Source organism: Solanum lycopersicum, chromosome 3, assembly GCF_036512215.1.
Source record: "Solanum lycopersicum chromosome 3, SLM_r2.1".
Classification (NCBI taxonomy): domain Eukaryota; kingdom Viridiplantae; phylum Streptophyta; class Magnoliopsida; order Solanales; family Solanaceae; genus Solanum; species Solanum lycopersicum.
In genome coordinates this window covers 34023936-34168114 of record NC_090802.1, presented here as the reverse complement: position 1 = coordinate 34168114, position 144179 = coordinate 34023936, and the positions used below count along the sequence as shown (strand labels likewise).

The window sequence follows — 144179 nt, the reverse complement described above, 5'->3', positions numbered from 1 at the left end:
GTGGAAAAAGAACAGGTTTAAAGTGAATTGTCCATAGATTTTGATGCGAGCCAATTAAGTTGATGATGATGAAAGTATCTAAACTTGATATCATAAGGTGGTATTTGAGTCTAAAGTATAAAGTGACGTAGTGTATATAAGTTCTAAGTTATGTTTAAAGTTATTAAGATCTAGAAATGGAATAAAATATTGAGGTGCTTGCTTGACTTCACTAAGCTAGTAGGTGACAAGTAGGTGCATCACCTACTTTGACCTATTGACCAGACCAAGTAGGTACATCAACTACTAAGACTCTTTTGTCTATGTAATTGGGCCAAGTACATTTCACCCTTTTACATTAATTTAGCCCAAGTTGAATAGGAGTATGATGGGAAAATGGACAGCCAAGGCCCAATCTTCCAAAGCCCACAATAAATAATTTTAATAGAAAACTAGGTGCATCACCTACTTAAATGTGTGGACCAAATTATAGACACTTGTTGGCTGCAAATGAAGTATATGAAAGGTGGCAAAAGGGCCAATGTTCTTAAGTCCAAAAATTCCAAATGAAACGTCCAAGTAGGTGGGTCACCTACTTGACAAATTATGGCTCAAAATGAATGAGAAAGTCGGCCAAAGAAAGTCCTTTTAAAAGAGATTGATATCACTTTTTCAAGCTATTTTTACTTTGACAAAAAAATCTAATTTCTAGAGCTTTCTCTCTTCTCTCTCTTAGATTCATACAGCAGCATTAAATACCATTAGGGTTCTTCAATAATAGGCATTTCAATCTATTGGAAGGTATAATTTAAGACAAATTAAGGAGGACAACCTTTACGTTGAAGAATTCAAGTCTTAGCAATTTGTAGTTATGTCCAGCAAGGAAAGCTACTGCAATTTTCTCCCTCTTGTGCTTGAGTTAATTAGGACACTCGGTATGTGTTTGTGAGTTTGAAATTGTTACTGTTACATGGTGAATTTTAGGGAGGATGTTCTGGTGATTAGTGCATTTTGGGGTAGCTGCGGTGGGGATTCCTCTTTAAATTAAGTTATGAGCTTGTTTGAGATCTTTAAAAGTAATGTTAGCTCTTCAAGTGTTGGTGATCAGAAACCATGATTCATATTATGTATGTTATGATAAGGGATATGAACCGATTTGTGGGGAAGTTATGGATACGTTAAAGGACTTAAATATTGCAGGAGTTTTGGGGAGGACCTGATACGAAGGTTGTACAGTATATAGACGCAATTAAAGGAATAGGGAAGGAAAGAAAACACTGGCAAAATAGATTGCATCTTACCGCTTCGTTATTATTTAGGTGTGATCAAGTGGCTCAAATTGATTGATTAGCTACTAATACTAGTCTAACAACTTATTTTATTGTATATTAGTGATATGAAGAGAGGGTGCTTAAGTCATACGTTTTGAATTGTATAGCAAGGTACGTAAGGCTATTTGATTTCCTATTTATTTGGCATAAATCCAAAACATGCATTGCAAAAAGTAAGCTTCCTAAGTTCCCTTGGTATTGACTGGTCCATAGTTGCAGTTCCTACTCCCTAGAGCATTGAAGTGCGTACTGTAATATGAGTTTGTTACTAAATGTGCGTGTTTACTCTACCAAGTGTTAGCATGCAAGGTTTAAACTTTGTTCATTGCCAAATTACCCCTAGCACGTATTTCCATTATATAAGTCAAAGTGATCCTAGATTACACATGGTACATATGTTTATAGGATGTATATAGGATTTTCCCATATCTTGCCAACTTGCTTCAATTGATTATAGATATGTCATCTTGTCACACATTCATATGTTCCCTTTCTTCTTATTACCCCATTGTGTTAGACATTAATGTTATCTCACATGATTACTTCTTGCTCAATTGTATGTTTATGTGTACTTACTTGGAATATATATCTATCCTTAAGTTGAATATGCCATATTTCCCCCTTGGTTCCACATACATGAACATCTTGTATTTGTATCATATAGAGTTCAAATCTCTTGGCTGATTGTTACATCGTCTTCACTGGATGTGCTTCAATTTGTGATGTCAAAATGCTTACCGAGTCATATAAGATCCTAAGTACTACGTTCAAGTCACATTTGCGTCCCATGTCATTGTTATTATCGTAAGTCCATATTCATATGTCTTCTACTAGTGGTTCGTAGTTCTAAATCTAATAAGGATTATGACAACCAAAAAAATAATCACAAACAAGTTCTGAACATCAAAAAGAACAATCTAAAAAGAGTTATGATTATCTAATGAACAATACCAAAAGAGTTATGAACTGATAAACAACAATCTCAAAGATGAAAGAATCTAAGTGAAGTAATCAGTATGACTATGGGTGGTAGCTCATGGGTGAAATCCTAGCATGGGCCGATCCCGATTGCTATAGAAGGGTGGCATCTCAGGGGCGAAAGCCTAGCATGGGCCGCTCCCGGTTGGTATAGAAGGGTGGAAGCTCTGGATCGCAAGCCTAGCATGGGCCGATCCCAATTTGTAGAATTATGAGGACAGCATCCCAGGGGTTAAAATGCCTAGCATGGGTCATACTCTTCTACTGCTGCATAGCTGGTAATTTGTATCATATGTTGTATAAAGATTATAAAGTACATAAAAGTAAAGAAAAGAATGTAACATGCATGATTCCACAAGTACAAAGCAAAGGTTGTCTCTAATCCTTATATATTGGTATTTGGTTTCACTTGAGCTCTCATGTTACATATGGTTGTATTATGCCTTACATATTCAGTACATTCTTTCGTACTGATGTCCCTTATTTGGTATGCTGCATTTCATGCTGCAGGTACAAGTACTAAAGTAGTTGATTTTCCCAATAGAAGCACATTATACTCAGCGGATGTTGGTAAGCTCCAGGTCGATTCGAGGCTTTGCCAAGTCTACTATGCGTATTTTCATTATGGTACCATCATGAATTCTAGTATAGTCTTTGTAGACATTGTAAAGTTATCATTTGTATTCATAGTTTCACTTGTCACATATAGCGGTTCAGTTATTCAAAATGTGTTGTATATGAAGCTTCATCACTAATCTGCATAGTAGTTTACTTTCTCATCATAGACTACTTGTAAATCATGTGTACATAAGGTACTTGTCTGTCTCACCTAGGGTTGGGGGCTGAAAAAAGTGGTATCAGAGCAGTTCGTCCTAGGGGGTCTACAAAGTCGTGTCCAGTAGAGCCTTAGTTATGAATGTGTTGCGCGCCAAATTTATAACCAGTGGGCTATTTGGACATTTAGAAAATGTTACCTTCCTTCACAATCTTATTTGTGGACATTTAGGAAATGTTGCGCGCCAAATTTAAGGTTAACGGTTGTTAAAGTGTTAGCATGTAACATACAGAAAGGACCTCAAGTTACCTAAAGTTTGACTAGATTGAGCTCATTTTTTTCGTGCATCTCACTCCACAAGGTATGTTGGCTTTTATGTTATTTGCAATTAAAGTTGCATTTGTACCATTTGCATCATGTTGGTTCAAAATGATTTGTTACCTAGTTAAATATATTTGTTGTAGCATTTCCAGACACATCATCTTAGGAGGATGTAACCAGCTCTTGAGTTCTATATTTCCTCCATGCTTATAGGATTTATTCCTATAGAGGACACTTGTTCTTAGTCTTTGATATACATAAAATTTTCAGCATTACACAAGTTCTCGAAATTGATGTAGTCAAACCAGTTTCTTTTAGTTCAAAGAAGCTAGTGGCACAATTTTATAGGTGGATGTATCAGTGCAACAGTTTTACAACCGATACCCCTGATTGGCTGACAAAGCTTACTCTCACCGTATGTCCTCCTGAGTATGTTAATGTTTGGCATTTCTATGGTATTGGCCAACAGCTCTGAACACGTACTAATAACATTTATATTCTTTTCATGATTATAAAACTTAGGGATAAGAGTGTCAATTGTTGCAAATGATATATGTGTGGTGGTTCCTTTAATGATATATGTGTTGCTATAAAGAATTAATATGTGCCTAACGGGTAAGGATAATGACAAGAAAGTTAATTGGTTAGAAAAAAGTTATGATTAGTTGGTTGAACATAATGGAATCTAGTAAATGAAGCTGCTAGTTTTGATAAAATTTGTTAGAAGGGAAGCTTGTGAGAATGAAACTTAAATTACACAGGCCGAATATGTACAACCAACTTCTCATTAGAAAGAGATAAAATATGTCAAATTGCCTAAACATAGGAATAGGTGTGATATGAGGATGCATAGAGGAGTGAGATAGAAGGTTATGAGAGAGTGATTGCTAAAGTGTATACGGTAAGAAAATGTTATCAACTCTTCAACGCTAACAAGTTATAATGGCACACTGGGAACACTTTTGTGAACCTTTGTCACACAGAGAAGTCAATTTAATATCGATTCAAGTTTTGATATTTAGTCTTGATAACAACAAGAAAAAAGGAGGTGAATTTAATGTTACCTAGATAGAAGATGGACCTAATTCATCCACATCATTAGTACAAATAGAAGAAAAACATTATACATATGTATAGACTTCCATCAAATTTAATAGAGATATTACCGGTTTCATTTTATATATGCCTACAGTAACTCAACAGTCCTTGTCCAGTTAAGGGAAATGAAAAAAATTAATCATATGCATATTTCTAGTTGTTCTTATTTGGTATCTTGCATGGGAAAAGAGTCGGAGCACCCTCGCTTATTATGAAAAAAGGGAAGAAATCTTTTAGTATGGTCAGACCTATCTAGTTAAGCCCAAATAGGCTAACTCTAAGATGTTATGAATCATGATATAAAATTTATAGGTACTTGACAATTACATGTTATTAGAGTTCATATTTCATGATGCGTTCAAGCTTCACTATTTATTTATTTTTCTGACCTTCAAAAGGCATCAGGCATTGAGTGTGATATAACACAAGCTAGTAATGAAGGCAAAATTGACCTTGGCCTCCTACTCTAAAAGATGAACTATTTTTTTGAGGAAAATCTTTTATAATCTTGACTGTACTATTTATATTGACCTAGACGGAAGCCCAGTCCCAATAGCAGAACAATAATAAGAATTCTTAGGAGATTTGAGAGGGTAGATGTGATATCAATTCTATGTGTTTTGAGGCGAGTTAGGAATATAAGCAAAACTATACCACCTATAACTTAAACGCTTAAGACAACGTGTTTACCTTAGTACAGTAGAGTGGTTCTATAATATATATCGTAGTTTCCAAAGGTGATTTGTTATATAATTACATGTTGTATATTCAATAACTTATCTATTCGTATTTCATTTTCCCTTTGTGGATTGTCTTCTCATAGGTACCTAATATCATGGAATGCTTACATGCAAGAGTTATCTGCTTCAGATCACCCTTGTTTATTGATGTTTTCATAGGAACTTTTCAATACATGTTATCTATTAAACTGATTACTTCCCACATGCCACTTGTACATATTGTACGGGTAATGCATGCTAATTAATCATATGACCATTTCTATATATTTTGCATACCAAGGAGCCTACTTGCTTAAATATTTAAGGACTTATAGCTTTTCTGACCATGTGTTATGTGCTCACTTGATCATATTTCATATATGTTCTCACTGACATGTTAGTCCACCTATCCATGCAATACAATGCACTTGCTCAATATGATTTGTATTTCGTACTTAATTTTCTGTAATGTCTACATGTCATATCTACTATATGTCTTAGCGTATGTACTCGTGCATCATGTGATCATCTAGTCCATTCCTACATTCCCTATAGTTCATTCGCTCACACGCTACCCTATAACTCATATGCACGCGTACACCGTGTATTTTTATAGCTTAATGCTCGTATACCTTGCACTCTCCCTTTTGGCCTAGTCTACCTATGTGTCATGCCCAATGTGACTTATTCATCCGTATACTATGCCCCTCTCCATGCTTATTGATTTGAGTTTTGAACACTTTGGGAATATTTTTTTGTATCATTATGTAGTGATGATTTTGACCAGAAAAGGTTGGGTATATATGAAAATTTATTCAACCATAGATAAATAACTTAGCATAATACTCTATTGGCATGAGCGGCATAAAACTAGATTTATATTAACAACTATGCGATTTTAAGGACTCACCTCTGATAAGCGTCATGAAATAAAAGAGAAAAGAAAGTATTGCCCCGATAGCCTATGATTGTATGTGTCCATTCATATACAAAAAAGAATTGGGAGATACTAAAGTTATTCTTAATTGTTAAGGCTCGGAAGCTAAGCTCAAAATGTGTAACCATAAGTATTAGGGAAGGAATAGAATATAACATAAGATACTTCAGAATAGAACATGGTAGAGAGATACTAAGTAACCCTCCTCATTCTAAACATCAACATAAGGCTCTGAGATCATGTGGTCCCCTTATATGATCATGAATCCCACAAGAATTTGTTCATTTGTTGTGTCATTTGCGTGTCTTATATTTAGGTATATTACAATCCTTATTTGTATGAGTCCTACTTGTATATCTTTAGTGAATTACATGGTAAAGAAGGGTTTTAATTTTCATACTACTATTTCATGAATCATATCTATCGAGACGTCGTGCTAGATTTGTCAATACATATTTTAGGTTAGTCTATGGATTTTAGATAGTCCTTCCTATTTATAATGGGGATTATCGCAAATCTCTATATGAAATTCAAATATTAACTGAACTACTAGGTGCACCTATCATTCGAGGAAGAATGATCATAAGAGCGGGAGGATGTAACACCCCGTATTCTATGTGTACTAGTCTTATTTATATAATGCTTATTAACTGCTTGTGGTATAGTTATGGATTCAGTTTCATAGGCAACTGGTGGAAATAGAATAGGTTTTAAGTCAACTGTCCATAGATTTTGATGCGAACCAATTAACTTGATTTCGATGGAATTATTTCAACTTGAGATCATAAGGTGGTATTTGAGTCTAAAATATAAAATGACGTAGTGCATATATGTTCTAAGGTTAAAGTTATTAAGGTCTAGAAATGGAATAAGATATTGAGGTTCTTGCTTGACTTCTCTAAGCTAGTAGGTGACAAGTAGGTGCATCACCTACTTTGACTTATTGACCAGACCAAGTAGGTGCATCAACTACTAAAACTCTTTTGACTATGTAATTGGGCCAAGTACATTTCACCCATTTACATTAATTTAGCCCAAGTTGAATAGAAGAATAATGGGAAAATGGACAGCCAAGGCCCAATCTTCTAAAGACCACAAGAAATAATTTTAATACAAAACTAGGTGCATCACCTACTTAAATGTGTGGCCCAAATTATAGACACTTGTTTGCTGCAAATGAAGTATATGAAAGGTGGCAAAAGGGCCAATGTTCTTAAGTCCAAAAATTCCAAATCAAAAGTACAAGTAGGTGGTCACCTACTTGACAAATTATGGACCAAAATGAGTGAGAAAGTAGGCCAAAGCAGGTCCCTTTAAAAGAGATTGATGTCAGCTTTTTCCAACCATTTTTACTTTGACAAAAAAAATATGATTTCTTGAGCTTTCTCTATTCTCTCTCTTAGATTCATTCAATATCCGTTAAATACCATTAGGGTTCTTGAATAATAGGCATTTCAATCTACTGGAAGGTATAATTTAAGACAAATTAAGGAGGACAACCTTTACCTTGAAGAATTCAAGTCTTAGCAAGTGGTAGTTATGTCCAGCAAGGTAAGCTACTGCAATTTTCTCCCTCTTGTGCTAGAGTTAATAAGGACACTTGGTATGTGTAACTGAGTTGGAAATTGTTACTTCTACATGGTGAATTTTGGGTAGGATGTTCTGGTGATTAGTGCATGTTGGGGCAGCTATGGTGGAGAGTCCTCTTTAGATTAAGCTATGAGCTTGTTTGAGCACTTTAAAAGTAATGTTAGCTCTTCAAGTGCTGGTAATCACAAATCATAATTCATATAGCTTCTATTACATTAGTATTTTCAAAGATTGTTTTATGTATGTTATGATAAGGGATATGACTGGATGTGCGGGGAAGTTATGGAGATGTTAAAGGACTTAAATATTGCGAGGAGTTTTGGGGAGGACCTTATATGAAGGTTGTATAGTACATAGACGCAATTAAAGGGATAGGGAAGGAAAGAAAACACTGGCTAGATAGATTACAGCTTACTGCTTCGTTATTATTTAGGTGTGATCAAGTGGCTCAAATTGATTGATTAGCTACTAATACTAGTCTAACAACTTATTTTATTGTTTATTAGTGATATGAAGAGAGGGTGCTTAAGTCATACATTTTGAATTGTATAGCAAGGTATGTAAGGATATTTGATTTCTTATTTCTTTGGCATGAATCCAAAACATGCATTGCAAAAAATAAGCTTCCTAAGTGCCCTTGGTAGTGAATGATCCATAGTTGCATCTCCTACTCCCTAGAGCATTGAAGTGAGTACCCTAATATGAGTTTGTTACTAAATGTGCATGTTTACTCTACCAAGTGTTAGCATGCAAGGTTTAAACTCATTGTCAAAGTATCCCTAGCAAATATTTTCATTATATAAGTCAAAGTGATCCTATATTACACATGTATGGAAGGGTGGCAGCTCAGGGGCGAAAGCCTAGCATGGGCTGATCCCGATTTGTATGGAAGGGTGGCAGCTCAGAGGCGAAAGCCTAGAAGGGGCTGATCCAAATTTGTAGAATTATGAGGACATCATCCTAGGGGTTAAAATGCCTAGCATGGGTCATCCTCTTCTACCGCTTAATATCTGGTCATTTGTATCATATGTTGTATAAAGATTATAATGTACAGAAAAGTAAAGAAAAAATGTAACATGCACGATTCCACAAGTACAAAGCAAAGGTTGTCTCTAATCCTTATCTATTGGTATTTGGTTTCACTTGAGCTTTCATGTTACATGTGGTTGTATTATGCCTTACATATTCAGTACATTCTTTCGTACTGACGTCCCATATTGGGGACCCGGCATTTCATGTTGTAGGTACAAGTACTCAACTAGTTGATTTTCCAAATAGAAGCACATTATACTTAGAGGATGGTGGTGAGATCCAGGTTGATTCGAGGCTTTCCCGAGTGTTTACTATGCGTATTTTCATAGTGGTTCCATCACGGATTTTAGTAGAGGATTTGTAGACATTGTAAAGTTTCAGAGTTTCACTTGTCACATATATCGGTTCAGCTAGTCAAAATGTGTTGTATATGAAGCTTCATCAGTAATTTGCATAGTAGTTTACTTTCTCATCATAGATTACTTGTAAAGGATGTGTTCATATGGTACTTGTCTGCCTCCCCTACGGTTGGGGGGCTGGTAGAGGAATAGGGAAGCTAAGAAGGCAAAGTCTTTTGAAGGTAGCTCTTCTAAGAGTAGGCTTGATGTTCAAGACAAGCCTAAGTTTAATAAGAGAGTTTCAAATAAGGTTCCTTCTAATTTCTCCAAAAAATTTTATGATAAAGGTTCTAATCCTAAACGTCAAGAGGGGAGATATGTTGATCAACTAAAAAAGAGACCAACTTGTGGTAATTATGGTAAGAAACGTGGGTGAATGTTTTATTGGGACTAATAGTTGTTATGGTTGTGGCAAAGGTGGTCATATGGTGAAAGATTGTCCTAATGTTAGAAGTCAAGGTAAGGGTAATAGCCAAACTCAACCAAGCGGTCCTAGTTTTGAAGCTCCAAATAGGAACCATTTTTATGCACTCAAGGCTAGGGGTGAACAAGAAAGCTCTCCCGACGTTGTGAGAATATGTTACAAGTTTTATCTGTAAATGTCTGCATTGCTTGATCCAGGTGCTACTCTTTCTTTTGTTACACCTTTGGTAGCTAGGAAGTTTGATGTACTTCACGATTTTTTTGATTGAAACCTTTTCGGTTTGTACCCCAATGAGTGACTCTGTAGTTGCAAAAAGAGTCTATAGGAAATGCCCTGTCATGCTGCCAAATAGATTTACTCTTGCTAATTCAATAGAACTTGACATGTTTGATTTTGATATCACCTTGGGTATGGATGGGCTTCAAAATTGTTTTGCTTCCATAGATTGTAGAACAAGGGTAGTGAAATTTCAAATCCCTAATGAACCCATTTTAGAGTGGAAAGGGGGAAATTATATGTCAAGGGGTCAAATCATTTCTTGTTTGAAGTCTTGTAAGATGATAGACAAGGGTTTTTAAACCATGTGATGAGAATTAAGGACCTAGAATGTGAAATTCCTTCTATTAAGTTAGTTCCTATAGTGAGAAGAATCCCATGGTTCTCGCTATTCTATACATCCGGGCGCCACCAAAATGTATCATGACCTTAGAAAGGGAAGTTGAGTTCAAGGTATATAGGTCCTTATGAGATCTTACAACGAGTGGGGAGTATTGCCTATGAACTGAAATTACCAAATGACTTGGCTTCTGTTCCTCCAGTGTTTCATGTTTCGATGCTTAAAAGGTGTCTATTTTATCCATCATCCATTCTGCTTTTTGAGGGGTTAGGAGTCGATGAGAACCTTTCTTATGAAGAGGTTCCAGTTGAAATTTTAGATCACCAAGTGAAGCAGTGGAGGAACAAGAAGGTTTCCACCGTAAAGGTGGTATAGAGGAACCACCTTGTTAAGGGAGTAATATAGGAGGCCGAGGCTGATATGAGATCCTGTTAACCTCACTTGTTCAGTTCTTGAGGTTAGATATACTCTTCCTAATTCTGATTATGTTTATGAAACTCTAAATTTTAGTGCATTAGTCGGTTTTGGTGTTTTAAGTCCATAACAGTGTGTTTTATACTTGCACTATATGAGTTATTATGAGTTGATGCTTCCATTCATTTTGCTGTTTTCGTATAGTGTTGACATGATTTTTGTGTCACATGAGTTGTGATGTGCATTAAGTTAAAGTAAGATTGAGAAGGAAGTTCCTCAATCTCATATATAAAGCTTCAGATAAGCTTTCAGTGATGTGCATCATCCAGAGTAAGTTGTGAATCATATATTCACAAAGAGTAAAGTTTCAAATATGTGATATGTTTTTCGAAAATACCCTCTTTGATTCAAATGATGTGTAGTGTCATTCGGAGACGAATGTTCCTAAAGAAAGATAATATAACATTCTAGAAAATGTACATGTCTAGTGAAGATCCTAGTAAATTTTTAAGAATGTGTATTGGGTACATAGGCATCCCAATGCCCAATATTGAGAAATATTGGGCATATTATAGAATATTAGCTTAAGGGTGTTAGCCAATTTCTGTGTATACACAAGTATTTAAAATATTATCCAAGCTTGTTTAAGAATTGTACCTAGAATGAATACCCTATGCTAAAATTGTTGATTCTCAACTTAACACATTATGTACTAGGCATCCAAGTGTCAAGCCTAGGTACCATAGCACATGACCACTTAAAATGATCATGTAGATTAAGAAGTGCCCAAGGACATAGTTAGGATCCTTGGGACAATAAGTAAACATTCCAAATGAACCTTCCATAATAGTTAGTTAGGAAAGTACAGCAACACATGTTCAACACATGTGCAAGCACATGTGATAGCCGTCCAAGAGACAAGCCCAATCGAATTTGGTTAAGGTGGTTAGGGCTAGGTGCACATGTGGGGGTCAATTCATGTGGGGATGAGCTTCCTAACTAACTCTAGGCTCTAACAAACTTACCTAACTAGATAACTAACCTAGGACTAATCGAAATTAACTAACTAGTGCACCCCGAAACCCTAAGACATAATCGGGTGACACTAGCCTAGTAACTAACTCAAGAAACATCCTAGTACCTAACCTAGGATGGTCCAAAGCAGTTGATTACGGTCTTAATTACTTAGGGGTACTTTAATAATTACCCTAAGTAACTTAATTAATTAAATTATCAACTTAATTAATTAATTAAAAATCATGGACTTAGCCAAAACCCTTAGAAAATTCCAGATTTGGCTAAGTCAAATGTTCTCCTATTTTTAGTCAATTTAGGAGGGGCGTTTTGGTAATTAACGAATTGATTTATTTAATTAACTTAATTAGCTTAAGTTGAATTAGTCAATATCAGTTCCTAAGACTTATACTCATGTTTAACCAATAGAAACTCATGACTTAAAACAGTGAACAAACGTGAGAAAAACAGAAAATCTCTCGATTCTCCTAAGGCAATTTCAAGGCAATTCTTCAAGGTATTCGTTAAAAGTGCAAGATGATCTTCGTAGATTCAATTCTACAGTAACGTATGGGTTTTCTCTCTTGGTTTACTTTCCCCAAGAGGCTTTTCAAACATTTTGTATTCAAGAAACCAAACTATGGTTGTTCCCGATGAAAGTTTTGAATGTTCATCTCCCTTTCTCCCTATTTCTGATTCTAGTAGTATGTGTAATGCAAAATCTCGAGCATGTTGTTAGTATGTGGTGCTAACTGATCATTATGTGTAGGTTTCTATGATTTAATAATGTCAAATGGGACCTATAGGTTAGATCCGTATGATTAATGCCTAATTGTGTTCGAGAAGATGAAATTGTTATAAGTCGTTTATGAAATTCAGTTTATTGTTAAAAAGAATGAAGTTTTCGATTTTAGCTTAGCCAAACTAAGCACTGAATTATTCGTATAATCTAATCAAAACAAATGTTAAAAGTTGGCTTTCTTAAAATGATGAGATCATTATAGTACATACATGAAGTTAACTGAAGAAAGCTTCCATGATAATATCATGACAATGTTTAGTGAAAGTTTGTCTTATGCCAATAAATTGGCTTACAAAATTATTTCCAAAATATGATATAAAGTTATCTAATGACTAAATCATACCAATCTTACATGGCCAATATAAATTATGATGTATCTTGTAAGGCCAAATACATGTTAATGATTGACTTGACAAAATGTAACTCAATGAACTCATAACCCAGGGTATGCCAATGATTGGGACAAGTCCAAACATACCCTATCTAAATGAAATTGTGAAAATCAGCAAAGAGTCTCCGTAACTTTCATAAATAACGGTACAAGACTACCAAAGACATTGAACAAGATAAGCTGAGTAATGACATAACTAAAAGCTTATGAGTTATTAAACTTACCAGAATGGGGTGTTAAAAGAAGTGAGACAAGTCTCACTTGCACCTAAACGATTATGATAAAGATACTCACATAAGAGGGTGTTAGAATTCATGAGACAATTCTCACCCACAGCATAATGATAATGTAAGACTTAAGTTCACATTCATCAAGTAAAGAAAGGAGTGATGAGTCATCCATTGAGCTATGTTAAAGATAGTCACATAAGAGGGTGTTAGAAATTGTGAGACAAGTCTCATTAACACCATGGTGATAATGTAAGGTTTATGTTCACATTCATCAAGTAAAGAAAGAGATGACAGGTCATCCATTGAGTTAAGCATACCTAATATTAGAAGCAAGCTTCCATAATAATAAGAAATTGAGAAAATCACCGATAGACTAGCAATGATCTTGTGCAAGCACATATAAGCCTCATGAGATGAGGCTACCACCAAGGTGGATAAGTAGTCTTCGAAATCTCCTAGTCTTTGAACTATGTTGAGAGCATAGAACTAGCCGGTGGATTCCACCTAAGAGAGATATGTAGTGTTCATTTTCACTTTGGCAGGTGAAACACCCCTTTTCAGTGTGGGGAAGACACTGGATTTCATGTTTATCTCACATGATCTATTTCGGTTAATGCTCAAAGAATGTATTCAATTTCACTTTAGCCGTGAATCACCTCTTTTCGGTGTGGGGAAGACACTGACTTGGTTTCACTTTATCCGGTGAACCACCCCTTTTTAGTGTGGGGCAGACACTGGATTTCATGTTAACTCACATGATCTAGGTTCACTTTTATAGGTGAACCACCACTTTTCAGTGTGGGGAAGACACTGGATTTCATGTTAGCTCACATGATCTTAATGCTAAAGAATTCTTTAAGAAAGTAAGAAACAAAGAAAAAGAAATGTAAGTACAAAGTGAACTAAGAAAGCAAGAGCTTAAGAATATCAATCATCAGTGTTTGATAAAAATGAAGTTTTAACATGGCATACCCAATAAAGATTGGCTTATAATGACTTCTTATATTATGTTAATGATCAAATAATGGGCATATCCAATAATAAGAATATATGTGTCCGAGCAACTTTGTATTATCCAAAATGATTAAATAATGGGCATAGCCAATAAAGATTGGGTTATGAAGATTTCATGCCCAATTTAACAAGAATGAAAAAAATAACTTGTGGTAAGGTTAGTCAAATCATTTCCTTGGTCTTTTGGATTACTTACTTGATTCATTGTAGGTATGGGACTACAATGAATCATTGCACTTGTAAGTAAAACATAGGATCAAATGAGATCATTGAACTAAACAAAAAGAAGAAGGCAAAATACTGAAAAATAAATTAAGGCATGGAGAAGAATCTCTCGGCCTTAGGGAGCAAAGTTGTTAAGTTTTTGTTTGAGTTGTTCTAAAACTATGTTCATGATTCCAACGTCTTATGTTCATATAGAAAATGAGTTGTGTGCTTTAAATGAATGAAAACATGTCATATTCATAGCATGAATTACAAATAATGAATTAGAAAAGTATAGTGAATTCACTTTTTAGAAATGGCATGTTACTATAGGAAGAGCTTTCATTGGTCATGCATAGTCTTTATGTGTTTATGTGCGTACACCCATACTTATTACAAATGTGTTCTAACCCATATACTATTACTATTTTTATAGGTGCAGGTCCGAGAGATGATTGATGATTCGTTGAAGTGGTTTGGATTAGCGATCTCCAGACTTTGGTAGGTCCTCTTGAGTTCGAGGATGTCTACGTTTATTATTCTAGCTTTAGTACATTAGACATAGCTAGTGGATGTTTTCCCTAGCGTTTCATTTCAAGCGTTTGTATTAATGTTGTTTGGAAAACTATTATTATATTATGAATTCTTCATTTCAATTGTTTAATCTATTATAGATGGTTGTTTAGTTTGAGTCGTAGCATATCACTCTTATGCAGTAATTACATGAAGTCTAAGTATACTTCATTAAGTTTTAAATAGTTTTAAATTTTCCACAAATTTAATTGTATGATTGTGATGAAAGCTAAGAAAAGGTTTGTCTGCGATCTCTGAGAGGTTAACAACACCAGTCGCGTTCGGATTGCAGAATCCGGGTGTGACTGGAAGGACAAAGAAGAAGTGGATCCAAGATCAAGTTTTATCCTTCCAAGATTGGTGAACCAAATAAATGAGTTGGAGCAAGAATCATGTAATAGACATGTTCGTATTAACAACTTGAGGAACTCTAATTAGTTATTAGAGAGGAGACTCAATAGAAGGTTGAAATGGTGTAGGTTCAATAGGAAGATACTTTTGTAATTTGTGTTGTTGTTATGTTCATTAGCGACCAGTAGTTCTGTATATCTGGACTTCTCTTTGATTTGTTGTTGTTATGAATTGTCACTGTATGTGTGTCATTTTGTATCTATGATGTCAATTGAAGCTTCAATTAATATGCAACACTTCATCAACAACCAACAACCTAGTTATTATTCATACTTCATCATAGACAACACAACATCATTTGTAAAACACATAACCAACACAACATATGTAATAGCCAATATAGTTTGATAGATAACACAACAACCATTTTAATACACAACATCATTATTCATTCATAAGGGCCTCACATAAGGCAAAATTTATTAAAATAACGCCTCACACAATGCAGAATCTACCAAAATAAAATCATGTTCATAAGGCAAAATTTACCAACAAAAATTCAAAATAGTAGGCCACTAACTTAAAAGTGCTTAAATTCATGGCATCTTTGACTGTGAAGAAGTGTCATTTTGACTTGAACTACTTCCCATTGTCTTCTTTCTTTGCTTCTCTCTAAGCTCATGAAGCTTGCTTGTTGAGATTAGTGATTTACCATTCCATTTCAGCTTAGTTGTATTACTTGGAGTATAACCAATGTCACCAGTTACATCAGATGATCTTGTCATTCTTGCTTGTCCAGTAGAGTAGATCTTACTATTTGGCATACCAGGATATAGTAAAATTAAGACTATATCAATATTTAAAATGTTTAATTAAACAAAATTAGGATTATAATTCAATGTTTAAGTTGTTAATATAAATCAAATACTCACACTCATGACTTTGAAGCCATTTGCAGCTTCAAACACACTATTCCCATGACTCTTGGTATTTTCTCTGGAGATATGTTTCCCCTGCCCCTACCTCTTCCTCTTTTAGTATTACCAGCTATTGAATATGATGCATGATAAGTAGGAGGAGTAGAAGAGGATGCAGGAAAATCAGTAAGTGTTGTAGGTAGGGGAGATGCACTAGGTGCTACTGATGATGTTTTTTTTGGGTATTCCTCTTCCCTTTTTTATTGGAGGCTCACCTTTTGATAGTGCTGATGGTATTTTCTATACATATGAAATAAAAAGTAAGTCATAAAGTAAGAAAAACTAAAACAAGTTCAAATATTACCTTTGGTTTGCCTCTTCCCATGCCTGAACATGTTGGTTTTGCCCTTACTGATGCAGTAGATGATGGTGCATTTTGTCTTTTTGATGATTCAACACCTTCTATTTGAGGACACCCTCTCTTTTTATGGCCTCTAACACCACATATATTGCAAGTCCAGTCCTGGGAAGCCTCCCAGATTTCTTAGTTTCTCAAGCTTCTTTCCTTCTAGCCTTAGGTGGCCTACCAGGCATGTTTGTGATTTCTGGTGGCTCAATAGTGAGGTTTGTAGAAAATGGACACAATCCATGTTTATGAGTGGTTCAATAACATTGGCGTAAGTCATCAAGTAAGTTTCCTTACTGTAGTAGTTGTCTATATAGTCATAAAGAGAAATTTTCTTAAAGTATTATGTAGCCACAACATGTGCACATGGTATTCCCCTTAACTGCCACACCCTACAACTACAGGTTCTCCTAGCAATATCCACTTTGTGTTGACAAAGCCCTTCTTTCACTTCAAATCCAGCAGCTCCATTAAATTCAATGGTACAGTCCATAGACCTACTAATGTTCTCCTCTAAAACCTTCAGAGACATTTGAGAGAAATTACACTTTCAAGTACTAGGGAACTCCCTTAAACTGCCTATTCTTGTCATCATCTTCACTCTTATTTCTTCAAAAATAGTAATTATGGTCTTGTGTCTAGCAGCCAATATCCATGATTAAAACACTTAGACATGTTGTTGTCTATTGAATCACACTTTACTTCGGTATAGAAGAATACTTTGCACCAATAATTAATGTTTTAGTACATTAAGTTATCCATCATTTTTTTTGGACCTAACAACTTTATCATCTCTATTTTGTTCCTTAATTGAGACCCATATGTACTCTTAGCTATTCCAAAAATTTTGTCTTCTTTGATGACCCCTCCAATCCTTATCCCAATTAGCTAATATTTGTTTAGCACGCATTTTATGATCACACTTAGGTAGTACATTTGTAATTGCTACTGGCATTCCCTGCAATAGATGATGATTAGGTTGCAATTACATATATAAATTGAAAATTACAAAATATGAGTTCACATACCTTTTGCATGTCTGTAATCAAGGTGTGACCCATCTCCAAGTCCCTAATCATCTCTTATGCACTTGACAAACATGGTTCATGTGCATTTGTTCTCCTTTTCAACTACTACCCAAGCAAGTGGTAGCGTTTGATTGTTACCATCGCTGGCCACAGCAACTAACAGGTGGCATTTACAAAGCCCTTTAAGTAAATAACCATCTAAGCCTATGCATTTCCTACAATGTATGCATGCCTTCTTTAAAGCATCAAAATAGATGTAAAAAATCTGAAATATTGATTTGTCTTCTGCATCAGGTTCACCAACTTTTACAACACAACTGGTCCCTGGATTGGTCCTCAACAATTCATCCTTATAGTCAAGTATCTTTCCAAATTCAACAACATAATCACCTATTATATGTTTCACCATTACTTTATCTCTTGCTCTTCTCACAGTAGTCTTGCCAACATGAAGTTTAAACTTTTTCATAATCAACTCCTGCAACTTGAAGGCTCTTATGTATGTTTGCTTAGTTATTCTTTCTCTAAAGGCTTCAGATAAAAGTTCTACATTGCACAAGTAATTTCTAGTTGTCTTATTGCAAGTGTGTTTTGGATTGTAAGTTTTTATCATGAAATAATTTGTTGTCATGTCAAGATATCCATACAAAATCCATGGACAACCATCTTTGCATCTAACTCTAACTTTCTTTGGCTCATTCACCAACTTCTCCACTTGAACCCTCCTTCTAACTGTATATTTAGTTACTGCTTGTCTAAATTCTTTCACATCTTCAAACACCATGCCCAATTGTGACACAACTTTCTTTGTAGTAGGACCATGAATGATTTTTTGATGTTTTGCACTCCTCTTTCTTGACAACTTTACCCTTTTTGATCTACCAGATTCATGTTCATCATCATTACAACACTCATCTTCCTCTAACCCAAAACTACCCTCATCAGAACTTGTAAAGTAAGGCTCATCACCTCCTAGCCTTCCTTCATGACTTACTTTACCTGTTCCAGTTTCATCAAAACCTAGATCTGGTCCAGCTTCACCTACTGTACCTCTTCATTATCAGCTGCTACTCTTTTCCTTCTTTTCCTCCTTTAAAAACTTCTATTTTCAGTCATCAACTCCCTAACCTCCTCATGTACATCACTAACATACTCTTCCTCATCATCATCTCCAACTATTTCAGATTCTGACTCAATACTATCCTCAGTTGAACAATCAGAACTCTCTACTTCTTCTTCCGAGAAATCAGGTCCAGCAAGACCAACATCTATTTCATCATCATTAGCACCATCTGCAGTAGAAGTATTCAAAGGAGGTGTGGTAGTGAAAGTAGGTTTGGTAGTGAAAGGATGTGAACTACACCAAAGTTAAAGTTTTCACTTCATTAGGCCTTGTATTAAAAGATGCACCATATTCTCCCATATCCACATGATTACCATTTTCTATTAACATGGAGTCATAATAGCCTCATCAACCAAATGCCTAACAAATATTTCCTTTTTATCCCCATCTTCCAAGGAACACATCATGTCTAAAATATCCTTATTATTATCAACATCCACCAAAATTCCATAGTTAGGTGCTTTAATAATAAAGGTGCAAGTTGTATTATATCCCAATTCTCTACTATAGTCTTTCAACTCTAAATATGACATTCTATTTACATCAACATCCAAAAATTTTGTAAATTTTCCACCATTATATATTGGTTCCCCACTACTTAAATCCAACACCCTACCATGGTGCCACCTTAGAGTAATCAAAGTAAACCCACTCACCACTTACCGGAAGGCAATAAAAAAGAGTAGTAATTATAGACATACTCTAATATGAGGACAATCCAAAAAATAGAATAGTACTTAAAAACGAACAGTATACAACACAGTAGCAAACGAACAAAATATAACACAATACTTAGCATCTCTATGAACATAAATACAACACAATAGCAAACTAGCAGCTTCTCGATGAATATATACTAAGAAGAACATAAATACAACACTCGATGAACATAATACTAAGACGAACAAAGTACAAAATTACGCGACTTAGACAAGAAATTAAAAAGCAAGTTTCATGAAAAACGTGGCATAATCTGGTGTAAATGAACACCTAACACTATAATCGTAAGCCACACATAAGATTTCACACAATATTGTTCTTAATTACACGAATCAACAGAAACCCTAGGGGATAAATCACAAGCTCAAAATTAAGGGATAAAGAACTAACATTTTACTAAATCAATCAATAAACTATGAAATGGAGTTGACAATACGCAGTGAAATCGTTCGATGATGCAAAATCGTTTGATGATTACCAAAAATGGAAAAGGAGATGAACATGAGAAAAGAGGATTTTTGGATTTTTCTTTATTCTTTTACAGTTTAGGAGGGAAATGGGGGAAAACAAGAAACGGGAGTTTCAAGGCGGGGGACCCAGCGCGTGGGATCACGCAGGTGGATTTTTTTGGTTTGCGTGCTAAGGTCAGCACTTAGGTGTGTAGAATATAGAGAAATATATAGTTCAGGTGAGTAATGGGACACTCGTGAAGTTGCAGTGTGTAGTTGGAATTTCAAGTATAGGTTGAGAGAGTTTTAGACCATTTTCTCATTATTTTAAAATATATTGAATTTTTTTTTTCACGCGAAGCACGGACAAGTACACTAGTGATGAATAATTAAAAAAGAAAAAGTTATAATTTTATAAATAAAAGAATAAAATAGAAACAATATGACTTGCCGGTTGATATAAAAGAAACAATAGATAAAAGACAATCATTATAATTATGTAGGAATTTAATATTAAAAAAAAATAATCAATTACACACGCAAATTTGTTTGTATTTTATGCGATTGCAATGTAACTTGTAAATTCATACAAAGAAATCAACTACACTGTTTTGTCATTTGTTTTCATCTTCTACCTTTCTTATCTTAATTTGTTTTAGTTTAACAACAATTACTAATATATGGTGATATGTATTTCCCGACTTGTCATACCCGTGCGGCCAAGTTGGGAATGCAGCGTTTAATTAATTTTATAAAAAAAAAAAGCTAAATCGCTGCTTAAAAAAAATGACTTAAATCGCTGCCCTTTGAAGCGATTTAAGTTTAAAAAATAATATTTAGAAAATTGGTCTCTTTAGTTTTTTTTCTTTTTTTTTAAATTTCTTATAAATAATTTTAAAAAAATTAAGATAAATCGATGTCTAGGCAACGATTTATTAAAAAATTATTTTAAAAAATTGTACTGTAAATCGCATCCATCGAAGTGATTTCATTTTTAAAAAAAATCATTAAATTTAGCATATCACTGATGTTACAGCGATTTTGCCTTTTCCGGCGAGAAAAATCGTTGGTAGTGCAGAAATTTTGCCGTTTTGGTTAAATTTAAAATTTATATACCGTTTTAGAATTTTTATTAACATTTTATACCCATTAGTCTCCGAACTCAATTATTCATTGTAACACAATTATAATAAATTATGCAAAAAGTGGGTTCGCAACAAAAAAGTGAAATAGACAATAACTATTAAGAGCATTAGCCGTCAATGGAGTTCGTTTTGTCGCAGCGATTAGTCAGACCCTTTTGGTCGTTTTATCAACTTTGAGACTCCGCATATCTCTGTCTCTCTTCTCCAAGACAATATATGTTTTCACAAGCCAAATGAAACTTTCATAGTGAAAGACCTTCATAACCACAAGGAGAGATGATGTGTTGAATAAAAAGTTATAGATGCAGATGCATTCTATTAGAATTATCAATACAGTATTTTCAATTATGATTAGTAACAAGATAGTAACAGTCCGAGGATAAAGAGTCCTTTATCACACATTAGTCATAACACAACCAACTCTGCCTCACCATTTCTTTCTGTCTAACAGAATAGCTGAAGATTTCAGTAGGACACAGGGCCTTCTGCACAAACTTAACTACTTCATGCTAAAGATTGCTATAAAAAAAAACAAAAAAAACACATCTCCAATCTGGGAGACAATATGAGGTTTCTACTACAAGTCAACAGGACATTTACAAAGTCGCATAGCTCTTGTGGACATTCAACTGCCACAACTAAAAGCACAAGTGCAGATGAAACTGATAGAAAAAGTGATGGCGACTAATGTAATGATAAAAAGACGGCCAAAAGTCAACCCTGACACGGTTTGCTGAAAAATTAACCAGATAGAATCAACAGTAAGCAAGTTAGCTCACAGTTCAAGTAGAGAATTCCAGGGTTATGTTGGTTCATCAGACCTCAGCTATCTCGACCAAGAACTGGAAAATATATATCAAAAGAAACTAGGCAATGGTAAAGAACCAAAATCAATAGCTTCATCTTCATCGACTAGTGCGTTGATAAAAGATAGGACCAGACTGCATGGAAGAAATCATTTGATCAGAAAAGAAAGACAAAGGCCCTTTTAAGTAGCATGCATGTTATAGTCAGCAAAAAAAATAGCAAAGAATACAAGGCTTATAAACATCGTGCCTGCAGTATTTTATACTACTCAATATGCCCATCCTTTTGTGTAGCAGGGTATAATCAAACATTTTTCTTAAGAATTAAGAAAACAACCATTCCTTCCATACTTGACAGGATTTTGCACAAACAGAACATCATGAAAGTGCATTTGCTAATGAAATCGTGTCAAAAACAACTATCATCTATTCTGTTCAGAAATTTGATGCAAATCTTAAAATTTGAATTAGAACTCCGCTATTCATAATTTACCATACTAATGACCACATAGCAACTTCATACTTTGCTTCATAAAAGGATTCAGAAAAGCATACAAAAGATGAGAGCTTTTATAGCTGGGATTTCATCTCTACAGGTAACTTTATACGTGCTCCTAGCCTTCTCTGAATGAGTTCTTAGTCGAACAAATAAATATGAACCCTGAATATTTTCTTCCTTATTTCTCTCTCTTTCATTTATATAACTTTTCACCCTCTATTTTGTTGTCATTTGTCAACTAGTTGTACCTGCAATTGTATCCATTCATGTATAGAACAAGTAGGGATCCAATGTACAGTCATAACCAACTTATAAAGCATACAGTTATGTATCTCCACCCCTCTCCTCCCCCCTCCTATATATATTGTGATTTAAAATTCATTCCCGAACATTTGGATCAGCAGAATGAATCTCAATATCATAAATATTCCCTTTGGGTCCATATTATTTCAACACTCAGCACTTGAGGATTATCTAACACTTATCTTTTCTTTTATATATATACATATCAATGGCGGAGCCAGAAATTTTATCAATGGTGTTCAAGAATAATTTTTTTTATAAGTATGTTGAATGTTATTTGTTTAACCTAGTGATTGTACAGTGAACAATTCCAACAGTTGTTACTATCAAATACAAACAATCAAGTCTTTTTCTTTCTTTTTTTTTCTGATGCATTGATTTTATATAATCAAACATATGTATCAATTTTAGCTTTGGGTTTAAAGTTGTTAATATATATATATATAAGCACAAATTCTTAATGTAAAATATAGGTCATTTTGTTTTTTCACCCTTTGAAAGTGCATTATATATCAGATAAAATTCGAAATACATATATACATATAAAATAACAAAATTTCAAAATCAGGATAATTTATTCATATATGTTACTCTATATTATTAAAATTGTAACATTAAGAGTTAAGAAACTTGAGGAACATTTAAGAATTTCAGGTCAATTAAAATTAATGAATATATTTGTTTGATGCAAGAATAATGGTGTGAACACAAGTGTAAGGTTGTGACCTGCTCTCAAAATAAACAAAAATTGTTATGCACTCGGCAAGATTTGAACCCGAGAACTGAAAACGAATATCCTTAACCATTGCGCCAAAGGAAGAGCTTATGTAAAGGATGTTCAACACTAAATACATATCCATTAAACTTAGAATTTGAACTATATACATAGTCAAATTTTCTGGTGAAAGGTGTTCAACTGACCACTCTTAAAAGGTTGTAGCTCGGCCCTTGATATATACTATATACTATAACAACAAATGTTGGAGGAGCCTAGGGCCAATCGATCAATAGACCAATATGCCCTTTTCCTCAAATTTCCTTTATTTTATGTATTTAAAAATTAACAAAAAATATTACTATAAATTTCAATATTTAGTATTTTTCTATTTATTTTCTTTTTTAATATATTATGAATTTTAAATCACAATAATTAACAACTTAAAATATTTTACTATGTATTAGACGAGCAAATGTTTGAGGAGCTTAGGGTTAGTAGGTCAATTGACCGATTCGCTCTTTTTATTCAAATTTTTCTATTTTATGTTAAAAATTAACAAAAAATAGTAAGATAAATTACAACATTTTATTTTTTTATTATTTTTCTTTTATTATGCATTTAAAATTATGAAAAAATAGTATTATAAATCACAACAATTAAAACTTAGTTTTTAAAAAATTGATGAACTTTCAAATTTCACCTAAGTCACATAATTGAAACAGAGGGGGTAACATATATTACTTGAAAATTATGTTGACTAAGAGTACATAAATCACAATAATTAACAACTTAAAATATTTAAATTATGTATTAAAAAATAATTAACTCTAAAAATTTTACACGTTTCACATAAGTGGCAATAATTAACAACTTAAAATATTTAAAAAAATATATTAAAAATTGATATTAACTCTCAAAACATGACATGTGCAAGAGATATTATTTAAAAAGTAAGTTGAAAATATAATAGAAAAAATCAAACAACAAAAGTTATTTTAAAATTTAGTTGACTCTCCTAATTCTATCTATATTACATATATTAAAAGTAATATATATTGGGCCTGGGCTTGCCCAGACTTTTGTTTCTAGTATTTTACTAGGCTTCAATCCCAAACATTGAGGTCAGCAGATTGAATCCCAATATCATAAATGTTCTCTTTGGGTCCAAATTATGTCAATACTCTTGAGGATTACCTAACAATAGGGAATCTCTAATATTTTCTAGTGGTTATATCTTTAATATTCTAAGAATCTTTTATTCTACTAAGCATGAGTATTCTAGTTGGTCTCACCTATACAAATTTTCGACTACCATTGTTTTCTATCTTTTGCAAGATCTATCGGGATTTTGAGTATTCCATATCTTTTGAGATATCTTCATTTCATGTGATTTTATATCTGTTTCTTCCTATTTTAACACCTTTGATCATCATGTTTTCACATCTAAAAATTGATGTAACACACGATAAAACCATCTCAAGCAATATTCTCTTATATAATCCTCTACTTTCACCTTCTTAAAGATGTAATCATTTATGATCTTGTATGACTGCACATCTATCTTGACATTCGCATTTACGCGACACACATCTCATGGATATATTGAGCTTCAACACTCTCATACACCATTGATGGCCCCATAGTTGTTCTATACAACTTATCTTTCAATTTAACTTTGGTAGATATCTTTCCTATTGCATAACACTCTCACGGCACTCCTCCCTTTCAACTATCCTACTTCAATCCTTTACTTCACATCTCTATCCATCATTCCATTCTCCTAAATATTGAGCCTAAATATCTAGTGTATATACATTTAGGTACCTTAACACATCCACTCTCAACTAAACTTTTCTTACTTTGTGGGCAAACCATTAAGTGCATCAATTTTATCTTACTCCATCGAAACCCTCATTAGTTTCATCGGTTAAACAAGGTTGTGAAAAAAGAGCATACACCATGGTACCTCATCATGTATGTTATTGGTAAGCTAATCCATAACAAGAGAAAATAGGTGGGGCTTAGCATAGTTTCCTGGTGAAAATCCAGGATTGTGAGGAATTCCTTCGTGTCTCTTACAAACGTTCTTACTCTTAAGACAAATATAAATTCTTTTCCTTTTCAATAACCTCCAAAGGATGCTTTTTGACACTATCATATGACTTCTCTAAGTCAATAAATTTCATGAGTAGGTCCTTTTTCTACCTATGAATTCCATCAATCTTCTCCACAAAATATAGCCTCTTATAGATATACCAGGCACAAATCTAAATTGGTTCTCTCTCACCCTTGTAGTGGGCCTAAGTCTCCTCTCTATTATTCATTCGCATAGTTCTGTTGTATAGATCATAAGTTTAACCCCATGATAGTTAGCAAAACTTTAGCACCTCATGTGTTCTTGTACATGGGAACCAAACCCCATGATAGTTAGCAAAACTTTAGCACCTCATGTGTTCTTGTACATGGGAACCAAAGTGCTTTTCCATCGCTTAATTGGCAATTTGGCATCTTTCCACACATCAATGTAGCATCAAATGTTTTGGTAAGGCATTTTAATCTTTTATATCTGGGGCACTTCCAGACACCGTTAGGGGAACCATCTGGTCCACAATCTTCTTTAACTTTCATAGGTTTCATGGAGTCCTTTACTGCATGAGTGTAATTCTACTACTACAGTTAAAGTTCTTGTCTAGCATGGAAATAAAATTTTCATGGCTTGAGTTGAATGATTGATCAAAATAGGCTCTCAACTCTTTTTTATCTCATCATCTCCGGATAAGATTCCAAGACTCGTCCTAATGCACTTAACATGGTTCAAATCTTTACCCTTCTCTTTCGTCCATGCTAGTTTACACATTTCTTTCTCTCCGTCTTGTGTCCCTGATTCTTAGTACAAGCCATCAGGAGCTTTTAGTATACATTAGCCTAGCATGCAATATTTTAGAACCCTCATTTGAATATTGTATTTGTACAATAGTTTGTTATTAATACTTTATGCACTTTTAGTCAATTTGATAATTAAAGATGTATTTTCTATCGTAAAAATGATGAATATTTAGAGTAAATACCAATAGATTTGAAGAGGATAAAGTATGCCATTAGCAATACAAAATTTACATGAAATATTTTGGGAAAAACATGCAACGCTCATTCCCAGAACTAGTATACATATGTATGTATGTATACACATACAACAACATATGAGTGTGGTCTCACAAATGTGTTAGCACACCTTACCGCCTACCTTTGTGGGGTAGAGAGATTATTTCAGATAGACCCTCAGCTCAAGAAAAATCATTTTCTAATACAGGTTTCAGTAAAAAATGCAAGAGTAAATGAACTGTGGTGAAATTATTGAAGAAAGAAAAATATTGACAACAAAAATAGTAAAGATAACCAAAGTACCAACAGCAGTAATCAAATTGAAGAAATAAGATAATAATAATAATAATAATAATAATAATAATAATAATAATTATAATAATAATAATAATAATAACAATAATAGTAATAATCGTAAGGGAGCAAATAATAATAATAATCGTAAGGGAGCAGATAGGTGCTCCCACCTTGAACCAAGTTCTACCACTAAGAAGAGAGAAGTTGCGAGACTGCCTACTTACCATCTACCCTAAGTATCCTTAAAACAATCAGATCAAAAATTACAAAGGCCAACAAAAATATGAAATACAATTAAAAAAATAATTAAAGTAAAACAGTGGGTTATACAACATTTAAAAGTATGGTTTTACTGTTTCTTTCAACTGCCCTTGCTAAGAGAATCTGAAAACATTTTTGAGCAAACATTTTGCTCCACATCAATATCACAGTTTTCAATAACTAAACATTATCACTCAGGTTACCTACAATATTTTCATTTCGCACTGATTGGATTATTATGGCCTCTTAACTGAACATGTCACATCATTTTGTAACTGTTCCACAAAATAGTTAGTCTACCATTTCTTTTCTCTAACCATCGGAAGCTCTACTATCCATTTCAACATCGATTTTCACGTACTAACTTTCCAATCAAATTTACAATGTGCAAACACTTGCATTCCTTTTTGTAGTAGCTCTTAAGATACTGTTGATAACTCTCAACTCATGCAGTGAATATTCAAGATTCCTTTTCAAAAAGAAAAGAAAAAGAAAGGCATTCAAGATTCCATTTACTGTAGTTCAGATAGACAAGTCTTGTCATCCCGTTAACTAAAATTTGAATTGAAAAACATCAATCTTAACCAGAGAATGGAATTTTCTGTACCAAGGCCAAAACTTTTTACTCTGGAACTAAATATACAGATCATTTCTAGGCTTGTTAGATGATTTTATAATAAGATGGAGGTGGCTCCACAGGCTGTGTAGAAACTTTGAGCAACCACAGTGAGTGTCAAAGCATTTAACTATGGACCAAAAATTGGAACAAAGTTTAATGATAAGCCCAACAATACTGGACTTATGAGATGGTTAGAAAGAGGCTCCAAATTTTGGGACAAAGTTTAATGATAACCCCAACAATCATTACTGGACTTATGAGATGGTTAGAAAGAGGCTCCATAAGCTGTGAAGAAACTTTGAGCAAGCTACAGCTGCACAATATTCTAATTGGATCAATTCAAAAGCTTATTCTATAATCTTTATTCTATTATTGATTCCAGTAATTACTAATAGTAAAAAGTTCAAACGAAACAGAAAGACTAAAATGGAGAGAAAACAAGAAAAGGAAATCATATCACATATGCATTATTCATCTTCTTATGAGATAACGGAGCACACTATACTTTTCAGAATCAAAAGGAGACACCTACAGACCTAAGTACTGTCCAGAATTCAGGAACTGAGGACTGAATGTCAAAATCTCCAACAATGGACGGGAAAACTGATAGCAAAGTAGAAAATGTGTCCCTTCATTGGATATTCTATGTAGAAACAGCAATCAAACTACATATTAGCATATCTTGAGAGAAGATGTGGGCAAAAGGAGGAAAATAACTGTATGAAGAGTTATAATATAACCTGACAAGCACTAGCACGAAGAGGACCAAGTAGAAACCCAGCTTCAATATCCGAATCTTCTTCTCAGACTCAATGAACCTAAAAACTTCGGTCACATCAATTAGATGCTGCCGGCTTAAGAATCTGCAATGCAATAACACCTCTGTTAGTTCAGATTTAAAGAAATCAATCTAAAGAAAGCATCTTTTGAAGACGAGAAATATGAACTTTTTAAATTGTAACATAGAACACTTTTTCCCGGGATGGACTTGACCCCTCCCCCACCCCCAAATGATAATTGTATCCCCTTTCTTCTAGTTTGAGCATCCTCAGTTTCCCTAGAAGACCATTTACTTCTCTTGACAAGATCCGCATATGGAATTTCCAGATCAACAGTCCTAGCAATTTGTACTTCTTTCCAGAGGTATTATACTGAATAAACTTTTCATTTCTGAAGGCCAGTTCTGAGCAACCAACATTTAAGGCCATTTTTGGGATAATTAATACTGATCTACTTTTGCCTTGAATGCTGGTTGATGTAGTTTCTGGCACATAAAAACTGTGAAACCTGCACGGGGAGCTTCCATCTTCTCACAATCTTACCTTTGACCTTAGAGACTTCCTTTAAAATATGGCATAGCCACACCATTGACTTCTAGTTGAAATAGGACATGCTCATCATATTCCTGCCTCGCTAAAACCCAGTCATACCAAACCTCCTCTCAAGAAAAGTTTATGGTTGTATCAAAAGAATTGGAACACGTAGCACAATAGATAGTTTCTTCATCCATAACTACAAAAGAGATAAAAGTAACACCTAAGTTGCTTAGACTTGGGTGCGGGTGTCCTATACGGGTGCCTCTCAAGAAAAGTTTATGGTTGTATCAAAAGAATTGGAACACGTAGCACAATAGATAGTTTCTTCATCCATAACTACAAAAGAGATAAAAGTAACACCTAAGTTGCTTAGACTTGGGTGCGGGTGTACGATACGGGTGCGGATTCAGAGGTCGGATCCTTCATGATCTAATTTTAAGATTCCGGGATATGGATTGATGTATGGATACGGGTGCGGAGATTCGCGTAAAAGTAATTAAAATATCTACAAGTAGAGTTATTAAACCTAAATTATGAGATATTATGCGGAGAACTTCAGGAAAATGCTGGAAGGAGATTAAAGGAAAGGGAGTCACAAAAATTTCTATATAAAAGGTATTCCATTTTCTTCAATTTCACCTCAGCTTTTGTATTGACTACAAAAATCAATAAACTATCCAGACTTTTCCCATCGATTTTAGTCGAATTACCCAAAATTGGTTGACCAAATCGAACATAGATCCCACACCCACACCGATGTTGTGTCGACAGTGAAAACTAGAGGAAACGAAGAGAAGAGTGGAATTCTCCGGTGCATAAGTCCACCGGAAAGATGGGTCCTACCCTCCTAGTAAGTATGACAGAGTATTCTCAGAAACTGTGCCTGTAAACTTCTTTTACCCAACACAGCCCTATACTCTTATGATACAACCCCACATTTGGGGCTAACAAGTAGAGTATTTCTTTAATCTTTTTGCATTGGAGGTGCCTAACTTATAAGGCAAACCTAACCCAATTAGTCATCACTCTCTCTCTCTCTCTCTCTTCTATATCTACTAACAGCAAATGAAAATATGTTCTTGATGGCTCTGATGGCACCTTATATAAATCATGTATCCCAGACACCAAAAAACTCAAGTATCACCTTGGTAATTACCGTACTCCAAAACCTTTATAACATATTAGGCCTTAAAGAAGTGACGGTCACAGTCCGAATCAATTTGGATACAAATTTCAATAACAGATTTTCCTTATCTTTCGGTCTTATTCCTCATAATGAACATATAAGAACATAACCCAAACAGAGATGTTAGCTAATTAGTGGCTCGAGAAGCTCCACATTACATTGATAACATCATACTAATACACTTTGAGAAGCAAAGCGTATTAAGCAAAAGCCAGATTTCAGGGATGGAAGTACTCTCATTTATATGGAAACCGATCCTACTCGGATCCTCCCAAAGTGATGGATTTCATGTATGGAAGTATAATCTCATTTATATGGAAACCTTTGTTACTTGGATCCTTGCTATACCCATGTCGGATCCTCCAAAAAATGCTCTATTCTACATGGATCCAACACGGGTGCAGCAACATTTTTGGATGATCTAAGCAACAAAGACGGAAAGTACATAGCATGAATATCAACTTGATATAAAATGTAACAAACATAAATTAGGAGAAGGAACTTACTTTCTCAAATTATAGTAAGCAGGAAGAAGCGTTAGCAAGAAGATAAACCAATGCCCTGTGACAAGGAATAGGATGCAGAATGCACCATGTAAGATATACTCTTTAAGGACAACAGAGTTGATACGAGATGAAGACTCATAAGGGTTCATATAATCAGCTTCCAAATCTGTTAAGCAAACGATCTACAAGAAGCAAATAAAGAACTTCAGACAAACAATACGTGGGCAAAATAGGATAAAGTAAACCACTGACAAGGACTTTCATCACTGCACCAAATCAATTAACACAGTAAAAAACAAATAAATTTTATTGAGCTGCATACCGTAAAAAACAAATAAATTTTATTGTGCTGCATACCGTAAAAAACAAATAAATTTTATTGTGCTGCATACGCGTAAACAAAAACTTAAAATTTTTGGTCATCAACTTAACACGATTAAATAAAGATTGTTCCATAATTAGATGAACATATTGGTTTGTCAACTAATTACTCCCTGCAATAAGCAATAGTTGTCTAATACTACTTTATTTTATACATATAACCATTAGGATTGCTCTGCAAACTCTGAAATAAAAGGGTTAAAATAAAATAAAAGACAACTCCCAAAAGAGAACAGTGAAATAAAAATCATACAAAATCACTCTATTCCTCTAAGCCACCAACCACCCACAAATGATTTGTGAAATAAACATTGAATAATATTTCCAGTAATCTTCCAAAAACCTTAACAAGGAAGACGAAAAAAAAAAAGCCTAAGGGTGAAAAGGGTACCTGGTAGATGAGTAATGAAATAAGGGCAATGTTAATGGCTAAAAATATCAACCAAAGAATGGGTTCCCAAGACATTATTTTTGGTTTGATTGGATCCTATATACATGCAGATGGGGGGAAGAAAAGCAAATCCTTAAAGAGGGTTTTGATGAATGAGAATTCTTTAGGAGGAAAAACCCAGAAATATTTAATGATGGGCTATTTTCTTCTTGGGAGGAACAAAAGAAAAGAGGAAAGCTAGCTAGTGGAGAAATTAATAGAAAGGTGTCAAATAAGTCTTTGTTTTTATTTTTGGCGATACATTGATCAAGAGTCGATTAAATCATCTTTAAAATATAATTAATTAATTATGCAATCAAATTAACATTTTCAAAACTTTTTAATTTTTTATAAAATACAAAAAAATACATTTTTATAATTCAAACCAAATTATTTAAAAAGAAAAATCTTTTCATTTTCCATCCTCGCCTTTATCTCTTCTTTTCTTCATCTTCTTCATTAAAAATTTGAAAATCTGTCGTTACTCTTCCTCTGCAGTCGTTACTCTGCCTCTCCAGTCCTTCATTACTCTCTCATCTTTCTGATCTGTAATCGTGTTCGACTAGAAATGGGTAAGTTATTTTTTGAAATACTTTACAATTTTTGAAGTTTTTTCTTGAATTAATGAACAATAAAATATTCTTTAGGTGTAAAAATTGAATAATCGACTTAATGGTGTGTATTATTTATCATTTTTGAAAGAAAATCAGCCAACTCAAAAAATCCTTATTTTAAGGAAATGTATCTGTAAAGTTTTCATTCAGTGAAAAGTCATTTTTTGTTGTTGTTGTTGTTCTTTTTTTGGTTATTTTGTTGATATGATTTTAGCGTATGTTGCCACATTTTAGTGATATGTTGGTCATATGTTGCCACATATGATTCAAATGTTGCAATAATCTGTACAGTTATGTCAACATATGATGCATCTGTCACTACATAAAATGTACATGTTGCGCAACAACAGGTACATATGTGGCAACATAATGTTAATTTATCGCAACAGACTATCCATCGGTTGCAACATACTGCTAATATTATTTTATAATGAATTGTAAAATTGATATATTGGTCATCTGTTGCCATATAAGATTCAAATGTTGCAATAATTTGTACAGATGTATCAACATATGATGCATCTGTTGCTACATAAGATAAATATGTTGCGCAATAACAGGTACATATGTGGCAACATAATGTTAATTTATCGCAACAGACTATTCATCGATTGCAACATACTGCTATTATTATTTTATAATGAATTGTAAAATCTCAATATTTTTTTTACCTTGTAGATGAAATGATACAAAAAGTTTCATCCATGACAACAACTCAATCTTCTAACATGAAATGCTCTTTTTGTATACGAAGAAGAATGTGAGCAGCAATATGATTATTTTATTAGTCGTGTTAAAAAAATTCACTAATATTCTTAAGAAAATGTCTCCTAATATTGATGTGCAAAGATCCAAAAAGACTTCACAGCCTTTGAAACGTAGGAGGTTGAAAAATCTATTTCTCAAACACTTTTTATGATTATTGTGAAGAAATAAAAGGAGAAGAAGGCAAAGGAAGAGAAGGAGAAAGAGGAGAAGGAAAAGGAGAAGAATGCAAAGGAGGAGAAGGAAAAGAAGGCAAAGGAGGAGAAGGCAAATGAAGAACAGGAGAAAAAGAAGAAGGCAAAACAGGAGAAGGAGAAGGAGAAGAAGAAGAAGAAGGCAAAGGAGATGGCGATGGAGAAGCAGAAGGAGAAGGAGAAGCAGAAGCAGAAAGAAAAAACGAAAGCGCAAAAAAAAGTAAGAAAGTCGAAGTTGTCAGTTGTGATGTTAAGCGACAATATCCATTTGAAGGTTTTAACATTGACGGCGAGGGTCCAACTGAACTAATGTCATCCTTCTCGCAATGGATAAAAGAGGGTCTTTACAAGCATCATGCAAAAAAGTAAGTAAAGTAAAGCAAGTAAAGTCGTTCAACTATTATTAGAATTTCTTCTTGGTGTCCAATATATAATGATTTATAATGATTACACAATTGCAAAGGAAACAAGGAGGATCACTACTTAACCAATTGCTCAAAATTTAAATTTGACGACCTTGATTTAGTAGTTGCATTTCCAATGAATAAGGACTGGTTCTACGTAATTTCTCAACCCAATAGGTGTTGAAATGATGAGGTAAATCCATGCTCACTTTTATATGTACTGTATAGTACATGAATATATACAATTAAACTGATACACTTGTTTGATGCATGTGTGCAGTATGTGGATGTCATATTTTACTATTTACATAAGAAGTAGTAGTAATAGATTCAGTCTGAATATCAATATACCACCACTAGTTATTTTTTCAAAACATACATTGACAATTCTAGTGAATATAAGGATAAAATCATTGACATAATGAAAGGGTATGCTATACCTTCTGAAATGCCTTGGCATTGACGGATGATGTTTATGTCCCTATAAATAGTAATGGGGAATTTCATTGGGTCTTGGCAGTCGTTGCATTGAAGGAACGGTGCATAAAAGTGTACGATTCCATGTCCTCAAATAGGTTTAATAGAAAACTATCCTCCGAGATTCAAAAGATGGCTACAATGTTGCCAAAATACCTTGAGTTGAGCGGATTTTTTGAGCAAAATGAGTGAACCAACTGGTCAGTTCTTAAATGTTACCAAGGAAAGAACAAATCTCACTCATTCGAAGTCAGTCATGTTACTGGTATTGCCAAACAAGAAAGCAGTAGTCTATAAGTATCACAAAATTATTTTGTTTTATGACTATCGAAATGTAATGTTATTATATTTTCTAATTGATGATATACCATGCAGAGATTTGGAATTTTTGTTGCTGCATACGCTGAGTATTTGAGTGATAGAATACAAGTACCATATGTGGAATTAGTGCTGACACCCTTCACTTGAGATATGCTTCACTCCTATGGAATTATGGGATTGTAAATGCTCAAACTGGTTACTTTACTAACTATGAAGACCCAGCAATGCGTAGAACTGAAAAAAAAAATCTAAGATCGATGAAAATGTTGAGTTTACAACCATTGATTAGATAGGTGGTTATGTATATCATATCATTGTGAATTACCTTTTTTGTTGATAAGTTGTATAAAATAATTGGTGAAGTGTTAATTAAAATATAATTTTTGTAGTAATAAATACGACAAAATTATATGTTGCAACAGTTCGTATATATGTAGCAACAAATAGTATTTATGTTGCAACATATGTCACAGTTTGAATTGTCAAAATTTAAAAAAAATAGCTTTATTTTCATTTTTCCTCTCTCCTCTCTCCTCTCTTCTATAAATGTCGTTTCGTATTCCACAAGATTTATTTATTTATACTAATTTCTCTTCTATATATGTAATTCTGTTGTAATAAACACGACAAAATTATAGGTTGCAACAGTTCGTATATATGTAGCAACAAATAGTATATATATGTAGCAACATATTTCACAGTTTGAATTGTCAAAATTAAAAAAAAAATGACTTTATTTTCATTTTTCCTCTCTTCTCTCTCCTCTCTTCTATAAATGTCATTTAGTATTCCACAAGATTTATTTATTCATACTAATTTCTCTTCTATGTATGTAATTTTTGTAGTAATAAACACGAAAAGATTATATGTTGCAACAGTTCGTATATATGTAGCAACAGATATTATATATGTAGCAATATATGTCACAGTTTGAATTGTCAAAAAAATTTTTAAAAATGGCTTTAATTTTCATTTTACCTTTCTCTTCTCTCCTCTCTCCTCTCTCTTCTACAAATGTCGTTTCGTATTCCACAAAACTTATTTATTTCTTCTCTACTGTCAACTACTTCTCCTTCTCTCTTCTCTTCTTTTCTTATTCCTTCCTTCACAGATCATCTTGTACAGCAAAGCATTGTTGTCCTCATAATTTCTACTTTATCGATGATATATATCTTCTCAGGTAAGGTAACATTTAATTAAGGTTTGAAATGCATGTGTTTATCTGCTTATTGCCCTGTTTTGACTTGTGATTGTAGCTCATGTGTGTGTGGCTTTCAAATATTTTATTTTTGTGGTTGCAGATACAAATATAATGGCTCCTGTCAAAAGAAAACTTGATATTGATACATCTGACCAAACCAAGATCCAGAAGAAGGCTAGGTCTAAAATTCATAGGAAAAGGAACGAAAATACTACACTTTTAGAAAATCTTGCAAATGAAGCAATTTCTTCTTCTCAAGCAGAAGTAGAATTTTGTCAAAAAGAATATGAACAAATACAAGTAGTGGAGGAAGAATATGGAAAACAAGAAGTTAAGGAACAAGGGAAAATAAATGAAGTTCAGAAAAAAGAAGGGGAAAATACAGAAGTAGTAGTTGTGGCACAACAATAAAAAATAAATGAAGTTCATGAAGAAGAACAAGAACTTCGTGAAGAGATCAATGTTAGTGGTGAACATGTGATTAAAATCATCAATGCATACACTTTCCCTGTGCATCTGCAGCCTGATGCTAATGGTGACAGCATCATTAGGTCAGTCTGGAGAAGACCTTTCGTCAAATTCAGGATATCCTCAAGAGAAATCAATTGGAAGATTTTTTCAGAAATAGTTGTTTTGGTCATTTTCTTGATTTATCCATTAATCCATTTCCACGTTTTTAAAGGACCATTGTGTATGAACTTCTTAAAAGAAGGTTCATTTTTGAAATTTCCAATAAGAAGGATGAGATTCTAATTAATTATTGTGGCATGCCAGTTTTCTTTGGCATAAGAGAGTTTGCCATATTTATCGGGCTAAAATGTCATCCTTCTATTGAGCCCATCCTTAAATACATTGTCAAAACAAAACCACGACGAATGAAAATAGTTAAAGAAGTAGCAGAAGCAGGACAACAGTCACTGCCAACTGAGGAGCAGGACTTGATGTCCCTTGTTGAAAAAAGCTTTAAAAATTCTAACTTATTAAGTTTGTTGGAACGGGAGAATATAGCAAGGAAGCACAAGGAGTCATTGTGCACACTTTGATTTACACATAATATTCTTTTTCCGAAGGATCCGGATAACAACATACTTTTAAAGTATGTCAGTTTCTATTAGGATATTGAAGCTTACAAGAACTACGCTTTGGGTCATGTGAGCTTTCATCTAAATGTCGACTACATGTTGAGGCCTTTAGGAGAAAAGACCAACAGCTTGTTTGGGTTTCCATGGGCTTTCATAGTAAAGCTGAATATTTTTAATATTTTTATATTATATTTAAGTAATAATTCTACATTTGATTATTGATAGATTTTCCATTTTTACAAGCCTGTGCATTTGAAGTCATTCTTTATTTGACCCATCAAGTAATTGCAGCAGAAGAGAGATCATCCCCAAGGATGATGAGATAGTTGATGGCAAGAACAAAAAAAAGGGCATATTTCAGTTCTTTTTAACCCTCCTTTTGATGCAGTAAGTTGTTATTAGTATATTACAGGCATATATTGCTATATTTGTGTCACATGTTGCTACATGTGCCACAAATGTTGCTACAGACGAGTCGTGTGTTGCGATATATGACACATATTGCTATAGATGATTCATCTGTAGCAACATTTGTGTCACATGTTGTTACAGATGATTCATCTATAGCAATATTTGTGACACATGTTGCGACAGACAATTCATCTATAGCAACAGAAAATTCTTACTGATGACTCATTTTTACTATTTTAGGTTGTCCGTCCATGGATTATCCCAACAGAAGAGGAATAGTAAATGTCATATCTAATAACTCTAGGCTTGGTTGAAACCATTTTTAATCATGTTGTGGATACAGTTAAAATGGTGTTGGCTGGAGCAACACCCATAAAAAGAGAGAGAGTTCCTGACGAAGTCAGTAATGAATTAGTTGTTTTTGATGCTGATGATGGTGTTGATATTGATGATGGTGCTGGTGTTGGTGTTGCTGTTGCTGCTTATGTTGGTGTTGCTGCTGGTGCTGGTGCAGGACAACACGAAGGGGCTACCTCTTGTAGACGATGTTGTGGCTTTCTCTATGAGAAGTGTAAGAAACATGATGAAGATTCTATCATGTATCTACAAAAATTGAGTGAAGCTGGCAATGAATTAGAAAAACAAGAGGTGTGTGAAGGGCATTGTGTCAAAGGATGTGCGGCATGCATATACTCCAAAGGTCAAACGGAGAAAAGAATCATTTGCCAAGGCAATGCAAAATTTCAAGAGGAAGATGTTTGGAGAAATTCCAAGGAACGTAATAGAAGAAGAGGTGACGGAGTATAAAAAGTTGAATATTTATAGGCGTCCCTCTGTAGCTGAAAAAGAAGCAGTAATTAAGGTGATCGGTGCAAAGGATATTCGAATGGAATACGGCATGCATGTTTTTATTGGTAAGATTTTAGGAACATGACAAGCCTAACATTTTGGTGAAAAGACTGGGTAATCCTACTTTTTATATTATTTTTAGTGACTACTCTTCCTAACTATTTAATATTATTTTTTATTTCAGTATATTGACGAAATCCTTAATCTCATGCGTCAGAGGAATTGGAAATACCTGGACTTCTATGATCCCAAAGATAGAATCCTGGATCTCAACTTCTGTATGAACTTCCTATATATGTATAATCAAATGAGCGATGAGGCAATAATGTCAGGTGGTAAAAGCATGAGTCAGTTACTAGATGACTTTGTATGAGATGATGATATGATTGACTATGTCAAGGGTATTAGGCCAACTCCTAGAGGCATGGATTGGATTGATGCAAAAAGAATTTTCGTGACTGTCGAGATTCTCTTGCATGAGGGATTGATCAATATTTATGACTGCAACCGGGTGGTTATGGAACATGACAAGTTTTTCACACTCATACAACCTGTCTTCGAGTTGTTGCCTAAATTTCTGAAGCAAAGTGGAATAATTAATCATTTGTCAGTGAAGTTACTCACTCAATCATGGGAATGTAATGGTCGAATAGAACCTATGGTACAAAATGCAAGTGGATCGGCGTGCGGGTCATATTCCATTGCATTCATTGAGCACTTGATTAGTGGGACAAAATTGCATCCACCCAGTTCACTGTTATGTGACAATCTAATTGAACCGATGCAATGTATTTGGGCTAATGGGATAATATCATAGTGCTTAAAGCCTTGACATTATGCTTGTAATTAAAGACAATGTTTAATTTATCAAATATGTTATTTTATTTTATCTTAATGACAATGTAATTAAAGACAGTATTTATTTTATCAATTTGTCTATCACAACATTTGGCATATGTCGCTACAGATGATTCACTTGTAGCAACATTTGTTACATATATTGCTACAGATGATTATATATAGCAACATTTTATCCATATGTTGCTACATATTATTATATGTAGCAACATTTGAGCCATATTTTGCTACAACTGATGCGTATACCGCAACATTCGTCTGTCACAACATGTGACATATGTTGCTACATATGATTATCTGTAGCGACATTTAAGTCAGATGTTGCTACAGATGATTATATGTAGCAACATTTATTGCATATGTTGCTACAGATGATTATATGTAGCAACATTTGAGTCATATGTTTCTACAAATGATTTTATGTAGCAACATTTGAGACATATGTTGCTACAGCTGATTATATGTAGCAACATTTGAGTCATATGTTTCTACAGATGATTTTATGTAGAAATATTTGAGTCACATGTTGCTACAGGTGATGCGTATATCGCAACATTCGTCCATCATGACATGGCATATGTTGCTACAGATGATTCGCGTGTCGCAACATTTGTTGCATATATTGCTACAAATGATTATATGTAGCAACATTTGAGTCATATGTTTCTACAGTTGAAGCGTATATCACAACATTCGTCCATCATGACTACATAATAATTTGTTATTTGATCAGGAGTGCAAAACTACGTCTATTTAATTTCAAAACTATGATAATTGCATTGGTTGTACACAACTACATAAAAAATTTGTATCATCTACAAAATTCTTCTTGGTAATGCTTAGAAATATAAGAAAAAAATAAAGAACACCAACATTAGCTTTCAGATAATACAACATTTGCTCTTTCTCTCCTCCTTCATCTCCCATTCGGTACTTCTTTTCATATGACTTTCATCAACAGTGTCCAACTTCTTAATTTTGTTTGCCAATCGGTGAATAACGAACTTGGATCGTATATCAACATCTTCACGATCCCTCCATGTAAAGAAGTTTCATGAATTCTCCTAAAATATCACAAAGAAACAAATTTTAATTAAAAAAAAAATAAAGAGATCTGAAAATATTTTAGAAATAAACATACATACACGATATCGTGGACAAGACCAAAATCTATGACCTGGATTATCTTTTGACCGTGAAGATTGTTAAGTAGATCTCCATGTTTGCAATACATTTTAACGTTCAACATAGTATCATTTTCATCATCACAAATTTCACTTAGTATAACATTTGAGATTATACCATTGGAGTACCGAAATTTGATTTAACCAAAGGCAAATCAAATATAGAACATTGTGACTGACAAAAAATCAAATTAGATTTGAAAAAATGCACCAAAACTGAAGCGACAAAGATGAAAAATTTGAAAACTCTATTCTTGAAATGAAAATGAAAAAGTATTCTAGAATGGGTTGGGCCTATTTTACTTTTTGTTAAACAGAATGGGCTTTGCCTATCATTGGGTCACTCTTAAAAAAGAGTCATTTGTTATAATTATATGTCGCAACAGTTTCGTTATATGTTGCGATTTTAACAACAGAAACTGCATATGTTGTTACAGACGAAAAATCAAGAAGACACTAATAGATGATTCGATCGATTTAGGAAAGAAAAAATGAAAATTTGAATCAAATTTTAGTGATTTAGAACATAAATAATCAATAATAATAAGGTATAACATTTGGAACAACGATTTAGAAGGGTGTTATATAACTATCATATGGATTTACTAGGACAATGTATGATGAACTAGTGAGATAATTGTCTTTATAAATATAATTGGTATAATCCAATCGAGAGTGTTGTTAACGACTATAATTTGTTACTTAGACATGTTGTAGGATTATTTCTTGGTGTTACATATCGAATTACGTGAAAATTTAATTGATAAGCCCCAAAGAGTCATTTGTTATAATTAAATGTTGCAACAATTTCGTTATATGTTGCGATTTTAACAACAGAAACTGCATATGTTGCTACATATGAAAAATCAAGAAGACACTAATGGACGATTCGATCGATTTAGGAAAGAAAAATGGAAATTTGGACCAAATTTTAGTGATTTAGAACATAAATAATCAATAATAATAAGGTATAACATTTGGAACAATGATTTAGAAGGGTGTTATATAACTATCATATGGATTTACTAGGACAATGTATGATGAACTAGTGAGATGATTGTCTTTATAAATATAATTGCTATAATTCAATGGAGAGTGTTGTTAATTACCATAATTTGTTATTTAGACATGTTGTAAGACTATATATTGGTGTAACATATCGAATTACGTGATAATTTAATTGAATTATGTCACAAAAGAGTCATTTGTTATAATTATATGTTGCGAATTTAACAACTAATACTGCATATGTTGCTACAGATGAAAAATAAAGGAGACACTAATAGACAATTCGATCGATTTAGAAAAGGAAAAATGGAAATTTGAACCAAATCTTAGTGATTTAGAACATAAATAATCAATAATAATAAGGTATAACAATGAAGATTGTTGTGTACAACCTTAATTTGTCATATCATAATTCGAAAATAAGTAAAAAACCAGTAAAGGTAACATTTTCACCATATGTAATATAATATGTTGTCACATATATAATTTCAAAATAAATACAATAAACAGTAAAATCAACATCGTCTTCAACACAGATTAAATTAAATTATTTCCACACAGTAGTATGCGGAAGAAATTTAACTAGATAATCGAGTTCTAAATCACAAATATACAATTCACAATGAATATCGTCTTCATCGTCACTTCCTCTAGGCAATCAATTCTGCAAGTATTTTGTTGGGGTTGATGCACAATGCAACAAATGGATCTTACACCCAAAATACTAGGTTCTTGCACCCACATTCGATTTAAAATGCATCGCAAATGGTGTCGACATCTTCTCACTATTACTGGCATGTTTTTTTTCATGTTGGCAATGTACATCAAGCCTTCTTTTGATGGAAATACCGCCTTCAAAGATTGAAATTATGGCAAGCACATACTCTGCACCACGGTGGTCACCTTTTGTTGCTTTTTTAACCATTCTCAGTGTAGTAGGATCATTACGATTGAAAAAATCAAACTATAAAAGAAACAATACATTAAGATTTACAAAATAAATTGATGCAAGGTGAAAAAGAACTAAAAACAGTAAAATTACCATGCCTTTTCTGTATAAGGCTTCTAAGTTCTCCGATGCTATGCAAATATTCATGAAAGACATGACATGTTGATTCGTCGTCCATGTAGTTTCAGTGGGAAAGCTGGCCAATTTAACCTTCTGATATACAAAACGTTCATTACCAACTTCATTGAGGAACCTATAACATAATTTAACACTAACTAAATCTTCTAGAGAGTAGGAAGCAACCCTTTCAACGATAAGAATTAACAGTTCAACCGAGAGAGATTCGAAGAGGTTTAAACTAGTTGAAGCCATATTGAGAATGAAGAAGAAGAGAAGGCCAACAATTTTGAAATGTTTCAAGACATGGCGTTTCAAAAGAGTGAACTAAAGAGTCGTAATTATTAAACAAAAGGTATTATCTAATAGCACACTCCCATGTAATCATAAGTTAAAAGTATATTGGGATAGATGATTATATGTAGCAACATTTGAGTCATATGTTGCTACAGCTGATTCGTCTGTAGCAATATTTGTTGCATATGTTGTCACATCTAATATATCTAAAGCACTTTCCCACGTAATCATTATTTAAAAGTATATGTTGCTACGATGATTATATGTAGAAATATTTGAGTCATATGTTGCTACAGATGATTATATATAGCAATATTTGTCCGTCACAACATGTGGCATATGTTGCTATAGTTGATTCGTCTGTAACAACATTTATTGCATATGTTGTCACATCTAATATATCTAAAAGCATAGTCCCACGTAATCATTATTTAAAAGTATAAGTTGCTACAGATGATTATATGTAGCAACATTTGAGTCAAATGTTGCTACAACTGATGCGTATATCACAACATTCGTCCGTCACAAAATTTGAGTCATATGTTGCTACAGATAATTATATGTAGCAACATTCGTCCGTCACAAATGTGGCATATGTTGCTACAGCTGATTCGTCTGTAGCAACATTTATTGCATATGTTGCAACATCTAATGTATCTAAAAGCACAGTCCCACGTAATTATTATTTAAAAGTATATGTTGCTACAGATGATTATATGTAGCAATATTTGAGTCAAATGTTGCTACAGCTGATGCGTATATCGCAACATTCGTCTGTCACAACATTTGAGTCATATATTGCTACAGATGATTATATGTAGCAATATTCGTCTGTCACAACATGTGTCATATGTTGCTACAACTAATTCGTGTGTAGCAACATTTATTACTTATGTTGCCACATCTAATATATGTAAAAGCACAGTACCAGGTGATCATTATTTAAAAGTATATGTTGCTACAAATGATTATATGTAGCAACATCTGAGTCAAATATTGCTATAGTTGATGCATATATCGCAACATTCCTCCGTCACAACATTTGAGTCATATGTTGCTACAGATGATTATATGTAGCAACATTTGAGTCATATGTTGCTACATATAATTATCTTTGGCAACATATACTTTTAAATAATGATTATGTTGGACTGTGCTTTTAGATATATTATATGTGGCAATATATGCAACAAATGTTGCTACAGGCGAATCACAACATGTGGCATATGTCGCTACAGATGATTCGCCTGTAGCAACATTTGTTGCATATGTTGCCACATCTAGTATATCATGTAGCAACATTTGACATGTGTTGACACAGAAACAAAGTAGAGCAACAAATCACGCATTGGGGCATTTCTAAATAAGATTATATAATAGATATCATCCTCAAATAAGAAAGAACATTCATTAAAATTCAACAACACAAGGGTTAACACTTCTTATGGGGCATTTTGATTTGGGAACTTTTTGTGGCCAAAGTCCCTACATACTGAACACTTATTTATTCTTGTTGGAAATTATCCACCAACTCCACGCCGTCTCTTATATGTCCTTCTTCCGGGTTTACTTGAATCAACATATAGAGGAGGTATTTCTCTCTGTATGATATCCAAAGAGACAATCCAAGAATCTTCAGTTAGCACCGGGTGAACTTCCTGACAATATGCAATTATGTTTTTTTTTCACTGAATAATATGGAGACGAGTACAGGTAAATCTGATTTCCAAAATCATTAGCATGTTGATATCGAATTGCTGACATGGCATGTGGACAAGGTATTTTGTCCAAATCAAAAATTCTACAAGTCCAAGTTCTTATTTGTAGATCCACAGTAGCAACATCTCCATGACCAGTGACACTAAACTTGTAGTTAGCAATTTGATGGGCCAACAACTTGTTGCCCGCGTTGACATACTCTGATATGTATTTTTCAATTGAAAGAACAAATCTATTTGCGGAGTACACCAGTTCCATACGCCTCTGGTGAAATAACAATGCAAATCTTCTGTTTATTTCATCAAATAGCGCGACAATGAGAAATTCTCTTTCAACATCAAACATAGCATTCACCGATTTAGCGATGTTTGACGTCATAATGTTATATATACACAACAACAGAAAAAAATCAAATAAAACACATAAATTAAAAATAAACTCAATTGAGATGGTACCTAATTCCGGGCAAAATGACCTACTCCATGTGTGAAATCCAATACGTTCAAGAGCTTCAGCGGTCTTAGGTACCAAATATCTTATTTCACTGAAATAGTCATTGAACTCACATATATCGTACGTCTTTGCTGCTTTATAAAAATGGGACACTACCTTTGAATTATGAAAGTTATTTCGAATATATTTTCTCACAGTGTCTCATGCAATAACCATAATGAGATGCAGGGTAGATTCTCGAAACCGTCTTTCAAATACTTGAATGTCTATCAGAGATAATGCACAACTCATCAGTATCATCTACAAAGCTATTCATATTTTGAAAAAAATATTCATATGAGGCATCACATTCCTTGTCCACGACACAAAAATCCACTGAAAATATATGATTCTTGGCATCTTATGCATCCGCCGATACCAGAACTCCTCCATACTTGCTCCCCAGAAATGTGTCATCAATGTCTATTACTTTTCTCATTTCTTGAAAACTAATTATCCAAGCAACATATGATACAAAGAAGTACTGGAACCTCCCATTTTCATCGAACAACAATGTCGTCTTGCTTTCTGGATTCACAACTTCAAGCATATACTGGAATGTATTAAGCACTGCATACGCGTGCTCATGTGTTCCCCTAACATTAGACATAGCATGCTCCATGCCCTTATAAATCTTCCAATAGCTTATCTTACAACCCAATTCTGTGCGGAGTTGATTTGACATGTCTCTTATGGATTGGCCTTTATCATTGGGAAACCTATTTTTCAAGTACTTACTATGACTTTTGTCGTGGCGTGGGGATTATGGTTTGTAAGATGCTCTGAACCACACGTATGGTACTTTTCATAGATTCTAATGTCAAACCTGTCACTACTTGTAAATTTCACAGCCCTCAGCCACCAATTGCAATCCGGATATGAACATTTAAAGGAAAATACATTACGAGAATTGATCACCTTTTTCAGTTTAAAATCTTTTTTCAAGCAAGCAATTTTCAATGAATTTGCTAGTTCTTGCTTGTTCTTGAGTGTCATTCCCTTATAAAATCTTGTTTCATCATCTCTAACATTATTCACACGTGAAGTTTGGGAAGCACGTGGATTGTTGCTACCAACTATAGGTGTGGGAGGAAACTTGCTCTCAAGGTCCGACCCTTCAGCTTGAGCTTCACCTTTATCTTCACCTTCACCTTCATTTTCACCTATTCCAATTTCATCATCGGGATTATTCATGTCCGCAAGATGAAATTCATCATTAAACATATCTTGTTGTCCCTGGTCTACATTATGATCCTCCTCGATAGGAGTTTCTTCCACGTAGACTCTTAATATTGGCGGTTTCTCTGTTACTCCCAAATAAACATTTTGATCAGTTATTCTAAAAGGTAAAACCTTCTCATTATAAGAAAAATGGGGAGTGTAACTCATGACAAGATCTTGCGGTTTACAATTGTATCCAGACTTTTGCACGACTAAATTGAAGAACTCATCATACAAAATGTTTCTTTCGACATACATCCCTACTGAACCGGCTCCTCGTTTTTTACTATCCTCTCAACGCCATATGAATCGATTTTTCTTCGCGACCCATTCACCACGATAATCAATCCCTACAAATAATGACAATGTACCTGAAGAAAATAATTAAAAAAATAATTACTAATTATGAAGAATAAGCATATGTAGCAACATATGACTATTCTGTGGCGATATTTGAGTCATATGTTGCTATATATGACTGTTCTGTTGTGAAAAATAAATCACATGTTGCTACATTTTTTAGTTATATCATATGTAGCAACATATGACTATTATGTTGCGAGATGTAAGTCATATGTTGCTACATATGACTGTTCTGTTGTGAAAAATAAATCAACATGTTGATACATTTTTTATTTGCATCATATGTAGCAACATATGACTATTTTGTTGCGAGATGTAAGTCATATGTTGCTACATATGACTGTTCTATTGTGAAAAATAAAGCACATGTTGCTACATTTTTCAGTTTTATCATATGTAGCAACATATGACTATTTTGTTGTGAGATGTAAGTCATATGTTGCAACATATGACTGTTCTGTTGTGAAAAATAAATTAACATGTTGATATATTTTTTAGTTAAATCATATGTAGCAACATATGACTATTCTGTTGCGAGATTAAGTCATATGTTGCTACATATGACTGTTCTGTTGTGAAAATAAATCACATGTTGCTACATATGACTATTTTGTTGCGAGATGTAAGTCATGTGTTGCTATATATGATTGTTCTGTTGTGAAAATAAATCACATGTTGCTACATATGACTATAATATGTTATAATAGTCAACGGTAGCAACATATATAACAATATGTTGGAAACGCGAATGCAAATTATTGAAAAAATTGCAGAACCCAGATCAGATGATAATGAATTGATTTTAAATAACTAGTAATTGTACTTACCAGAAACAATGGTGTATAACACTTATGCAGTAATTCCAATTGAACAAAATAAAATTTGGTCCACCAGTTATAGATTAGATAAAAAGCTGATTCAAGAAGAAGAAAGCACAAGCACTACCAGTGAAGACCTGCAATGTACGAAAATAAGAAGAAGAAGAAGAGGAGGAAGATGAAGAGAGCAGGAAGAAAGGAAAGCAAGCAAGCAACGACGAGAGCAGAAGAAGAAGAAGAAGAAGAAGACGAATATGACGGCTGGAGGCGGGGGAAAAGAGATTTTATTTCCTCTTTTGGCTCGATATTTTCCCACCAAAATTGGTTAAATTAGGTTTGGTATAGTCAATTTACCATTTTATCCATCATTTAATTCCCACCAAAAGTTGGTTAAATTAGGTATTGTGAAATTATCCTTTTACCCTTTATTTAATTCAGTGGACCAAACTGTCAACTTATAAACTTGAGGGCAACTCCACAATCCTTAATCATTAATCACATAATTATCACCTACAACCAATACTTAAGACTTATATCACCACCCATTTATTTTGAAACCTTATTGTCACTTTTTTTAAAAATCCCTAGCTAGTGGATACTAACAAGAACTACTCAATTAATTATACTAGTGAATGAACTCTTCCAATAAAAATCCAATCAAATGATTAAATAAATTAATTTTAGTTTGATTCGATTATATATTTTTTTCAATCAACATTATTTTATTAATCCATCCGTTTCAAAAAAAATAGTCTAATTTGATTTGAAAAGGAATTTAAGAAAAGAAAGAACAAAATTAAAGTTATGTCAAATGTACAAGAATGTTCTTTAATCTTGTGGTCTTAAACATATCACGTGAAAATTTAACGTTAAAGTGTGTTGCAAAAAAAAAGATTCATTCTTTTTTAAACAAACTAAAAAGAAAATATGATCATTCATTTTAAAACGGAGGGAGTTAGAGTCATCAAAATGGGCTGACCCAACCCTAATGGGCTAGAGAGTTAAGTGGGTTGGGGAGGGCTGACCCTTTTAATTAAAGGATCAATAAAATAGAGGTCCAACCCAGCCTTAAGTGGGCCACAGGTTGAGACGGGTTGGACCCTCAACCATAAAATGATCAATATTACTCTCTTAGAAGGAGTATCTAAGAGTATCGAATGTTGACGTCTATGAACACGATATCAATACATACAAATTTTTATTTATGAATCACATACTTCAGCGAATACTTACAAAAATACATTTATGAATCTCACACTTCGGTGAATACTTACCAAAATACATGATAATCAACGTAAGATTTAGTGGGAAAATGTTGATCATACCATTCCTCCCATAAAAAAATAAGCTAGTTTAAAAAACTTGATTTTTTAAGTTTTTAACATATATATATTGATAAAAACTTTACAAATAAAACGCTACTATATATATGTGTGTGTGTGTGTCTACGTATATATATATATATATATATATATATATATATATATATATAATATTTTTAAATAATCATAGCTCACGGGCTGGCCTCGAAGGCTTGCGGGTTGGGACTACGAGGTTGGCTGACCAAGTGAGGCTGGGCTAAGAAAACTTTATTCCTAAATGGGCCAAAAAATAGGTCCAACCACACTTAATTCAAAGGTTGGGTTGGGCTAGCCGTGCGGTCAAGCCCATTTTGACATCACTAGAGGGAGTATTTGATTTTCATTTGTATTTTCAAAAATGAATAAAATATATTTTGAAAATTATAATTAAACTAAATAATTTATTTGTGCTTCGAGCGGTAATTCATGACCTCACTAAATTATGAAAGATCATTTTCTTATGAGAAAATTGTCTAAAAACCCTAATCTATATTCGAAATCTCAACTACACAATGTGTTCATTACGAAAGTCTCATTACCCCCTTATACTATTTTAAAATGGCTCCCCGAATGATGATGTGGCAAAAAAATGTAGTTCACTCTCTCAAAGAGAGTGAGGTAAAAATAATAATTAGAACTTTAGATTTTAAAAATATTTCTTAAATTTTATATTATAATTCTTTTATCCTTCAAAAATCTTTATGTTTCTTTTAAAAAAAATATTTTTATGGTCTTTCTTCTTCTCTTCACCAAAGCTACATCGGCGGCGGCTGTGCTCCACCACCAGGTCGCCGCCCTCACTGAGATCTAATCATTAATTTAACTCTCTTTTTCAAATCACAAATTTCTCAAAGTTAGTGTGAAAAATTGTCAAGAACTCAAAATCGAAATCAGTAGTCAAGAGGATCAAACTTTAAAGTTTTTAATAGAGAAAAATTTATTAAGTTAGAGATCCATCAATGGAGAAGAACTCATCAACGAAATCATTAGGTAACAAACCCATTTATAAAAAAGACTCAATAATCGAAATGGTTGCTCAACATTGTTAAATTGTAGCTTCAATACAGATAATCAAAATTTTGCTATTGTTCATAACTCCAATGAAGCTCGAAGAAGAGGGTGGCAGTCATATAAAGTATCCCCAAATCTGAAAAAATTGTTGTCAAGATTAAAGAAAAAGAGAAATGGAAAAGGAAAGTGAATCAAACAAGAAGAGGAATGGAAAAAGGAAAGTGGAAGAGAAATATGGAAATACAGATGAAAAAATATTGCAGAATTAAGTTTTTTTCTAAAAAAAAAAGTGGTTAGATTACGTGGCAAAGCGCGTGCAATTCACTATTTCATATAAATCTGGTTGTGTTTTAAGGGGGTATATATTATAATTTTAAAATGATCAGGGGGACAATAAGACTCCCGTAATGAATAAGTGTGTGTTGGGATATCTCGTATAGATTAGGGGGGTTTAGACCATTTTCTCTTTTCTTATATCTGAATATTAGAAATTTGGTATTGTTACATATATTAACAACTCAAAAATTATAAAAAAAAATTACTCTTTAATGAGTTTTATCTTATACGTATTTTCAATTATATATTTTTTTTCTTTGATATAATTAACTTCTTGATATTGAATGATTTTTTATAGATTAGTCAATTATCACTTTATTTATTGTTTTGTACACATGCAAAGTATAAGTACTTAATTTAATGAGTAGCAACTAGTTTTCATACTCTTATATGTCATTATCCAAAACACCCATAAATATGCCATGATAAATTTATCATGTAAAAGATACTAGCCCCCTCATATTCTCAAATATGTGTTCCTTGATTATTCTAGAATTGGTAAATCATAAAAAAATCTCATTAAGTTTTTAAAAACTTTATTAATCATCTTTTTAAAAACTTAGAATATTTTGCAACAGATTATTTTTAACAAAAAAACAATTACAAGTAATTAGGAAAATCAAGAAAGGTTGCAAATAGTAATAGCTATAATAGTTTTGTCACGACCCAAAACGGGCCGCGAGTGGCACCCACACTTATCCTCCTAGGTGAGCGAACCAACAAATCTAAACCCCAACATTTACCAATAGTTCAACTAGGAATAACAAAATATAATGCGGAAGATCCAAAACTTATAAATGTAATCAATTAAATAAACTTCTAAAGTTTAATACTTATTATTCCCAAAATCTGGAAGTCATAACACCAAGAACATCTATCCTCAAATTTCTAAATCTAAGAGTATTTAAGAAGCTAAAAATAGTAAAAAGATGGTCCATGTCCGAACTTGAAGACATCACGACGTGAAGGAGAGAATCCAGCACGAGCTAGGAATAATAGCTCACCCTAAAATCTGATGTGCTGAAGACTGGCTAGAGTTGAGGACGAGTCGAAGTCGATGGCACGCTTGCTGCACTCCACAAATAACAAAGAAGAAAATTACAAGTAGGGGTCAGTACAAGGAACACGTACTGAGTAGGTATCATCGGCCAACTTGAAATAGAAAGCAATATATATACTGAATAATACTATAAAATCAACCACAATACTTAACAGGTGGCAAGCAACAAGTACAAGAACCATTGGCAACAACACCAAGAACACCTATGAGGACTCAAGCCTCCACACCATACTCATTTGGGAAATAGGTTCTTTAAATTTGAGTACATTAACATAATTCAAGATTCATTCTCTTTATCATTATCGTGTCGGAATGTGATACTCCGATCCCCTAATACTACCGTGTCAGAACGTGACACCCGATCCCCTAATACTACCGTGTCGGAACGTGACACCCGATCCCCTAATACTACTGTGTTGGAACGTGACACCCCCCCTAATACTACCGTGTCGGAACGTGACACCCGATCCCCTAATACTACCGTGTCGGAACGTGACACTCCGATCCATTTATCTCATTATTTTAGTTCATCAAGCCTTCTTTATGTCAAGACTTCATCTTAATAGAGGGGATTTAAGATTGAAGATTCAACATTCTCGTCATTCTGACCACCACAATTACAATCACAACATACAACACACAATCAAGCATATAGAAGATTTTACAATACCACCCAACACATTTCGATCGCTATTTAGAGTTTATCTATCACATAGAAATAAACCATAACCTACCTCCACCGAAGAATCGTGATCAAGCAAGCTACTTCCCCAATGCCTTTGCTTTCCTCTTCGTTCTCTCTTTCTCGTTCGTTCTCCCTCTCTGTTATTTTTATCTTTTCTTCCCAGATTGTTTTTCTTTTACCCTAATTATCATATAATCAATTATAAAAAATGATAAAAGTACCCCACTATTTATTCCCTTATTATCTTCTTTAACCCCCAAGTAAATAAATTATTAAACTTACCCCACTAATTCCATAATTATAATCATGAATAGTCCAAAACACCCCTTTAAAACTTTTAGCAGAAATCCGACCCAGTCGGGGTTACGCAGCTTGTGACGACCCGTCGTATCTATGACGGTCCGTCCTGCAGGTTCGTCACAGAGTTCAGAGAGTTTAAATTCAATAGTGAAGTTACGCAACTTGTGACGGTCCGTCGTATCTACGACGGTCCGTCCTGCAGGTCCGTCACAAAGTTCAGAGAGTCGATCCCAGTACCCAGATTTTCAGAGTTGAAGTGTTTTGGAACGAAGGCCCTTGACGAACCGTCGTGCTTATGACGGCTCGTCCTACCTGTCGTCGAGGGTAATGAGGAGAGCAACAGAAGAAATTACACAAGTATGGGACGACGGAGTCCATCACGGTCCGTCGTGACCATGACGGTTCGTCGCGTGATCCGTCGACCCAGTCAATTTTTATCACAAATGATTCTACTGCTCGAAATGACTAAACAGGTTGTTACAAGTTTAGTCTCTCAAACTTTGTCCTATATCAACCATTAACAAAGAATAAAAAAAAAGGTGATTGAAACATAACTTCCTATATATATATATATATATATATATATATATATATATGTATATATACTTCCCCTAATTTAATGTTAGATTATTATAATATTCCCAATTAAAATATTTAATTTAGTGTATCTTTTATATTTTATATTATATTACATTTTTTTATATTTACAGTATATTTAAAGCATATACATTATCACATTAAAGGTTGAGACCTTCTCAAAGAGATGTGAGTTTTTCAACGAGTTGTGTATTTTTCAAATGGTTATGACTCTTTCAAAAAGTGGTGACTTGTACACAAATGTGTGATTTCTTTGATGAGTTGTGATCTTTTCAAAGAGTTGCTACTATTCAGAAGGGTTCTAATTGCATAGGCTTGTAACTTTTTTAAAGAGTTGTGACTTTTATGAAAAGTTATAGCTTTTCTAAAAAGTTGTGACCTTTCTAAAGGGTTTGTAACTTTTCTGAAGGGTCATAACTTTCTGATAAGGCACAAAGTGAACATGTTCATACTACATTTGTTGGCTATAAATAGGAGGTTCCTCGCATTTTTAAACATCAAATTTTCTATCTATTATATTCTTCTTCGTTATTCATCATATTAGCACATATTTTATTTATATTATAATATAAAATATATTAAAAGAAAACACTTTTTATATTGGGGGTTGTGACTTTTACAAAGAGTTATGATTTTTTTCTGAAGGGTTGTTACAGTAACACCTTGCTATATAAAAGAGCTAAAATTCGAAAGAACTAAATTGGAAATAGCAAAATCTAAAATTTTGCAAGTTATGCATGAGATATGAGGTTTTGATCAACTTCAAACAAAAATAACTTTCTGTACAAGATAAGTTAGGTGACCTATAAGATATTTAATAAAGTTCTTGGAATTCTCCTTCCAATGCCACCAAATTTGCTAATTTTTGAGCTTGTAAGAGGAATATATGGTTGTTTGAAGTTGGGCTATCCAGTTTAGGAAAGTTATTCGAAAATATGAGGGGTATTTTGATCTTTTTCTTACCCGATCAGATTAATTCGATTTTTAGTAATAGTTTAGGGTCAAATCTGATTTGGGTCAGTTTTCATAAATCAAAATACGCTAGGATTTTGAGAGGAGTTCAAGAAAAGAAGAAAAGAGGAGATGACTCAAGCATTCGTCAAGTTCTTGAGGTTTTTCTTGCGAATTTACGCCAAGGGTTGATCCATGAAATGGATGTGAGTTCTCATAGTGTTGGGTTCTGTAACAACCCCTAGTTTAGTAGGATAACTAGGGCTAAGAGTGAGGGCAACAAGAGCCAAGACAAAAGGGCAAGAGCCACGGCAAAGGGGCAAGGCCTAAGCCAAGGGCCAAGGCTGCCCCAAACTTGCCAAGCATTGGCCCACCACCACTTCTTGTGGCATGGCTCGTGGTGGCTAACACAATCGCTACCTTGAGCTGCCCAAGAATGACTCACTTTCACGAGCCACTTCACGGCCAGTGATGAAGACTACGACTCGTGGGAAGGCTGATGAAGATACCTTAGTCTTGTGAAGGCGAAGACCTCATGTCCTAGCTACTGGACCATGGATCACCAGGAGGACCATGGCTAGTGGTGTGGACCACAATTAGTGAAGCCTGTCGTGGTGTCTAACATAAGGCTGCCAAGTGAGGGTCATTTTAGAAAATTCTTATTCATATGGTTGTAAGGTGAGGTCATTTTGCCTAGACTTTATACACCTATATAAGTGTTTTTAACCCTTTAACTAGCCATTTTAAGTCATTATTGTGACCTTTTAAAGGGGCAATATACTCCACTTCTAAACTATCTAGGGGGTAATAGGACTCCCGTAAGGTATAAGTGTGTAGTTGAAAATTAACTAATATATTGGCGGATCATTTGACCCTTTTCTTAATATAATATAATATTTTAAAATATAAGCTATATAATATATACTATTTTCATCCTGAATTAATAGTACTTTAATTTTTTAAAATTTTCATCGGTAATATAATTTGAAAATCTCCGATTTGAATTACTTTTAGTTAGACATAAAAAATTAAGGACAAAAATGCTTATTTCTAACTTCGTAATGCATTAATATAATATTTATGGGAGTAATGTAATAATATTGAAAGTTGAGTATTTATGTAATGTTTATATAATTGTATTTCATCAATAATTTTACTTTTATTTGAATATTAATTTGTGTATAATATATGCATGAATTTATGTCACTTAAAAATTTAGAATAAAATATAATTTTATAATTCCTTTGTTTAAAAAATAATGACCTAGTTGCCTTTTTAGTTTGTTTAAAAAAGGATGAACTCTTTCCTTTTTGACAATACTTTAACTTCAACATTTCACGGGCCACAAGATTAAAGAACATTTTTGTATGTTTGACATAACTTGAATTTAGAACCACAAGATTAAAAAGGTATTCTTTCTTTTCTTAAGTTTCGTTTCAAATGAAACTCGATCGTTCTTTTTGAAACGGAATGAGTATTAATTAAAGAATTTGAAAAAAAAATTATAACGCATGAAACTTATATAAATGATTAATTTAAAAAACAAAGAAAATGATTTATATTATGAAATAAAAAATAAAATAAAAATAATTATATGATATTGAAGACGAAGAAAATATTAGTTTATAAAAAATAAATAAAGAGTTGAGTTGAAATTGAATATATAAAAAAGGTTAATGCTAAAAGGCTAGAAATTTAAAATATCTATAATATCCTTTTTATTTAAAAATATAGTAATTTTTTTTCTTATTTTTAATTAAAATGTATTAAAGTTAAAAGAGTAAGAATGTTCAAAAAAATAAAATAACATAGTGTGAAATATGTTATTTTACCACTCTAACAAAAAAATTTCTCCTATAAAAAGGGGGCAAAAGACAGAAAATCACATACTTTTAAAATTCCTCAAACTAATACAATAATATAAGCGTTGATACATTAATTTGATACACGAGTTAAATTAGTCGTTAAGTAAGATACATTGTTTTATACATGATAACTTATCTGATGTACATTTTATACATGATACACTAATATGATGCGCGAGATACATTAATTTGATACGCGAGATACAATAATTTGATGCGCGAATACATTAATTTGATGCGTGAAAATAAAGAATTTTTGAAATTTGTAAAACTAATAGGAGATAATGGTAATAAGAGAACTTAAGGGTGGATTTCAGTCATTTTTCCAAAAAAAAAAATAGAAAACTTTATATTTATAGAAGAGAAAAGACATAAATCACCACTTAAGTTGTCCCGAATTTTCAAAAAGATACCTTAACTTTGTAAATGTCCTATTACCCCACTAAACAATTAGAACTGATATTATTATATCATTTCTAAACAATTAGAACTGATATTATTATATCATTTTTTGATCAGCTTCACCTCTCACCCTCACCCCACCCCTAGGTCAAGTTGAACCAATCTCCTTTTTTTTTCTTCTTCAATCAAATTCTTTATTCAGTGATTTATTATTAAAAAAAAATCATATTATCTTCTAGACTTTATTGAATTAGTGATAACAAAGCTAATTATTTTTTTAAGAAAATTAAAATGTTGAATATCATTAATTAATTCTTTTCATATAAGTTCAAAATTAGAAATGATAATTTTAAAAAATCAATCAATTCCCCAAAATTTGAAAGAATACGATTGAAATCAATTAAAAAAATTATATAATACCTCCTAATCATCTTGAATTTAAAAGGTTTATCAAATTATTCGAAATATAAGAAAATATTTAGATAAAGCTTTAAAAATAAAGAGAATAAAACTAATAGTAGTAAAAAAAAGGAAGGTGAAGTTATGGGTAAAATGGTAACATTGAATGTGAGAAGTTTCAATAGAAATATCAATGAATTTATAAAAAATAATAAGAAAAAAATTAAAATAATTAAAAAATATATTTTATAATAAGATATTTATAAAAATAAAATTATATTAATTAATTTAGATTGATCACTCTTTTTAAAAAAGTTCACACACTTTTTATGTAAGATGGATAAAAAGTAATATAATGATACTTTCTCTATTTAAAAAAGAATGATCTTATTTTTTTAGTATATTTAAAAAAAATAATTTCTTTCTTTTTTTATAATATTTTAACTTTAAATTTCCACGTGGCATGTTTAAGACCATAAGATTAAAGACTATTTTAATATATTTTACATAATATTTATTTAGAATCACAAAATTGAAAATTTTTCATTCTTATTATAAATTTTGTTCCAAGCCAAATTAAGTTATTTTTTCGAGGGAGTAATGTTTTAAAGATTATTTGATGAAATGATAGAACATCCGCGTAATTAATGTATCTTCTTTAAAATTCGAAATATGATTAGTGTCATAAGATTGGAAATGCCCGGGACCGTTAGATTTGAATCCTCACATTTCCAAAATGCAACTGGAAGTGGGAAGCTGGAATATTTTCTGAAAAGTTGCATCACTTGAATGATTTCTGACACCAGTTCACCTACTACTGTATCATTAAAAAGGCTGTGAGGTGCTTCCATTATTTTCTTGTTTTTAGTTCCAACTCACCCAAATATTATCAAAATGTTACCACGAGTCATAATTAAGCTTTTACTTTTCTTTAAGAATGGTCTGATCTGAATTTATTTGAAAATTAAAATATCTTTTTTATTTAAAAACTAAATTAATTTTTTCTCTAGTTTTTAATTAAAAAGTATTAAGGTTAAAAAGCTAAAAATGTTTAAAAGAAAAAAATAAATTAACATATTTATTTTGCTATTATAATCAAATTTTCTAGCTAAAAGAATTATTTTTTTTTAAAAAAAATACTCGGAATACACCCTCCACCTATACCTAATTAATTATCTAGTTTTCTCTTTTTAGCCATTCTAATTATTTGTTGAGTTTGACAAATTAATAAAAAACAAAAAAGTTATTTGCTATAATCTCAATCAAATATTTTGAAAAAGATAATCTTTTATAAAAATTTTAAATTTTTAATTCAATTACTTAATAATTAATAGAGATAAAATAATAAATTTATTATATAACTTATTATTTATTTAATAAGAATGTCAATTAAAAAATAGACAAATAAATCTTCTAGATAAAGAAGAACTCTTACGCACTATCTTAAGAGAGTCTAGTTCCACAAAAACGTTATCACGAGCCTTTACTTGATGAAAGACGCCCTATAAGATGCGCTATATCTACAAGGTGAGGAGAAAACAACATAATAGGAATAGCTATAAACCAAAGCTGCCCTCTAACTCGCATATAAAAATGGTTGACAGACATACCTATTCATGATATCGAATAGGAATGATCATTATCAAGGGAAAATATGTTAAAAGCAAATGATCTATCATTATATCATGCATGCACATTTTAAAAAGAAAACTCCATAAGTTTTTTTCCCTTTTTTTTTACATTGCTTTTTGCGGATTTGGTCATGTGATATAATATTATGACATAAAATTATAATATGATATTATAAAATAGAATTATGATATGGAATTAACGTATTATTTCAACATGTGATATGAAATTATGATGTTGTATATTTATCATGAACATAAGAATCTTATAAGTTGTAAAACTATTAAAATAACCTCAATTGTTTATTCAATCTTACCAAATAAATAAAAAATTATAAAATACTATTTTATTACATTGCTATTTGTTCTCCACTTTTTTTTTATCTAACTTAAGTTCATCAAACTTTAATTTAATAAAAAAAATGATTATAAATTATAGTGTATTAGTCTTTAATATTACTCAACAATCAATTGGTGTGAGTTAAAGTGACTAATGTTGGTAAGAACAATAATTTTAAAAAGTAACGATGTCATTGTAAATTTTATTTACATATAAAATAAATAATTAGTAGAGATAGATGTGGGTTGTTTTAACAAAATATAAATTTGTGTATCAATTTCTGTGTTAAAAATATCTCAAATAAATCATGACATGAATTTTCTTATCATGATTTTTAAAGAATATAAAATCACAACTTATGATATGAAATCAATATAAAAATAAATATTTATGAGCTAATTCCATTTCAGAAACTCATATTGTTATATAATATCGCATAGTTAAACACCTGTTTAGTTAAGCAAACCCAGAATTAAAAGTGTGCAATATAAGAAAGTTAAGATAGAAATGGTAAAAGAAAGAAAACATTTGTTTATACATACAAGTAAAATAAAAGGCTTTAAAAAACTGAAATGTAGTGAGCAAAGGGTACCCACAATTAGAATAATCATTTGGGATATTTTGTGTTTAAAATTCAAATTTATCATTATCTATGCGTTATGAGATTTCACCATAATAAACATACTCCCACTTTTTTGTCTCCTTAGTCGTGGCAGACTTTATGGTATCCACCAATTCTGCCCATTATCTGTGAACAACTCCATTTATCTGTATACTGTTTTCCATCCTCTCCGGGCATAATTATTTATATAAAATTAATAAATAAATAGACACATTTTACATGATATAATACACATAAAATATTATATAAAGATATGAATTATCACATAGAAAGTCAAATAGGATATATGGTTTAACTTGTTCAATTTCATAAAAGTTAAAATGTATATTTATACACATTCAAAATGAAAGAACATACATGTCAGAGAAAAAAAATTAAAATAATCTTTTAATTTTGAGTTGTGATTCAAAGTCATTCTTCAGTTTTCATATAAAATATTAATAGTCCCTTATGTTTGCAATATTGTTGCATTTTTATTCTCTCCAAACTTTTGTCTATTTTAGTCCCTCATGTTTGCATTGTTCCACAATTTATATATTAAACGTACCGTCGTCTTTTTATATATTTAATAGTAATAATAACTTCATATGAGAAGAAGAACAACTTGTTTAATTTAGTAAAAATATCATTGTAGCTAAAATTAGAGGTTCATCACATCGATTTTACGTGCAATAGTATAATTTATTTTTTCTTTTCTTGCAACATTATATGTCAAGATATTCTTAGTTAGATGTATTGATATTTCTACTGAACAAAAGAGTATATTTGTTTTCTCACTATCTCTCACATGAAGGTCGGTCCCAATCCAAATGTTTGATTTCGAGTTGAGTGTCAAGATTAAGTCTTGGATCGGAGTCATATCTCGAATTGATCATTGAGATTGTATCTTGATTCGAGTGTCAGGATCGAGTCATCAATCAATTATCAAGACTGATTTTCGAGTCAGAAACTAGTTTCTTAAAAAAAGTATTTTCTACTCTTTAAGATATTTTCTATAAAAAAATCAACTTATTAGTCAAGAAAATTTTTTATTCATAACAAACTTTTTAGTAAATAAATGATAAATTATTTTATGATTTTTCAACATGTAAAATTGAACATTTATTTTTGTATACAAAAAAAATAAAAGTGAATAGAAAGACTAAGTCATTTCACGATTATTATTTGAATAACGGCATGATTCAACACATTATCATATTCTTTAACTTGTCATGATAATTCATTTAAACCTTTAGAAGTAACCCTTATGCGCGAGTTTGGTAGATTGCATTAAAAGAAATAATTCATGTATTATATATGGTATAATTTAATGCTATGTTTGGTAGGAATGTAAGCCCATGTATAACTAATTCATAGATTAGTTAATACATCCTACATGATATTATAGGATGTATTACTAATATCTTTCATTTAGAGGTATTAATAATACATAGGATATAATACCATGTGATAATCACATAAAGACAGAATATCTCTCAAATCTTTTAAATTTTTAGGCTTAAGTCATCGGCGGCCTCCTTAAAGTTGTCCGCATAAGTCACTTAGACACTTTAACTAATACTAGTACCAATTGAACAATTTTACCTATATAATAATTGTTTCTATTAGACATTTTTTAGAATAAAAAAAGTTAAAAGTGTGTAATACACTTGCGGTGACGTGGCAAAATGACTAATTAAAAAATACATTTGACATTGGGCCCGAAAATTATAAAAAAAACACATATTTAATATCTAATTTTTAAAAAAGAAAAAGAAAAAAAATGTCAACCTATTCTACCCCACCCCAACCCCCTTTCATCTTCATCTTTTTTAACAAAATACATTCTTTCTCAAATAACAAAATTTTATTCTTTTCAAATAACTTTAAGATTAATATTTTTTTCATACTAAGAGTGAAGAAGAAAGAAAATTTTGTTGGCGGTTATTCAACTCTACATCGATGACAAAATGAAATTGATAGCTCCAAAATTATTTCTTTCAAATTTTTTTATATAATTTTTGATAAATTTAATGACCACATATGAATTTGAGAAAAAATCTTTGTTCGAAAATTGTGATAAATAAATATCGGCTAACTATTTTTATACGTAAAAATCATTTATCTTTTTTCATCTTCTTCATATTTGTTCCTTATTTTTATGAGATTTGAAATAAATCATACGAAGACTTTCTTTCAAATCTGAATCTTTATAGTTGATTTTCATATATCTTCATAATTAGAAGATATAATTTTTTTGTATACAAAAAAAGAAAAAAGAACAATGTTGGAGCTAAAATGAAGAAAGTTTTGTAAACTAAATGAAGAAGATGATAGATAGGGAGGGGGTGTTTTCTTTTTTGAAAAAATGTAAATAAAGAAGAAAATATTTTTTAAGTTAATTATAATGCCAAGTGTCAATAAAAGAAAAAAATGTTAAAAAAATAAAAAATACACAATTCTAAGTCTTTTCACGCGCTTCAGGGAAGTGCAATACACATTTTTTGCCATATCAGCATTTTGTGTCTAATAGGTACATGTTTTGAACAATTTAGGTGTTCAATAGGTACAAGTTTCAGTTGAGGTGTCTAAGTGAATTATACGAACAATTTTGAGGGGCGGTCGATGACTTAAGCCTAATTTTTATTTTTATTTCTGATTTTATGTTTTATATTTGTACTAGTAAAATTGTTTAAATAAAATTAGTTTAACAAATTATTTATAGATACTTATTTGTTACTAAATATATCTAATTCAAATCAATACAAATTTGTAATATGAGTTATTTAACATTTACTAATTAAAAGACAAATATATCACTAATTATTCGTATTTTGAACAATTTAAAAAAAATTACTTACATATTAAAATTACAACTTGCATTTTTTTATGTGTGAATGTACATGGTTTATTCAATTTTACAATTGTTGACCGTCTTTATAATTTTAGAAGCAGTTGATTTATCTTTTTTAAATTTAAAATTGACATTTTATTAGTGACCAATTTATTAAGATGAAAATTATTTATCCTCAAATAATTCAAGTAGAAAATTGGAAACATAACAACAAAAGTATTCTTCTCATAGCTAGTTAGAATGTCATAAAAAAATATTTTTCGATAATTATCTACCTTGACCCAGTTACATAATAATTTAAGGGTATGATTGAAAAAGAGATTTTTAAAGAATTTGATTTCAAACACAAGTTGGGATTGAAAGCAATGAAGCAAACACTTGACAAAAATAAACTCTATACTACTAATCTCTGCATTACTGATCCTTGTATTACTAATTCATTATTCATTTTTGTACTAAACGACCCCATAGTTCATTTGAACAACTCTAATTCTAAAAAAATGTCTCCACTCGATATTTTCAATTATATGTAAAGGGAATGAAACTAGCGTTGGCCAAAATTTCCAAATATTCTTGGCAAATACTATTTGGTTGAAAATATGGGTGAAATTTCACCATGTGTTTGGCGAAACATGATTTATACCCATAGGTTTAAAATATCAAAATTAACCATAAGTTTGTATTACAAGTCAATTGGATCTTTGTTACAACAATAGCAAATAGTGTCCATGACACTAGAGTAATGTGGTAATTTTGAGTGAATGCAACAAGCATCATTTCATACACCATGAAATAGACAAAACACATGACTTTGTTATCTTGAACCGATTATTTATCATTTTCATCAATAATCATATTATCATTTCATATTCACCGAATATTTCATCACTACTTTAAAATTAATGTAAAAATTATGTAATACAACGTAAGCAACAACTATAGGGGGTGTTTTTGTAAAAAATAAAAGTTTGGGAAAAACATTCAATTTTAAAATATTCCAAATAATAAGATTTGACCCAAAAACTAAAAAAAAATAGTACTTGAAAATTTTGGATATTTGTCAAATAATGACAAAGTGTATGGACAAACACTATTTGCCAAGTTTTTCTCAAATATTATTTGGAAAATCTATGGTCAAACGGGCCCGAAATATCCTAAAATTTTTTAAAGGATTTGTATATGAAGCCTCATTGTATGTATATGTAAATAAATTTCAAAGAGTGAGGGATCGTTTGGTACAAAGATCAATAATGCAAGGATTGATAATGCAAAGATTAGTGATGCTGGGATAATTATTATCAAATGTTTGATTCATTATCTTTTAACTAGTTTTGTGTGTGGTTTAAAACTCTACAACAAAATTCTTTTCAATTATACCCTTGAGTTATTATGAATTTTTTCTATTTTATGTAATTGGGTCAAGATAGATAATTGACGGATAATATTTTTCTATAACATTTTTAACTAGCTATGAGAATAAAAACTTTATTGTCATGTTCACTATATTCCCACTTAAATTATTTGAGAGTAAATAATTGTCATCTTATTGGAGTTAATATATCAAAAGGTCACACAACTATAGTAATTTATAGAGAAATTTTATTGAACTTTGTTTTGTATCAATAAATTAAAAAAAAAACTTTTTATCATAAAATAAAAATAAACAATAGATATCACAAATTAATTAAACATTTTTATACTCGAGATGTGTTATATATATATATATATATATATACCCTTAAACTTTATTCTGGCTCAAAACTACCCTTCCCGTCATACTATTAGGTCAAAAATACCCTTTTTATTAATGAAGTTGTTAAATGTCATGTGAATGCCATATGGATGAAACATTGCATGCCAATAGAATTTTACTGCCACGTAGACTAAATAGAAAGGGTCAAAAATACCCTTAAACTATTTGAAATAGCTCATATTTACCCTTAAACTATATTTCGACTCAAAACTACCTTTCCCGTCAAACTATTGAATCAAAAGTACCCTTCTTATCAACAGAAGTTGTTAAATACCATGTGGATGTCACATTGCATGCCAATAAGGTTCCATTGCCACATAGACTAAATCCCTAAATCTTAATTACTCCCCCCCCCCCTCATTTCATTATTTCAGAAATGATATATTCACCCATTCTTTCTCATTTTGCGGCTAGTGTTTCATACTTTTCTTCGTGGGTGGATTTCAAAGTGGATATTCATGCTTGTATGCTAGTAATATTTTTTCTTATTTTATCATGTTTATGATTTCAAAGCATGATAGTTAGGATTTCACAACTTTTTCCTAGTTTCGCAGCTAAGGCTTCGTAGCTTTCTTCGGGGCTGAGTTTCAAAGTGGATATTCATGGTTGTAGGTTAGTAAATATTTTTTCTTATTTTATTACATTTATGATTTCAAAGTATGATAGTTAGAATTTCACAACTTTTCCATCATTTTGCGATCAAGGTTTCATAACTTTCTTCGGAGTTGAGTTTCAAAGTGAATTTTCGGTGGTTATAAACACAATAAAATAAGAAAAAAGTTTACTAACCTATAACCACGAATATCTACTTTGAAACCCAGCGACGAAAAACACTGTGAAACCTTAGCTGCGAAATGAGGGAGAAGGGGTGAAATCGTTTCAGGAAAATAATGAAATGAGGGGGAAAATGAGTAATTAAGATTTAGGGATTTAGTCAATGTGGCTCATGTGAAATTTAATAATAAGGTCACTTTTGACTCAATAGTTTGACGGGAAGTGTAGTTTTGAGCCGAAATATAGTTTAAGGGTAAATATGAGCTATTTCGGATAATTTAAGGGTACTTTTGACCCTTTTCCTTTTAGTCTATGTGGCAGTGGAAATATATTGAGGGTGCCATGTGGCATTCAAGTTGCATACACATGACATTTAACAATTTTCGTTAATTAGAAGGGCACTTTTGACCCAATAGTTTGATGGGAAGGATAGTTTTGAACCAAAATATAATTTAAGGGTATATTTGAAGGTGATATAAGGTTCAATAATTTCGTAAATCTTTTAATGTTTTAAAATCCTACTCAGTACTCCTTCACTCTCTTATTCTATTATGTAATTATCATATTAGGTTCTAGTTTAACTTCCCTTTTTTTTATGGACTCTGTCCATTCATGAATCTAATATTACTGTTCATCTCTTTCTCTTAGCTTTTATTCTTAAAAGTTTTCTTCTTTAACCACACCCTGGATTTGGTTATTCATAGTTCCTTTCTCAGAACATTTAACCTGACAATGTCCTAGGAATTTACAGGTTAATCCATCGATACAAATTTATTGAAATATCACCTTATTTTGGTATTAGAGCCATCGTCCTAAAAGACCTTATATGAAAAAAGATTATTATTTTAAGAAAACATCTGCCTACCATAGAACATTGTTTTATAATAGACAACATTTTAAAATAGTTAAATTATATAAAAAAAATCTCTAGAAAGTCATTTATTTACTTTAAAATTAAGATTATCTTTAACATATACATATAAGAATTCTGTAAAAACGTTTAGAGAAATTATTAGACAAAACCAGAAACAAATTAGTGAAGAATTAAGTCAAGTAGAATTTGAGATAAAAGAAGTAATTGAAAGAATTAAAACAATTAAAAATAATCCATATTATTATAATTCTATAGGATAATATATGAGAAGACCACGTAAAAATACTAAAGAATATAAAAAAGTTAAAAAAGAATTACAAGAATTATATGTAAAAGCAGATATATTACTTAAAGAGCTAAAAACAACTAGTTTTAAAAAGAAAATAACTAATAAATTAGATCATATATTTTTCGAAGCTAGAAATTTAGAACAGAAGTTAATAAAACATCTTAGATCAAGAAATATCCCAATAAAACATACTTTATGAGAACACATCAATTTGCCTGGAGTATAAGATTTCATAACTAGATAAGATATAGACATATAGAAGATAAGAAAAGATTAATAAGAATAAAAAAATCTATAGAAGCTTACATATATATATATACGAAAACGAATTTTTTACACCTAACTACATTTATTTCGAAAAAATAGTAAATAACGAAGAATATATAAATGCTTTAAAGTGGGAATTACAAGGACTTGAAGAAGAAATAAGCTACATAAGTAAAAGAATAAAACATTTTTATGAAGATTACAAACCAACAACTTTAGGATAAAACAAAAATAGCTTCATTAAAAAGTATAGAATATTTAGACTTACAAATCCGTATAGAAAAAAGATTTCAAAGGGTAAAACCAGACAATATTATTAAGTGTAATTTTGAGAACGGAAATCATAGCCTACATACTGAAGATGCTCAATATAATACTTTAATAGATTTGATAATCAATCTTAGTGAAAAGATAAACGAATCAAACAATAGAATTATAAAAATATTAAGCGAACAAGAAGAAATACAAATTAAACAAAAACAACTCTTTAGTAAGATAGAAAATAACTTAGACTACCTTAAGGAACAAGGAATAGATTTAAACAAAAAATTAAACAAGTTAAAAAAATAGATCTAAAGAAGAAATTAGTAATACATTAATAATAAAAATACAAGAAATAAAGATAGAAGTAGCATCAATAAAAGAGATAGTTCTTTCATGATAGATTTAATAGAATCAGAAACACATAGAGAAGCAATAAAATTAATAGAAAAAAGAATAGTCCTCCCATTAGATTATAAAGAATTTAATCCACAATCAAAATCAGATCAAATTATTATACAATAGAATAATATCATAATAACGCTTTTATTACAACTAAATAATAAGATAGATAAAAACATTAAAGAAAAGGTAGAAATTAAGAATATAGATACAACTGGAATAGAAGAATTAATAGAAAAATTAAATAAAATAGAAATTACTCCTCAAAAAGAAAAAATAATTAAAAAACAGAAAAAATGGACATTTTTCCAACTAGATCAAGAGAAGAAAGACCAAGACCAAGACCAAGTTACTCTAGGAATATGATAAGTAATAATTTTTTATCAAGAATATTAAATAAAAAGACAAAAGAAGAAAATAATCAACAACTAGAAGAAATAATAGATGCAGATAAAGATATACAAATCTTTCAACAAAATCAATTAAATTTATTAAATCCAAAAGTTCTATATAATACAAACTCAAAATCTCAACTATATAGACATTATAGAGAAGAACAATTATCAGTACTAGGGAAAACTTCTGTATCTCTACCACTTATAAACTCTGAATCTGTAAAAGAAATAATACATGTTAAAAAAGATTTAATGCATTTAGAATTAATTGTAATAGGAATTAAAGGATTAACCAGAAAAAACTTAGGAACAAAGACATTAATTACAATACATGATAATAGATGGTCAGACATAAAAAAGACAATTATAGGACTAATAGAAGTAGATATGACTAATAATGGAGGAATTTTCTATATAAGTCCAGATCTTATGATGAATTTAAAAGAATTCAGAAACCAAATAAAGATAGGAATACAAACTAAAGGATATGAAGAAATGCATAGTGGAAAGAATTTATTAATGTGTGTAGGATTTTTAGGAAAAATGACAGATAATAGCAATACTAGATTTAAATTAAAAATAAAAGATGTAGTAGAAGTAATGGGAAATAAAAGGATAAAACTAATAAAACCTATAAAAATAAGTCCTGAAGAATATGCAGGATTAGAATGGAAATTAGGAGATTTTAAAGAAAAAGAAGCATTAATACCAGATGCTCATTTAATATATACAAATTCCAAGGGAGAACCTTCAATTAGATTTACAGATTATAATTATGAAACTCAAAAAGACTTTGAAGAAGAAAGTATGGTAGAAGAAATACCTTTAGAAGGAATGAATATAGAAATAATATTAGAAGAAGATTTTGCAGTAGATTTAGCTATAGAAAAAGTTAAAGAAATAAGTAAAGATAATAAGAATAGACGATTTACATGTAAAGGATGTAAATTAAAAGACTTAAATATAGAACAAACAATATCTCATTTTAAGCTATGTGAACAAAGAACTGATAATAAAGGATATAGATTAGAAAAAGGTTTACAAGATAAATTAGAAAAAAGCAATAATATAATGACACAAATACAAGATAATAATAGTGAAATATCTGAGTTAGAATCTATACTAAGTCAAAAAGAATTAATGGAAACAGCAAGTTCTAGTAGTCCATTCCAAAGAACAAATGAACAAGGATATACTGCAGATAATAGCACAGGAAATATACCACGTAGAAGAGTATATAGACAAGGAGATACTCCAATAACAGAAGTTAAACCTATGGGAAAAAGAATGCCTATAGAAGAACCAATAATACTCCAAGAAGGAGGAAGTAAAGGAAAAATTCTAAACATAGCAGCACATGATCCACAAAGATGGAATTCAGTAATAGACTTATGGAAAGGAATAGTAGTAGCAGACTTTATAAAAAATTATACAGAAACCGATGCTGAAACTATGTATAAATATTTAGAAACATTCTTAGGAGAATCAACTAAAGCTCTATGGGAAGCTTATAAAGTAGAATTCTCATCAGAATTTCAGTATTTAGTATCCTTCGGACCAAACCCATATAATTTTACAAATAAAATACATATATTAATAACAGGAGAAGACCCAAATAGTGGATTAGTAGCTCTACAATGAAATGCAGTGATAAAATTAGAACAATTAAGTATAAGTAATTGGTATTATATAAAGAAATTCTTAAATGATTATTTCTATTATTGTACAATTAGTGGAAACGCCTTTGACCAAGACCTAGGTAAAAAATTATTTAACAAACTACCAGGAGCATTAGGAAGAGAAATAGAAGAAAGATGGATTAAAAGAGAAGGAGTAGCACAAAACCCTCAAGCTAAATGGTCAATAGGACATAGAATACAACATATAATGGAAATATTACAAGAAAAATGTACTAATCTACAAATACAAAAACAATTAAAGCAGAATGAAATGAATTTCTGTAAAGACATAATATATACAACCCAAAATTATGATAGAAGTCAATATAAAAAGAAAAAGTATAAAAAATATAACCCACAAAAGAGATATAATAAAAAAGGATATTTTCTTAGAAAATCTTCAGCTAGAAAACCATATTTGAATAGGGATAGACATGTTAGAAAATATAGAACAGATAGAAATTACAAAAATAAATTAGAATGTTTTACATGTGGAAGTATAAAACATTTAGCAAATACTTGTCCTAAAAGATATAATGCTAAGACTAGAAACGCTCAATTAGTAGAAGAATTCAATGAGGCATTATTAAATGTAGATGAATATATGTCAGATAATGAAAGTATTTATTCTATAGTAAGTATTGATATAGATGAAGGTAACAAAGAAGAAGACTCTTCTAACTCAGAAGGAGAAGAATTAATTAATGAAATAGAAATAGAAAACTTAGACATAGATGACTTAAAGATAAATTTTATGAATATAATAGAATGTGAATATAATTTTGAAAAAGATACAGGATTAGATAGTAATTCATGTAATTGGTGTAGATGGTATCCAAGTAAATACAAAAGAGCTAAATGTAATAAATGTTTTATAGAAGGATGTATAAGCTGTATAGAAACACAATTAGGAATAATAACTGAGAAAAAGAAGGAGCTACAAACAAATGAACCATTAATGAATTTAAAAGTATTAGTATTAGAAGCAAAAGTTAAAGAATTAGAAGAAAGAATAGTAAGATTAGAAAAAGAAAAGAATGTTGAACAAGATCTACAACTAGACAATCAAGATGAATGAAGAATCTAATATTTTAATATGTAATGAAGATAAAAATATTAATACTGTTAAAATATTAGCAAAACTCCAAATTGGAAAATATGAAATAGAGACATTAACATTAATAGATTCAGGATGTACTAAAAGTATTTTAAATAAAAAAATTGTACCTCCAGAATTAATAATGACTTTAGAAAAACCACTTGCAGCTATGCAAATGGATGGAACACATAACATATACAAACACTACATAGACAAAGCACAAATAAGTTTTCTAAATACTTGCTTAAGATTCTATAAACCTACCTATAAAATAGATAAAATATGGGTAAGAGATTTAGATATAAGAGTAGATTTTGTGTTAGGGTTAGATTTTATACTAAGTAATAAAGGAGGAACTTTAATAACCAAAGATGGAATACTTTTTATGAAAAATATTACATATACTTCAGTTTTGACTAATAAAACTGATACTAAAGTAAGACATAAAGAAAAATGTTGTGAAAATTGTGAAAATAATACAGAATGTACTAAAAATAATTGTAATATATTATATGAAAATATACTAGAAATAGAAAAAGAAGACGAAATAATTGATAATTAAAACTATGTTTTAATTATCAATTATTTCGTCTTCTTTTTCTATTTCTAGTATATTTTCATATAATATATTACAATTATTTTTAGTACATTCTGTATTATTTTCACAATTTTCACAACATTTTTCTTTATGTCTTACTTTAGTATCAATTTATATATTCTTCGTTATTTACAGTTTTTTCGAAATAAATGTAGTTAGGTGTAAAAAATTCGTTTTCGTATATATATATATGTAAGCTTCTATAGATTTTTTTATTCTTATTAATCTTTTCTTATCTTCTATATGTCTATATCTTATCCAGTTATGAAATCTTATACTCCAGGCAAATTGATGTGTTCTCATAAAGTATGTTTTATTGGGATATTTCTTGATCTAAGATGTTTTATTAACTTCTGTTCTAAATTTCTAGCTTCGAAAAATATATGATCTAATTTATTAGTTATTTTCTTTTTAAAACTAGTTGTTTTTAGCTCTTTAAGTAATATATCTGCTTTTACATATAATTCTTGTAATTCTTTTTTAACTTTTTTATATTCTTTAGTATTTTTACGTGGTCTTCTCATATATTATCCTATAGAATTATAATAATATGGATTATTTTTAATTGTTTTAATTCTTTCAATTACTTCTTTTATCTCAAATTCTACTTGACTTAATTCTTCACTAATTTGTTTCTGGTTTTGTCTAATAATTTCTCTAAGCGTTTTTACAGAATTCTTATATGTATATGTTAAAGATAATCTTAATTTTAAAGTAAATAAATGACTTTCTAGAGATTTTTTATATAATTTAACTATTTTAAAATGTTGTCTATTATAAAACAGTGTTCTATGGTAGGCAGATGTTTTCTTAAAATAATAATCATTTTTCATATAAGGTCTTTTAGGACTATGACTCTGATACCAGAATAAGGTGATATTTCAAATAAAATAAGGTTCAATATAATTTTTGGTTTAAAATAAGGTGATATAAGGTTCAATAATTTTGGTTTCGTTAAGAGACAATATTTGACTATGAATTGTTCTTAAATTCATACATCAACATTAGCATATTAGTCGGATTATCATATTTTATATTAATAATAAGTAGATTAAATAACACATGTTTTAGAAACAAAAAGTTATTCTAAATAATAAAATTTGCAAACTAATTTATTTAAATAAATTTATTAGTATAAATATAAAATATAAAATATAAAATCAAGAAAATAAACAAAATAATTAAAAGGATTTGAGGGATTATTTTTGTCTCTACCTAGATTAGCCCTATGGTATTAAACTAAGGGAAAATTATTGTACTATTTAATTACTCATCATAGCTATAATTTGCTATAATTACCACTCGCGACTAACATTATACATTAATTATGTGGGTGGACTTCAAATTTGTATAATTAGTCATGTTTGTATATGTATAATTCTCCAGGATATACAAATACATATGTATAATATACAGTTTTTAACCTATATATATATATATACAATTCACCTCTCTCCCACTCTCTCGCTCGCCTCTCTTTTCTATCTCTCAATCTCGCTCACCTCTCTCCTCCCTCTCCCAATCTCGCTTGCCATTTATACAAATGTATATGTATAATATACATTTATATGCAATTATATACGTATACAATTCACCTCTCTCCCACTCTCTGCCCTCTCTCGCTCGCCTCTCTCCTACCTCTCTCGATCTCGTTCGCCTCTCTCCTCCCCCTCTCAATCTCTCTTGCCAGATATACAAATACATATGTATAATATATAATTATTTAACCAATATACATATACAATTCACTTTTCTCCCACTTTTCTCCCTCTCTCTCGCCTCTCTCCTCTCTCTAGTCTTGCTCGCCTCTCTCCTCCATATAACATGTAGCTAAAAATTGTAATTATCAAATTGTAACTATAAAGAATAATTAATTATTTTTAAGTTGCTATATGTGAAAGTTTCCTTTAAACTAATACCACCAAATGGAAGATATTAGTTATACACCCTCTAATATCATGTAGGGTGTATAACTAATTAATGAATTGATCCAAAATTCCTACTAAACATAGTATTAAATAATATTACACTTAATATTTTGATTAATTTTTCTAATACTCCTTAGTAAACGATCCTTGAATGAATTGAATTATAGATACTTGTCTCTTGTTTGTTTACTTGATATCTCTCATCCCAAGGTGGAAACATGTGAATAGTAAAACAAAACCAAACATTATTACCTCATTTGATAATTTTCAACTTTAGCTCTGTAAGAGCCTACGCCTACCTATGTTAGTCAAAACTCAAAACAAATTCAAATCAAGTAACACCTTCAAAACCGTATCTAACAGAAGCAAAAAAACTTCAAGTGTGGTGTTGGTGATTGAAACTTGAATGATGAATGTTGTTGTAATTGTGATTCTTAGTTTTGTCACATTTTCAATCTCTGCTATATTTTCATTGAATTCAGATGGTGTTTCTCTGTTAGCTTTGAAATCTGCCATTTCTAATGACCCATCTCACTTTCTTTCTTCTTGGTCGGAGTTAGACTCATCAGCATGTCATTGGAATGGAATCACATGTGATGAAAATGACAAGGTCATTTCCATTTCTCTATCCTCAAAGAATTTGAGTGGTTACATTCCTTCTGAAATCGGAGCACTTTCTTCTCTATCTATTCTTACTCTTTCCTACAACAACTTTTCAAAACCAATCCCTATTCATCTCTTCAATGCTACTTCCCTTCACTTCCTTGACCTCTCTAACAATGCTTTCACTGGATTCTTACCTCAAGAAATCACATCCCTTGTAAACCTTAAACACCTTGATATTTCTGCTAATTTTCTTAATGGCTCACTTCCCCAAGACCTAACTCATCTTACACTTCTCACTGGAACTTTAAATCTTTCATACAACAGATTTTCCGGCCAAGTTCCGGCGACTTATGGTAAGTTTCCTGTAACATTGAGTTTAGACCTTCGGCATAACAATCTCACCGGAAAGATACCTTCAGTCGGCTCCTTGTTGAATCAAGGGCCTACTGCATTTTCCGGCAACCCTTTTCTTTGTGGGTTTCCATTGGAGACTCCGTGTGCAGAACCAGAAGCTCAAAAACCACCACCGAACCCGAACCCTAATGAGGAGGAGGTGGGGTTTGTAGGAAAAGGTAAATCGGGAAATGGGTCTGTGGTGGTTTCTCTGATCTCCGGCGTATCGGTTGTGATTGGGGTGATGTTTGTTTCAGTGTGGGTGTTAAGGAGAAAATGGAAGTTGGATGAGGGAAAAATGGGAAAAGAAAAGTTGGAGAAGGCAGAGGAGGGGCAAAAGGGTAAATATGTAGTGTTAGACGAGGGGTTTGGAATGGAACTAGAGGATTTGTTAAGGGCTTCAGCTTATGTTGTAGGGAAGAGTAGGAATGGGATAGTTTACAAGGTGGTGGCCGGTGGTGGTACGGTGGTTGCTGTTCGACGATTAAGCGAGGGGGATGTGACGTGGAAGTTGAAGGAGTTTGAGATGGAGGTGGAAGCGATTGGAAGAGTACAACATCCAAATTTGGTGAGGCTTAGGGCTTATTACTATGCAAGTGATGAGAAATTGCTGGTTACTGATTTCATCCGGAATAGCACCCTGCACAATGCTTTACATGGTAATCTCATTTCATTCTTACGTGGAATTTTCTTTACTGTTAAAGAATATTCACTCTAAAACACAAGGATAAGCTTTTAATATTAGAAATTCTGGGATAACTAGTTCTTGAAGGTGGCATTGTATTTGATATTTATGCAAAATAGAACATCAATGTCTGGAATTATTTACAACGTAAGATGTTCTTAAAGCTGCTTATGATTACTCCTTGAAGTATTCTCTAGGCACATTTAACAATTTCTGTCAAGGTTTTAAGCATCAACTATCTTTAGAAAGTATTAATGATCCCAAATTATATGCTTTTACGTCATTAGCTGCTTACCGTCCTTATCTTTCTTTTATCAAGAATAGGCAACCGAATGTAAATCATGATGAACAAGAACTAGTTTGGGGTAGTGGGGTGGGGAGGGGAGGGGAGGGGAATAATACGTGCATGGTTCATTTGTTTTTATCTAAGCAATTGGCTTTCGTGTTTTCTGCTTCCTGGAGAACATCTACGCAAGTGTTAAGCTATTTGAGACCTTTTGGGCTCCACAATTCAATATCTGTTGGTTTATTGTAATTCACTAGTTTCTGGTCCCCATTATGGCATTTTGTGCCTGTTTTCTGCTTCATGGGGAGTACATTTTATGTGGCCTTAGATATATTGAGAGAGGCTTTAAAGTTGAAGTAAACGTTTGGAAGTTACACCAAGGAAAAAAACATTAGATCTATCAATTGGATGGTAAGCTATATGTTCGATTCACATTCATTAGGAATTGAACTAAGCATGGTTACACATAAAACATGAATCGTAAGTCCGCAATTTGTGCAGAACAATACAGCGACTAATTTCTCCTTGTAACATCTATTATTGTCAAGTTCACTTTAGGATGTTGGACTTTATGTAAAAGAGACATTCAGCTGACACTGAGAAGAAAACTAATACACCAAAGGTTATTTTTACCTTCAAATTCTTTTTTAACTAAGTGGAGAAGTCCACGACGTTAAGCTTTCTGATTGGTAAATAGAAAACAAAAAAGATAATAAGCAAGACACGAAATTTCATCAGATTCCAAGTCTTGGTTAGTCATTCCCTTTTCCTTTAGTTTGTTTGTCTTGTTATTCAGAGGTGTTGTTTAATGTACGTATAATTTGTATTGTGGTTATAGAATACCTGAATAGGCAGTTATTGGACTTGTGTTAGCCTTGTATTTTGCTCTCTTTATTTTCAGAACCTTGCACTTCACAAAAACATCAATATTCATTTTAACTCCAGTCTGTTTTTCTTAACTTCAATCTTTGTGTACAAGTCTTTTCGACATAATCCTTCCCATTTTGCTCGTAATTTGGTATAGTCAATTGTGAACCAATCTTATATATACGCAAGTGGAAATGAAGATTGCACCTACTTTTGGGGTGGCTTCTTGAGAATGTGGTTCCTCTAGTTCATATTGGTAAATTTTGTCTCGACAAAATACCAACTAACCTATTTCTTGTTTTCCTTGACTCGGACTTCCATTGTTTCAAGCACATATTTTTGTACCAATTTCAGGATTTGAAGTGAAAATCGTTCTATTCATTATTCTGAAAAGTTGTCGTCAGTTTGGCATGAATCACTTTTTAATTTATCCTCCACAAGTCCAAAAATATTTTTTTTGGATTTAAAAACTTGCATTTTTCGGTAAAAAATTTCTCATGAAGAAAAAACACACACAAGTCCAAAAAAAAGAAACACACAGAGCTAATTTTTCTAGAGAACTTGGTGATTTTCTTTTTATATTGGAACGTTATCCGTGTTAATCAATCTTTTTATGTTTATTTTTTACAATTGAAGGAGGACTTGGTAATAGCTTGCCGCCTCTATCATGGGCAGCTAGACTGAAGATAGCTCAAGGAACAGCTCGGGGTCTAATGCACATTCATGAGTGTAATCCCAGGAAGTATGTTCATGGGAACATAAATTCAACAAAAATCCTTCTTGATGATGACTTGCAAGCCTACATATCTGGCTTTGGATTGACTCGCCTTGTTTTAGGCTGCTCCAAGCCCATAAACAGTAGTACGAAAAAGCTAAGTACAAGTCAAATCATAGTAAGTCCTCAAAACTCAACTTCGTCATGTACTATGTACATGGCACCTGAGGATCGAGTGCCTGGCTCCAAGTTCACCCAGAAAAGCGACATCTACTCGTTTGGTATGGTGCTTTTGGAGATTCTGACCGGTCGGTTGGCAAATGGAGGATCGGAAGTGGAGGATGATGGGAAGGGGCTTGAGAGTCTTGTTAGAAAGGTTTTTAGACAAGAACGACCCTTGTCTGAGATCATAGACCCTGCTCTCTTGAATGAGGTTCATGCTAAAAAGCAAGTTGTTGCAGCATTTTATATCGCTCTCAACTGCACAGAACTGGATCCTGAGCTTCGGCCAAGGATGAGAACAGTTTCTGATAACCTCGATCGCATCAGACTGCAGTAAAAGAAACTTGATCAATGTAAAGGCTTTCAATGTTTTGCTGACTGCCTAAAATAGTGCTGTTTAGTACTTGTGAATCAGAATTCTCAGTTTGTGTTGTGCCAAATCCTAGATTTGGTGTTTCCATTGTACTCTACTAATTCAAATGATGTAGTTCAATAGTTGGAAGGTTCTGTAAGAATTCTTGAATGCCCATTGCCCTATCCAATCTTTTGAAAATGCACTCCTCTATTCTTTCATTCCACCAAATGAAGTTGCTACCTATGTACTATTTGCTTTCTGTCAATACACAATCCCTTAAACATTGAGCAGATTCTCCAGCTTCATTATGAGAAAAAACTAATCCACCAGCTTCTCTTCTTCATTCAATATGACATCGAAATCTCCTCTCACTAGTCATGGTCACTGATCTTGACTTAGAGATATGATTAAGATTGTCCCATAGTCATAGTCTTTCTAAAGCATCACATCTTCCAAAAACACAAGAGTCTCCAGGTTCATGCCTTTTTTTTCACCAATTCTTTTTGTCAATGCATGTGTATGTTTTGCTATTTGTGATGACATAGCACTTACACCATCAAATGTCTCTTCTTAGCGTGATGATTCAATATCTTCTAAACCTGATCGGAGCCATTGTACATTGTTCTAAGAGTCCACCCCATAGTTTCTGCCCTTATGTGAGCCCTTACCACATTTTTAGTTCGAATTTGAGTGGACTCTTCAAGTGTCAACTAGGCCAAATCGCCATTTCAATATCTTGAAATTTTAAATTAAATAACTTACATAAGTTTGTTCGGTTCTTTCTTCCACCCACTTATTCGGATTCGACTTATTAAGCTTCATATGAGTTTTCTTGAAAACCTTATTATGAAGGGTAGTGCACCCCAATTCACTCCACCCCTGCAAATATAAATAGAATTTTAGCCGATATTAATCAATAAGAACTATTCAACTAATAATTTGTTTAGAAATATTTATTAGAAGTTAGATTTTAGTGAATTTATCATCACCGTTGTAATCGTTTAAACGCTCTTTGCACTTTCGGTGAACAGAGCTTTGAATTCATCTACGTTTCAATACTAATGCAATTCCTGAAAAACATGAGGCAACATCCAAGGTCCAAGTTTATCTCAGACTTTCTTCATCTAGATAGACTCGCGTTGGCCATCCTCACAAATATTGTCGCAGTGACTATATTGTACTTTAACTTTCAAGTACACATACTCTTAAAAAAATCAAGTAGCGTTAGATAATAAATAAACTAAAGCAAAGTATCCTAAAAATTAACGTTACCTTATGCTACCAAAACTTTATACTTTCTTCCACGGAAGAAATTTCGTGGAGCAGAGAATATTTAACCAATAGTGTAGCATACATCTTTGGTTCATTATCAATGTTAATGATGTACACTATTGTATTGTAGATTATCCATTTAAACTTATTTTTTAAATCATAAAAAATTCTAGAAAATACATACTTGATTTTAAACCTAGAATATTATTGATTGCAACAATTACATTTTCTCTTCTCAATTTTCATAACGGGATCAATCAGAACATGAGTTATAGAAAAACTAAAACTCAATCTCAATTGGCTAGAATCTCTTGCTAATAACATGTTGTAAAATTTGAGTAATATACTACACAAAAAGATATGGAGAGTAGAATGTAGATATCACTTTATTCGAGTGTCTCCTACATTGGTGAAGGAACAATCCTATTTAAATATTTGTGAAACCACACCAATTAATTGTCAGGATTTTCTTTTTAGAGTCAAATTATAAGTACTTTGATCAATATTTTACCATGTATATTTTCATCATATTGATATGAAAAAAATTGCATATTTCTCGTATAGTTTTTGAATATCTATCGAATTTAATTTTAAAATTAGTGTAATTACTTTTGAAAAGTGAAACATGACAAATAAAAATGCTCTAAATTTAATCATATTTATTTTACCCCAAATACATAATAAACAGAGGTTGTATTTTCTTGTTATACTCAAAAACGGTTAATGGGTGACGCAGTAACCGTTGATGTTGGCCAAGTTGTTTCTTGTCAAACATGTTAAACCAAAATATTTTGACGCAAAAGTAGAATGTTGTGATCATTTCTCTGAAACCCTAATCAAGCATCGAATTTACCTGTTGAATATATATAATAAATTTGGATAAGCGTGAATGATATGCTTGATTTGAAATTGATGTCAAAATAAAATAATGTCAAATTTATATGGAGATTACAATCAAAAAATAGATTATGTATTTAAGATTGTATTGACTGGAGATTCTGCAGTTGGTAAATCACAGCTTCTGGCTAGATTTGCAAGGAATGAATTCAATTTGGATTCAAAAGCTACAATTGGGGTCGAATTCCAGACTAAAACTCTAATTATTGATAACAGGACCGTCAAGGCACAGATTTGGGATACTGCTGGACAAGAAAGGTATGCTATTCTTTTATCTATATTATACATTCATAACCTTGCATTTTTTGCCCAGTGCAGTGCTTGCTTGTTTTTACAGCAATTTAATACATATGGTTGTTGCATTTTAATGGTGCATCTGCATATTTAGAATTAGAACATGACTAAAACACACTTGATAATTGTGGTCCTCTTTAATTCTTTTCTTTGTCAAATTAATTGGGGATCTCTATGTATGTCCTGTTTTACACTAATTGCGATTGTTGGCATACATATATAGTTGTAAGAGTACATTTTCTCAGGTATAGAGCAGTGACTAGTGCATACTATCGAGGTGCAGTTGGTGCAATGTTAGTATACGACTTGACAAAACGTCAATCATTTGATCATATGGCTAGATGGCTGGAGGAATTAAGGGGTCATGCAGATAAGAACATTGTTATAATGCTTATCGGAAACAAATGTGATCTAGGGAGTCTTCGAGCAATACCAATAGAAGATGCTCAAGAATTTGCAGAACGGGAGAATCTCTTCTTCATGGAAACATCAGCTCTTGAATCCACCAACGTTGAGACTGCATTTATGAGTATATTAAAAGAAATTTATCAAATTGTTGGCAAGAAAACTCTCATTGCAGACGAAGGTGCAGAGTACGCAAAGTCACAATCGCTCAAGGGAACAAGGATCATAGTTCCTGGACACCATTCAGATTCTGCTGCCCAAGGCGCTGGCTGCTGCATCTCCTCCTGATCTTTCCTTTTAGGTTTTTAAAAATGTTTCTGCCAATGCATTCTTTGTCCAAAACAGTGCGAGAAAATTTTTAAGCTTGTGTTTATTGTAGGAATATGAATAGATCATCTCACTTCTTTTCTTTACTATTTAGCCCCTTTGGTTGAATGACCTATAAACATACCATTTTTCCCTCTCCCCTAATTATTATTATTATCCATTAGTAAGTTGTATTGTTTCTGTAGGATTGAGGATGATATCCAAAAGTTAGAAGCAGCTGGACAGTGTGTAAAGATATGGTCAATGGTTTTAGTAATGACTGCAATATCTTGCTAGGCCACATGTTTTGTTTAGTTTTGGTTGTAATGAGCTGAGACAACTCTATAAGCTGATATATATGGAATCATTTTCTAGACTAGATTGCTTTATGTATGTAATTAAAATGAATTTGGTCTCACGTTATGTAAATCACATGTTTCAATTAAAGATAATTAGTAATACTAATATTGGATATATCGCTCTTTGCTTGTTTAAACGTCCAAAAAAAATATTTCCTAGTGATGGTCACTCTCTCTATATCATATTATATTATAAGTGAGAAGCCTCAATGTTAAAAAATGAATCACAAAAATATGCTTATAATATCATAATATTTATGAACAAAAATGTAAATATACATTAAATCCAAATAAGAGATTGTATTCTATTAAACACTATTATTATTACATATTTATCATGAACAAAATATAGATTCACACATTAATCATAATATATTATGATAATAATATTAATATTCTGAATTTAGTATTAGATACGACGAATATTGGTACAATGGAATGATATCCTCTTAAATGGCATAAGGAAATCGATAGTTTTGCAACAATTAAAATGACCCTTAGGTGTACCTCAGTTACTCCTATCGTGCAAAGGTGTAAAATTTTTCAAATGAATTATATTTATAAAATTATATTAAAGTCTAAGTAATTGATTCAATATATATAGGAGAATATGAAAATAGTTTAACTTTGATCGAAAATTTGTGTATGAAATTTTCAAAATTTTTGAAATGAAATTTATATATTTGTAAACTACGTAAAGAGTACTATAAATCACAATAATTGATAATTCAAAATATTAAAAGGATCTATGAAAAAATTACGGTCAAAGATAGACTTATTTAAATCTCGAAATGCGAAGACGGAGGGAGTAATTAATATCCATTATAATGAATCAAAAGTTAATTTACCATTTTATCCTTAAAGTTAAAGCAAATCTTCATTTAGATAACTTCTATTTACATCATTAAATATAACAAAATTCATTATCCCCTCAAATTCAATGAACCCAAATACTATATTAATGCTTTCTAAAATGTTTACTGCCATAATTTTATTTATCTCTTTCACCTTCTGTAACAAAAACGTTTGGTGAGAGTGAGGAAAGCATGGGGTAACAACAAGTAATTATGGTCAGGTCACATGCGTATAAGTTTCCTAAATTATTTTACTCATTAAATATTCTTTCTTTCATCTTCGATAATAAATGTTCTTTACCATCTTCTTAACTCTTCATTTAATAAGTTTTAATTTTTAATACTTGTACATAAGTCAGAGTTTTATCTTCTCCGTGATATTTATTCAGGTCAATCTTTCCATGTTCTTTAAAATACATTATAAAGTGCATTATAAGGTGTATTTGTCTTATTTCCATTTGCCTTTTTCTGGTTAAATTTCTCCTCCAAGAAGAGTCTATTTCAGGAAAATCCATTCCAATCGCTTTAGCTACAAATATTTACCACTTTTTGTAGTATTGCTAAGCTATCGAAATTTTCACTTTTTTTAGTATAATATGTATTTCTAAAAAGCTTATGTTGTAATAAAACACAAATTCAGATAGAAGTAATTGATCTGTGAAATCCTTTGCATATTTTACTTTAAAGTGTGGACATAAACTATATATGTTTGGAACACACATGTTCCTATATTTGATTTATGTGTTTTTGTATAGTTTAAAATTATATGGAATACACGTGCAAATACATGTCCAAGAACTAGTATATATACATATATGAGCCCTTTTAGCACTAGTCCAATATTTTTTACTTTTGGTTTCCACTTATTTGACACAAATATAACTTAGAGAGTCTGTCACAGTCCAAAAACTTGAGTCACGTTGCACTTACCAACACTACACAAGTAGGTAAGCCAATCCATAGCTAGTAACGACAAGTAGCGGGCTTAGTTGGAAGAAATCAAAATTCAAATGAACGCGCAATATAATAAGGAAATAAACAATGGAAGAGATATATAACATAAAGTAAAGATAAACAATACAAGATCCAATCCCACGACCGGGTGACGATGGTACAAGCTACTAACGCAAGTTCAAGCTCAATTTTTTTTACCAAAATAGGTAAAAACTTATCTCAAATACAACAGACTAGCCCAAATGATATACAAATGGTGATGAGTCAATCTACTATGCCATCAGCACACCCTCAATCTTCGAATATCCTAGTTGCTATACACAAGATCAACATAATCACACGGTGCTCAAATTTTCATCAAGAAGAATAAATTTAGAGTGTAATATGTGTAACGAGACAATAGGAATTCAGTAGGCATCATCGGCCGACTGAGTATGAAAATTAAATGCATAAAGTAAAGTGACAAGTAAAACAACAATAAAGATTCAGAGGACAGGAAGAATAATGATAATCCTAACGATGTAATTCAATAATATAAAAAGAAGTAGAACGATAAAGTAAAGCAGCTAACTACAACCTAGTTGTATCCCTATAAACCCAAAAGGTACTCTCGTATGCAATTAAAATGAAAATAACCCAAACGAACCCTAATAAGCCTGACAAGTACTAAGATTTGTTATACTCTTGAACTGAAATGGGCGAGTGCGGACACAAACCGAGGTGAAGCCACCTTGAAAAACCCAATAGAACTAAGATATTAGGACTCAAACTCGACTAATAGAAGTATGTCTAGACTCAAATTGCGGCTAGTAGAAATGCGCTCGAACCTTGAACTATGGCTCGCACAATCCAGATGATCCCATAACATAACGATCATCATTATAACAAAATATTGTGAATCAACACCATCCTTAGAGTTACATAGGACTCACTCTAGCTCCAAACCCAAGTTTAAATCAAAAGGATCCAGCAAGGGACAAAGTCATGACAAAACCATACCAGGACCATAGATTATGGATGAAAATCTAAGCGAAGAGTTTCCATCGATATATGGTTCACATTATCAAACTTAAGTCTTCTACATTAGTCTACAAGAAGCTAGAACCATTTGAGCTGATGTTAGATGATTTTCTAAGGCAAATGCCTCCAAATAACATTTCTATCGCAGCAACTAGTCTAACACTAGTTAAATCAAGAAAAATCTCACAACTGGTAATATAAGACATAAAATATCAACATGGAGTGATAGGTAGCAGATGCAGGGTAAAAACATGCTCAATTTCCTAAATATTTACCCAAAAATGTTAACAAAGGCAAGAACTCTATCACCTATATATGCATCATGTTATGAACCCTCTCAAAACTATATAAAAAATATCCTAATACCAAAACAAACACAATGTAAGATTGGTAAGCCATAGCCTACCTCAATGTTGATCACGTGCGCTCCGAAATCTATCAAATTAGCGTTTTACCCTTCAGAACCTTTTCCAATTTTTCTCTTTTGAAAAATATATGATCATAAAATCAATATGAAGGCTGTGACACCTTTTTAGAACTATTTGAAATTTATTAAAAACAAGTCAAAATGACATTGTGGGATCTGTGCAAGGTATCGCGATATTTACTCTACATATAGGTCTCATTCAACTCAAGGATCCTGTGCCCAAAAGATGGGCACAACCCGAGCAGAAATTGAGCAAAAATAATTCAAGAACCAAAATGGTCAAGATTTCACTATTAATGACTCAAAAAAAGGAAATTTATTAAATAAACTAGTGCAAGACTCTCCAATTGGTTTGAAATTGTTCCTTGGCCTACCATCTCCTCCAAATTCCTGTCTTAGATGGGGATTATGTTGCCAATCTGTGTTAAGAAAATCAGAAATTACTGGTTGTAATAAATCATTCAGAAACACGAAACAACTGAGATTTTTAGAACCAGTAAATAAGATGAACATAAATTTATTTGTAAAAAAGATTTAATCTGTAAAACTTAACAGAATCTTGAATACACTTTTTGATAATTTAGGAAGAAAATCAAGTCCACTGAATTCACAGTGTCCCCTTAATGAAATTATTCCCCTCTAGTATCCGAGGTTTGATTTGGAATATAACCTCCCAGGGTAAAATGATCTTAATTAGTAGAGTATAGATACCAAAAACTCAACTGTCAGCGAATCAATCCACAACAGGAAAGTACACGGAGAAAAATGTGTTTTTTAAGAAGAAGAAATATCAGAAAATTCGTTAATAAATATTCTGAAGACTGAATGGTATTTATAGGCAAAAATAATATATTCTGAAAGGTTGCAACCCTTTCAGAATTGACACAACCATTAATGAAAGGTTGCAAACTTTCAAATGGTATTGACTGTTCCTGAAAGTTGCAACCTTTCAGAACAATGGCGGGAATTTTTAATTATAACGGAATTTAAAACGGGTCACGCGCGCGGATCCGAGTCGGGTCGGGTTAACTAAAAAGTTGAAAATATTTCGGTTAATTTCTGTTATCAACTGATTAATTGAAAATAATTTTTGGCCATTTAATCAATTAAATAAATAATTAAAATAAATTTGTCCAAAAAATTATCTCTCGATCGATCATTTGCCAAAGCAAAAGCAAAAGCCGAAGCCGAAGCGAGCGACGACGGCGCGAGGGGGGTCCCTCTTTCCAACCCTTTTAATAATTAATAGGAGTGTTTATTTATTTAAACTCTCCTATTTTCATTTCATTACCGATGAGGGACTATTGCCTTTTTTATTAAAGTATTAGAGGACTTTTCAAGTTCCCAACCTTTCAAGTTCTAAACTTTTCAAATTCCTCTCATTCCCTCTATTTCCCATCAATTCTTGCTACATACCCAACAGATTAAATGGTGTTTGCAAATTTTTGTAACATCCGGTAACTTGAAATAACTAAGAATAAGCTAGAAAATCAAGAAAAAATGTTTTTGGAAATAAAAAGAGAAATCTGAAAAATTTCCAGATTTTAAAAGTGAGTTTTTGGTCATTTTCAAACGGTCGTAACTTTTGCTTAAAAGGATCAATTTCGGCCCTTTACACCCAAATTGCCCCTCCACCATATTAATTAATTAAATATTTAGGTTAATTATAATTTTACCCTTAGCCTGGAAAAAGACCATTTTACCACTAGACCCTCCAAACATAAGATTACCCCTTATTAAGTCTGGTTAAGAATCATCCGGGTAGATCTTCATATTCGGGTGCCTACATGGCTGAACCCAACCTTTCCTAGCTCAACTAACTTACCAAGTTGGTTGGCTTGGGTGTTGCAAGGGTTCAGAGGCCTGGTTCTACGTGCATCAGTCAGTGTGAACCCGATCTAATTGTAGGAGTTCCAGATACATTAAGCATTACTTAACATAGCCATTTTAGGGTTGTTACAAGCCAGTTGGCCTGTATCTTCTTATGATGAAGACGCAGGTAACCCGGATCAGCACACATCGCTTTGTTAATCCAGCTTGAGCTCCAGAGTGAGTGGTGAGCCTCCTTGCATTCCGGATGATTTTTTTATTGCTTTCTAGTCTTTCTATTTCAAAATTGTTGTGGGGTCTGTCCTAACATTCATCAGAGTAGTTTTAGAGGCTTCATAGATAGATTTTGAGAAGTCCAATTGTGTCTCTTTATTGAGAATTTTTTCCATTTCTATATAATTGAGTTAAGTTGCGTCTTGCGCTGAGTTGAGTAAGCCAGACCAAGGGTTCGCACAAGACTAACAATGGTCATTCGTGCCGGACACGACTAGGGTGTACGCTCAGAGTGTGACAATTTTGAGAAGCAGGACGAACATTTCGATGTGTGGGCGCTCGCCATTAATGATAATTTGGTAGATGTGCATATTATTGTTGTAGACTGCACATTTAGAAGGGACAATATAATATTGTAGTCTTGCATGGGATGATAGTTATTGAGTTGAGATGGTGCATATTGATAAAGCGGATCTCTTGGAATTTTTTGTATGCTTGACGCAACAATTGTTACATCCTCTTTCATTTTCTTTCCCCCAAGACTTTTAGAGCCTGTTTGGCTCAGCTTAAAAGCTGGTCAAACTGACTTAAAAGCTGGTTTTTGAACTTATTTAGTTGTTTGGCAATACTCAAAATAGCTTATTTTAAGTTAAAAAAAACTTATTTTAAGCCAAAAGTTAAAAGCTGGGGTAGGGATGCTTTTTTTTAGCTTATAAGCTGTTTTAAGTTGACCACATTTTTATCTTTTTGTGCTTAATATTTTTATACAATCTCCAAATTACCCATATAACCCTAACATTTCTTTCTTCCATTTTTCCCTTTTCACGTTTGACATAACAACTTCAGCACTTTTATCCAAACACATAACTGCTTATTTTAAAAATAAGTTTCAGCACTTTTAAAAGTACTTTTTTAAAGCTGCTTTTATTAAGCCCATCCAAACGGGCCCTTAATCTATTTTAATCACTTGTGTCTTGGATTTCAAAGTAACTTGACTTACAATATTTCCAGACATGATGTCACTTTTCACCATTTCACCAATATAATTTCCGTGATTCTTTTTCAACTATGAAAAGTAAATAATGAAAGTGGTCGACTTTTGTATAAAAACATTAATTATTTCTAGCTTAACCCTAGTACCTTGCTCCCTCCACCTAATTAAGATATTTATAAAAAAATTTAGTGATATTTCTCCTCATGTTGACACGTGAAGTATGATCTGGAAAATGTCAATGTTATATTGGAATTGTTGAACAAAAACATTGATTCAAATCATCCCATGTATGTTAGTTAGAAATATCTTGATCTATGAACCAGAGACAATTTTCACCTAACTTTCCCTAAAATAAGGTATGAGAAATTATTCTTTGCTTCCAGCCTCTTTTAGTTGATTACAGTATCTCTTTAAATGAGCTACAAGATCCTCATGACCATTATATTTCTTAAACTTTGAAGTTTTATAGCCGTCAGGCAAATGAACATGGGAAATATGCACAGATAACTGAATGAGATGACGTTGTGGTCTCTATATAGTTCTTACAGTCTGTTCCAAGCTCTTCAGTTTTTAGTCATTTATTCATGTTCATCATTATTAACAATTTTCTCATCTTCATTAGGGGAACTATACTAATAAGTGTGGGGGTAAGAACCTGATATTTTGAGAGTCAGTTCAAGGGTATAACCTCGATCATGTTAACTTTATGTGGAAAATCATTGCTGGATTTTGGTATCAGTGTAGTTGTGGATCTGTATTAGTCGTTGCATTGTGCATGAGGAGTGGATTACTTATCATAGGCGTATCGTGGAAATTCCAGCAACGTTGAATGTGTAATTATGAGCCAAATTCGGATGGATAGATTGAATCACTTGTCGATACTTGGATAGGGGTTGAAATATTTGTATTTAGATGCTCACAAATAAAAGATGGTGGAGCTTGTCCGTTCATCCAATCTTCACATATTTAAGCCATTTGTTGTCTCAACATCCTTACTTCCTCTATTGACATTGATTCTTGTAAAACCACCTGATTTTGGACATTATCATTATCTTACTCTGTTCCTTTTTTGCGAGTCATTTTCGCTTTTTCCTTTGACCTTGTATAGTATGGATGTGATGGCAGTATAACCACAAACCAACCAACTTTAAGCTAACTTTGTGCATGTATAATAAAGCTTAATAAGATTAGACATCCTTCAATTAAAATCACATATTGTACGTCATGTGTATACATGTCCTTTATTTATAGAATGAGTTTAGAGAATCTAATGTTTAATCCTGACTTGCTCAACTATATTCATTTCTTAATTATTATTCCTTAATTGTTTACTTTTTAAAAATGATTTGATAATGCAATGATCAAATTCATTTAGAATTGTGTACGTGAAAAGGTTGAGAACATGAATAAGATCTTTGCATAACTTTATTTTTACTAAAACTAAATAACAAAGCTTATTTTTCTTTTCTTTAAGATAAAATCTATTGTTTTCTTGAATTACTATAAGAAGTGTAAGATAATCCTATTTCTAATCTTGAACTTCCAGATTAATGATTTTGATTAGTTGGTTTAAATGAGGAATTCGAAAAACTCCAACATTACCTCTAAAGATCAAAACTTTTGTTTTTTTTTTCTTTTTTGATACTTAAAGAAGGAAAGGACCCTTCTTTTTTTTGTATTTTTGAATAAAGATAGTGAATAAACTTATATTTTTTTGGATTTTGAAAGAGGATTAAGTTTTTCTGAACTCTTAAACTTATATTACCAAATCCATGAAGGGACGCCTACATATTTTATCAAGGTTAGAATCAGGTATACATAATTATCAAAACATTTAAACAAACTTTTTATTTATTAATTAATGTGAATAAAAACAACTGAACATAAAAAATTATTCAACTAATCAACAAAAAGATTTTGACCTACAAAAAGCCCCAAGGATAGGAGCCCATGAAACAAGGGAAAACATAATTAAACAAAGGGAATAAGACTAACTGATCAGCAATCACAATCAGTTCTTCTGATCAACCGACAAATTGTTCGTTAAGAAACTACTAAGACCATCTTCAATTCACCTCTATTTTATTCTCCATTCTCTATATTTTGAGAGTAAATAGAGAATTATCACTCCAACTCCTCTTTATTTTAGTCTGTATCCATCATTTTTTAGATAAGAGAAAGTAGTTCTCCAAATTCGGGAAACTACTATTCACACTTTTTATTTTACTAGTATATTATTATTTCTATTATATTGTAATGAACATATAATGTCATTGACTAAATATTGAATATTCGTAATTCTTTTTAAATGAAATATGATATAATAAAAAAATGTATTTTATTTAATATATACCATTTTCATTTCGAATTAATAATATTTTAATTTCCATCACTAATATAATTTGGAAGTCTCCGGGTTGAGCAATTTTAGCTAGACATAAAAAATTAAAGATAAAAATGCTTATTTTTAACTCTGTAATGTGTTAATAGAGCATTTATGAGAGTAACGTAGTAATCTTGAAAGTTGAATATTTATATAATGTTTATGTAATTGTGTTTCATTAACGCTCACTTTTATTTGAATTGTCCATTAATTTGTATATAATATAATATTTTATTGCAATTTATATTATTTAAAAATTTATAATAATGCAATTTTTTTATTAAATAAAAAATTTGAAAAAATAAAAGATTATATCACACGAAAATTATGTAAAATAATTATTTGAAAAAAATAGAATAAATGATTCATATTATGAAATAAGAAAATAAGAATAAAATAGAAATAATAATAATATAATTGTAACACCTCGAATTTGAGAAAATAGAAAAACGCAGCTTTCCAGGTGTTAGTGCAAGAACCACGAAGACACTGACAGTCCGTGGTCTGACACACGGTCCATTGTTGGGCACCAAATGTTTATGGTCTCTGATCCCGCCCACGGTCGACCAGGATGGTCCGCGGTTGAACCTACGGACCGTAGGTGAGGGTCAGCAACTAATTAGAGGGAAACAATTGTTGAGTCAACTTCAAACGGTCATATATTTTAGCACAAAATTAATTAGGTGGCCCATGACCTATCAAATGAGTGATAATTGAATCCTTTATTCAACGCCACCGAGTTTGCAAAAATTTCATCTCTGAGTAAAAAGTTATGCTCGTTTTAGTAAAGCCATGTCGGGCAGAGCTTGACCAACGACTCCTACCGACGGTTGGTAGGTCAACCGATGTTCTATCAATCATGTAGTAGGTGGCACTCGTTAGATTTAAATCAGGATCATTTTGGTCCTTTTTCCTAGCATTTGACAATTAAACTACGTCGTTTGATGCCTAAACTACGTCGTTTTACTCAGTTTAAGCCTAATAACTTAGTCAAATATACCTAAAACCTTTATTCACCAAAAATCATCCAAACATAAAGCAAAAAGGAGAAGAAAGAAGCATCAGTTTCCCAAGAACAACAAGAGGGTTTGCTTCAAGTTTCAGCCCCGAAATCGAAGGATTTCTTCGTAGATTTCTTCACCATATATGTGGAATTTCACTAGTGGTTCCTTTCATCCACTAGGTCCCTAAAAGTCAGTCAGTTCCTTGATTCTCCATATCTTGTATATACATAGAGTTTCTAATTTATTGTGATTTAGCTGTTGTAGTATCCTAAAATCGAAATAGTTTGTTTCTTGGAAAGTTTGCTTAGTTCCTTGTATGAAACTTAAAATCCTTGTTGTATATATTCTCTTAGTTCACAAATTATACTTGATAGGTTAATTAAACAGATAATCATGCTCTAGATTTTGAATGTCATATTATCAATAAATAAATGTTGCATTCTCATATGCATGTCAGTATTTTGAGCTATTTAGTATTTCAATCATATACATATTTAGTTGGGAGCCAATAGACTTAGCACTGAGTTGTACTAGGGTTTAACGTACCCTCATAGTCCTAGAATTATGTGCCCATGTAGGATTATAAGTCCCATCTGTTGGACATCAAATTTAGTGATCACACAATCTTGCCTTTATACCCGTGACAAGGTATATTGGGCCTTCTCGATGAGGTGTATACATTGAACTCCACGTTTAGATCACGTGATTTTATATCAGATAATAATAGCTCCTATAGCCATACTTTCAGTGCATTTGACCAAGTCTCGGTATACACTTTAGCATTCAGTTCAACAGGTTATTTTCATGATTAGTTAATGTTTCAGTATTTACATTTTTGCTCAGCTATGCTTTGTTCAGCTTATATGTTTTGTTCAGCTTAGTATTTCTATGTTGCATGCTTAGCATATTCTAAGTACTGACGTAAACTCTACGCTACATCTTTGCATGATGTAGGTTCAGGCACTCAGCCCCCAGATTGTGCTTAGGTCGAGTCTCGATCCATATTTCAGCAGCTTTAGTGATGAGTCCTCTTACTTCGAGGACAATAAACATGCTTTCCACTTAGTCGTTTTATTCAATGTTTCAGTTTTTTTAGAGTTGGCTGGAGGCATGTCCTAACAACTCAAGTCAGTTAGAGGCTCTTCAAACATAGCAATAGAATCAACTTGAATAGTTAAGTTCATCTTTCAGTTGTTATCAAACTCGTAGTATGTTTTATACATTTAGATTAGTTGAGTTTTTCCTCACTTTCAGTTATCCATTGTTTTAGCTTCTGATAGTACATGTTTTATTCGGTTATTCTTAATATGCTCGATATATGCCAAACACAAGATAAACTTGGGTTCACTCGTAATCCTAGGTCCCGTGTTACGTCAACGGGGTAGTCTCGAGGCGTAACAATAATATTGACGAGAGAGAATAAGATATTTTTAAAGAGTAAAATAGAGATTAAATTGGAACTGATAGTTCGAAAAAAATAGAATTGATTTTTCGAAAAAAAATAGAGAACTCTATAATTAGAGGATAAAATAAAGTATATGATTAGAGATGCCCTAATACAAACTTTAGGTACCACGAGTGATACACTGACATACCTAATTAAAAGGAACCACAACAGTATATTTTGTGTAATCCATTAAGTGAAGTCTACAAAAGATACAGTATATGCAGATCTTAACTTTAGTGAGTCAAAGAATGATAAGCCCCCACCTCAAAAGAAATATATTCGACACAAGAAAGTACGGAAAGAAATACACACAAAAGAAAATTGTATAAAACAAGTATAACAAATATTAAAAATTAAACTACTACCATACAAATACAGTACAACAAGTATTAGATAAAAATTATAGGTGGAAATTTCACCAACGATACCTTATCTGTTTGACAGCTCTCAACAAAGACTGTACTTTGAAGTAACACAACAACACGGAGAAGCAATGAATGAAAACTTTTCCAGCACCTTTTCATTTTCCAGCAAATGCTTAAATATCAACTGTGGCCCAGTGAATCTACTATCAATTTCATTTGAGAATTAGAGGCGAAGAACACATAATAATTACATGGTGTATTATTCACAAATATGGGAATATCACAGAGGTGACTCCTTCCATTTTAGCCTGTTAAGACTATCCACTATCGCCCTGCGAAATGAACCATTGTGGAGAAGGAAGGACGATACATGCCCTCCTCTAACCCATCTAACTTCTGAGCCAGGCCAAGCTTTTTCAAGTTCTAGCACCGAGTGCCTTGGAATATAGCCATCATCCTGAAAAAAGAACGGTTAATGAGATTTCCTGTGGTTACAAACCCTTGATCAATAATTAAATGAGAACTGTGAACTACATTTAGATAAAAGCAATGAATGTTTGCCTGAAATGCTACGTTACATTCAAAAGTTTCCTTTTTAAGTATATCGGTTGTTATGTAGAGCTTTTTCCAGACAAGGTAATACAGAGTACTTAGGGGTCATTTGGTAGTTGGTAAGAGTTTTGTAGGTACTAGTAAAGTAGAAATTGGTTATGAGTGAAGCCATGTATTATTTTATGCAGGAATGAGTTAACTTTTACATATATTAGTTATTTCACTTTTTATCCTACATAAAATAACGCATACATTCTCTGATAACTTATACATGTATTAGTTATGTGTGTTTTAAAATTGTCAACGAAACGTTGTACATGACCCTTTAGGGTTCCCGTGCTCAAAGGAAAGATATCATGTTTGTTCTTCAGTTGGAGCCATATGTGATTGAGATTTGAGGTCATAAGATAAAATTAGACTATAACAAGAACGAGACACTTTTCATCTTTGAAGGTATGGCTCTTCAAAATGAGGAAACTCAATGGGCATCGCACCAGAGCACAACACCACTAAATCAAATGATTGTGAAGTCCAAGCTCAAATTGCTAGCATAAATAGTGGTTTAATGCAAAAGCCGACAAGGTAGCTCGGGAGGGAGCCTCATGAGATGGAAGTCTCAACTCTTATATATGGTTCCATAAGAAGGAAGAATCTACCTGTTGGCGCTCTAAATAGTAAGCTAAACACCTTTTCACTGTGGCCATCTTAGACTCTATCATTATCATAGGGGTATGCTCTTCAAGGAGAAAAAAAGATCAAGATGACATATTACGTTTAGATACTTATAGCAACCCGATTGACCTTTCCACTGTGGTCATCTTATCTTAGACTCTTACATTTTCACAGGGGTATGATACCTTCAAGGCGGAAAAATGATTAAGATGACACATTAAGCTTGCATACTTCCTTTACATTAAGAAATAGAGATGTCCTTCTCTATTAGGAAACAACCTGATATTGGTTTTAGATCAAACTGCTGAACAGAAAATTATACTCTAGTGGAAAGGAACTCTGCCCCACTGCTCGCACAGATGAAAAAAATGTGGAATCCAAAATTTTGGTTCGACACTGGTTTTGCTGATATTTCAAAAGCAAATCAGTAATTCTGCTACTAAACAAACATTAGTTTGGATACCGACATGACAAAGAAGTGTGAAGGAGCAATGGTGAGAATGGACATCTGATTAGCAGGAATAAACATGCTTGATATGGAATTACACATAAATCGGAGTAAGAAGGAGCAATCAAAATGCTCCGGGCCCTCCTCAAGTAAACCATACCATGCAAAGAGTGAGATCTAGCACTTACTGTGGCGGCAACAAATATTACAGCACTGGGATCTTTTGGGATTGGAAACCGTGTAACATCGGTGAGAGACAACACATTTCGCATCCGTTCTTTCACTTCGTCAAGAGTCATTGAAGCCTCATGCATGGAAAGATCATCTCTCAGTGCTTCCCATGCAGTGGCATGCTTTAGTATTCCTTCACAGAATGCCACAACAGCGGAATGTGGAGAGAGAAAAGGGAGTGTAGCAATAGGTGTTGGGTGCAATGAACCAACCATAGCAGCATGTACTCCTCCTAGATATCATCGAAGAGAAAACATATTTTAACACAAGGTTCCTTGAAGAGACGTGAATTTTATGCATGTTCTATCCAATACGTACTAGATAAACTACATTCATGTGCACAATGGTTGGATAAAAAATGTGGATATACTCCTTTATTAATAGTATACATCTAAAAGTAGGGGGAACCTAATAGCTAAATTTAAGAAACCAATGAGGAAAACAGTTATACTTTTGTTTTGATAATTAACAGGTCATACGGCATAACATGCAATTATCCAAAAAAAGGAAGTTTTTTATTATTCCTGCAGCGACTGCAAAGCCCATTCTACCATCTCCTCAACAACAATTCTTTTGACAGCTTCAATTTACTGTGACTCAAAAAATTTTCCCAACACATACAACATTTTTACACTTTTTTCTAATAGGATCAGTTTCAACTGTTAAATGCACTGCACACATAAAACTTAAACCACTAAAGATCTTAATTATCTATTTCACACACCATCACTGACAAAAAAAACAAAATGATATTTTTCAAACTGGATGAACGAGTCAAACTAGGTTGAATTGTTCAAAAGACCAAATGATATAATCATCTTTAAATGCATAAAAAAATGGTGATTTTACAAATCATAAAAGCTAGAATTTTTCAGTGGAAGCTTATTATGCCTTACCCATGCTAAGTCCACATATACCCATCTTCCCGAAACCCGCTTCACAGTCCAACCAATGCAAAAGACAACGGGCCTCTTCAATGGTGGCTCGTCCTAATAGCAGAAGGTCACTAACACATAACAGCTTTGACCCACGCTGCAGCAATGGACGTCTTTTTCCATAGAAAGGGCTGCAGAACACGGAAGGATATTAGAATAAGAGAAATGTATACAAAGAACCAAAAAAAATCAAAAAAAAAAAAAAACGAAGACATTACTCTGGAATTAATGGTTACCTCTCTAGCACCATAGTTGCTATATTTTCCTTCAGTAATGGACCACCAAGACGCAATCTTCGCTCAAAAGTATGATCTCCCGTACCTGCAGATGGCAAAAACTAAAAAAATAAGAACTCAACAGTGCAAAGGCAGAGTTGGTTAGGATAATGACATTACCAGCAATGCATTGTCAACGGTTCTCGATATGTAAGACAAACCGAAAAAAGTTTGGTCATTTATTCTCTTTTTGTTTTTAAATATTGAATAATTTTTGCATAGTTGTGATTCATCTGTTTGGAAGCAGCTATATCTTCTATTTGAAATCTGTCCAATCAGCAGATGATAAAAGAAATGAATACTATTACATTATAATAGGACTATATTGTGACAAGAAAAGGATAAAACTAATTTCTTCAATTGAAAATTGCTTTGTCAGAAAGCTACAGTAAGTTTTGCCTCGTCATTCAAGGGTTTGTTGAAATCTTAGCAGATGATGGTTTCTGTGTCTGTACAGAGCTGGTATTGTTTAGAAAATTAATAGGAGTTGGTTAAAGGATAATACAGTATAAGGGAGCATAATATAATGCAGTACATTCAGGTTGACTCCTTTCGACTCAACAAGGCACAAGATTCAGTTGCGGCTGCCATGGAACAGGTAGTAGATGACAGGATGGCAAGGTTCAAAACAGACCCCCAGCAGATGACAGGGTGGCAAGGTTCAGAACAGACTACTAGCAGATGACAGGGTGGCAAGGTTTGGTATTAACCTGGTGTCCATATGTTACTGCTGCCGTGTAATTGGTAGAAGACCAAGAGGAGAAACAGCTGAGCACATTTTTTATTCTGACAGTTTGCAGAAAAAATCTGGCAATACTATGCAGAGGGCTGGGCATCAACTAAAGGAGATCCTCCCTAGGAAACATCGTATATGCCTTCTGGAACTTCAAATGCAGAAACTTCATAGCTCCTTTCCACTTTAAGATCATGCCACCTATCATTCTTTGGGAGTTATGGAGATCCAGATGTAGTGCTAAATATGATGACAAAGATCTCTTCTAGAGTAGTTCTACTACACTTATTAGCCTCAATATTAGTCAGCTCACTGAACTCCAGTTACTCAATTATCCAATCCCTGATAATTGGAATGGTATCTGTCAACTGATGGACTTGAAACTTCTGGAACATATTTCTATTGCAGTCTCTTAAATCAAATCTCACTGTCCCTTCATAAAGCTTAATACAGATGGTTCTTGTATTGAAGGGAACTGTGGAGGAGGTGGGGTGGTGAGAGACAAGGATGGCACGTTTCAATGGCTGTTTGTCTACCACTTGGAAGAGGGAACAGTGATCTGGCTGAAGCTGAATCATTTCTTTGTGGTCTCAATTGGTGCACTCAGAATGGTCTCCACATGGTATTTGGTGAAACTGATTCCCTCCTGTTGCAGAGCTGTATTCAGGGTGCATGGACAAGTCCTTGGATAACTGAAGACATTGTGAATAAGATTAAGCTCTTGCTGAAATCCAACCAAGTCACTACCAACCACTTCTTTATGTAAGTCAACAAAGTTACCGACAAGTCAGCATCCCCGAGCCGCACCACTGATAATAGTGGTATCTATTCTAACTTTAATGTGTTGCCAAGACAGAAGAAAGGCCTGATAGATGGAAGCTTCCATATTTCCAAGTCAGCAGGAGAGGTTGAAGCAACAGTTGTATTTCCACTTGTTGTATGTACTAACTTGTTTGCTCAATAGTGAAGAGTGGTTCACCAGCATCTCATTGTTTTCAAGAAGGTAAGGTGTAGCCACCTTCAAATGTATCATGACTTGGTTGATTAAAAAAGAAAGTTATAAGTCAAACATGACATTAGAAGAGACTGAAACACCTAGGATTTGTTTTGTTCATATAAATAAATGAATAGCACAAGCAGATAGAATTAAATAAAACTAAAAACAGAAACCAAATGTAAAAATGAGCATCTATGTATCACAAAGAATATATGAATTAATGAATCAAATTAGTAACTAACCAGCAAGATGAACGACACAGGCGGTCTTATGAGACGGGGTATATTTGGGGGTGAGGAAAGCAACCCTTGCAATGTGAGACTCTGGAGGCAATGCAGTAAGCAGCTGGTGATCGCAAGGAGTCTTAAAAAAACCTTCTCTAAGAGTAGCAGTTTGAGATTCCCAAACAGTTTTCCAAACAGGTTGTACCAATGTGGGAGGCCAATTCTGTTCAGGGAACAATTGCTTAATCATTTTTTCTAAAAGATCAAGCTTTGTACCTCCCCATCCTCTTGAAAAGAAAGGTGGGCTTAGTTTTGTTCTGTGAACAAACGCACCATATACATGATCCAATACATAATGGAGCATTCCAATATTCACTGTCACCATCTCAATCAAACCCAAACCCAGATAAGATAAAGATTCAATTTTAATATGAAATAAATATGTAAAATCCCAAGTAAACCCACCCGCCCTTTTATCTTAATTAGATCCAAGATGTAATTTCACCTAAAAATCAAGAAAAATCGCAAGTGAAAAGCCATTACCTAGAAATCACCAACAAAACAAATAGAAAAAGGATAAACAAAAGGGCGATTGATATATTATATAAGATAAAGAGCGATAGGATGTTTGAGAATCGGATCTTGCGCAGAGAAACAAACAACAACAACAACAACTATGGTCTATGCTATGGGCGGGGGAGAAACCAGCGTCGCATTTTTTTTTTATCGTGCTTTGGTTTTACTTAGGTCAAATATATAAACAGATGTCTAAATTTGTTAGGTTTTTTTCTTAGGTACTTTAATTAAGTCATTGTCCTTCGTTTTCTTATTGAATTATTAAACCATCTACAATTTGTTCCGTTTAAACAAACACGGTTGTCTGGTGTGAAATCAGATTTATAAGGGGTATTGATAGAGGTTACATATGTTGTTTCAGAACTCATTAGTCAAATTGATAGTGAAAATATTCGAGAATAGTTGTGTTTTATTTAAGTCATTTGAACACATTAGAAAACAAATGAGAGTAACACGGTTTGTCTTAACATTCCTTCAATCAAATCATTATAATTCGAACATAATTGAAGGCATTTACAATATAAAAGCCGATCAAAATCAACCAATACTATTTTAAAGGAACAAATTATTGCTGGTTCAATGATTCAATAGGAGAATGACGTAGTTGAGGTACCTAAGGAAAAAAACCCATTAAGTTTAGAAATCTGTTTATGTATTTGACCTTTTAACTTAATAGTCAAAATTAGTGCTACTGAAACGAGATCATATTTTGGTAATTCGCTCAATTTTTATAGGGTCTCTTTGGAAGCCACTCGATAATTGAAGTTGATGTAGTTACAATCTGTTTGATTGCCACATTATAATTGCATACACGTCCTGTTTGAATGCAATAGTGTAATTAAATATGTTCTCTTTGGATGCACAATTGCAATCATACATTTTAATAAATCTTAAAAATAAGAATTAATTATTTAAATTTTTTATACTAGACGAATAAAAAACTTTATAAATGACGTTGAATTAAATATTTAAGATATATGTTCTTTTTTAAAAATATATTAATTAATAAACATATTTTTTTAGTTACTAATATTATGAAAAAAATAATTGATTTATTTTTACAAATTAAAAAATATTTAATTGAATTGATCGTAACAACTAAAAGTATGAAGTTTCTACGAACATCGTGAAATGCATATTCGATAAAAAAGAATAATATATAAATAAAATATTATAAATTATAAAATGTTTTGACACAAATATAATCTATCAAGTCTAATTAAAAAATGATCTATAAATTCAATATTACTAAAACAAATGAATTGGAAATATAACATAAGTACAAATTCAAAACAAAAATTTAACATTATACTCTTATAAAAAATTTCAATATACTTATTTTTATTTCTTCTTAATAAAGAAATCATAAGTCTATAACCTTACTTAACTATAAATTTTATTTTAATTTAAAAATTAAAATACAAATAAAATTATGCTAATGAGAAAATAAGCATGGTATAAATAAATAGATAATACAAGAAAATTACATAGAATCATGTAAGGCAAGGTTGAGAACATAAGAAAATGAAATATAATAATATTAAATAAAAAATAAATTTGTACAAAATTCTAGAACAACAAAACTAAAATAAAAAATTAAATAATAAAATTAAAAAAATTAAAACAAAAAAATAAAAATAGAAATTAAAAAGTAATCAGATGGTAATTACACGATGTAATTACCAACAATTCATAGGATTTGATGACTCAATCTTCATATTAGGGAAAGGAGAATGAGGTGAATTGTAAAGTGTAATTACACCCTGCCAATTACACCAATTACCCGCTGACCAAGTAATTGCTTGTCCTTCCAACCAGGACAACAATGTAATTACACCAAATCCAATAACCAGGATGTCAATCTAAACATGCTCATAATTTATATAAATCTCATAATGTTATGAGTTAATTATATTACTAAATTTCTCAGTATATTAGCAGACATTTAGATATATAGGAGAGAGATGTATTCGAGAAGAGATAGGACATTCAGATACATAAGGAAGGGAGGGACAAATGTATTCAAGAGGGAATGAATGAATTAGAGACGAGAGACATTTTTTCGAGAGGGAAGAGATGTGTTCGAGAGGGAAATAGGATCTATCAACAAGAGGGAGTGATATATTTGAGAGAGATTTTTAATTATTTAAATGATAGAAAATTTTGTTGATTATGGTAAAACAAGATGTGTATTTAGGTGGTTTTTCCTTTTTTTAATATGGTATAATAGGTTGATATCCATATTCATTAAGCTTTCAACTTTTATTCACTCAAAATTAATCATATCACAAAAGATATTGCAACTTCTCTTCCAATAATTTTGAAATCAAAAGAGGGTTGCTATCCTCTTTTAATTTAATGTAGGTTTACATACGGGCCAAGAGACATAAGATACTAAATAAATTATGAATGTGGGCCCATTAACCACCAATTAAATAAATAATTCAAACTTATCCATTAGTTTTATAATTATAGTTAAGAATAGTTCAAAATACCCATATAGACTCTATCAAAAAGTATTTTATGAAATAAAAAACTCTAGTGCTCAAAACGACCAAATGAGTCGTTACATTAGATACCAATTTACCCATTATTTGTCCTCAAATAATCAAAATAAGGTGAGGGTAAGAAAGGATAGTTTTCTCAACAATTACTTCAAAATATTAGTTACCAAAGTCTCATATCAAAAGTATCAAACCAACCAATTGGAGATCTACACCTCTGATATACCGTGGTTTCACGGTATTATTAATACTTTTTCCTTAAGTTTAGTGTGTCCAAAAGCCTTTTTCTGCTAATTTTTATATAAGTTTCTTTTTATTTTGCAGGAAATCTGTCCGAAGCTGAATGCGGAGATTTTGAGTGAAGAAATGCAGAAGAGACCACCTACGGAGCTTATGACGGTCCGTCGTGCTTGTGACGGTCCGTAGGTGGCAGCGTAGTGCAGCTGCTGAAGGAAGATAGAGAAGTCTGACCAAGTGTGGGGTTACGAAGCTTGTGACGGTCCGTCGTGTCTATGACGGTCCGTCCTACAGGTTCGTCATGAAGTTCAGAGAAGTGATCCCAGTACCCAGATTCCAAGAGTTGAAGTGTTTTGGAACGAAGACCCTCGACGGACCGTTGTGCCTATGACGGTCCGTCATACTTGCCGTCGAGGGTGGCGAAGAGAGCAGCAGAAGAAATTGCATAAGTATGGGACGACGGAGTCCATGACGGTCCGTCGTGACCACGACGATCCGTCGCGTGGTCTGTCGACCCAGCCGCGTTTTGGCAGATTTCCAGCAAACAGAGTCCTTGTTTAGTTAGGTTTTTATTTTTTATATATAGTTCAAAAAACCTCGTTTTTGAGGTTAGACTCTATGAGATTAGACATCAGATTTTTAGACTTTGTATATTAGTGTTGGATTTTGAGATTCTTGCAAGTGATTTTTGGATATTAATCAAGCAAACTTTTGGATTTTACTCTTTCTCATTGAAGTAAGTACATGAATTCATATTTAATATATTTGAATATTATGTTTATGGCTATGAGTAACTAAACTCCATAACTAGGGTTTTGGGAACCATCGGTAAATAATGAGATAAACCCTAACTAAAATAACAATTCTAGAATAGTGTCTTGCATGTATTAATAATTCTTTCGTTTAGAAGTCTTTTTAACGGATGACCAAAGTTAGAACTCGCCTTAATGCTACTTGCCGGACCAAGGAGGTAGATAATAGGAAAAGAATTATTAACATAGATTTAGTGTATACTATCTAATAGGCTAGTATTGATTGGTACGAGGTAATAACTTAGTCAAATATCGAATACGATGCTTAATATGAGGTAAGGATAAAGGTTTAGGATAGCAACACACGTAGCAGGACCAAGGTGCGGAGTGAGATTTTCTAGATGCCGGACCAAGAATTTAGAAATACATAACTTATCACTTTGCATGCAAGATACTAGGAAAGAATTGTTATAGTTAGAATTATCAAGTTATGAACATGTGGGGAACACGTAAACCCTAGTTACCTTGATTAATTGATTAAAATTCAATTGTCAAAGCTGTTAAGTGTCTCTTTCAAGTTTGTTATTTATTTCCACTCATTTAGAAATAGAAACCCCCCTTTTTTATGTTTTTACTTTCCAAGGAAGTCATTGACCAAACAATAGTAATAATAGGTTGAAGTTAAGTCTAGACTATTTTCCTCGTGGGAAAGATCCCAACCTCACTAGTTGGGTTATTTACTTGACACGACCGCTTTACTTCTTATTCGAGAAGTAAGTTTGAGCATATCAAATTCTGGCACCGTTGCCGGGGAATCTAGCTTTTAGATTAACTTGAACCTATTACTATAGTTTAGTTGATATTTTCTTGATTTTACTTTGTTTTATTGTTTTTGATTTCTTTTCAGAACTATCCTCCTTGTATGCCAAATACACGGAGAGGAAGAGAACCCTTGTTTCCCTACGATCACGATCTAGAGCGTACACTGCGCAATATGAATCGAAACTTGGGAATAAATGATGATGATCCGAACCAGAACATCCTAGCTCCGGTGGATGTTCATGGTCAGATGTTACCCGATGCTCCTGGTGAACATCAACAAAGGGGACAAAATCCCGTTCCACGGCCCCAAGCATACTACAGAGGGTATGATAACATAGCAGACTCGGATGGGCCACTTGTCTTGCCCCCTCTACCCACATGCCACACCTTTGTGGTAACTAGTAGCCTGATGCAAATGCTCACTGCCAGAGGTTTGTTTTCAAAGCTACCTTCTGAGGATCCACATGCCCATATAGCTAAGGTAAGGGCAGTGTGTAAAAGTTGTGTGAGGAGGCCTGATTTGGATCTAGATGTAATAGGGTTCAAAGTGTTTCCTCTCTCACTGACGGGAGAGGCTGCTATATGGTTCAATGAGATCCCATACAACTCAATCTTCACTTGGAACCAATTAAGGGATGTTTTCTTGGCACGCTACTATCCGGTCTCCAAGAAACTAAACCACAAAGATAGAGTGAACAACTTTGTGGCACTACCAGGAGAGTCAGTTAGTAGTTCTTGGGATAGATTCACCTCATTCTTGAGAAGTGTTCCAAATCACCGTATAGATGATGAGTCATTGAAGGAATACTTCTATCGGGGACAGGAAGATAACAATAAAGCGGTGTTGGACACTATAGCCGGTGGATCTTATGGGGAATGTCCTTATGCTGAAATTGCCGAAAAATTAGAGTAAATCTCCCGGAATAATAAAGCTTGGAGTACTAGGAAGTCTGATACAGGGAGAAACACCTTCGTAGTGCAGTCCACTCACAACCCAGCCACAGATGAGATTCGCGAAGAAATGGCTCAGATGAGAACCGAGCTTGGGTTGGTGCTAAAACATGTCACTGGGGGTGCAGAAAAGTTAAATGCAGTCAACTACTTGGCTAAACCACCACCTCCTAATGATGAATGCTATTATGCGGAGGACACTTATGCAGTAAATGAGCAGCCCGAGGGTTTCTGACCAAGCGCCCAAGGCTCAAATCAGGATAAGCTGCGCCAAGGTCAAGGGAACCAAGGTCGGAACTATGGTAACTACAACCGTGAGGGTCATTATGTCCGAGATGGAAACTACAACCGCGACAACAACTTTAACAGGGGTAACTATGCTAATAGAAACGATAGGAGTTGGCCCTATGTCCCTCCTCAAAATCGTGAAGTTACTCCTAGGATGGTGGAGATAGTATGGCGCGAGTTGAGGATATGTTGCATAAAATAATGAGAAGGTTCGATGCTAGTGATGAGCACATTAAAGAGTTGAGGTGTGATTTAGCTAGTATTGGGCAAAAAGTTGATACACATGCAATTTCAATTAAGCAGATCGAGTTGCAAATGGCCCAATTATGTGCGATAATGAACAAACGGCAACCGGGCACTCTTCCTAGCAACAATGTCCAAAATCCAAAGAATGATGCGCACTGTATGGCAATCACTACTCGGGGTGGTAAGCAAACCAGTGACCCACCTATGCCGTCTGCTGAGGAAAATGTGAGGAAGGATAATGATCATGTGGTAAAAGGTAGTGGTTAAGCAGAGAAAAGTAATGGAAAAGATGCAGAAGTACCTATGAAGGTAATTCCCATGCCTAGGCCACCACCACCTTTCCCGGAGAGATTAGTGAAAAAGACTGAGGATGGTAAATACCGACGTTTCATAACAATGTTGAAGCAGCTTTCTATCAATGTCCCTCTGGTAGAAGCTCTAGAACAAATGCCCAGTTATGCCAAATTTATGAAAGATATGGTCACAAAGAAAAGATCGGTCACTTTTGAGGATGATGCAGACTGCAACATTGTAGTGCTATTGCTACAAGATCCCTCGTACAAAAGAAAGAAGATTTGGGTGCGTTCACTATTCCTTGTACAGTTGGGTCATTACATTTTGTGAAAGCATTATGTGATCTGGGGGCAAGCATAAATCTCATGCCCCTCTCAATTTACAAGAAGTTGGGTTTTGGGGATCCAAAACCCACTGCGATGCGGCTACTGATGGCTGATCGGACAGTGAAACGGCCTATAGGGATACTCCATGATGTGCTAGTAAAAGTGGAGTCATTCATATTTCCGACTAATTTTGTTATTCTTGATTGTGAGGTCGATTTTGAAGTGCCTATTATTCTTGGGAGGCCATTCCTTGCTACAGGTAGAGCCTTAGTTGATATGGAGAAGGGACAGATGACATTTCGGTTGAATAATGAAGAAGCAACCTTCAACATTTGTAGGACCATGAGGCAGAGTGGTGAGTTCCAATCGGTATCTGCCATATCCCACAAAGAAAAGATGAAGAAGGAGAATGAAGAAAAAAGTGCAAAACAAGAGTTTATGGTTGGGAATTTGGTGCTTGTAGACAGTTCTGGGGTGCCTTGTCTTCCGGGCAAGCTCAATTCCAAATGGACTGGCCCTTACTTGATTACCCAAGTATTCCCTCATGGAGCAGTTGAGTTAAAAGCCAAGGAGGGAGTGCTGTTTAAGAGGAATAGAGATAGAATAAAACTCTATTTTGGGCATAAAGCATCGGGGAATGAAGTGATAGAGGCATACCATCTTGATGAAGCCTGAGTAATCAAGGGTCCCCAGTCATGCTGCGACATTAAAACAGGCGCTTGTTGGGAGGCAACCCAATACTTATAATTTTTTTTCTTTCATTCTTTCTAGTAATGGTAGCATTCTCTACTAATGGGTTTTACATTTGCAGGCACATCACCAGGAAATTCTGCAGAAGATCACTCTGAAACAGTCACCAACGGACACATGCGACGGACCGTCGTGCTCTCGACGGTCCGTCCTGCACAACCGTGCTGGTTGACAGAGACCCTATTCCTAAAGGTCTCTCATATTTTCTAAGTGTCCTCCAACGGACATCTACGACGGACCGTCATACTCTCAACGGTTCGTCCTGCATAAACGTCATGGCGGTCAGAGACCTCTCTCTTAAGGGTCTCCATTTTTTTAAGTGTCCCACGACGGACATCGACGATGGACCGTCATAATCACAACGGTCCGTGCTGATTGTCGGCGCTTTGCACCCCAGGTTTGCTTCACCTACCACTCTTGTATTTCAATTTTTTATGCATTGGGGACAATTGCATGTCTTTTTGTTGGGGGTGGGGTAAATGGAAAGTGAGTGTTAGGGTGAAGTCTGAGTAGCCCAATTCACTATCCTCTTTTGCGGTTTTCTTGCCTGTGTTTTTTCCCCCAAAAGACTGATTACTTTTTCTGTTGAACCGGCATGTTTATATCTTTTGTACATAGTTTAATTCTGGAGCATGATGGCTAAAATGATATCCTGATAAGCTGGAAAATAATGCATGACTAGTCATAGTAACTGATAATTGTGTGGCTCTAATCATGAAATAGAGTTACACCATTGAATTACCATAAGTCTTAAATTCGAACTAGGTGTCTGATAATCTGGTATAGTGATGAGATATCAAGTGAGTGTGAGGAAATTTGAATAGTCAACTATTGATACTGAGCTAGAACTTGCCTGGTTAGTCCTGCTAAAAGTAAGTTGTAATAGACAATTAGGAAAGGATCATAGGCCCTTATTCAATATAGCCCATTTCTAGCCTAAATAAAAGAAACCAAATGAAATTTATCCTTCTTTGATCCAAATAATCTGAGCTTAAAATTAGACCTTTCTTTTTCACCCCAACTGATCTTTTCTGGGAACAATGTGTTGGCCCTGGTCCCTCCTTGGACATGTGCACCTCAGCTTATGCCAAAAGCATAAGTTGAGGCTGGCTAATGCATAAACAACCTTCGTTATGGCCCTGACCCAACTTTGGGTATTGTTTACCTTGACTCATGGCAAAGCCATGAGTTGAGGGTGACTACTATGAGGAATGCTCTGGAAAGTGGGGTTGAAAGAACAAAGAGAGAGAAAGAACAAAAGTAAAGTGACTCAAGAATTAGTTGAAAACAAAAGTAAAGAAAAAGAAAAATATACAAGAGATACAAGCAAGAAAAGAAGAGAGTCACTTACACAAATAAAGAAAGAAGAGAAAATAGCAAGGTGAAAGAATATGAGAAACTGGGTGAGATAAAATGATAGAAAGTGGAAGGTTTAGCCGATATGTCAAGGAGGGCAAAAAGTCACTAAAGTATACCTAAATACACTCTACCTGACCCTGAGCCTATGTTACTAGCTAAGAAAGTCCTATCGTGATCCTAAGGGTTGTATAGCGAACTTAAGGCAGTGAAAATAAGGGTAAGCTTATGGCAATAGGTATGAATGAGTGTGACTTTGTTATGAGAGTGAGTGTTGAAAAGTAATCCTTATACTCGAACTGAAATCATTGTGTGAAAAATGAGGATTTTGTTTTAAAGTGAGGACACTAGTTGCAATACCGGAATTGTTAGCACCTCCGTGAGAAATTGAAGAGGATAGGTGTTAATGCATGGTGAGTCTGTGTCATTAACTGATCCCACATAATTCAAGCCTAATAGTGATAGCATGGATATATTTGATGATATTAATCGGGATTTATAGCCAAATGATTCAAAGGATAAAACATGGGTACTATTGTACAAAGATTTTGTATTGAGTCATAGTGCGTGCTTGAGGAAAAACAACGAATTTAAGTTGAGGGTGTTGATATACCGTGGTTTCACGGTATTATTAATACTTTTTCCTTAAGTTTAGTGTGTCCAAAAGCCTTTTGTGCTAATTTTTATATAAGTTTCTTTTTATTTTGCAGGAAATCTGTCCGAAGCTGAATGCGGAGATTTTGAGTGAAGAAATGCAGAAGAGACCACCTACGGAGCTTATGACGGTCCGTCGTGCTTGTGACGGTCCGTAGGTGGCAGAGTAGTGCAGCTGCTGAAGGAAGATGGGGAAGTCTGACCAAGTGTGGGGTTACGAAGCTTGTGACGGTCCGTCATGCAGGTTCGTCATGAAGTTCAGAGAAGAGATCCCAGTACCCAGATTCCAAGAGTTGAAGTGTTTTGGAACGAAGACCCGCGACGGACCGTTGTGCCTATGACGGTCCGTCATACTTGCCGTCGAGGGTGGTGAAGAGAGCAGCAGAAGAAATTGCATAAGTATGGGACGACGGAGTCCATGACGGTCCATTGTGACCACGACGATCCGTCGCGTGGTCCGTCCACCCAGCCGCGTTTTGGCAGATTTCCAGCAAACAGAGTCCTTGTTTAATTAGGTTTATTTTTTATAAATAATTCAAAAAACCTCGTTTTTGTGGTTAGACTCTATGAGATTAGACATCAGATTTTTAGACTGTGTATTAGAGTTGGATTTTGAGATTCTTGCTAGTGATTTTTGGATATAAATCAAGCAAACTTTTGGATTTTACTCTTTCTCATTGAAGTAAGTACAGGAATTCGTATTTAATATATTTGAATATTATGTATATGGCTACGAGTAACTAAACTCCATAACTAGAGTTGTGGGAACCATAGGCAAATAATGAGATAAACCCTAACTAAAATAACAATTCTAGAATAGTGTCTTGCATATATTAATAATTCTTTCATTTAAAAGTCTTTTTAACGGATGGCCAACGTTAGAATTCGCCTTAATGCTATTTGCCAGACCAAGGAGGTAGATAATAGGAAAAGATTTATTAACATAGATTTAGTGTATACTATCTAATAGGCTAGTATTGATTGGTACCATGTAATAACTTAGTCAAATATCGAATACGATGCTTAATATGAGGTAAGGATAAATGTTTAGGATAGCAACACACGTAGCTGGATCAAGGTACGGAGTGAGATTTTCTAGATGCCGGACCAAGGATTTAGAAATACATAACTTATCACTTTGCATGCAAGATACTAGGAAAGAATTGTTATAGTTAGAATTATCAAGTTATGAATCTGTGGGGAACACGTAAACCCTAGTTACCTTGATTAATTGATTAAAATTCAACTGTCAAAGTTGTTAAGTGTCTCTTTCAAGTTTGTTATTTATTTCCACTCATTTAGAAATAGAAACCCCCCTTTTTATATTTTTACTTTCCAAGGAAGTCATTGACCAAACAATAGTAATAACAGGTTGAAGTTAAGTCTAGACTATTGTCCTCGTGGGAACGATCTCTACCTTACTAGTTGGGTTATTTACTTGACACGACCGCTTTACTTCTTATTCGAGAAGTAAGTTTGAGCGTATCAACCTCCTCCAATACAATGTCTCAAATGACTTTTTTTCAATACTCTAATGATAACTGTTACTGTGTGTAATTCAACTAATGACAAAACTATTTCCAAGTGAACTCTTCAATTGACCGATTCTCTAACTAGACCTTGATACAACCATTAGGACAAATATTATCTAACATAATCATGATAAAATCCTGAATCAATATTGACTACAATCAGGAGTGAATATGAACCAGCCACTACACACTCATAATGCACAAACTATCATCAATCTTATCGAGATTACATCCTCATAACAAGATATTTCCTCGAGCTTAAGCTATAAAAATATGATCTTTAGCAATCAAATAATCATCAAGTGTTATGAAACTCAATTTGATCCGAAGGTGGAAATGATCATGTACCCACCATCGAGTAATGCATCTAAGCATACAAAACCTCTAACAACATCGTTGAAATACTAGATTAGTGGCTATTATAGAAAAAACTTAAGAACGACAAAACTAGAGCCAATGACTCTCACATTCAATCAAACATAGACAAAATATGATATTGATGATGAGATAAATCCCAAGTCTATTGAACAACTGTACATTTTCATGGTAGCTCTCCTATAAATTCTTATAAGCAAAATTGTGTGTATTGAATCACTAGTATATTTAAACTATCCCAAACAACACTAGATCTTCCATAATTGGAATGAAAAAGTCTAACCAAGGATACTACTCTACCAGGAGGACAATCACATAATCAATACACGATCAATCCACTACTAGAGACTTACCCATAGAAGAGAAAACACACACGGACGCTGAAGGTGAATCATACTCTAAACCACACCCAGAATGAAGTAGTTGGCCGCATAAGAATGTACATAACCAAGGTCAGATAACTCTAGATACTCCTTCCATAGTTCCCATATCAAACATTTTCATTGAACTGACTCTATCTCTTTAATTTTCAACCTACCCACAACCACCAATTTAGTCCCTTTTATAATTGCACACAGACTTGGTTTATCGAACCCTTTATCCACTAAAGTCAATACTCTTAATACTAACAAAACCTCATAACCAAATCGATCATCTATATTACTCCCAAACCATAATTAATATCAATGTATTCTTATCAAATGCATGTTCAAACTATGGCTATCTTGCTTTCTAATTAAACATTCCATGACAAATACGAGTCCCAAACAAGGCTAAAAACACTAGTTTCAAATTGGATAGTACCTTCCCATTGAGATAAACTATTAAATCATACCCAAAGTCAACTCCACACCACTTCCACATAGCATTCTTTAGCTACCACTCTAAACCATCACATACCTCATGCCAACACTTAATGAAATTCTTGGTCCCTCAAATTATTATGTATACTAAAAGTTCATAACCTCTATTCACCATCAAATAATTATGTAACTCATCTTAACATTGTAGGTATTCCCTCAATAGAGCAGTATTAACCTAACTCTAAATTCTTAATAACCATGTAAAATTATATCTCACTTTGTACATCATTCTTAAGTCATCTATCATAATTTGACCAATCTAACCCCACGTGAAATACTATTTTCCATACCTCACTATTTGTCACCCAAATGAAAACTCAATCTTTATAAAAGTCAATGATAAACTCCTAGTAAGTCTGTACCGAACTAGTTCACATCTCACAATCATATCTAAATTCATAAGCAAAAATCAATACAACCCTCAGCTACACCCCAATGGTTAATACGGGAGGCCTTATTCCTTCACTTTTCTCAAATTCATTTCATGGTGCAAAATTTTAAATATCTCGACCATTCAATATATAAGACTCGTGTTTCTCTAGCCCGCTTACAAATCTCATCCTTTTACCAACAACTTATGATGTTTTGTTTCATACTCTAAATCAAAACTTTGAGGGAAACCATTTCTAAGATCCTTTAATAATCAAAAGTAACAAACTTTATGATCCAAACATGCATAAGTTCTTTCACATGATTATTACATCTGAATCAAATCATTTATCACCTTATAAATTCATACCTTGACAAAACATATCACCAGGAATGCAAACTTATAATGAAAAATTTGAATTGTAAATCCAATTGTGTAACCCAATGCCCTTATCTATTGATATTTGATTATACTTTAAATACTTTTATGAATTCATGTATATTATCTTTTTACCATCATGCTCCGTTAGTCATTGTCATCACCATGAAGTATACCTTTTTCTTGACCTGGCACCTTAAACTCAGGTATATCAATCTAATTTAAGGGACTAACCCAATTTTATACACACTTTCTTACTAAAATCTTTAATTCACCCAAAGTATACTCACTAGGGCTTTCTTTTCCCATAAGTTTGTTATTTTATTATCAATCTACGATTTGAAGCTTAAGATAAAATCACCATTCTTCATTCATAACCCTCAAGATACATTTCACAACCTAAATGTATTAATATTGTATTAAAGATCCACCACTAAAACTTTCCAAAAAAAATGCCCAATTGCGACCGTAAGAATAAACTAGTTGGTTTTTCATATGTGAAAGCAACACATAATCTCATTATCTAAACATGTCATACGACTAGTAATTCCTTAAGTAGTTAGTATTCACACTTGAAAATCGATGTATTTGTTTCCACGTAACACTAGTATCGTACCATGAAAGGCTGTTAAATCCATCACTAGAATACATCATACTTATCAATAAGATCGTACCCTAATAGCCTACACAAATATTGGTCCTTACAGAATCTGCAAGAGAGTTGGCAATATAGCATATGAGTTGGAGCTACCCCAAGAGTAAGAAGCGGTTCATCCAGTATTCCATGTGTCTATGTTGAAGAAATTCTTGGGTGATCCTTCATAAATTGTACCAACTGAGAATGTTGGGATTAAGGATAGATTATCCTATGAAGAGATTCCGGTCCAAATTTTAGATCGTCAAGTTTGAAAGTTGAGAACTAAAGAAGTTGCACCAGTCAAGGTCTTTTGGAGGAACCAATTTGTTGAAGAAGCAACTTGGGAAGCTGAGGTGGATATGAAGAAGTGATATTCACATCTCTTTGAATTCAGAGAGAAATCAAATAAAGGTACTAAATTCTCTTCTTAAAACTTTATAAGACCATGTCTAAGCATGTTATTTCTTGCTTGTGTTGTTGAGTGCAGAAATGATGTTACTACCTTTAGCTTAGTGAAGAGTTCTCATTCGAGGACGAATGTTTCCAAGGGGAAGATATTGTAACATATCGTAACTTATAATAACTAAGAATAATCTAGGAAACTAGGGACAATAATTTTTGGAAATAAAAAAAAGAAATCTGGAAAATATCTAGATTTTAAAAGTGAGTTTTTGGTCATTTTCAAGCGGCCATAACTTCTAGATCAGGAGGACTTAGGGTGAGTTCTTTATATGGTTAGAAATCCCTTGGGAAGATATTTACAAAGGTGCCGACTATTTATATTTTTGATTTTGTATGAGGGATATATGCCTTTCTGAAGTTGGGTTGTTGGACTGAGGAAAGTCTAATCTGGATTTTTAAAGGGTGTTTTGGTCTTTTCCTTACCCATTTGTTTTATTTTGTTTTTGGTAATATTCATAGGGTCTAAACTGATAGCATTCGGTGTATACTTTTACCAAAAGAGTTAGGGTTTTGAGAGAAGAGAGAAGAAGAGGAGAAAAGAGGAGAAAAGAGAAGAGGAAGCAAGAACGTTCAAGATCATCAAAGTTTGACTTGTGGAATCATCATGGGTGATCCCTATCAAGGTATATGAGATCTTTAATGTTGGTTAAATTCACCCACACACCAATTTGTACAATTCCGCCCATTTATGAATCGATTTCATGTTAGATGTTAAGTTATTGAAAGAGAGTTTTGATTTATTATTTGAATTGATTGTTGGCTGGCAAAATTGGTTAGATTCTTGTTTCTCCTAGTTATTTTGTGTTAAATTCAGTAGTTATGGATAGTATCAATAGTCCCGATCATTTGGTGAAAGAACTAGGAAGGTTGGGAGAGTTTGGAGATGAAAAATGAGTTGAAAAATTCATTTGGCGTACCTGGGTAGGGGCAGGCGCGACACGCCTGCAATGCACCTGAAATTGGACTCAGTCAAGCTAAGTCTGGAGAAGCGTGCCACCAGTGTGCTAGAATTAGGCCTCAATCAACTAAGGCTGGCGCGGCGCGCCACCAATATGCCCTACCCGACGTTTTTCGTCCTGTTTTCGTAGTTTAGGACTTTTAAGTCATTCCAAGGTACATTAACATGTTCCAATGATCCTAATTACTTCAAATTATTTCTAAATACCTATAAATCACCAAAGAACTCAAATCAAAACCTTGAATTCATAATCTATTCAAGGAAAGTTAAGATCAAAGTTAAGAGAGTTAAGAAGTAAAATATAAATCTATGGAGTAAGTTAAAGTAAAGTTTCTTTAAGCTTCCAAGAGTCTTATTTAAACGTTTTAATTTCATTTTAAGGCTTAAGTTTCGAGTTAAAGAAAGAGTAAGTAGTTGAGTGACATTCTCAAAGGCTTTAAGGGAACTAAGTATTCCCTAAAATTAATCAAAGGTATCAAGTTGAATTCACTTCTCAAGAGTTATAAGGGAACTAAGTAGTCCCTAAGAGTTTAAACAAAAAATGTTTTCAAACTTTTGAGGAAAAGTGGAAGCTAGACTTCCACAGAGCCTGTGACTAGTTTTAGTAAAAGAAAAAGGAAACTATGATTTCCAAGAAAGATTTTGAAGCTAAGTTTGAGCAATTATCTCAAAGTAGAAAAGAATTTGTTTAAAAAACATATGAGCTGAGTATTTTGGGAGTAGTATTGAGCTCTAATATAGTGACGTGAGTTCAGATTAACTCAAGTCTCCATAAACCATGTAGCCAGCATGGACAGATAAAGGATCATACTTTTTAGATGATTCCTTAGTGCTTTTTTAGCATAGACTAGTGGATCTACTTAGTAATTCAAGTTCTATACCGGCGACAAGGTATAGAGCGGTACTCTTGCAACGTGAGGTAATACGTTGTACCATCACTGAAGCTCATAGTGATGGTTGTCAGTTAGAGAATCTCCCATAGAAATTATATTACTTTCATATATAAGTAAAATTGAGTTTATTATTGTTTTATCTTTAATGAACTAAGTGCTTACACAAATTTACAAGCTTTTTTTATATCGCATGTGTCCTTATTTCTTTACAATGAGTTGTTATTTCATGAGTTGAGCAGAGCCAAGGTAAGTTCATTCTTACTCCTTTCAAGATCTATAGTTGTGTTTAGCATTCCAACTCGCATACTCGTACATTCAAAATCAGCAAGTAACCAAAATCAGTATGCAATGCTTCATTGATCCAGTTTGAGCTCTAGAGTCAGTAGTGAGCCTCCTTACATTCCGTAGGATCTTTTTATGCTTTCCAGTCTTTCTATTTTAGAATGTTGTGGGTCTGTCCCAACATTCATCAAAGTAGTCCTAGACGCTTCGTAGACGGATAATTAGTAGTTCAGTTGTGTCTCTTTATTTCAGATTCTATATTTGAGACTTAAGTGCCATTTTGGACAATATAGTATTTAAAGTTATTTTATGTGACATTTTCTTTTTTAAAATTCTATAACTAAGTTAACTTGAGTCTTCCGCTGAGTTAAGTAAGCCAGGCCAAGGGTTCTCTCAAGACCAACAATGGTCATTGGGTGCCGACCACATCCAGGGTGTAGTCTCCGGGTGTGATACTGCCATTGGTATATGACCTTACTTAACTTAGTGGATCCACTAGTTTAACTTACATGATCATATAAAAAATATGATTTGTTAATACCCATGGTGGCTACATGGTTTTTCATAGAGAGTTGAGCTAATTTTGAACTCTCATCTCCACATCGGTGCTAAATACTACTCCCAAAATGTACTTTAGCTCATGCTATTAAAATGACTTATTTTCTTCGGGTTGAGATAATTTGTTCAACAACTTAGCTTTAAGAAACTCTCTTGGAATCAATGTTTTCTTTTATTATTCAAAACTATTTTTGAATCTTAGTTTCCTCTTAAATTAAATGTGAAAACATTTATACACTCTTGGGGAATGCTTAGTTCCCTTTTAAATTTTGAGAAATGAACTAAACTTTTAGGGAATACTTAGTTCCCTTATATTAATTAGAAGGAAGATTTTCAACTCTTTACTCGACTTGAAACTTGAGCCTTAAAACAAAGTTAAAACATTTAGGAAAGACTCTTGAAAACCTTTAAGAACTTTGCTTTGACTTACTTCTTAACTTTTAGACTTAACTCTTAGTTTCTTTTACTTTGATCTTAACTTTCCTTGAATTGGATTATGGATTCAAGGTTCATGATCTCATGTTTATGGATGATTTCATGATGTTTAGATGTATCTTAGAGTATTGAAATCAACTAGGAAACATGAGTAAAATCACTTAGGAACTAGTACGAAAGAGTGGGGAATGATTGGGGTGTACTGGCGTCCTTGTCTTTGAGAGGTGTGGAGAACCAGGCCCCAAAATTCAGAGGCCAATTTGGGAATTCTAGCTAGCGCGCGTTCCCTACATACATTGACTGTCCTGTGGGGCTATGGGAGGCGCGGCACCCCAGTCCCAATGGACAGGCATTTCAACTTTTCTCCTCCTTTTTTCATATGTAAATGATCTAAACTTCCATGATTTCCCCCCCAAATAGTAAAAATCATTAATACCCTCAATACCCAATATATTCAACTTGAAAAACAACCCAAAATTATGAATTAAATCAACTCTAGGAATGCAACAACTCAACCAACAAGAATTCAACAATGTTTTTCAAGAACTTCACTTTTCATCATTCAATCTACTCAAAATCACTGAATTAAACAAGTTGGTGTGTGGGTGAACTAACCCAGTACGAAAAGATCTCACATACTTAATAGGGATTACCCCCAATGAATTCCACTCGCAATTCTTTGGCCTTCTTGGCGAAACCTTGATCTTTCTTCCTTTTTCCGTATTCTCTTTTCTTTTCTCCAAGCCCTAAGTGTAAAAAATCTTTTCTAATCTGAACTAAAACTTATTTTTACCCCAAATAAATCCGTCAAATGAAATAGGAAATAAATGGGTGAAAAGACTAGTTTGCCCTTCCTTGAATCCGGAATTTGACTTTCCTCAGTTCAGCAGCCCAACTTTCGATAGGCATATTTACCTCATACGATATAAAAAATTCACAAACTCGACGACGTTGTAAAGATCTTTCCAAGGGATTTATAATCATGTCACGAATTGACTCTAGCTTATCCTGAGCTAGAAGTTATGACCATTTGAAAATGACCAAAAACACATTTTCTTAGCTTAGCAAATTTTCCTGATTTTCCACTTTCTTTACAAAAGTGATTATTATTAGTTTTTTAGCTTATTCATAGCTATTTCAAGTTACGAGATGCTACAAATCATTTACTTGCTTTCTTTTTGATATCTTGATAAAATAAGTTTGTTGGGTTGTATAAGTTCAGGAACAAAAAATGCTTGAAAATATGCAAAGTGACAGCGAATAGGTCTCTTTGGTGGAAAACCTACAATTTCGAATCTTTCCTTTCACTTTGTCCCTTTCACAAACTCACACTTGCACCCTAGTTGTTTTATTTCTTGCACTCTATAGCATTTTAAGTGTCGGATTGTGATCAAATTTGGATTGCATTGCTGCCGAGCATACCTTTACAGTAAAATTCAGCACCAAAGGTTAGTAATCGTGCTATGCAATTATCTTATCGAAAGTTACACTCATTTAGATAATGGTTAATAGTGCCAAATTTTTGTTAAGTCTCAAAATTGATGGGATAACATTTAATAGTGCCGTTCATACCATTCCACTGTATTTTGAGCTGGATTTTTATGTATTGGGATGGCGGAAATGCTATGGGTCTTGTCACGATTAGGGAGCATCCACTAGAAGTAACATGGCGTACTTGACCTCATGGAGGTCTTATACAAGCCCATAATTATCATTCATCGCATTATTATAGGTAAATTTATCAAAAAATTTAAAACTTTCATAGCACATCATATGCTAGAACATCATTTCCATTATATATAAAATATCAGAAGTACATAGTTAGCCTCTAACTCTCTTTGCCATCTTAGACTCAACATCATTAGAGTACATTAAGGACACGACCCTTATATCATAATACATAACTAAACTATTTCATGACTTTAACATAGACTTGACTAGGACATCCTTGAATCTTAAGGATTCCTTTCTTTAAGATTGGGAAACACATATCAAGCCCTTCACCATAGAAACATCCTTTAAGAATCCATAACCTACACTTTGTGTAAATAGGTAAACAAGAATAGTGTTAGTACAAGAATGCATAAGTATGGCAACCATGAAAAAACGTGCATTGAAAAGGGAAATTTTACTTTGAAGCCATGCATCATGCCTTTCTATGAAAACTTCATAAAACTCTGATACCATAAGCATTATACAATTCATATACTTCATTTAGGCATATACATTAGTCACAATTGCATTTAAGACACAATTGGAAACACATTATAGTAACCTCATTTTATTTATAGTAAGTTTATTTCCCTTTTTACAGTAAACTCTCTTTATTCTTAATTCTTTAACTCCCCAAGTAACCCTCTAGTGATACTTGGTGCAATCTATATATAATCTCCCATTACACTATTCACACTCAAACATCACTTTAAGGACACTAGGAAAACATGCATATAACCTTCATTATTCACCAAATATATATACATAAACATAGGGGCTTAGCATATCATAACCATATAAGTTTAACATATAACTCAACATAATGCATGAACTTCATATAATACTTATTCAAAGACAACATACAAGTCAATACTACCAATAACATCATAAGAGACATTAGTCAACAATACGTACTTGGAATTCACTTCATAAGACATCTTAAGACATTACTTATAATCCCAATCTATGCCTACTAGTGCAATGTTCATGTGCAGACCCATAACCTCACACATACTTAGTAAAATCATAAGATACCACAAGCATACCATTTACTTCACACATCAACAAGAAAAGTATAGAAACTTCATAAATTCCAAGTAAGACTTCATCATATAGTCAATAAGACCCATACTATGCATATAAGGTAAGGACACATCATATCGAATCATACCATGAATATCATCACAACAAGTAAACAACACTACAATGCCATGCTAAGGATATAAACATAATCATATACATTAGAACGCCTTTCTAGAACTCACTTCAAGATCTACTTGTGCAATTCATAGGTGAAGTCCCATTCCCCCACCTATAATAAGCAACTTCTCTTAGGTTATCTTAGTTAGGGTCCTTACTTTACTTACATGTCAATTTTACTGTGAGGAAATTATAGCCTTAACCGACACTAAAACCATGGGTGCTAAACATGGAATTTGGTGTTGTAGCACCTTACACCAAGGAAAGGTGCTCTACTTTGCCAAAATAGAATATTAATATCATGCTAGCATATTAGGTGATATCACTTGCTAGATCCTATGGGGCTAGCATAGTTTATAGAGCTTGGAGGCATATATAGAAACCTTCTTTATGCTTAGTGAGGCATTATATTTATCCACCTCGTGAGAACTATGGTGAACAAGTCTTCCCACATTGGGAAGGGACACCCTTCATCTAAGTTCACTCAGTGCTAAGCTAAGTTCCCTTAATTGAAAAGCCTTTATTAACATTACTTTATAAAATTAGGCTTTAGGAAATTGAGTCCTCATATGCTTAGCTCATAGGTCATAGATGAGAGTTCATCAACCTAAATCATGTGAGAAACCCTTTCGTATGGACATAACATCTTCAAGCACCATCTAGTTTAGTATACCATTGAGAACACCTTTCAAGAGCCCCTCTATTGAATAGATCAAAATATACATACTTCATGTGTGTTTATACATATATGTAAGCAATTTTTTCACATAAACACCCTTAGGCCATACATCTTCATACTTGTAGTTCGTTCATGCATAAGAGTATAGGTTTAACTATATGAGCAATCCTTTCATACAAACACATTTAGACATTATGCATATTAATATTTCATCATATCATATAAGACATATTCATATCTTAATCATGCATTCATAATCATGTACATAGATCACAAAACCTAGGAATTATCCTATCAAGGCACACATGTGAAATGCATAAACAAGGTCCCATACCCTTGTATATACTAGTACACCTTCCAAGTCATCCTAGTTAAAGGATACATATCATATTTCATGGACATATACTTTACATATATAGTAGTAGACATTAGTGCATATGAGAATACCCTTTCATTAGACACCATGAACCTATGCTACTTGTAACCATGCATGAGGTGTAAGTGTGTGTACTTTGATTAACAAGATCACACAATGGATATCAACAACATATTGAGGAAGCCACCCTCTTAAGACCACAATGCAAATTCAAGCATAGACCACACAACACATAGTAGCATAGGAGATAAGAATGACGTCACATTACATTCAAGACTCCTAACCTTAGCTAATCACACATTCATATAGGGGTACATAGGTTAGGGTCATTTACCACTATCACATAATCAAAGGAAGCACCTATACCTAACCCTAAAATAGTCATTCACATGCTTATAACATTAGTAACACAACCTAGATCATAGCAAGAATGGAAACTAGGCATGAGACTTCACATTGGGTTATCATCATCACCACAACATTCATAATACAATTGCCTTCAAGTCATGATCACATCACATATACATTTAAAATAAGTAAACACTGCCACCATAAGTGGACCATACCACACAATGCCATGCACGACCAATAATCTAATAATTCTATAGAAAAGTAGAGGAATAGAGAAATTTTACCAAATCTCCTTGCTTTGATCTTCAATGATCAATACTAACAGTCCATCAATATTACAAATATAGGGAAGTATCTAAATATATCATAACCTAAATGAAATCATACTTCAATTTCCATGTAATAGAGATCATACCAAGTGCTCTACATTAACTATCAATAGAAGATAGAAGAACATAGGTCAATCCTTACCAACTATCCAAGACTTGATCCACATGGATCACTCATCAAGAATTAAACATAAATTTGAGTATAAAACAGTAGTAAAAGCTAATTAAACATAATAGAATCACAATTCAATTAACACATAATCATGATCATAATGCCCATAACATAGGCTAATTTGAGAATAGGAGGGAACATGGGTTCATAATGCAATTGGATTGAAAATCATGTTGCGAGATTGAAAGATAAGCAAGTTGATCATGAACTTTCATTGAAAACACTGGAAAGAGATCTTTATATGGAAGATTATCTAAAGATGAGGGATGACCATACCTTATTGTATGAGAGAACCACGAAATCTTCATTAAGAATCCCTAAACTCCAAACTGTTCTTGAGCTTCAGGTCCAATGGAGGTTTCTAGAGAGGTTTCTTTTGGAGAGGAAAGTCTAATTTTGAAATATGAATTAGGTTTGGGGTTTTGATCTTTTTAACTAAATTAGTATACCCAAAAATAGTAACATAAACCGCCTAGGGTCAAGTTAGGACGTGGGGTGAATTTTCCCATTCACCCCTTAATTAAACAGTGCGTTTGTTAGCTTGTTGTAGGCTGCATCGACGACTAGTAGACCCATCGACCGACCGTAGTGGAAATCGTCATTTGGGTCTGAAGTTTGTCATTTTTGGGCTTCATCTCCCAAGATAAGTGTGGGACGACTCTTGCCCATTGACGGAACATATGTTCTTTGATGGGGGTCATTCTTGGCCGTCGTTTGACACTGCCAAGGAAGTGCCTAGGCAGTGTTTGGAGTCCTCCTTGAGGACCTTTTTGTAGGTCCCTTGGGGAGTCATGCCCGGACTTTTCCAACGTAAATACACTCGTTAAAATGTCAAAGACCTTCCAACCCAGTTTGAGCATCAAAAAACACTCGCAATATATCAAAACATGCTAGCCACACTCAAGTACGTCCAAGTGCTAACTTTCAAATGTCTTGGACTTTTTTGGATGTTTGACTTCCAAATGACTTCAAATTGATCATACATGCTTTAAAAAACTTAATGAAAATGTTAAAAAGCTTATGAACAACATGTGAGGCTCCATAAACCTTAATTCATTTTGGGGGTCTTACAGGTCATGTTTAAAGTTTGATGTTGAAAAGGCTTGAGTCTTATTAGGGGTTGCTGATGTACCGTGGTTTCATGGTGATTTCAATGCATTTTGCTTAATAGTTCTATGTGCCCAGAGCCTTTTATAGTATTTTTAGCATGCATTTGTGTTTGTTTTACAGGAAAGATAATCAGGCGGCAAGATGAGCAAACTACTGAAAAAAGTGCAGAACAAGACTTACGAGGCAATCGATGGTCCGTCGTTTGATCGACGGACCGTAGTTGGGAACTGAAGATGAGAATTTTAGGACCTTGGAGACCACTCGGGGAAATATGACTAAGTGTGGAACCACAAAATGGACCGACGGTCCGTTGATCAATCTATGGACCATACTGCACAATCGTTGTTTTGATAAGAGAAGGTTCCAGTACCCGAAGTTGGAAAAATTCTAAGGATGGACTGATGGAACGCATCGATGGACCGTATTGTTGGTTCGTCACGTGATTCGTAGAAGGTGCCATATGAGTATAGAAATTATTCTAAGTCCTGAACAACGAAAGGAGTCTACGAACCATCTTTTGATCGACGATCCGTTAGATGGTCCGTAGATTGAAGCCGCGTGAACTGAGCAAACTTTCCTTCTTTCAGTTACTTTTGATTTAGGATAATGTTTTCTATAAATAGGGCATTAGAACCTCATTTTGGGGGTTAGACATTATTAGTATTGTTCTACTTTTGTTTGGAGATTGGTTTTTGCAAAATTTAGCAATCAATCAATTCCCGAATTTGGTTTGAAGTTTGATCTTGTAATTTCAAGTTGATTTTCTAGGTTTACACTTATTATTGTAGTAGGTTCATGATTTCTTATTTAAAAGCTATTAATTTTGATCTTTCTTGCATGGGTAACTAAATCCACAACTAGGATTGTGGGAACCATGCGTAATTAGCAAAGTAGACCTACCAAATAAGTAATTCTCAAATAGGTTCTTGCATGTATTGGTAATTATTTCGTTTAGAAGTATTTTTAACGAGTGCACACGTTAGAACTAGCCTTGTTGCTACTTGTCAGACCAAGGAGGTAGTAATAGGAAAAGAATTATCAACATAGATTTAGTGGGATACTATCTGATAGCCTAGTGTCGATTGGTGCAAAGTAATAACTAAGTCATACATCAATTATGATGTATAATATGAGGTAACGGTAAGGGTTATTAAATTATACACAGGTAGCTGGATCAAGGTCCGGGGTGAAACTTTCTAGATGCCATACCAAGGATTTAGAGATACATAACTTACCACTTTTCATGCAAAACACTAGGGAAGAATTGCTATTGCTAGGAATATGACGTTATGAACCTATGAGGAACACATATATTCTAGTTAGTATCACAACTTGATAAAAACTCAATTTTTATTTTTGCTTACTTGTTAACTTAGAAGTGTTAAATAAACTTGTTTCACAAACCTCTTCCCCCCTTTAATTACTTGTTTTCGGAAAAACCTTAGGTAAATAGACATAATTGTACATTGAAGTTAAGTCCTAACCATTTTTCTCGTAGGATTGAACCCAACCTACTAATTGGGTTCTCTACTTGATTACGACCGCCTATACTTCTTTAGGGAGGTGTAATTTGAGTGTATCAAATTTTGGTGCCAATGTAGGGGATTTTGGCTTTTAGATTAACTTTAAATACATTATTGGAATTTAGTCAATAATTTCCTGATTTTACTTCTTCTTTTGTTTTTTGTCTCTTTTAGGTCTAGCTCTAGTGTATGCCAAGTACACGAATTTGAGGATAACCACTCATTCCATTCGATCCCAAACTTAACCGTACATTCCGAAGGATGGAAAATTAAACGAACCGAGCCAATATAGGTGATGGGGAAATCCGTCAACCACTATTACCAGTTGAGGCACACAATCAAGTTCAGGTTGAAAATCATTTGGATAATGCTTTGAGGATGCAGCCCCCAGCACCACGTTAACATTGCTGACTCTGATGGACCCCTTGTCCTACCTCTTTTCCACCTGGTCACACATTCTTGGTGACGAGTAGTTTGATGAAGATGCTCAGCGTGAGGGGTTTATTCTCGGGACTGCCATCAAAGGACCCTCATGATCAAATAGCCAAACTGAGATTTGTGTGTAAGAGTTGTGTGGGTAGGCCAGACTTGGATATGAATGTCATCTGGTTGCGAGTGTTTCCTCTATCACTGATAGAAGATGCCGCCATATGGTTTACTGTGCTTCCTTACAACTCCATTTGTACTTGGGATCAGTTGAGAGATACGTTCTTAGCAAGGTATTACCCAGTGTCCAAGAAGCTCAACCACAAATACAAAGTGAAAAACTTTGTTGCACTACCTGGGGAGTCGGTGAGTAGCTCTTGGGATAGATTTAATGCATTTGTGAGAGGAATACCAAACCACCACATTGATGATGAGTCTTTGAAAGAGTACTTATATCAGGGTCAAGATGATAAAAATAAAGCAGTGCTCGACACTATTGTGGGGGGTTCTCATAGATAGTGCACATATGCAGAGATCGCAGAGAAGTTGGAGAAGATATCCCGCATCAACAAGGCTTGGATAACTTAAAATCAGACACTTGGAGAAACACCTTTGCAGTACAAACTACAAATAACCCAATAGCAGATGATATATGAGAAGAGTCGGTACAAATGAGAATGGAGCTAGGGTTGGTTTTAAAATATATGAGCGGAGGTGCAGAGAAGGTAAATGCGGTGCGCTACTTAACAAGATTCCTATGTAGTGAATGAGCAGACGGGGTCTTTTTGACCGAATGCCCAAGGCTCCAATCAGGAGCATTGGAGCCAAGGTCAAAACTATGGTAACTACAACCAAGAGGGTAAATATGTTTCATAGAGAACTACAACCACGACAACAACTTCAACTGGGGTAAGTATGGTAATAGGAATGATCTGAGTGGGCCCTATATTCCCCCACAAAATCCTAAATTTGCTCCTAGGGACGGCGGAGGTAGTATGGCGCTAGTTGAGGATATGCTACAAAAGATGATGAGGAGATTTGACACTAGTGACGAGCATGCCAAGGATATGAGAGGTGATTTAGCTAACATTCCGCAAATGGTGGATGCACATGCAGTTTTGATTAAGCATCTTGAGTTACAGATTACTCAATTGTCCACTATTGTAAATCCACGCCAACCCTGCACTCTTCCTAGCAACACTATCTAGAATCCAAAAAATGACAGGCATTGCATGGCGGTCACTACTCGAGAGGGTAAGCAAACCATTGATCCACCTATACCATCTGTGGTAGAAGATGATATGAGAAAAGACAAAAAGGTTGTAAAACTAGTATAGAGTTGGTGGAAAACACGGTGAAAAAAGTAGAGGTGTATCAGAAAGTGGTCCCCATTCCTATATCTCCACCACAATTCCCTCAGATTTATCACTATGTTGAAACAACTTTCCATCAATGACCCTTTGATAGAAGCTTTGGAAAAAATGCCTGGTTATGCTAAGTTTATGAAGGATATGGTGACAAAAAAGAGATCGGTGAGTTTTGAGGATGATGATAGAATACATCATGTAAATCTATTGCTACAAGGTCTCTTATGCAGAAAAAGAAAGATTCTAGCGCTTTCACCATTCCATGTACAATCGGGTTGCTACAGTTTGCTAAATCACTATGTGATCTTAGTGCAAGAATAAACCTTGTGCCTCTTTCAATTTATAAAAAGTTAGGCTTGGGTGACCTAAAGCCTACTACGATGCGGTTACTGATGGCCGATCGAACAGAAAAGAGGCCTATTGGTATACTCGATGATATTCTTGTAAAAGTGGAGTCATTTATATTTCCCGCATATTTTGTGATTCTTGACTGTGAGGTTGATTTTGAGGTTCCCATTATTCTAGAGAGGTCATTCCTCTCCACCGGGCGTGCATTGGTTGATATGGAAAAAGGGTAGATAAAGTTTAGATTGAAGAATTAAGAAGCAAATTTCAACATATGTAGGTCCATGAAGCAAAGTAGTGAGCTCCAAACGGTATCTGCTATATCCGGTTGAGAGTATATCTCAGGAAATTGAAGAGTGACTAGCCGCCTAGGCACTAGCGGCAATGTCATGAATTTTGAGAGTGATGGTATTGAAGATTATGAGTCTTTAGTAGCTGTACTTCAACACATGAATATCAGTCAAAACCAAAGAAATTGGAGTTAGATATGAAGTATCACGAGTCTCCATCCGTGAAACCATCTATTGAGGAGGCTCCAAAATTAGCGCTTAAGGTTCTACAACTCATCTGAGGTATGTGTTCTTGGGTAAAGAGAACACTTTGCGGTGATAATTGCAACATATTTGAATGGGAAACAAGTAGAGCATTTAGTGGAGGTTTTGAAGAGGTTCAAACGAGCCATTTGTTGGCTATTATGGACATTATTAGGATTCCTCCCGGTATTTGTTCAAAAAATATCCAACTCATGCCTGATCACAAACCAAGTATTGAGCACCAAAGAAGGTTGAATCCACCTATGAAGGAGGTAGTGAAAAAGTAGATCATCAAGTAGTTGGATGCCGGAGTCATTTATCCCATTGCAGATAGTAGTTGGGTGTGCCCTGTTCAGTGCTTGCCTAAAAAGGGTGGGATGACAGTGGTGTCTAATGAGAGGAACAATCTTGTTCCAATGCGGCCACTGACCAGATGGAGAGTTTGTATGGATTACCGGAAGTTGAATGCTTGGACTAAAAAGGAATATTTCCCTATGCCCTTTATGGATCAAATGTTAGACAGACTCGTAAGCAAGTGATGGTATTTCTTTCTTGATGGATATTCGGGCTACAACCAAATCTCTATTGCCCCTGTAGATCAAGAAAGGACCACTTTCACTTGCCCTTATGGTACGTTTGCATTCAAATGGATGCCGTTTGGGTTATGTAATGCCCGACCACTTCCCAGCGATGTATGCTGCTGATATTTTCAGATATGGTGGAGGACACTATTGAGGGGTTCATGGATGTTTTCTATGTGGTTGGAGACTCCTTTGATCGATGTTTGAGCAATTTGGCTTAGGTGCTCAAAAGGTGTGAAGATTGTAATCTAGTTTTTAATTGAAAAAATGACACTTTATGGTGAAAGAAGGTATAGTATTGGGCCATCACATATCATAGAAGGGGATGGATGTTGATTGTGCTAAAGTGGAGGTGATAGAGAGGCTTCCTCCACCCAGCTTAGTAAAAGGTGTGAGAAGTTTTCTTGCATATGCGGGTTTTTACCGAAGGTTTATCAAGGATATTTTAAAAATTGCACATCCTTTGTGCAAACTACTCGAGAAGGAATGTAAGTTCTATTTTGATGAGTCCTGGTTGAAGGCATTTAGAGAGTTGAAGGAGAAGTTGGTGTTCACGCCCATTATAATTCACCAAATTTGACTGAGCCATTTGAGGTAATGTATGATTTTAGTGGGGTTGCACTTATTGGGTCAGATAAAGGATAAAATCCTTCACCCTATTTACTATGGGAGTAAGGCCCTAACTGATGCTCAGAAGAACTACACGGTAAACGAACAAGAGCTTCTTGCGGTGTTGTTTGCACTTAAAAAATTTCACTCCTATTTTCTTGGTAGAAAGGTTATAGTGCACATAGATTACTCCGCTTTGAGGTACTTGATGGCAAAGAAGGATGCAAATCCAAGGTTGATTAGATGGGTATTATTGCTGCAAGAATTCGATTTCAAGGTGAAAGATAGAAAGGGGACAAAGAATAAAGTGGTCGACAAGTTGTCTAGATCGGAAGATGAATCAACACGTGAGTTGGGTTAAAAGGCTGAAATTGATGATGCATTATTAGATGAACATGTATTGGAATCTTCGAGGATATGATCCCATGGTTTGCAGACTTTGTGGACTATCTAGCAAGTGATGTAGTTCCATCGAATTTATCCTTCCACTAGAGGAAAAAGTTCATGGATGATCCTTAATTATACCAGATTTTTGTTGATGGGATTATTCGTCATTGTGTATCGGAGGTTGAGATGTTGAGTGTATTGGAGGCATGTCACTCCTCGCCAATGGGTGGGTACCATAGTTGTATTCGGATTGCGCATAAGATCTTGCTGTGTGGGTACTATTAGCCAACCATCCACTAAGGTGCTCTCGATTTTGCCAAGTCATGTGATCGGTGCCAACGAGATGGAGGAATTTCAAGAAGACATGAACTCTCCTTAAATTCTATACTAGTATTGAGTTATTTGATGTATGTGGCATTGATTTTATTGTACCGTTTGTGAATTCTCATAGGATGAAGTATAGACTTGTGGTGGTCGACTATGTGTCAAAATGGGTGGAAGCAATAGCGCTTCCTAACAATGAAGGAAAGAGTGTCACTGCGTTCTTGAAAAAGAATATCTTCTCCAGATTTGTCACACCTAGGGCCAGTATTAGCGATGGTGTCTCTCACTTTTATAACAATTTGTTCAAAGGGATATTGGAGAAATATGAGGTTCACCATAATGTGGCTACTCCTGATCATCCACAGACTAGCGGGCAAGTTGAGGTGTCCAATCGAGAGATCAAGTAAATTTCGGTGAAAAAGGTGAATGCTAATAGAATGGATTGGTCAAGAAGGCTTGATGATTCTCTTTGAGACTATCGGACTGCATACAAGAATCCCATAGGTATGTCTCTGTACCAACTTTGACATGGAAAGGCTTGTCACTTGCCGAACGAGTTATATCACAAATCCATGTGGGCAATGATGAAACTGAAGATGGATTGGAATAAAGGCGCGGAACAAAGACTAAATGGGTTGAATGATCTTGATGAGTTTCGTCTCAACATCTTTGAAAGTTCATCCATCTACAAAAAGAAGATGAAGAAGTATCAAGACCAAAGGATTGAAAAGCGAGAATTTGCAGTTGGTGATTTGGTGCTTCTAATAAACTTTAGGCTACACTTGTTTCCAGGCAAACTTAAGCCCAAGTGGATAGAGCCATTCCTCATCTCTAAAGTGATCACATGGTGTGGTATAGTTGGAGAATAAGGAGGGTGCAAAGTTCATAGTCAATGGGAAAAGGATTAAAATCTACCTGGGGCATGCAAAGAGTGTCCATGAAGTGGTTGAGGCCTATCACCTTGACAAAGTCTGAGTAATCAAGGAGCCTCCGTCGTGCAGCGATGTTAAATCAAATGCTTTTTGGGAGGCAACCCAAGGTGTACCCTCTAGCCAATGATAGGTTTTATTTTTTTTTATATGAATAGTCATTTTTTGTTATTTCGTTTTGTTTATAATCTTATCTCATTATTGCTTGTGTGCTAGTGTTGGCTAGAGATTATTGTAGGGTATGTGTCTCAAAAGGGTCGAGAAAAACACAAAAAATGGCCTAATGGGTGTTACATGTGCAGGCACCAAAACAAAAATCTGTAGGAAATGGTCAAGTGCATAGGTCTACGGACCCCATCGACGGGCCGTCTTTCAATCGACGGACCGTCTATAATGTCTGTAGATCCCAGGTATGTCTCTTAAGTTTTCTAAGTCTAGATGCAAGCGACGTTCCCAGTCAACGGTCCGTCGACTAACCTACGGAGCGTCGACAGAGTTTTGTAGGTCCTAACTGCCAGTGACCCGATCCGACCTGTCCAGTAATATTAAATGACATAACGGTTCTTATTCATTCCCACCTTCAAATTCTTCTAATATTCCCTTTCAAAACTGTTTTCTTCTCTTTATTTCTTTCCTTTATCACAATCCATCACCCCCATATTTCATTTCACTCCCTAATCAAAATCCCTCAAATTCCCCACACTCTCTCTTCCCAAATTCTCTTCTCTCTCCGTTGTTCTTTGGCCGGTGATCAAGTTCGAGCACATAGGCTACTGTTGGAAGTTCATATCACAAGCACACCATTCTGAAATTAAGGTATTCCGATTTCCTTTACACTTTGAATTCTCGTTCATAGTTGTTTAACAAAAATTCAGATGTGGGTCTTGACCGAGGGACTAAATTACTTGATAATCGCATGCTAATAAATCGTGTATTACGTTCTTTATCCCTCAGAATGAAAGATTGTGGTTTTGGTGCCTTATAACCTGTCTAAATAATGGGTATTGTTGTAGTTTTTGCCTAATTCCAACTTATGCTTTTGTACTGTGGCCAAATTTATTTGAAAACAAAACTCTAGAATGACATAATTGTCTTTTAGGTGTTAAAATGTTATGTCTAAACTTGAGTGGGTATAAGGTGGTCCGTAACTTAGACATTGCAAAATGGCCTGAAGTCTGTCTTAGGACAAAAGTATGAGACCCCGTCGACGGACCGTCAATGGGGTCCGTCGATTGGATAACTCTAAAATTATTTAAGTTGGAAACGACGGAAGTGAACTACGATCCTTCGATTGATCAACAGAATCTTCTTCTGCACGTCTCTCATTTCCTTCAAAGAACCTATTTTCTCTGATTTCTAAAAATATTCTAAGTGTTAGACGACAAAAGTGGACTACGGTCCGTTGATTGATCGAAGGCCCATTATGCACATCCGTCGTTTTGATTTGAGAGGTCTGTACTTTTTGATTTATTTGAATAATTCTAAGTGTAAGACGACGGACGTATCGACGGACCATCGATAATGCCTGTCGACCTCAAGTTGCAGAACTTAACTATGTTGTGATTTCTTTTCCTTTCTTCGCTTTGTTTTTTCTAGTGAGTAGCAATGCTTTGTTGAGACTAATAACTGCTTTAAAGGTACGCATGGCTCCATGGAAGGATGTCATGTATGTCAATGGGGCAAATCCAAGTCACTTGCCCCATCATGTCGGATGCTTGAAGACTCGATCAATGAACAAGATCCTGCCCATGTCTCTCCGGGTACCACTACCCTAACACCAGCTTTACGAGTCACTAGGGGAACCTCCTAAAAGGTGGTTCACAGCGTAGTGACTGTCTATCAGTCTATTGAGGAGCGCATATTGACCATATCACCGACTGGGGAGGCCTTTAGTTCTGAAGGAGCATCAGGCTCCGAATCTAGTTCTGCATCAGGATCGGCCCGATCTCTAAGGTCTAATGCGTCCACTCCCTCAGGTTATTCCTTCTAGGGAGACACTCCGTCGGAGAGTCACAACCACTAAGCCTCGTCTGATGAGGCTGATAGCTTAGAGACTGCACCCAGATGGTGGTGTGTCGATGGTTAGCACTAAGAGTACAAAGACGAGAAACTGTTGAATGAAAAGGGGGTGATGACCTAGTTGGTGACATTCAAGTGTCGAGTTTTTACGGGAAGTTTGCACACAATCCCAAAGGTGCATAGATTATTCAACCTGCACAAATTCAAGTGAATGGCTCAAAGTTTGGGATCCTACAACGAGTAGGTAGTTAGGAAGATCTACGCTTCCTATGTGGCTACTCTCAAGGCTCAACAGATAGGCAGGCTAGACCTGCCAAACAACACTTATTCACCTCTATACTAGCCCAGGGCTTCCAGGTTGATATTTATAAGGCCACCATCCACCATTTTTTATACGGCCCTACCATTGGAACTCAGTGGTCTCTTAGTACTCCATAATTCGACTACAACTGGGATATGGTGAAGCATAGCTCATTTTAGAGGACTGTCGAATGAAAGGAGTCAACCAAGAGATGGCTTATCAACATTTGGCAGTCGATGGGGCGAGGGTTAACCAGATTTTAGATCCCGGGGGATAATCAAGAAGGCATCCCTCACTTTTGGGGAAAAGTTTTTCTATTTTTTGGTCCATCACCTACTATTGTCCATGAATGCTGATAATGTCCTTACCTGGGATAGAGCAGTGTTGATAGCAGCCATGGTAGCAGAGTTAGAGATAGACTACGCTCGGATATTGATATTCGTGATACTTACCCCTGTGCTTGTTTGATCTTCCATCTTTGTAGGAAGGCTGGGGTACTAATTTGGCATTATTACACAGTACGTCACCCGGCGGGCCCAAGATTGAGGTGCCCCTATTGAGTGAGAATTGATGGAGATAGTGGAGTGAGCCCAAGGGGATGATCCTGCTACATCTGAGCCTGCTGACACCACACCGAGTGACTCCACTCATGCTGCCAGCAGGGCCCCTAGCTCGTCCTGATCCACACCGCCTTCTGCAGTACTAGTCCCCTTAGCACGAGTCCAGATATTAGGGGCCTAGATGGACACCCTACTTCACCACATACAACCTTGGATACAAAAATCCATTTGTGAGGCTGAGGACAGAATAGAGAAGAGGGTGGCCCAGCATACTAAGAAAAAAATTTGGGCAGTTTATCAGCACCTTGATGCCTTCAAGCTGCGGGTGTTAGCACGACCAGCCCCGACCATAAACCTCACTACATTTTAGGATGCGGTGGCTAGTTTGCGAGCGAATATGGACGCCATTCTAGAGATGAGGGGGACTGAGCCGGAAAATGTGCCTATAGAGCAGAGGATACGATGCTTGATGCTTTATTCAAGCCTTTTAATGAGCCGCAGCCTGAGCCATGTGGTCGAGAAATAAAGAGAGGAGATACCTCGAGGTTGCTAGGAGGGCGTCTTTCATATATGAGGATTGCCTGCCAGATTAGGGTAGATAGATGGTTGCTGGGGCGTCTAGTTCCATATAAATGACCAGTGAGAGGAGCACCGCTGATGGTGTGGAGATTGATGTGGTCACCATTGAGGGTGACCCAAGCACTGATGTTGCGGGTTCCAATAAACCAGAACCTCCCAGTTGTTGGAGATCATTGAAACTGTGCGCCTCAGGTTTGCTTCACCTACCACCCTATACTTATGTTTTTTATGCATAGGGGACGATGACATGCTCTTTTTATTGGGGGTGGGGTAAATGGAAAGTGAGTGTTAAGGTGAAGTTTGTGTACCCCAACTCACAATCCTCTCTTGGGGTTTTCTTGCCTGGTTCTTTTTCCCCAAGAGATTAGTTAATTTTTTGTTGAATTGGCATGTCGTTATTTGTACAAAGTATAAAAGTATGAAATATGAAGCATGATGTCTTAAATCAAATGATATCCCGTCCTAGGAATTGCTTGCATGACTAGGTGAAAATGAGTTGAATGTGTTGGCTCTAAGCATGACATAGATAGACACCCACTGTATGACCCTCAACTAACACCTAAACTGGAAAAATCTGACAATCGATAGTGTGATGAGGTGTCAAGAGAGTGTGAGGAGTTTGGAGTGTTCAACAGTTGGTATCTAGTAAGAACTTTCCTGGTTAGTCCTGCAATAGGAATCTGTGTTAGAAGACTATGAAAGGATTTTAGGCCCTTGTTCGAATTAGCAAACATAAAGCAAAAAATAAAGTTAACCAAAAGAAAGCTTCATCCCTTTTTGATCCAAATCTGTTAAGCCTATAATAGACCTATTTTTTTTTATCACAACCTCACCTTTGTCACGACCAGAATCTAGACCCCAGACGAGACCGGCGTCGTTGACCACTTAGCGGCCGCAGACAAGTGTATATACGCCATTCTTACTTCATCTAGGTTAATTTTAGCAAAAAATTTGAAACTTTTTGTTTCTTAACATGCTTACTAAACATTCTACTACATTTGTAATTGTTCACCTAACATTAAGATCATCAAATGAAAGAAACAAGTTATTATAACAATGAAAATGTACTTGCCAAAATAGCACCAATACAATGTCTGAACAAAAACGAGAATGAAACTCTAGTGGAACATACTCCACTAGTCAATCCTAAAATTAAGTTAGAAGTTAAATGGGCAAGCATCCTCGAAAGCATGAGGGCTTACAAGGTACGGATGAATGCTCATCGTCCGGATAACTACAGCGTTGATCCTGTAGCTCTAGCGTCCACCTGTGCCTGCACCTAAAAATTTTGAGTTGTATAGGTATAGGATTAGTACACACTTTTACTAAGTATGGGTATATGCAAGCACACACCAAGGACATGCATGAGTAAGATTAGCTCTTTCCTAACAACATGATTATAGAAGGTCAAGTCAGTGGACTTGCCAAATTGAGACTAGGAAAGTGAGTGAGATTTCAAAATTTGAATTAGGAAAGTATATGATCTTTCCAAATTTGGATTAGGAAATTTATGCCATGAGAGTAACATGCATCGTCATACTTAACATTTTGCACACAACTCACAACAACTTACACATAGAACATATCATAATTTCTATAACACATAATGTTGTTCATATCATTCATCCCTATGCCATGAGACCTTGGAATCATGGAATTGCATTTAAGACTTACCAAAAATGAGGGCTCAACATATGGGACCTCAACTAGGGAGTCTGCTTTAGCAAACACAGAGTGTACATCGTTCATTCTTATGTACTTCATTTCATTTCATTCACGGGCCAGTGTAAACACCAGCTATACCCTAGGATGTAGTTTGAGACTTTCATCGGGTTCGTTGTGCAATGACTAAGAATAACCTAATGTCATTCGAATCTAACTCACCTCTTGATTATCCTATCCTAACACCTTTGGTATCATTCGTTTCATTATGTGCATCATTTGAGGCATGCCTCATTTGTTTATTGGGAACTTTAACTTTAACCAACAAAGATCATGTGAGCATCATGAAATCCAGTGTTATGAAACCCCATGCCGAAAAGAGATGGAATCACCGTCCAATATGACCCAAAACATGCTAGCGTACATGGGAGTTGAACCCCACCAAATCCCTATATTGGCAGTATAGGTTCGAAGAATAGGAGATATAAGCAGACCCATACTTGGTATGCCGGGAAGTCTCATCTCATGAGAGTTACATGAACCTGCGCCCTTCCCGAAAGATAGCATCACTGCCCATAGCTAGTCTATCGGTGCGCAGTATAAAGTTCCATTACATTCAACTTATACATCATGGAAGCTGGCTTCTAGTATGAGGACATCATAGCTTAATAGATGATTTCTTATCTCATCATTAATAGTAAGTGTGTTAATCTCAATGCTTTCATTAGAGTGTTCATAGAGACTGGTCTCTTCATTAACTTTACACTCTCATAGGTGAGTACATTTTGGTAACATTTGCTTAGTCTCATTTGAGATTGCTCTCATCTTTTACATTAGCCTCATATCATGTTGTCACGACATTCATCAACATTAGAACATTTTCTCTTCATAATTACTCACCCCTTTTTACGTGAATGTTCATTTAATCATATGCCAATGCACTTGGCCATTTCTGTGTTTCACACTCTTACTTAACCCTACTAGGGTTTCATAATTTTATTACATAATAGTAATTTCATTATATGCCAATGCGCTTGGCCATTTAGTGTGTTTTACACACGTACTTAACCCGTCTAGAATTACATCATTTCATTACATAAACCTTAGGTTCACTTATTTTTAAACGTATGCTAGACTTATTGGTCGATACATACAAACCATGAGGCTTCATTCAAAGTTCGTTTAAGTGATTCATATCTTCTTAAGATTATGTAGTACAAGATTTATGCATCTTGTATTTATGCCAAGATATCGATTTCGATCTAAGCAGGAAGCATTATTATTGAAGATTTAATTCACGTATGACTTATCCATCTATACGGAATTTGGGATAGGGAACCCAATTTTGAATCACTTAGACAACACTTATGTTTTTTCATTTATTGTATTTTAGTCCATAGGACATTGGGACCCTAGTTCGAGCCCAACATCAACATTTCCTCTTTTTTTTTCTCCTTTGAATTACCTCTTACTTGGACGAGGGTTTGTGGGATCAAAACCCTAAAACCCCTTTTATTATTATTTTTTCTATGTCTCCTTGTCTATTTCGAGTTGACTATGAGGTTGTGGGATCAAACCCCCACATCCCCTCTTTATATTTCTTTTATTCTACTCTTTAAATCTTCCTATGAGGTCATGGTTTCGGTTTCCACAAGTCTCCCCCTTTAATTTTCTTTTATTCTTCCTCTTAAATCTGCGTAAGAGGTCGTGGGTTCGATTCCCACACGCCTCCCCTTTATTTTTCTTTTATTCACCTCTTAAATCTGCCTAAGAGGTCGTGGGTTCGATTCCCACACGCCTTCCCATTAGTTTTCTTCTATTCTCCTTCTTAATCTGCATAAGAGGCCGTGGGTTCGATTCCCACACGCCTCCCCTTTATTTTGCTTTTATTCTCCTCCTTAAATCTGATTGAGAGGTGGTGGGTTTGTATCTCACTCCTCTCATTTCTTACTTTTTTCTTTTAAGTTACATTTTCCAGCCAATACCATGGTTCGAATCCCTTTCACCACATTTTTTTATTTCTTTATTTTCATGGTTCAATCCTCCATGACCTCACTTGTTTTAATTTATTTTTTAAATTATTTTGAACCCTCTTTGTTGACCAAAATTAATCACTAGAAGCTGGAAATTTTCTTTTAATTTTTCAGCATCCGTTCATCAAGTTACACCTTAGTTCTTATGGGAATTTCGTAGTGCATTTAGAATATTTTAGGAGCATCTTCATTTATTCATTTAGCGCAGAAATTATCCCTCAAATCAGCCACATTTCAACTCATATGAATATCACATTTACATCAATATGTGTACATGAAATATAAAGAACTATCATGCCATTTCAAGTCCTAAACCATGAACAATAGCCACGGCAACATACATATACACACGTAGTTACATTTTCGTAAGTCACATAATTCCAAACATACATATAAACACATAATCATCGCGAAAACAAATTTCATCCCTAGTTTTCTACCAACAAACATAACCAACATATGATTCAATAGGAGCTAGTGACAGGGACATGCAACAGGGAACAATCCTAGTTTTGGGAATGAATATTCTGAACCTTAAGGGGTCTCTTGGGAAAGGGACCAAGAGATAAGAGAACGCATATATTTTTGACATTCAAACCTCTACTTGCTTCCCAAAGAACCCCTCAAAACACACGTCCAAAACCAAAAGCTTCAACACCAACTTGACGAAAATACCCTCTATTAGCCTAACACGTGTGATTAGTTGTTTGTTTATAATTTTCATTGTGAGTTATTGAAGTGCGAAAAACTTTGGTTTACCTACTTTTTTTGTATGTTATTTTGCATAGAAAAACGTGAGTTAGAGTTATAGAGACGCGCGAGAGAGAGATGTGCGTGGGAGAGAAGAGTTTTCTTAGACTTAGGACTCTAGTTTAGGATTTAGTCAAATAAGGTTTTATTTAATTATTAGAAAATCTGATTTCCATTTATTTTAAATTAGCTAATAAATAATATATATAAATTAATAACATTAATTTATCAACTTATATTAAAAACAATTTAATTCATTGCTTCCACCTAGGTTCGAACCCAGGTGGAGCAAGACTTCACTTCAGGAGCCCAATTTCGGCCCTCTCCCCCCAAAATGCCCCTCCACCTTATTAATTAAATAATTAACTATATATTTAGAGTAATTATGATACTACCCTTAGCCTGGAAAAAGGGAATTTTACCCCTAGACCCTCCAAACCTAAGATTTTCCTTTTAAGTCTGCTAAAGACTATTTCAAGTAAATTTTCATATTCGAGAGCCCTACATGGTTGGACCCAATTTTTCCTTGCTCAACTAACTCCCCAAGTTAGTTGGATTGGATGCAGAAAGGGTTCCGAGGTCCGGTTCTACGCGCATCAATCCGTGTGAACTTGGTCTAATAGTTTGCATTCTAGACACGTTAAGCATTACTTAGCATAACAATTTTTAGGGTTGTTACATTATCCTCCCCTTAGGAACATTCGTCTTCGAATGACACTACTATTTACTAACAATAAGTAATTCATCTATAGAATGTATGCCTACATAGGTAATTAAATACTTCCCATTGGTGATTATCTGATTCACGTATTAACATGATGGTGCACATCCTTGAAACCTACTAGTAGCTTCACATTAATAGATTAAGGAACTCAATCCTAAACTAGTCTCATCAAAGCATACAACATGAGTAAACATGTAAATCATACAAATCAACAACCAACATGATGACTCAAACATATTAACCTCATACTAGTGCATAAACACCATACACAGTCAAATACATGAAAGACTAATTTAGGCTACGCACCCGAAACTTCACCAATGGTGCCTTCCCCTGTACCTCTAGACTTGAGTGCGAAGAATCGTTGCCTCCTTGGAGCCTCTTCACTTGGACCATTAGGTTGAACTCTCTCCTTCCCTTGTTATTGACTTCTCCTATTAGGACAATCCTTCATCATGTTACCCGATTTGCCACAACTGTAACAAGCGTTAGAGTCCATCATACATTCTCCCCCATGCTGTATGCCACACTTTACACAAGGTGGCTTATCCATGGTTGTAAATTCTTACAAACCTCAAGAAGTAATCCTTGACTTACATCAAGCCCTACTTAAGGTTGATGAATTCCTCAACCTTAGCCTCCTTCATTTATCTGGGAAAGAACCGCCTTAGAAAAGCCATCTTGAAAATATCCCAAGTAATTGGACCCCCTCCTACGGTTCTGCTATCCTGCCACACCTAATACCAGGATTGACCTACATCCTTTAGCTGGTAGGATGCCAACTCAGACTTTTCCACATCAATCAAACTCAATAGCCTGAGCTTGTAAAGTGCTAGCTTGGGCCATCTGTACAAAAGTTGTCCTTACTTCTCCATCTGTCAACCCAGCTGGGTTAACATGCATCTCTGTTCTAGCAGCTAGAGCCTGGGAAGGAACCTGAATTACTCTAGTAGCTGTTCCTCCAATCTCTTTGCCTGCTTTTCTCTTTATATTCATCTTTTGGAAATTTCAAGAGTTGATGTTAGATACACTCTTAACACCAATAAATCCAACATTAGAGAAAGCACGATAAGATTAGAAAAAGGGGATTTTCCTATGCATCATGTAGTCTCTAATTTAGGATAGTGGTGCACTTCACTATCATGACATAGAAACTACTCAATGTGGTTGATGTGAACTTATTATCCTCGGAAATTAACCTAATACTCTGATACCAACTTTGTCATGACCAGAATCTAGTCCCAGAAGAGACCGGCATTGTTGACCTTTCAGAGGTCGAGGACAAGCCTACATACGTCATTCTTACTTCATCTAGATTAATTTTAGCGGAATAAAATTTTTGTTTCTTAACATTCTTACTAAACTTTCTACTACATATATAATTGTTCACCATCAACCATCTAACATTAAGATCATCAAATGAAAGAAACAGTTTATTATAACGATAAAAATGTACTTGCCAAAATGGCACCAATACAATGTCTGAACAAAAAAGGGAAAGAAACGCTAGTGGAACGTACTCCACTAGCTCAATCCTACAACTAATCTAGAAAGCAAATGGGCAAGCATCCGCGAAAGCATGAGGGCCTACTAAGTCCGAATGAACGCTTGACGTCCGAATAACTGCAGCGTTGATCCTGTAGCTCTAGCGTCCACCGGTGCCTGCACCTAAAAATTTAGAGTTTTATAGGTATAGGATTAGTACACACTTGTACTAAGTATGGGTATATGCAAGCACACACCAAGGACATGCATGAGTAAGATTATCTCTTTCCTAACAACATGATTATAGGAGGTCAAGTCAGTAGACTTGATAAATTGAGATTCAGAAAGTGAGTGACTTTCATGGTTTGAATTAGGAAAGTTTATGAGCTTTCCAAATTTGGATTAGGAAAGTTATGCCATGAGAGTAACATGCATCATGATACATTTTGCACACATCACACAACATCTTACACATAACACATATCATAATTCCTATAACAAATCACGTTGTTCAAATCATTCATTCGTATGCCATGAGACCTTGGAATCATGGACTTGACTTTAAGACTTCCCAAAAATGAGGGCTCAACATATGGGACCTCAACTAGGGAGTCTGCTTTAGCAAACATAGAATATTCTTCGTTCATTCATACGTACTACGTTTCATTTCATTCATGGGCCAGTGTAAACACCAGCTATACCTAGGATGTAGTCTAAGACTTTCATCAGGTTCATTGTGCATTAACCAAGAATGACCTAATGTCATTACTTAAATCTAACTCACCTCTTGATTATCCTATCCTAACACCTTTGGTATAATTCGTTTCATTATGTGTATCATTTGAGGCTGACCTAATTCATTCATTGGGAACTTTAACGTTAACCAACATAGATCATGTGACCATCATGAAATCCAACGTTATGAAACCCCAAACTGAAAAGAGGTGGAATCACCAGCCAAAGTGACCCAATAAATGCTAGCATACATGGGAATTGAACCCCGCCAGATCCCTATATTGGCAATATAGGTTCGAAGACTAGGATATATAAGGAGTCTCATATCCATCATGCTGAACGGTGTCATCTCATGAGAGTTACGTGAACTCTGTCCTTCTTGAAAGAGGGCATCACTGCTCATAGCTAGTCTATCGGTGCTCAGTATAATGTTCCATTACATTCAAATCATACGTCATGGAAGCTGGCTTTTAGTATGAGGAAATCATAGCTCAATAGATGATTTCTCATCTCATCATTAGTATTAAGTGTGTTAATCTCAATACTTTCATTAAAGTGTTCATAGAGACTGGTCTCTTCATTAACTTTACACTCTCATAGGTGAGTACATTTTGGTAACATTTACTTAGGCTCATTTGATATTGCTCTAATCTTTTACATTATCCTAATATCATGTTGTCACCACATTCATCAACATTAGCACATTTTCTCTTCATAATTACTCACCCCCTTTTACGAGAATGTTGATTAAATCATATGCCAATGCACTTGGCCATTTGTGTGTTTCACACTCTTACTTAACCTTACTAGGGTTTCATCATTTCATTACATACGAATCATTTCATCGTATGCCAATACACTTGGCCATTTAGTGTGTTTTACACTCGCACTTAACCATTCTAGGGTTACCTTATTTCATTACATACATCTTAGGTTCACTTATTTTTTAACGTATGCTAGAGTTATGGGTCTATACATACAATTCATGAGGCTTCATTAATAGTTCGTTTAAGTGATTCATATCTTCCTAAGATTATGTATAACAAGACTTATGCATCTTGTATTTATGCAGAGATCTCGATTTTGATCTAAGTAGGCATGATTATTCTTGATGATTTAATTCATGTATGACTTATGATTCTATATGGAATTTGGGCAAGGGAACCCAATTTCGAATCTCTTAAACAACACTTATATTTTTTGATTTATTGTATTTTGGTCCACATTACATTGGGACCCTAGATCGAGCCCCATCATCAACGTTTCCTCTTTATTTTTCTCCTTTGAATTACCTCTTACTAGGACGTGGGGTTGTGGGATCAAATCCCCACAACCCCTTTTACTATTATTTTTTCTATTTCTGCTTGTCTATTTCGAGTTGATTATGAGATTGTGGGATGAAACCCCCACAACCCCTCTTTATTTTTCTTTATTCTCCTCCTTAAATCTGCCTAAGAGGTCATGGGTTCGATTCCCACAAACCTCCCCCCTTTATTTTTCTTTTATTCTCCTCCTTAAATCTACCTAAGAGTTCGTGGGTTCGATTCCCACACGCCTCCCCCTTTATTTTTATTTTGTTCACCTCCTTAATCTGACTAAGAATTCGTGGGTTCAATTCCCACACACCTCCTTTTTATTTTTCTTTTATTCTCCTTCTTAAATCTGATTGAGAGGTGGTGGGTTTGTATCTCACTCCTCTCATTTGTTACTTTTTTCTTTTAAGTTACGTTTTCCAGCCAATATCATGGTTCAATCCTCCATGACCTAAATTGTTTTAATTCATTTTTTAAAAACATTTTAAGCCCTCTTTGTTGACTGAAATTCACCACTAGAAGCTGGAAATTTTCTTTTAATTTTTCAGCATTCGTTCATCAAGTTACACCTTAGTTCTTAGGGGAATTTCATAGTGCATTTAGAACATTTTAGGAGCGTCTTCATGTATTCATTTAGCGAAGACATTATCCCTCAAATCAGCCACATTTCAACTCATATTAACATAACATTTACATCAACATGTGTACATGAAATATAAAGAACTATTATTCCATTTGAAGTCATAAGCCATGAAAAATAGCCACGACAACATACACATACACGCGTAGTTACATTTTCAGAAACATCAACATAAGTCACATAATTCCAAACATACATATAAACACATAATCATCGCGAAAACACATTTCATCCCTTGTTTTCTACCGACAAACATAACCAACATATGATTCGATAGGAGCTAGTGACAGGGACATGCAACAGGGAACAATCCTAGTTTTGGGAATGAATATTCTGAACCTTAAGGGGTCTCTTGGGAAAAGGACCAAGATATAAGAGAACTCATATCTTTTTGACATTCATACCTCTACTTTCTGCCCAAAGAACTCCTTCAAACACACGTCCAAATCCAAGAGCTTCAACACCAACTTGATGGAAAAACCCTCTATTTCCCTAATGCGTTTGATTAATTGTTTGTTTATAATTTTCTTTGTTAGTTCTTCAAGTGTGAAGAACATTGGTTTACCTAGTATTTTGTACGTTATTTCGCAGAGAAAAATGTGAGTGAGAGTTATAGAGACATGAGAGAGAGAGAGAGAGATAGATGAGTGTGGGCAGAAGAGTTTTCTTAGGCTTAGGAGACTAGTTTAGGACTTAGTAAAATAAGGTTTTATTTAATTCCTTTTATGTTAAATCATATAATAAATAATTAATATAAATTAAATTACATTAATTTACCAACTTAAATTAAAAACAATTTAATTCATTGCTTCCAACTAGTTTCGAACCTAGGAAAAATAAGACTTCACTTCAGGAGCCCAATTTTGTTCCTCTCTCCCCAAAATTCCCATCCACCTTATTAGGATACTATCCTTAGCCTTGAAAAAGACCATTTTACCCCTAGACCCTCTAAACCTAAGATTTTCCTATTTTAAGTCCGATAAAGACTCCTTAAAGTAAATCTTCATATTCGAGAGACCTACATGGTTGGAACCAACCTTTCCTAGCTCAAATAACTCCCCAAGTTAGTTGGCTTGTATGTAGCAAGGGTTCCGAGTTCTGGTTCTACGCGCATCAATCCCTGTGAATCCGGTCTAATGTTGGCATTCTAGACACATTAAGCATTACTTAGCATATCAATTTTTTGGGTTGGTACAACCTTCCCAGGGTTTAATGTTTTTTCCCCATTCCCTCATTGGATATGTGCACCTTGACTTAGGCCAAAATCCTTAGTTGAGGGTAGCTAATGCAGAAAATAACCTCGTCTTAGCCTTGACCTGACCTTAGGTATTGTGTACCACAACTCATGGCTTTTCCATGAGTTGAGGGTGGATATTATGAGTGAGAACCCAAAAATGGGTATGAAAAGAGTTGAATGTTGAAAATAAAAGAGAAAATGAGTGAAAGATGTGACTCGATGGAATTAACAATTGAATGAAAAGGAAGAGAAAATCAAAAGAAAAGAAAAAGAAGAATTTAAACAGAAAAAATTGAAAAATAAATAAGAGTCCTATCAAAAAAAGGGGGAGCAAGGAAATTATGAAAATAAAAAAAAAGTAGGGTGTAAAAGGCAATGAAAAGAGGTTGGAAGCTTAGCGGAAATGTCAAGGAGGGCAAAAAGTCACTTAAAATGTACTACACTGAACTTGAGCCTACATTACAAGTCAAAAAAGTCCTACCTTGATCCTAGAGTCTAGCGTAGTGAACCTAAGTAGAGAAAATAAGGGCAAGCCTATGACGACGAGTACTAGCTAATGTTTGAACTTGTTTCTTAGCGTGAGTGTTGAACAAAGATTCTTTTGAAGTGAGGTCAGTAGTTGCAGTTTCGGAAAGTTGGTACCTTGGTGAGAGGATAAAGTAGAAATGTCAGTGCATGGTGAGTTTGTGTCATGATGTGATCGACATGAGTTAGCTTGTCGAACCTGAGAGAGTAAGCATGCACTAAAACAATGAAAGAATCGGGATTGATAACCATGTGACTGCCAAGGCTTAAAAAAGTATTCTTTTGTACAAGTGTTGTTTTGATTCATAGTGCGTCGCTTGAGGACAAGCAATGAATTTAAGTTGAGGGTGTTGATTGTGTGCCCAGAGCCTTTTTATTAGTTTTAACCTGATTTTCTGTTTGTTTTACAAGAAAGATGTTCAGGCGACAAAATGTGGAAACAGTTAAAAAATGTAGAACAAGACTTATGAGGCCATCGACAAATGAAGGACCGATAGTAGGAAACCGTAGATGAGCAGTTAAGAAACTTGGAGACTACTCAAAGAAATCTGACGAAATGTGGAACCACGAAAGGGATCGACAGACCATACTGCGTAACCGTTGTTTTCATCAGAAAAGGTTCCGGTACCCAAAGTTGGTAAAATTCTAAGGATGGCGCGACGAAGGGCATCGACGAATCGTACCGTTGGTCCGTCGATTGATTCAAAGAGAGTTCCATATGAGGAGAGAAAAATTATTTTAAGTCCTAGTCTGTAGATTGAAGTCGCGTGAACTGAGCAAACTTTCCTTATTTCAATTCCTTTTAATTTTGGACAATTTTTTCTATAAATAAGGGATTGAAACCTCGTTTTTGGGGTTAGACATCATTTGTATTGTTCTAATTTTGTTTAGATATTGGTTTTTGCAAACTTTAGCAATCAATCAATTTTCGAATTTGGTTTGAAATTTTTATCTTGCAATTTCAAGTTAATTTTATGGGTTTACACTTGTTGTTGAAGTAAGTTCATGATTTCTTATTTAAATCTATGAATTGTAATGTTGCTTGCATGGGTAAATAAATCCACAACTAGGGTTGTGGGAACTATAGGTAATTAGAAAATTAGACCTAACAAATAAGCAATTCTCAAATTGGATCTTGCATGTATTGATAATTTTTTCGTTTTGAAGTCTTTTTAATGAGTGCAAGCGTTAGAACTAGCCTTGTTGCTACTTGCCGGACCAAAGAGATAGTAATAGGAAAAGAATTATCAACATAGATTTAGTGAGATATTATCTAATAGGCTGATGTCGATTGTGCTAAGTAATAACTAAGTCATACATCAATTATGATGTCTAATATGAGGTAACTGTAAGGGTTTGTAAATTATACACATGTAGACGAACCAAGGCTCTTGGTGAAACTCTCTAGATGCCGGACCAAGGATTTAGAGATACATAACTTACCACTTTACTGCAAACATTATGCGAAGAATTGTTATTGGTAGGAATACGAAGTTATAAACCTATGGGGAACACATATACCCTATTTAGTCTCAGAACTTGATAAAAACATAATTTTTACTTTTGCTTACTTGTTAACTTAGAAGTGTTAAAGAAACTTGTTTCACAAATCCCCACCCTTTAATAACTTGTTTTTGGAAAAACCTTGGCTAAATAAACATATTTGTACATTGAAGTTAAGTCTAAACCATTTTCCTTGTGGGATCGACCCCAACCTAGTGGTTGGGTTCCCTACTTAATTACGACCGCTTATACTTCTTTAAGAAGCTGTAATTTTAGTGTATCAGTTCGGGGTCATATTTCAAAAAGTAGAATAAAAATAGGCACATAGGGATGTTTGTCGAGTTAAGTGAAGTTCGCTGAATTGCTCGGCGGTTTGCCTAACATCACCATTATGATTTCAATTGAATGCTTTATGTATTGATTGATTATAACTTTCAGAATCTGGTTGAATCACAAAATGCACTCAGCGACTCGCCGAAAGATTCTATGTCTACACCTTTTTCTGCTCCCTTATATTATTCGTACATCTTTTTAATGAAGACCCTACCAGATTTAGAAACTCACAAAGTAGCTTTGTAAATTGACTCTACAGTCAGAACCTTCCTTACCCCTTCTTCTAAATTACTGCCTAACTTGTCATCAAAGTTTTTGTAGATATGGCTAAACCAAAAGTCACCGAGAAAAATGATCCACCTAGATACAGAGCATGAGATTTTAGAGATAAGGAAAAAAGAGCAGAGCTAGCCAGCCAAAGGAGTTACACCAAGGAAGCTAGGTCCAAAAGAGGAATTCACATTGACCCTAATATGCCCAAATATTCACGAGGGTTCATTATTGCTATACATGCCTTCAGGGAAGGCCGGGAGATAGACAAGATGATTGCAAATAATATCACTGCTGAGGCCAGGGCAGCTGAAAACAGTGGTGAAACTTAGATTAGCAACACATCAGGAGAAACTATCTTATTACTGGAAGCCACTTCAGGCGCTCATACTCTAACAAATGAAGAAGGTACATAAACAAGATCTCTTTTTCAGTTGTCCTTCTTTTTATCTTTCTTAAAGCTCTGGATATTGTAATTATTTTCATTTGAATAAAAATGGTTTTATTTGTGAGACGCTCACCTGCTTTTTGTTGTGCTGAATATTTAAGTGTTTTGATATATGATTGGGTTGTCTGTTTATATTATGTTTTAAAATGGCTTTCACAAATGTTTGAGCTTAAGGATCTCTTTGGGGGTCCTAATTTCATAATAATTTTGACCCTTCCAAAAAATTTTCACTTTTGAAAGTTTCGCCACCTCCTGTGTCCAAATTGATTGTTCTTGTACAAATTTAAGTCTCGGTTTTGATCAATACCGATGACTTGAATAATTCTGTTAATCGAACAAAATTGAATGTCGGCGACAACAAGAACAAAAGAAGTTACATAGGCAACCAATTATCGAATTGACTCTTTTGTAATTACGATTGTATACTAGCAAAAGTGTGTTCTCTTGTTTGACTTAAGTGTCACTTCCTTATGTTATGATATTACTTTGAACTTTGCATCAATAAAACTAGAATTTTCCCAGTTAGTCTAGTTGATTTAGAAAGGTATTCTCTTGGCATAATTTTAGGCAATTGTTAAGAGTGTGATATAACTTTCACGTATACCTTTTTTGTGGCCTACCCTTGAGTGTGTGAAACTATTTTGAACACCCTTTGAGCCTTAACCCTCCATTGGAAAAACCTTGATGAAACCTAAACCTTATGTTATCCATCATCTATATTCATTTTTAGATGTAGCCAATATAGGCCAAAATGCTAAGTTGGAGGTGTGGTAAGAAGGTAGAGAAGAAGTTAAGAAGTGCAATAAAAGTCTTAGAAACCCATGGTATTGTAGAGAAATGGAACCTCTCCATTCAAAATAAGAGAAGAAAAAGAAAGACAAAAGAAAAGAAAAATAAAAAGAAAAGAAAAGTCATGAAATAAAAGCACAAAAT

At 33.9% G+C, this 144179-nt stretch overlaps 4 protein-coding genes and 1 long non-coding RNA gene across 7 annotated transcripts; 3 read left to right on the top strand and 2 right to left on the bottom strand.

Annotated features, from left to right (window-relative positions):
• Window positions 1–679: 679 nt before the first annotated feature.
• On the top strand, window positions 680–14958 carry LOC112941070 (uncharacterized). Of its 2 annotated transcripts, XR_003245988.2 has the most exons (3): window positions 680–914; window positions 2799–2858; window positions 14704–14958. It is a non-coding gene; the product is annotated as an uncharacterized lncRNA (long non-coding RNA). The 2 variants fall into 2 exon arrangements; XR_011219978.1 differs by lacking the exons at window positions 680–914; window positions 2799–2858 and adding an exon at window positions 5656–7689.
• Window positions 14959–21261: 6303 nt separating this feature from the next.
• On the bottom strand, window positions 21262–31665 carry LOC101249895 (protein cornichon homolog 1). Of its 2 annotated transcripts, XM_004234793.3 has the most exons (5): window positions 31365–31665; window positions 30593–30774; window positions 28325–28447; window positions 28121–28227; window positions 21262–21920 (listed from the first exon to the last, which is right to left on the bottom strand). In XM_004234793.3, the coding sequence occupies exons 1-5, from the start codon at window positions 31437–31439 to the stop codon at window positions 21892–21894; spliced, it is 516 nt and encodes a 171-aa protein (XP_004234841.1). In that variant the 5' UTR covers window positions 31440–31665; the 3' UTR covers window positions 21262–21891. The 2 variants fall into 2 exon arrangements, with proteins under 2 accessions (XP_004234841.1, XP_004234842.1); XM_004234794.5 differs by lacking the exon at window positions 28121–28227.
• Window positions 31666–71621: 39956 nt separating this feature from the next.
• LOC101250378 (receptor protein kinase-like protein ZAR1) lies at window positions 71622–75813 on the top strand. Its single transcript, XM_004234795.5, has 2 exons — window positions 71622–73114; window positions 74930–75813. Exons 1-2 carry the CDS (start codon window positions 71863–71865, stop codon window positions 75565–75567), a joined length of 1890 nt encoding a protein of 629 aa, XP_004234843.1. The 5' UTR covers window positions 71622–71862; the 3' UTR covers window positions 75568–75813.
• A 1521-nt stretch (window positions 75814–77334) lies between these two features.
• LOC101250669 (ras-related protein RABA4d) lies at window positions 77335–79233 on the top strand. Its single transcript, XM_004234796.5, has 2 exons — window positions 77335–78012; window positions 78294–79233. The coding sequence occupies exons 1-2, from the start codon at window positions 77786–77788 to the stop codon at window positions 78739–78741; spliced, it is 675 nt and encodes a 224-aa protein (XP_004234844.1). The 5' UTR covers window positions 77335–77785; the 3' UTR covers window positions 78742–79233.
• Window positions 79234–90549: 11316 nt separating this feature from the next.
• On the bottom strand, window positions 90550–97842 carry LOC101250969 (uncharacterized). The gene is made up of 5 exons (XM_004234797.5): window positions 95695–97842; window positions 93684–93768; window positions 93409–93578; window positions 92470–92744; window positions 90550–91066 (listed from the first exon to the last, which is right to left on the bottom strand). Exons 1-5 carry the CDS (start codon window positions 96059–96061, stop codon window positions 90890–90892), a joined length of 1074 nt encoding a protein of 357 aa, XP_004234845.1. The 5' UTR covers window positions 96062–97842; the 3' UTR covers window positions 90550–90889.
• Between the last annotated feature and the right edge of the window lie 46337 nt (window positions 97843–144179).

Bases quoted from the DNA above. Each gene is read 5' to 3' on its own strand.
- LOC101250378 (XM_004234795.5), top strand. From the start codon at position 71,863: ATGATGAATGTTGTTGTAATTGTGATTCTTAGTTTTGTCACATTTTCA. The intron at 73,115-74,929 runs GTAATCTCATTT...TTACAATTGAAG, and splicing joins CCTGCACAATGCTTTACATG to GAGGACTTGGTAATAGCTTG.
- LOC101249895 (XM_004234793.3), bottom strand. From the start codon at position 31,439: ATGTCTTGGGAACCCATTCTTTGGTTGATATTTTTAGCCATTAACATT. The intron at 30,775-31,364 runs GTACCCTTTTCA...TGCTTCTTGTAG, and splicing joins TTTCATTACTCATCTACCAG to ATCGTTTGCTTAACAGATTT. The intron at 28,448-30,592 runs GTAAGTTCCTTC...ATTGCATTGCAG, and splicing joins GCTTACTATAATTTGAGAAA to ATTCTTAAGCCGGCAGCATC.
- LOC101250669 (XM_004234796.5), top strand. From the start codon at position 77,786: ATGTCAAATTTATATGGAGATTACAATCAAAAAATAGATTATGTATTT. The intron at 78,013-78,293 runs GTATGCTATTCT...ACATTTTCTCAG, and splicing joins GATACTGCTGGACAAGAAAG to GTATAGAGCAGTGACTAGTG.
- LOC101250969 (XM_004234797.5), bottom strand. From the start codon at position 96,061: ATGGTGACAGTGAATATTGGAATGCTCCATTATGTATTGGATCATGTA. The intron at 93,579-93,683 runs GTAACCATTAAT...CGTGTTCTGCAG, and splicing joins GCAACTATGGTGCTAGAGAG to CCCTTTCTATGGAAAAAGAC. The intron at 92,745-93,408 runs GTAAGGCATAAT...GATGATATCTAG, and splicing joins TATATGTGGACTTAGCATGG to GAGGAGTACATGCTGCTATG.